This window comes from Uranotaenia lowii, chromosome 2 (genome assembly GCF_029784155.1).
Source record: "Uranotaenia lowii strain MFRU-FL chromosome 2, ASM2978415v1, whole genome shotgun sequence".
NCBI classification, from domain to species: domain Eukaryota; kingdom Metazoa; phylum Arthropoda; class Insecta; order Diptera; family Culicidae; genus Uranotaenia; species Uranotaenia lowii.
This window is the reverse complement of record NC_073692.1, coordinates 119,564,825-119,688,276: the sequence shown is the minus strand read 5'-3', so window position 1 is coordinate 119,688,276 and position 123,452 is coordinate 119,564,825. Positions and strand designations below refer to the sequence as shown.

At 36.1% G+C, this 123,452-nt stretch overlaps 4 protein-coding genes and 1 long non-coding RNA gene across 10 annotated transcripts; 2 read left to right on the top strand and 3 right to left on the bottom strand.

Annotated features, from left to right (window-relative positions):
• Positions 1-1,903: 1,903 nt before the first annotated feature.
• LOC129743738 (uncharacterized protein K02A2.6-like) lies at positions 1,904-6,578 on the bottom strand. Of its 2 annotated transcripts, none has more exons than XM_055735866.1 (2): positions 5,376-5,456; positions 1,904-5,314 (listed from the first exon to the last, which is right to left on the bottom strand). In XM_055735866.1, the coding sequence occupies exon 2, from the start codon at positions 5,182-5,184 to the stop codon at positions 2,050-2,052; it is 3,135 nt and encodes a 1,044-aa protein (XP_055591841.1). In that variant the 5' UTR covers positions 5,185-5,314; positions 5,376-5,456; the 3' UTR covers positions 1,904-2,049. The 2 variants fall into 2 exon arrangements, with proteins under 2 accessions (XP_055591841.1, XP_055591842.1); XM_055735867.1 differs by having other exon boundaries at positions 5,212-5,314; positions 5,376-6,578.
• A 1,012-nt stretch (positions 6,579-7,590) lies between these two features.
• Positions 7,591-61,380, top strand: LOC129743740 (calcium uptake protein 1 homolog, mitochondrial-like). Of its 2 annotated transcripts, none has more exons than XM_055735871.1 (10): positions 7,591-7,723; positions 7,787-8,126; positions 8,331-8,493; positions 9,703-9,862; positions 20,278-20,315; positions 22,465-22,579; positions 60,054-60,214; positions 60,284-60,525; positions 60,655-60,872; positions 60,958-61,380. In XM_055735871.1, exons 2-10 carry the CDS (start codon positions 7,804-7,806, stop codon positions 61,110-61,112), a joined length of 1,575 nt encoding a protein of 524 aa, XP_055591846.1. In that variant the 5' UTR covers positions 7,591-7,723; positions 7,787-7,803; the 3' UTR covers positions 61,113-61,380. The 2 variants fall into 2 exon arrangements, with proteins under 2 accessions (XP_055591846.1, XP_055591847.1); XM_055735872.1 differs by lacking the exon at positions 9,703-9,862 and adding an exon at positions 8,757-8,916.
• LOC129743742 (carbohydrate sulfotransferase 11-like) lies at positions 30,532-43,853 on the bottom strand. Of its 4 annotated transcripts, none has more exons than XM_055735877.1 (6): positions 43,743-43,853; positions 42,164-43,125; positions 33,494-33,902; positions 33,160-33,425; positions 32,807-33,090; positions 30,532-32,745 (listed from the first exon to the last, which is right to left on the bottom strand). In XM_055735877.1, exons 2-6 carry the CDS (start codon positions 42,551-42,553, stop codon positions 32,616-32,618), a joined length of 1,479 nt encoding a protein of 492 aa, XP_055591852.1. In that variant the 5' UTR covers positions 42,554-43,125; positions 43,743-43,853; the 3' UTR covers positions 30,532-32,615. The 4 variants fall into 4 exon arrangements, with proteins under 4 accessions (XP_055591852.1, XP_055591855.1, XP_055591854.1 ...); XM_055735880.1 differs by having other exon boundaries at positions 42,164-42,749; positions 43,743-43,808; XM_055735879.1 differs by having other exon boundaries at positions 43,661-43,798.
• Positions 61,381-69,884: 8,504 nt separating the features above from the next.
• On the top strand, positions 69,885-71,823 carry LOC129743745 (protein cornichon homolog 4-like). Its single transcript, XM_055735883.1, has 3 exons — positions 69,885-70,087; positions 70,189-70,511; positions 70,566-71,823. Exons 1-3 carry the CDS (start codon positions 70,013-70,015, stop codon positions 70,636-70,638), a joined length of 471 nt encoding a protein of 156 aa, XP_055591858.1. The 5' UTR covers positions 69,885-70,012; the 3' UTR covers positions 70,639-71,823.
• Positions 71,824-75,303: 3,480 nt separating this feature from the next.
• Positions 75,304-76,255, bottom strand: LOC129743746 (uncharacterized). Its single transcript, XR_008736673.1, has 4 exons — positions 76,095-76,255; positions 75,896-76,000; positions 75,655-75,797; positions 75,304-75,523 (listed from the first exon to the last, which is right to left on the bottom strand). It is a non-coding gene; the product is annotated as an uncharacterized LOC129743746 (long non-coding RNA).
• Positions 76,256-123,452: the final 47,197 nt, after the last annotated feature.

Here is a 123,452-nt window from a genome sequence, read left to right as displayed (position 1 = left end):
GTAGGCAAATATATCGATTTTTGCGGTCAATCAATCCGGCTATTTAGTAAGATTTGGTAGGGTGGTAGGAATAAAACTCAATTTTTGTGGCCAATCAATCCGGCTATTTAGTACGATTGGGTAGGGTGGTAGGAAAAACAATCGATTTCTGAGGCCAATCAATTCTGCTATTTAGTCGGATTGAGTTGGGTGGTACGAAGAAAAATCCATTTTTGCGATCAATCAATCCTGCTATTTAGTACGATTGGGTAGGGTGGTAGGAAAAACAATCGATGTTTGAGGCCAATCAATTCTGCTATTTAGTCGGATTGAGTTGGGTGGTACGAAGAAAAATCAATTTTTGCTATCAATCAATCCGGCTATTTAGTACGATTGGGTAGGAATATCTCATCAACTTTATAGCCCTACTAATCAGGCGATTTAGTCGGTTCCTACACAATCGTGCTACTCATCACCCTATTTGATAGGCCTACGAAATCGGCTTATTAATCGGCTGATGCCCAGCAAAAACTCCCATAAGCAACGTTGCAACAATAGGCCGATTAGTATGAACAAAAATCGGCCGACGCACCCTTCGCGAGCCGACTAAGTATGGTGAATAGTAGGGTGTATTTCCTATCGGGAAACAATGTAATAGGCTGTCAAAATTTTTTCTTCCGTGCCCACTTCTTCACCGCGCCTACTTTGTGTCAAAGTTGTTCCACCCCTAGATTTAATAGCCCTATGGAGGCGACAACGCGTCTTCACGCTCAATGTGAATCACTCGAAAGGGAGTATTGCTGCAAATTCTCTTGACTTTACTGCTTTCAATTGTTACAAAATTTTGCCAAAAGAAAGTGCAACCAATATTTCATAATTTTACGCTCTGTTTGGGCTATTTATTGTGAGATCCCCATCATTTTCGTCTGTTTCATCTTTTTAGTCAATTAATTTCTTTTATTGGATTTTTTACGATTCTATTTCTGAAATTTTTTATCATTTTCTCCAATTTTGTCATTTTGATATTTTTTGTCATTTTTGTAATTATTGTTTTGGATTTTATTTTAGAAGTTTTTGCAATTTTTGTAATTTTTGAAAATTTGAGTTTTTGTAATTTTTTGAAATATTAGTGTTTATTATTTTTGGAATTTTTTGTTTATTTTGAAGTTTTTCCATCTTTGTTGTCATTTTGACCTCATTTTGGTCATTTAATCATCTTTGTAATTTTCGTGCTTTTTTTAAATTTTTGTCATTGCTGTTGCCGCAACTTTGGCCTCTCCCTTGTTGAAGCAGCAGAATCCAACGAACGTCAGTGGTGATGACAGCTATCGGGCCGGAGACGACGTCATCGTGACTTGCGAATTGGGAGATCAATTCCGGGAAGTAAGGAAGTGAATCGAACGAAGCGGACAGTGGCATTATTTAAAATAGTTTTCTTTACTCTATCATTTCCCTATTAATAATTATTGCGACCGAAAATAATTCCGCGCTCTGAAGGAGATCGTTAAGGTTGTCGGATAGTGGCACATTTGCACTTCGCAGTTTCTGCATTATTTTTGTATAATTTAATTACGAATGCAGAAATCATTCCACATCATTTAAAACCAAAACATTGTTGAGGTGTTGCGAAATTGAGGTTAGCCAATCTGTACCACATCATCATCGGGTTTGCTAAAAAATCCTCCGAAAATCTCGCCTCAACAACAATTGCCATTAAATGATGGCGACTGCTTGAATTGCTGGAATGAAACTTTAAAAGCATTGAAAAACTAAATGACGAAATAGGAATTATAGAAACGGTAGACGTAAGTATTTGACTTCTATTCTTAAATTTAATAATTTTTTTTGAACAATTTACCGAATGTAACAAGCATGGGAAAATTAAGGAGAACTCGAATATGCGACTGAATATTTATTACGTCCGTACAATTACGCTGCAGATATAGTTCTGACTCGAGCAACATACAAACAGGGATGTACTTAGGTTGAGGGCTGTACAGTGTTGCTGGTTAATTGGGTGATAACTCTTTACACGCTTTCTTTTAACAAATTTCAATAGCATTCTGATAACTAATCTAACTCATACCGCTTGGGTGGACGAACCACGCGACCACTTCGGGTCTTGTACGACTGATGATCATTGTGTATAGATGTATCTAACATAAGTGGATCTATATCCGGTATGGGATCAACCTCAAGCTTTACATCATAACTGTTTTCACTATCTTCATAGGCATCGAAATAAATTGATGTATTTGGACTTTCATTTTCAACTTTTACAATAACTTCTGGCTCAACAGCCAAGTTTTCTGGAGAAGATTGATTAGGTAATGGTACAATTTGTATCTGTTTTTCATTGTTATTTACTAGCTTTGCTAGATGATCTTCGAACAAAATATCACTAGAGTCAAAACCTGAGTTTTGAGTTTTCGCTATGAATCGTCTATTTCTACGAAAGAAATTTCCTATATAATCTTTAATGACATAAGACCTTTCATTTACAATACGATATACTATTCCATAATGCCATTCTTTTGCGTTTTTTCTAAAAATAACCTTTTCACCAATGTTCAGGGGTGGTAAGTGTTTCGCTGAACGATCATAGTACAGTTTTTGATTGGCACGTTTTTGTTTCCGCTTTTTCTGAACTTCCTTTTCGTCAATACAATTCCTAATCAGTAGATCAGGAGCAATTGGCAGGTGTGTTTTTATCATGCGACCGAAAAACAATTGCGATGGTGAGTAACCCATGCTTGCCACCGGAGTAGTATTATATTCCAGTAAACGATATTGAAAAGTATTTTTATCACCTGACTCATAACATCGCTTTAATATGTTTTTCGCAATAGCTACACCCTTCTCTGCCAACCCATTGCTTTGTGGATATCTTGGACTAGAGAACTTAAATTGCAAGTTGCATTTGTTGGCATATTCACAAAAGGCGGAGGAGTTGAAAGGAACATTATCGGAACGAATGATAGTAGGATATCCGTAACGACAGAACATTTTATCGAGGACTTCAATCACATGACTCGCAGATTTCTCGCGAAGACTCTCAGAGAGAATAAACCCAGAATAAGCATCGATAACGACTACATAATTATGCCCAGCGTATTCATAAAGATCCGTACCGATATAATGAAAAGGGTATTCTGGAGCAGCTTGTTGATGTAAAGGTTCTTTTTGTATGTTTCTCGTGAACCTCTCGCAGACCTCACAACTTTTGACAAGCTCCGTGATGTTATTCGTCATTCCAGGCCAGAAAAATTGACACCTTGCACGAGCTAGAGTTTTCTCAATACCCATGTGGGGTGCGTGTAGCCATCTTGCTATGCGTTCCTGTAAAACTGTTGGTATGACCAGCCGATGGTCTTTAAACAATAATCCTTCCTCAAAATGCAAGCAATCTTTGTATTTATAGAACATCTGGCTTAAATCGTCTAGCTGATGATATGGCGGCCAACTACTTTCGACATATGAAACAATTCGACGATATTGTTCATCTTTGTTTAGTGCTTCGATATACATCTGGTAATTATCTAACGACAAGCAAGCTCGTTCCGCAAGGGAGTGCACCATACCAGATAGCTGAACGTCGAAGTCGGTGCTATCACTCAAAGGAGCTCGTGACAAGCAATCAGCGATCAACATATCCTTGCCAGGTGTGTACACTACGGAAAGCCCAGGATATTTTAACAAATGGAGGAACATGCGTTGAAGCCTAGGTGTAACTTCATCTATATCTCGTTTGATTAGTGTTTCTAGAGGCTTGTGATCTGACTGCACTTTAAAATTTCTTCCGTAAAGGAAATGGTGAAATTTCTCACATGCGAATACTATGGCCAAGAGTTCCTTTTCAATTTGGGCCCATTTCTGCTCACTGCCAGATAGTGTTCGTGATGCATACGCCACTGGTCGACCCTGTTGTAGAATGACACTTCCTAAACCATGTTTCGAGCTATCAGTTTGAATTTCTATTGGGAGACGAGGATCAAATAAAGACAATACGGGAGTCGTAGTAATAGAAGACAACAAGTTTTCATATTCTGAGTTGTGATGTTCTGTCCACTCCCAAACAGAATCATTTCTGGTTAAGTTCCGTAAAGAAGCAGTACGCTGGGAAAGGTTGGGAATAAATTTTCCTAGGTACTTGAAAAGTCCCAATAATCTTAGGACGTCAGATTTGTTTTGTGGTTTAGGCATGTTGATGATTGCTTGAATATACGATTGATCTGGTTCGACCTGACCTGCTGTAATTATATGGCCCATAAACTTGACTCTTTTCGTTCGATACTGTACTTTGGACGAATTGAAACGGATATTGTTATCCCTAGCGCGCTGTAAAACGATTGTCAGTATGCAATCATGCTCAGTAAAATCACTCCCTGCGATCAAAATATCGTCAAAATATACTTCCACACCGGGTATGTCTCCAAACAGTTGAACCATTCTTTTTTGGAACATTTCAGGAGCACTACTAATTCCAAATGGAACCCTGTTCCAACGAAATCGACCAAAAGGTGTCATGAAAGTGGTAAGATCAGAGCTTTTGCGGTCTAATTCCATCTGCCAGAACCCATTTTGCAGATCTAACACTGTGAATATTTGCTTGCCACTCATTCGACATAGAATGTCTTCACCCTTAGGAATCAAGAAATGTTCTCTTTTGATGCAAGCGTTTAACGGTTTCGGATCTAAACAAATACGCAAAGAGCCATTTGGTTTCTCAACAATTTGCATGTTGTTTACCCAATCTGTTGGGTAGTCGACTGGGGTTATGATGTTAGCTTGAACCATTGAATTCAAATCAACCTTAAGACGTTCATGAAGACTCATGGGAATACGTTTTTTATAATGGAGAACAGGGATAGAGTTTTCTTTTAGTTGTATGGTACATGTACCCGGAAATTTACCCAGACCTTCGAAGAGATCGCTGTTACATTTCAACAGGGTATCTAAATCACAGGGGATATTAGTTTTAATACTATCGAGACGAGATACTAAACCAAAGTCAATACACGATTTCAATCCAATCAAGGGTTCACATGCGCTATCAACTACCAAAAATGGAGCTGTTTTAGTTTTACGAGTGTAAGGGTCATAGCAAGGTAGTTCCACTCTTCCATGGATTTGTATTGCGTTAGAGTTGTAATCAGTAACAAGATATAGATTGTTTTTATTTAAAGGAATGTTCATATTCTTCATCAATTTCAGCGGGATGCAATTAACGTCTGCACCTGTGTCTAATTTAAAACTTATTGGACACCCCTGAACATGGTATTCTTTCGTCCACCTCAAGCGTTTATTCTCATTCGAGCTGCTATTTGAATTCACTCTATAAGTAAGATTACGACTACTAATGTTTGATTTCAAATCTAAAAAATTCAAGAAATTACCTGTATCGACCCAATTAACACTGTGTACTCCCTTGTTACCAGTTGACTTGGATCCCCGCACCGAGAAGGCTCCTCCGCGGCTGCTGCTTCTGTCGGCACTGGCATTTCCTTGCTGTCTCGTTGATATGCAGAATTCCTGGTAGTGACCCTGCCGGTTGCATCCCCTACACGTAATGTTCCTTGCTGGGCAAATCCTACGATGGTTTCTGTTGAATGCTTGGCCACAGTTGTAGCATTTCGGTCCGGATCTCGTGATGACAGCCACCTCCCCTCCTGTTTCTGATGTTTCTCTTGGGTGCTCAACAGTATGAACAACGCTCAGCGGCATTTTGCTGTCCAACAGTTGCTTGTTCTCTGCTGCAGCTTCGAATATTTTACACGTCTCCACCACCTTTGCCAGTGAATCATTTCTGCCATCCAAGAGCTTGAGCTGCAACATTTTGTCATGGATACCAATGATGATTCGATCTCGTAGCATTCGATCAACATAAGAAGCATGACATACCGCGCATTCGTACTCACAGTAAGCTACTTGAGTGCGAAGTGCTGTTTCAAAATCGGTAAAAGTCTGCCGCTCCTTTTGTGTGATTCCGTTGAACTTAAATGCCTCCATTGCGACATTTCTCTGGGGCACGCAATAACCATCGAACGCCTCGATGACCTGTGCTAAGGTACGTTGTATCTGCTGTCCTCCATCGTCATTCGCTTCAACGCCGCCTCCGGCTGGCGCACCAAACATATTATCAACATCACCATTGTTCGGGTATAGTGTGTTGTAAATTTCAACGCCCCGTCCACCGATCAACCACAAGAATGTAGCGATTTTGTTTTGTTCCGGTTGATTGTTTTTGTTGTTCGCGATCATATAGATGTGGAAGTTTTGCTTCCATTTCGGCCAGTCTTTGGCGAGATTCGAACAGTCTAGTGGTGGTGGTAAACGACTGTCTGATGTTGCCATTCTGTTCACTAACACACGCTCACTGATATAATATGAAAATGGCGTCCAACGGTAACTTTTTTCACAAAAATCGAACCGCAAAACAAAACTCCGGAATCGCGTTATGGGGAACGAATCCTTTGCTAATCTATTGCTTTCGCGAACTTTCCAACGAAACTCACTTCCGACACCATGTAACAAGCATGGGAAAATTAAGGAGAACTCGAATATGCGACTGAATATTTATTACGTCCGTACAATTACGCTGCAGATATAGTTCTGACTCGAGCAACATACAAACAGGGATGTACTTAGGTTGAGGGCTGTACAGTGTTGCTGGTTAATTGGGTGATAACTCTTTACACCGAAATCTACCCATGTTTTTTGCGACATAATTTCAAAACGTAAAATTGACAGTGTGAAATTTATAAAAGTTACAATGCAGCAGAGATTACAGGAAGATTTTGAAAAAAAAAAAACTAAGCGATCAGATTATAATGTGAAACACACAATTTAATGATTGAGAAACTTGAAAAAAAAAAACAAAAATTAAAGAATTCACTTTGGTTTGAACCAAGGTTTTTAGATCACAAGGCTGAGGGCTTTGTTAGTGATCAAACTCCACGAACTCCATATAGTAGCTAAATCCAAATGGCTGAATCGGGAGTTTCTCATATCGTTACACCACCTATATGTACACACCTTGGTTTGAACAAAATTTAGGAGAAAAACAAAACATTCTTATACCGTATTTTTTTTCACCTGGAGGCAAACTAGAGGCAACCTAGAGTCGCTCTAACTGCTGTCATCGTGCTCATTTATTGCTCGAGAGGCAACCTAGGTTCGCTCGAAAAACGGACGGAGTCGCCCTGAGAAGAAAGTCAGTTTTGCGAGAAGTTCACCAATACTCTCAACGTTGTTGTCAAAACATTAAACAGCTGTTTTTGGCTGAAAGTAAAACAGTTGAAATAATGAACGGGAAAATGATTATTGCCGCGATTTTGAACCTCTCAGCCAAGCAAAATCTTACTATCTGCTGTCCAGTGCAATCCGGACACGAAAAAAGGCAATCCGGATGTGAAGAACCGAATGAAGAAATCCAGAAGGGAGAACAGATTGACAGCTGTATGTAAACATTGCGCTCGTTCTCACGCACACCTACGTATGGAATAACTCGAAACCCGAAAATCATTTTTTTATTCTGACAGTTCTAGATCCAAATCCGGAATCGAAAAAAAATACGCCATTATTAATCTACGTATATGGCACCACTGCTTAGCAGCTGCTCGCTCGAACGTCGCGACGCGACGTCGATGATCCAAAAAGTACCAAAATAAACCACTTTTCTTATTGGACTCGTGCATACACACCAGGATTGGTGATCGATTTTTCACAATCGGAGTGGTGCAAGGTATTTTTTCCTCCAAATTTTGTCATTCTAGATTGAAACCTTCGTTTTATCTATTTTGTGCAGGGGCCCCGTAAATCGAAATGTCCCTTACTAGACTTTGCGGTTCTGCTGCAGGGGCCTTCCCCTGGCAGGTGCTGCAAAAGGGCAGGCCAAGCCCTGTCTTGGCAAGGTTGCTGCATTCGTCGGGTGGCGCTGGACCGAATTTGGTCCGTACCGTTGCCGTGGGAAGTTCACCCACGGTGCTGGTAAGAAGGATTCGGGAAGAGTGGAACTATCAGGGCCAGAGTCAGCGCCGAGGCTATAAGAACTTTGGCCACAAACCGGAAGGAGAACCTCTGTTTACGCGATTGTTCTATGGCTTTCTGGCGACCGTCATGCTTGGGGCTTGCATCGATTGGGAAAAGTAAGTTTCCAGCTTTAACCTTTTTTTATGAGAATTTTTTTTTGTGAAGGTCGACCTTTTCAAGAGAAAGGCTCTGTTTCCTTGACCTTACCTTCTTTAACATTTGGAAATCAATCGAAATGTTTGCCTAGGATAATAGCTTTTATTTTCATATCGCGAAAATGATGATTCATTTAACTTTTCCTTACTCGATTTAATTCACAGACTCCGGAAAGCGATAACGATGCCCAAGGTTGATGCGGATGCTGGGGTAGATGTTACCTCATCACAACAGCTGAACAAGGAGGGCGAATCCGAAGAGGACGATGAGGATGCCCAGGCGAAGAGAAAGGCTCGTAAGGAAAAAGTCGGTTTCCGGGATCGCAAGGTAAAGGCTACACAATTATTCTAGTTTGGACGCAATAATTTCTTATAGTTCAATGTTTTAAGTTTTGCCAAACGAGTTGAATATAGTTTTCTGTTATGAAAATTTTATTTATTTGCCTTTCTATTTTGTATGTTACTTTTTGTATTTTTCATTGTAAATATTTATCATTTGTGTTTTGTTTCAAACAACCGATACACACGACACACCAACAACATGCTCTGTCCTATGCTCTGGAAACGACCGGAAACGCGCATTTACCCCAGATAATAGAGTACGAGAACCGCATGCGGTCGTTTTCTACGCCGGACAAAATATTCCGCTATTTCGCCACCGTCAAGCTGATCCATGGCGAGTCGGCTACGGTCTACATGACGCCGTACGACTTCCTTCGAGCCATTACACCGGGACTAAAACAACCGGATGGTAAATGTTGTTTGATAAGCCTTTTCTTTGACTAACTCTGCTAAATTTCGGTGATGGAACACTAATATGGTTAACTTGAAGAAAAAACCCTTATAACGGGTTCCCAAGTAAAAATGTTGATAATTTTCTTACAGTCATCATGAGTATAATGTTGAAAAAAATGTGGATACTTTTCTAAGCATTAAGGATTAGAAAATTAATTTTGAAGTACCTGTTTAAATATCTGCCAGAGAGATGCTGGGGCAACATATCAATTCACCGTCTTATACACAGTTCAGATAAAATTCGATTTACCTTTTTCTTGCCTTTTGAACAGCGCAATTTTATCCATTTTTTTTGTCTACGAAGGGTTTTAAGTTTCGATAGTTTGTTCATCCCGAAAATGTTTGATCCGTTAAGACACAAAATAAATATCAAAATACATAAATACAGACAATACTAAACAACATGTTGTTCAAGCTTTTTTTATATTATTTTCCTGGGTTCCTCTAGAAATGTTTTCCAAGCCACAATCATTTCCACTCTTTGGCATCATTTCAGAGTTACCTTATTCTCTTCAGTGTTTCAATGTTGTAAATGAATTTGCATTTGTTAATCATTCTGATTTATTAACGTGTTTTGTGTTTTTAGTGTCCAAGTTTCTATGTGTCCGTGATAGTTTCGTCCCATGTTCTTGTCCAACATAAGTCAAAACTAACGCATGTCAATAATTCTACCGAAAAAATAAATCTCTCCCTTTGTTGCCGCTTCTTTCAATATGGGGTCGTCAATGTCCGACGTCCAAAGATTATCGAGTACGAAAATCGGATCCGGCAGTACTCGACCCCGGACAAGGTGTTCCGCTACTTTGCCACCATCCAGGCGCCGCAGGGCGAAACCATTGAGGTGTTCATGACGCCGATCGATTTTCTGACCAGCATGACACCGGGCATGAAGCAACCAGACGGTATTTGAAACTATTCGAAATTATTTTTTTTTATTGCTTGCTTTCTCCACTCTTCGGTGTTGAGAACGTGATTTTAGAGCTGTGTTCTTGTTTTCATGAAAATATGTTTCCTTGTTCAATATTTCTTTATAACTTTAATTTTTAGCAGTCTTTTATTCATCTGTAATATTTTAGTTTTTTAATGCTTTTACACAGTAAACGAAAATTACCGAGTTAGGTAATATTTTTACCGAAATCCTAACATGTTTAAATCGTTAAACTGTTCGGTAATTTTTTTGGTAAGTTCGGTAATTTTTTTGGTAAAAAATAAACGAACATCGGTAAATGAAGAATCGATTTACCGATGTTCGTTTATTTTTTACCGGAAAAATTACCGAACAGTTTAACGATTTACACATGTTAGGATTTCGGTAAAAAAAAATACCGAAATCGGTAATTTTCGTTTACTGTGTAGTTTTTGAAAACTAGTAAATTTCTGTTAGAAGTTTGAAGGAAACGCCATTAGCACATGTGCTTATATCATTTTGAGCGTTCATTTTTTCTTCTGTAAACTGTTGATTTGATGATTTACTTCCACATGCCGGAAAAGGGTGTTTTTAATAAAAAAAAGGAACGGATTAGAATTTATGAAAAATCATGTAAAAAAAGCGAAAAGACATATTTTTTCAAATGGAGTTTTAATCAGAAAGTAGTTAATTTTATGTTCACAACTGGTACACTAGAGTTTTTCTTCTACACTGGTATATATACCGCGTAAAAACCGTATTATTCTCGTAAATTGTATAAAAAAGGTGCTTATTGCGAAAAACAGTGCTTATTACGAAGCTCTGAAACTTGAGACAATTAGACATGTAACTTGAGAACTGAGACTTGAAACCTGAAACCTGAAACATGAAACCTGCAACCTCAAAACAAGAAAATGGGAACTGAGATATAAAATCTTTCAACTGAGACCTAAATGCTGCCATATTAGAACTTATACATGATACATGTAACATGAGACCTGAGAACTCCTGGAAATTATGACCTGAGACATGACACATGAGACGTGAGACCAGAGAAATGGGAAGAGTAAGGCGAAGTGAGACTTAAGGCGTGATAAGTGAAAAATTAGACGTGAGCAGAGAGAAGTAAGACGTAAAAAGTAGAAGTTAGACGTGAGAGGTGGGATGTTAGAAGTGAGGAGTGCGATGTGAGTCGTGGGAAGTGAAAAGGAAGAAGTGAGTAGTTTTATGTTAGTGGATGTGATGAGAATAGCGAAATGAAGTGAGACAACAGTTGTGAGACGTGTGCAGAGAGAAGTGAGATGTGCGACGTGAAACGTGAGAAAAGAGTGGTGAGAACGTGAGAATAGAGTGGTGAGAACGTGAGAAATTAGAAGTGAGAAGTTAAGGTGAGACCTGAGGAATGGGACTTAAGGAATAAGATCCCCCACTTCTCATGCCTCACGTCCCCGTTCTTCCGTCTTGCGTCTCACATCTCATGTCTAACGTCTAGCGTCTTAAGTGTCACGTTTCATATATCACGGCTCACTTCTCACGTCTAACGTCTCAATTCTCAAGAAACAAGTCTCATATCTCAAGTATCAGGATTCAAGATATCAAGTCTCAGGTTCCATGTCTCAGTAGACTGAGTCGATTTGGGGTCATTTTTGAATTTCTCAAACCCTGGGGTCTTAAAAGCTGCGTTTTGGTTAAAAATTCATCCATGATTTTTTTTTTTGCAGAATTTTAAAGTAACGTTTACATAAGTAAATTTTAACTTTTAGGTTTGTATGAGAAAATCGGATATTTTGTACTCAAAAAATAAAAATCATTTTTGTTTCTTCAGTGGAACCGAGCCAATTGATCATTTTTTGTGCCAATTAATAAATTCTTTAAGAGAAATTTTCCACTGAATAACTTTGTTGAAGACCTTAACTTCGTATCTTACCAGGCAACAACGTTTTTAGCTGTTGAATATGGGTATGTCTTTTTGTTGGAAGCACTTTGGGCAGTGGAAAGGAGAGATCTGTATTACTTGCTGGTAGAACTTGGAATACTTTATTTCTAATAACTCGCTACCCTAAATATTAAACCATTTCCATGGTTACAATTATTAATTGTTTATTCATTAAACATCATGCTTGTGTTGCTATTCATCTCACCGATTGCTTCGATGAGACAAATTTCAACTCTCCTCTTCAACACACGCATTCCACAGCCTTCTAACTGCCTCCGGCGGGATGGGACTATTCCTGTTCAACGCACGCACTGGACCTCATTCGTCGCATTCATTGCACGACGCTCTCGCCCCTGTTGCAGCTCGACGACCTTACTTCTGACTTCTGGCTCGTCGCAGTCTACTTAATGCGGCTAGAAGCTTTTACCTTCGCCTCGACTCCACTTGGCTTTCCGGTCCGAGGACCTTCCATGGCACCGGCTTGTCGACCTTCCATGGTACCCCACTCGCAAGTCCACTAGTGACTCCTGGTTCTTTACTTGACGACGTTTCATGATACCGGTCCGCCTACCTTCCATGGCTTCCGGTTCGAGGACCTATCAGTGGCTCTGGTTCGACGACCGCATTCGTGGTCCCAGCCCTACGACTTTCCATGGCACCCGTCCGACGACCTTGTTTGGTTCCGGCTCGACGCCTCACTAATAGCACGACAACCTTCCAGTGGTCCCGGTCCGACTACCTCCCAATGGCTCTGGCCTGACGACCTTACATGGTTCTGGTCTGGTCGCTCTTCCTGCGGCCCGAAGCTTCCTTTCCACCTCGAGCTCTTTCTTGAGGCCTGGGGTCCAGCTCGACGACCTTGGCTTTCCAGTCCGACGACCTACATCTGGCTCCGATCCGACGACCTTCCATCTGACTTCTGGTCACTCCCTTGCTGCGGCTCGATGCTTTCTCTTTTGCCTCGCCTTTCCTGAGGCCTGCGCCTTCCAGTGGCTGCTGCCACTTGGCGTTCTGGTCCGACGCCCTTCCACCGGCTTGACGACCTTCCGTGTTTCCCGGCTCGTAAGTCATCCAGTGGTTTCCGATCCAACGACCACCACCTGGCTTCCAACTTGACGATCTTCCACGGTTCCGGCTCGCCAAACTTCCATGGCTTCCGGCACGACGACCCACAAGTGATTCCGGTCCGCTTCCAGTGGCTCCTGCCAAACGACCTTCCAAAGCTCCTGTCCCGTGTCTCTTGGCTTGTCGACCTCCTGCTGGCTTCCCGGTCCGACGACCTACCAAACTCCTGGTCCGACAACCTTTCACGGTTCCGACTCGGCGACCTTCCTATGGATTCCCGGCGTTGGCTTGTCCTCCCATAATTGGCATTCTGGCTGGATAAACTACCACTGATTCCACTCCTTCTTCCTACTAGTGCTGGGCCCATAACCTGTTGTTTTTTTTTTTTTTTAGTTGGTAACCACAGGTGGTAAATCCCGGTTTACGGATTGTATTCCAAGGCACGGCGAGCCACCGCGTCCCCCCAGTTTGCTACTCTGGGTCCATGGGTACAATGGGAAGACTCATGATATACTCCGTGTATACCCCCTACTCCCTAAACTCCACCTGGGGCCGCAGACCTGGTTCCCACCTCGAACTGTTTAGTACACTATGCTTCAATAGTGGGAGGTCTATTCGCGCTAATGCGCTCAAAGGCAATACTCATTAACGAGACCACTTTCAGCAAAACCTCTCATCCTTACGACTCGACGCCTGAACTCTCCTCTAACGACTTGAGAACCGACATCTTCTCGCAATGACTCGAGATTCCCACACAAACCTCTCCTCTTCGCGACTTGAGGCCTGATCTCTCCTCTAACGACTTGAGATCCGACCCCTCCTCGCATCGACTCGAGGTTTACCTCTTCTCTGCACGATTCAAGGCCCGATCTCTCCTCTAACGACTTGAAATCTGACCTCTCCTCGTAATGACTCGAGGTGACCACTTGTACCCCTCCTCTTGTTGGTAAGGGGCCTGATCCCTCCTCTTACGACTCGGGACCCGACCTCTTATCATAAAGACTCGGGGTTGACCACCTCTCCGCCTGAAGGTTTGAGGCCTGACCTCTCCTCTAACGACTCGAAGCCCGACCTCTTATCTTCAGGGTTCGAAGTTTGCCACCTTGCCCGTCGTGTGCCAGATCGAGAGCAGCTTATCCTAGACTCGCGCCTGTCACGGCACACGCTCGGGACTTAACGCAACGACTCGGATGATTCCCGACGAAGACGTCATCCTACACCGACTCGAATGGCTCGCCCGGCGTCGAGAGCCACTCTACCCGTGGGTATTCCCCGAACGTGGAATAACCCTTTCCCAACGATTTCCACTGCGAAGAAGGTCATGTCTTATCCCCGCAGCTTCTGTCGTTGAGAACCGCTCTACTCGGATACTCCCCGAAGGTGAAGCATCCTACTCACGAACGCGGCGCACCCACGGCATCCGCTACGCAGAAGGTATTGTCTTATCTTTGTAACTTCAAACCGTGGGGTCGGACGCACTCTACTCGACAGCCCCCCGTCGATGGGGTCAGTCTACTCCGACCGTTGTCCGGTCTTCTTTATCCCCCTTGGTTGGCAACCCTAGGATTTTTGGCCCGCGGATTTTCCTGCCCGTTGTGTGCCAAATCGAGAGCAGCTTATCCTAGAATCGCGCCTGTCACGGCACACATTCGGGACTTGGAACGCTACGACTCGGATGTTTCCCGACGGTGACGACATCCTACACCGACTCGAGAGGCTCGCCCGGCAACGAGAGCCTCTCTACCCATGGGTATCCCCCGACAGTGGTTAACCCTCTTCCCTCGAGATCCGCTACGAGGAAGGTAAAGTCTTATCCCCGCAGTTTCCCTCTTAGGAAGCGGCACAACTCGGATACCCCCCGACATTGGGGTATCCTACACACGTTCGCGGCGCACCCCTGACCTCCGCTACGCAGAAGATGATGCCTTATCTTTGTAGCTTCGATCAGGGGATCGGACGCACACTACTCAGATGCTCCCCGCCGATGGAGTCATCCTATACCGTTCGCGGACTGCCGTTGGTTCCAGCTCCTCTACAGGGCAGTCATGATCCGGGTGAACCCATCGCTGACCGCATGCCAAGTGTTGGAATCCGTACACATGCTCTGTACAACGTTATCTGCTGTCGTGTCAGGCCCACAGGCGGCAAATATGGAAGTAAGTACCGCCGCAAACCTCGGACAGACAAACACCACATGTTCGGGTGTCTCCTCTTCATCACCACAATCTGGGCAATATGGCGAAGCCACATGTCCAAACCGGTAGTGGTACTTCATGAAGCATCCATGACCAGTCAGGAATTGCGTCATATAGAAGTCCACTTCACCGTGCCTTCTTCCGATCCAGCTCCCGACGTGCGGGATCAGACGATGGGTCCACCTTCCTCTCGTTGAGCTGTCCCACAGCTGCTGCCAGTTGGACATCGAGTCCTCATTGGCGAGATCTCGGACGTTGGGCGTGTCTTTGTTGTCGTAGCAATAGACATCCTCCTCAAGCAAAACCGAGATGGGCATAACACCCGCTACTACACAGGCGGCTTCGGACGACATGGTCCGGTATCCGCTGATAACCCGCAGGTTCATCAACCGCTGAACGCTGCTAAGTCGCTGCAGGTTACAGCTTCCTCCCAAGGCCTGCCTCCAGGCCGCTGCTCCGTACCGCAAGATCGAAGTGGTCACACTTGCCAGGATCCGCCTTTTGCTGCTTTGGATGGCCGAGGAGCTCGGCATCATTCGTGTGAGTGCGGCCGTGGCCATTGCCGCTCTCTTGCACACGTATTCGACATGGCTCGTGAAGCTGAGCCTGTCGTCAATCATCACCCCTAGGTACTTGATTGCGCGTTTGGACACGATATTGCACGGTAAAACGGCAATGGTACCTTTTTGGGGTTATTTCAGGTTGGTGATAAGCACCATCTCGGTTTTGTGGTGGGCTAGACGCAGGCACTTGGAGTGCATCCAGCGTTCCACTGCCTGGATAGCTACCGTGGCCAGTAGCTCAACCTCCGCTGTTGAGGAGCCCCTCGCCAAGAGGATTACATCATCTGCAAATCCTACGAGTTCGGCTCCGGATGGGAGGCTCGTTCGTAAGAGTTCGTCGTAAGTGATGTTCCACAGAACCGGGCCGAGTATTGATCACTGTGGAACACCCGCCGAAACCTCTTGTGTTCGCAAACCCTCGCCGGTCATATACTGCAGTTGGCGATTGTGGAAGTAACTTTCCACAAGCCTATACAGATATGCCGGGATCCTCATTTGGATGAGCGACGACGCAATCGCTGTCCAACTGACACTGTTGAAGGCGTTCTTCACATCCAGAGTGACAACCGCGCAAAAGCGGAGCCCTCTCCTCTTGGTCAGCCTGGCTCTGTCCGCTACCTCGATGACCGAGCGGATGGCATCTACGGTGCTGCGACCTCGACGGAAACCAAACTGTTTCCCCGAGAGTCCGCCCTCACTTTCCGTGTATCTCTAAAGTCGGTTCTGAATCACCTTCTCCAGGACCTTACCCGATGTATCCAGTAGACAGATCGGCCGATATGCCGATGGGTCTCCTGGACGCTTACCCGGCTTTGGCAGAAGAACAAGTTTCTGCCGTTTCCACGTGTCAGGAAACACCCGTTCCGTCACGTATCGTTGCAACGATGTTCGGAACATATCGGGGAATTCCCTGATCGCGGCCTTCACCGCGACGTTCGGAATGCCGTCCGGTCCGGGGGCCTTCCTCGGTTGGAGAGATTGGCGATCTCGCGAAGTTCTTCCACCGTTATCCTCTCTTCAGCGCTGGTGTCCCAGTCATACGGGACTGTTGGCCAGCGGGTAACATCGTGCTGTGGGAACAGCTCATTGATGATGACTCTCAGTTTATCGGGGCACGTTTCAGGTGGTGCACCCCCACTTTTAGTTCTGCCCATGACTATCCGATAGGCATCATCCCATGGACAGTCGTTGGCGTCACGGCATAACTGTTTGAAACGTGCCCTCTTGCTTGCGTTGATGGCCCTGCGGAGGGCCGATCTCGCGCTTGTGAAGAGTGGCCTATGCTCCGTTCGCTCTTCTTGGGTCCTTGCGTTCTGCATCCTGCGCCTTGCCCTATGGCAGTCGGCACGCAGACCCGCAATTTCCTCCGTCCACCAATAGACGGGTGGCCTAGTGCTTTTATGCTTGGCCCTTCTCGGCATCGCAGCATCGCAAGCGTGAGCTAGAACCCTCGTCAGTTCTTCCGCGGACAGGTTGTCCAGGTTCCTCTCCCAGTGCAATGCTTCGACAAAGACGTTCTGGGCGAACTGCGTTGTCTTCCAGAGGCGTTCTCCTGTACGAGACTCGCGTCTACCTGTCCGCGTCGTACTTGAGCCTAGCCGATAGCGAATCGCGAAGTGATCGCTATTCGTGTAGGCCTCGCTCACCATCCACTCGCTTACCAACCCCGGACTACCGAAGGTGACATCTATGGTTGACTCGCTCCCGTTCCAACCTTAGTAGGTACTGGTATTCCCTACGTTGGCCAGATCCACATTAAGCCTCGCCAGGGCTTCTAAAAGAATTTGACCTCTGGGGTTTGTGAGGCGGCTACCCCATTCATCGGCCCACGCGTTAAAGTCGCCAGCAATAACGATGGGGCTTTTCCCCATTAGCACATCCACCATCTTGTCAACCATAGTGCCAAACCTCTCCAAGGACCATCTTGGGGGAGCATAGCAGCTACAGAAGTAGATCCCGTTAACTTTGGCCACCACCATGCCTTCGTTTTCCGTCGCTACAACTTCTTGTATGGGGAAACTACCTGTAACCCATATCGCGGCCAGTTTGGCATCATCAGTCGCCCAATTAATGCCATTCGCAGCTCTGCGATATGGGTCTGCCACTAGCGCGATGTCCAACTTTTCCTCAACTGTCATCTGCCGCAACAGCTGGTGTGCTGTGTAGCAGTGGTTGAGGTTAAGTTGGACGACCTTTATGCTCTTGGCGCCCGGGGTGGTACCGCCTGCGCCTTTGTGTAGGCGGGGCACCTAGGGTTGCCAACAGCGTGGTCTCCAGCGCAGACAGGGCATTTAGCAGGCTTTTTGCAGTTAGCCGACTTGTGGCCGGTTTCGCTGCAGCGCCAGCATATGCCACTTCTGTCTGGCCCAGTGCAGTCGAACGACTTGTGACCGTTCAACAGGCACTTGAAGCACCGGTCCGGTTGCTGGGGGATGGATATCTGACAGATAGACCATCCCACCTTTAGCCGTCGAACATAACCTGTTGTTGGAAGCACTAAAAAGTAGAGGTCTGTACTACTTGCTGGTAGAACTTGCAATACTTTATTTCTAATAATTCGCTTCCTGTGGAGTCCCGGGTCTAGACCTTATTAAGATCCAAATCCAGACCGCCGCACAACTGACTTGATTGCTTGCTATACTCTACAAAGGTCAGTTGTGCTATCGATTGCTCAACATCGTCGGTTGAATTGGGCTCTCATATATTGTCTGTATGGTGGGAGCGCAAAGACGATTTATATCAAGATACCACATTCTCCCCGTTCTCAATAATTATCCTTCTACCGATGGCCATGGGCAAATACCCGGCTTACTATCGGTTGCCATGGGCTGAAACCTGGCTATTAATAATTCGACGGCCATGGGCTGACACCCGGCTCACTATCGTTTCAATATTAAAATATAGTTTTCATTTTAATATCAAATATAATAATCATTAGAAGCCCATTCAGGGCGTGCCAATTTAAGGCTTTTGCCCTTCCGGGTGGTCGAATCCCTCTATGCCTTAATGGGCGGCCAAATACCTCTTTGCCCTATCGGGCGGTCGGGTGGCCCCATTCCTCCCTCCTCTCTGAGGGGAAATGCCAAAAACACTAGCATGGATCGCCAATGTGGAGTCCCGGGTCTAGACCTTATTAAGATCCAAATCCAGACCGCCGCACAACTGACTTGATTGCTTGCTATACTCTACAAAGGTCAGTTGTGCTATCGATTGCTCAACATCGTCGGTTGAATTGGGCTCTCATATATTGTCTGTATGGTGGGAGCGCAAAGACGATTTATTTCAAGATACCACACTACCTTAAATACAAAACCATTTCCATGGTGACAATTATTAATTGTTTATTCATTATAAACAAACATCATGCGTGTGTTTCTACCATTCATCTCATTGATTGCTTCGATGAGACGAATCTCAACATGTCTTTTGACATTGAAAAACTATCAATCCAGTTGACATCACTGCTGATGCCTAGTATGACTAGTATCGTGGTATAACATTTTAAGCAATGTGTTGCTATAGCTATAGCCTATAGGCACCAGCACTCAGCAGTGGTGTCAGTTGAGTTGATTTTTTTCAATGCCAAAAGATTTAAGCTAAGATTTAAGCTAATAATTTTTTTGCCTATTAAGATATGCAGTTGTGATCTTCGACAAAGTTGTTCAGTAAAGAATTTATAAATTGGCACAAAAAAAACCATCAGCAGGTTCGGTTCTATAGAACAAACAAAAATGATGTTGATTTTCTCGGATAAAATATTCAATTTTCCCATACAAACCTAAGAGTTTAAATTTACTCATGTAAACGTTATTCAAAAATTTAGACTCAAATTAAGATTTGTCATCCTCGTTTTAACTTCGATTTAAGCTGACTGTTGAGTCATCTAGATCTCCTTGATTGCTTTTTAAAAACAAAACTCGTTCGAATTGTTGACTTCCTACTGTTTCAGGACTTTATGGATCCAAATTTTGCACAAGTATACATCACATCAAAATCTAGCTTTGCTGAAAATTTTATCATTTTTTGTTTATCTTCAAATTTGTATCTTTCATAGGAAAAATTTTTCAGTATCATAACTTTCTACAACAAGAACTAAAATAAATTTAAGAAATTATTTCAGACCAGTATTTTTTTCGTTTCATTGTGTCTTTTTTGGTAGGTAGGTACATTTAGAAAAAAACATTTTCTAGATTATGGAAGAGTCCCTCCCCGATCTGAGGCACTGCTTACAGAAAGAAATCCATTGGGGTCTAGAACATGTACTTTTCTTCTGAAGATTATTGTTTTTCGAGTTGAAACTTCAAATTTTCAAACTTAAATTATTACTACTTATATTATTGAAAACTCAAAAACTTTCTCGTAACTTGTTGAAATCGATTTAAAAGAAGAGAAAGAAATTTTTATGTTTGTTTCTAGTTGCATAGTTAATTTAAAATCAGTTTTTCAATCCTTGACACTAGAATGTGAATATATTGCATAGTTAGTCAAATTTCAACATTTTTTATGCAGTTTAAGCTAAGTACTACAGTTTTCCGGTTTTCAAGCCCTTCAATTTTAGTTTATTTAGATTAAATATGTAAACGTTAGGTTCTTCATAAAATTATTTGAATTTTCAACTGATACTTTTTATTACTTTTACACTTCAAAACAGGACTCGGACTCGACCAGTATAAGCGCTACGATGCCAAGGTAAGTGAATTCAGGTGGAAACATGACAGAGTAAAACTCACACACCAGCATACAAACTCCTTACCCGAGTTACTGAACAGAAGATTCCCACACCAGTTTTTTTCCCGGAAATCACATCTTTTCCTGTATGATTTTACGCCTGGAGCTTAGATGTTCTCCAACTGGTCGATTTAGTTGTTCCTTGTCTGATTTTCCCTTCCAAAAACTCACCACTCCACTCACTTTTTCGGTTATGGTATGCTATTGTTTACTAGTTCACACTATAAACACAGATATGCTTTCTTATTCTGATTGTAGCTAATAATTTTCGAATTTATTTTTGTTCATCGATATAAATGTTTTCTCTTCTCTTGTTTTTACTTCTAACGATTGGTCCCTTTACAACATTTGTCCTTTCTTTTGATTCTTTTCCCTTACGATAATTCAATTGAATCTTTTCACATCTTATTTCAAACATAACCTACTCAATTACTAAACTTCGTCTAATAATCATAACTTTTAATCTCTTCTTTTCGACCTTCTCCCTCTAATTTTTAATTTTATAATCCACTTAAAAAACCAAAATCCTTAACGGAAATCTCTAAACCAAAAAAAAACTATGCTTCTACTACTAAACCAAACCAAACCAAACCACTTGACTTGTGTACTTTCAGAGTATTGAAGAGGTATAAAATTTCTCACCATGACTTTGATACTTTTTTGCTAATGTTCCATTTCCTATTTATTACCTTTTTCTGCTATATCGATACTGTTAGAACTTCCATCCAGAGTACTATTTTCTTCTTGTTTTCATCATGAGTTCCGTTTCAACACATTTGCTTCCAAAAATGGTTTTCATCTCTTCAAATCAGAACATCCGGTTTCGATATCAACCAGTCGCATCTCCATTCCATTGCACCTCGATTGGTGTGTTATTTTTTAGTACTTAGAAGTCGGAGGGCCATACATAAATTTTACGAGTTCAAGATTTGGGAATAACAATTGAGAGAACTTGTTTCAAATTTATGGACGGCCACACTCGAGTTTAATTTTCCGTTAACTGATATTGACTTGCGCTGCTTGCGAAGTTTTGTAAAATAAAGTTAGTGCCATGGGAAGTTTAGGTACTGGTTGTGTAAATATTTTGCACCAAAAACATGTAATCTCATCTACATTTCAGAGTAGTTTTATTGGGAAAAACTCTGCACTGTTGTATATTGTAAAAAAATATGATTCTCCATTTAAACGAAATTTACAGCACTCTGAAAGCATGCATGAAATCTGGCCATTTTGCTATAAGCTTACTAGAATGCTGGTTTAGAGCACAAACTGTTTATTTCCAAACTTATTTCCTTAACAATAATACTTAAATTACTTATGTTTGCATTGCATGGAGAATGTTCTTATCAAAAGATTTTTTTCAAACATATATTTTTTCCACTTTTTCAAATATTTTAAAATCCAGAAAGCTGTGTTATTGTTCAATTTAATGTTCTGTGGAACCTTTTTGATCAGTTGTCATGCTGCATCAAACTTACATGTCAGACTATCATTCTTAGAATTCAAGTTAAAATGTATTTTTTTTTTTATAAAATTCATATTAAAATTAACAACTAAAATCTAAAAGTATTTTAAAATTTAAACCTATTTTCAGTTCACTTTGAAGTTTTCTTTAGTCGACGTTTTGTTTGATCCGGAAATCTAACTTATTTCTTGAATTACAAATTCCCATAACATTTTTCTTGTCCTTATTTATTCTGTGTATTAGTTAGAAATTGTATAAAATATGAAAACTCAAGTTTGATAACAATGGTATAACAGAAGATTTCATTTCTTCTTTACAACAAAGAAATGAAAAAAAATGTTTTCGTGTCTCTTATCAATTTTCAAATTTTTCAAAGAAGTAAATTTAATAGTAACATTGACATTTTTTCTATTCGACTGTTTCATCTCTAATTGCTGTTCTGTATTTCCGTTTTCTACTGCTAGATTTTTCGTAAAGCTAGTCTGAATACTTTTACCTCCTAATAAATTAGCAAGCATTTACAATGACACATTAAATGTATCGACCTGTTTCATTATTCTATGAACTAAAATTTATTTGTAATTTTTTTCCTCACTTCTTCGACAATCATCCATCGCGTGGACACGCTGATCATCTCCAAAACAGAGTGTTTCAACCCGTTTGGATTTGCAACTGGAGAACGACAGCATCTTCTACAGCCTCGGATCGTACGGGTTGATTTCGTTCTCCGATTACATCTTTCTGCTGACGGTCCTTTCAAGTAAGTAATTCAACAATTTATCTTGAAATTTGATTTGAAATTGGTTCAAACATCCAGAAAATTCAAGATTTTGAATACCTGTAATAAGCAGTGTTGTCAATATTCCAGATTTTGTCTGGATCTTCCAGACTTTTTGGACTTCTGCCAGACATTTTTTCAGGTTTCCAGACTTCCAGTCTTTTGACATTTCTTCCAGACAATTCCAGACTTTTGCGTTAGAACTGAAATTGTTCTAAGAAACTATGAAAATTCAAAATGGTCATGGTATCACATGGCGGGAAATTATGAAAATATATGAATTATGAATTCAGAACTGTTTAAAAGCTATTAATAATGGAAAATGCTTCGAAGATGTATGTTCAATTGAGAGTCAGGCAGGAAACGTAACTGATAATAACAGAGACCCACGATAAGTGGCTTTCTGTAATATTGCCATCTGGCGACCAAAAAAAAAAAAAAGACATTTCCAGACATTTTTTTAAATCTTCCAGACTTTTTCCTTAAACAGTTGACAACCCTGATAATAAGCCATTTCTAAACTGAAATGTCGATCAGCCGAAATCAATCGATTTGAAGTTTTGTGAATATCTTACGGCTTTGCGAAATTGCTTAGAACGCTTTAAAAAAGTAGGAACTACAGAACTTTATTTTGATTCCTAACGAGTATGAAAGCAAACAATAAGGCTAGACAAAGCTTACTGATTACTAAACAAAGTTCTGTTTGGGCCATAAAATGTTCGTACTTCTCAGATTCCATTTCAAAACGAATTTTCTAACTGCATTCAAAACAGTTTTTAGGTATTCTTTGATACACGTCTGTGCAGATGTAGTAGGTGTATGAAAATAAATTTCTGTCTGTCTGTCTGTTACCTCATTTTTTTTTAAATTCCTGGCAAGAAAATCTGTCTGTTACCTATAGACTCGGAAACTACTGAAAAGATTTGCGTGAAATTGGCAGATGATGGTATTGGAGGCCGGGGAAGGTTCCTACTATGGTTTGAGACCCCTTCACAGGAAGAGTCAGGGGGCTTTCCAAACAAAAGTCAAATGTTTGCATAACTTGAGAAACAATCGAGCGAATGGTACCAAATTCAGCATGGGAGGAAATTATCTACGTGAAACATTTCGAGGATGATTTGAGACACCTTCGCCTTTTCCGATAGAAAGGTGGAAGAGGGCCTATTTTACAATTTTTTACATAACTCAATTTGGCGTGGTAGGGTATTTGGGTAAGTGAAATGTCTTTTATAATTATAACAGACCCTCCCTCCTTTCAATGAAAAAATAGGGAAAGGGAGGAACAGCTTTAGTTTTTTTACATAACTCAAAAACTATTTAAGCAAATAGAATACGAGTTGTATTTCTATGGTTATTTGAGACCCCCCTTTTTCCCATTGCGAAGATAGGGAGGGAGAAGTGAGGCTCCCGTACTATTTTTATTGCATATCTCGATAACAAATTAAGCCAAGGGAATCAAATAAGGCATGGAAGGGAATTTGAGTACATAAAGGTTTCGGTTCCTCTTTGGTATGACTCCCTCCTCCTTCGTTGGGGAGATAGAAAAAAAGATGGCGCTCCTCTACAATTTTTTGAGCGTAACTTGAGAATTGATCAAGCGAATGGAATCAAATTTGGCATAGGAAGGTATTTGTGTGCGAGATATGTTTCTAAAATTGTTATAACCCCTTCCGCCTTGCCGGGACGAGAGGGGAGAGAAGAAGGGGGTTACATATAATTTTGTTGTGTCGCTGGAGAACTTATCAACCAATGAATCCAAATTTGACATGAGAGGATTTTTGGGTACGAAAATATTGGTATGATTATTACAAACGCCTTCCTCCTTCAAATTTTGGGTGATGGGGAAGGAAATCATACTACTTTTTTGGCATAAATCGAGCACTAAAAATCAATCAATCAATCAGAAGGATAAATAAGAGAGATTTTTTATAAAAAAGGTTTTTGCATACGAAGAATTTAAGATTCTCCTTTTTTCCAGAGCAAAGTTGGAAAGGAGACAAGTAGAAATTTTCCAATATTTTATGCGGCATTACTCGAAAACTTTTCAACAAATGCACAGTGGTGAAAATGTGAAAATCGCTGCTTATAATTTTTTAGTTTTACATTTTATCTTCTAAGTTTCTTGGAAAAAGTTATACAGTAAATTAAGCTCTACAAGAAAATGTTATGATTTTTTTATTAATCTCTCCATAAAAAATCGATAAAAATCTAACTTCTAAACCGTAGATCCCATCTCGTTGCTGTCCTCAACAAACTTATTTAAAATGTAAATTTATTAAACTTTGTCTTGAGCTTCGAGTTTCTAAAACATCCATTTTTTGAGATACAGTGTAAAATATGAAAATAACCTTTAAAATCAGTTTTTCATCATAACTTTTTTCTGGTAATTTTAAAATCTTCAAAACATTCAACAAAGTTGTTCCATACCAAATTCATATTGTTGTTGAACATTGTAAGCCTGCAAAATGTATGCTTTTAGAGTTATATTGAGAAAATGCATAAAACAAGTGCTATTTCAGCCTCAATTTTACGAACAATCGGCAACGTTCGGCAGCTCGCACTATTTGCAAATTGATTATCAAGGTTGTATCTATAAAAAAAACTGTAAACATCGTGTGTACACAATAAGTTTTAAGAAATAATCATGATTTTTATAGAGAAAAAAACATAAGTGGTACTATTCTTACTTCGCACCTTTTTTCATTGTTTTGGTCCTCAATGCCAAATGCTTCATCCTAAAAAAGTCAACCTATGTTTGATTTATCCGTAGAACAATTTAAAACAAATGATTACAGAAAATTTGGACGATTTTCAAACATTCAAATTGAACAAGCAAAACACAAATTGGTACTACTCTTGTTTCGCTCACTGTAGCAAGTTATAAATCAATCGAACAGAACATGTTTTTTTAAAGCTTTTTCATTACATTATTAATTTTTTGTTAAAATACCATAAATAATATTCATATTAAAATGTGTTTGTTCTGTTTTTTTCAAAACATTAGTTTTTACACTTGAAACCTTAACGTCATATTTAGATCCACGTGGATTTAGATTCTTCATTGTTTTGAGTTAATATTATTACTTACTTACTTATTTTGTATTTAGGCTTTTGTAAAGATGTCATTGATTGAATGAGTTTGGAATATTTAAAATATTTAGCGAAAAACTACTCGAGCCAAATTTTATAATATCCCTTCAAAACATTGTTAAATCAAAACCGTCTAAGTCTATATATCATGGTTAATATTTTCTGAATCATAGTTGATAATTTGAATCAGCTTGGGGGAAAATTTTGTGAAAAATTAATGACTGAGTTAGAATAAGCAGCTTGCCAATTTTAGGTTACATGAAACCATGATAATGATAGTCATAAATTTACCCGTTTAGGAGTTTTCTATGAAATGCCAAAAAAAGTTTCAATATCGTTTTGAAATTTTACAAAAACCTGCATACATTGAATGACATAGGTACAATAAGGTTGCCAGAATTTTTTCAGCACGTATCCGGGCCGGACAAACCGAGCAATTTTTACATAAAAACCTTGCAAAATCCGGGCATTCGATTTCAAATTTACGACCAAAAATCCGGGCAATATCCGGGCAAATTTTGTCATAAATTAGAAATTCCTAAACAAAAATCAAGAAAAAACAATGAAAAAAAAAATTTTTTTTTCTCATGTACATGTGTTTCGATTTAATTTTATTGGAGTTAATTTTGAGATCAATGAACCCTTCTAAAATATGTGACTTTTCCCAGCAAGCTGTTTAACTATTCTGTTAGCCATGGCCGTAGAAACGGGAGGGAAGGGGGTGGTTTGGGGATCTAACCCCCCCCCCCCCCCCTCCCCATACACATGAGAGTTTTAACAAGCGAGGTATACTACTCTATACTCAAAATTTTGAATTGTTATTAAAATTTGGATGATTTAGGAAGGTTATTTGATTGATAGTGACCAATTTTATTAAGAACTGGTGTCAAAATCTCGAAAACTATTCGTAAATTCATAATTATACAACAGTTTTAAAAAAGTCACTTGCGGATAAAAATTCAATTCAATATTGAATTTTCAATTAAATATACCTCTTTTCAGAGGTTCTGGTTCCATACTATCAACGTTGTACTTCTGTTTTCATATTTCGAATACTGTATCCAAGTTCAATTCATCATTAGAAACTAGAAATGAAATTTTTCATTAGAATTCTGATTCTTATTTGAATCTGCAATTCATTCTTATTTGAAGTTTTTTAAACTTATTGCTTTTGCAGAGATAAAAAAAAGCTTCAAAATAACGATCTTGAATTAAAAACTCAGATTCATCATATTTAGGGATATTTTGAATAAATTTCAGAATTCGAATCAAAAATAAATAATTGAAATAGTAGTAAGTTCAGATTGAAACCAAAACCTTTTCAAAATTTGAGCTTTCTAGAATAATTTTCGCACACATCCAGCCCAGGAAATTTCGAGCATTTTTTTTAAACCTTGTAAAAACCGTTACTTACCTATTTCAATTTAACATTCCGAAACCCGGATAATATGGGAAAATTTGAGAAAATTCCGGGTCAAAATTCAAAATAAATTAAGGAACATTTAAAAAAAATTGAATTTCATTCTATTTGTCGAAGCACATTAGCAGCCTTCAATTCGTTTGAGGTATCCGAAAAAAAAGGTTTATTTTGATGAAACAAACATTGAGGAAAAAACTTTTTTGGACGTATAAAGCAAAACTGAACTTGAAATATTTGTTTAATTTACCAAGTGATTTCAATAAAACCGGGAAAAATCCGAGCAGTTTTCTCAAATATCCGGGAATTCGGGACGGACCGGACCTGTCTCGAAAATTTCATTGCAATACCGGGCAAGCCTTGATAAATCTAGACTATTTGGAATGCTTGATCATAGTTGAGTCGTTTTTGGAAACAAATTTCACTTTTAGTTCATTTTTTTTAATTCTGAACCGGAATTTATATTTGGAAACAATATTGAAATTCGAAAACAGATCCAGAATTTAAACTTGAATTCATTAATTAATATTCAAAATTTAGATTCAGATTCGCTCGTATATGAGTTGTGCATTCAAGACAAAAATATCAAAAAGATTATTATGATGAGGAATTCAAATCGCAAGAAATAGCAGAATTATAATTTTGATTAAATCAATTTCAAGGTTTTTATCCAATTAATTTCGTTCACACAATTCAGCTGAGAATAACAAAGATTAAGGAGAATTTTATTTTATTAAGCAAGTTTGTTTTACAAAAATACCTGATTTTTATTTAAAAAAAAAACCATCAACTGGATTTTATTTATGTATTGATTTTTAAAATATTTCTGTTAAAGAAACATAAAATCTTCAGGTAAAGAATCTGCAGGGAATTTCTTTTTGCTTATTTCCCCTGAGCTTTATAAATATTGCTCTTTTTTTAAGTCAAATGCAAAACTAAAATCTTAAACTTGAATCAAGTTCGCAAGAATCAAGTTTGAACCGCAAAAGTTTCAATTCTCACTTTTTCTTTTTGAAAATCAATTTAGATATTTTCATAGATGGTTGTAATATTTGAATTCGTTTGAACATTTTTGTTGGTGAGTTTGGTATATTAAGCATTATATAAGTTTTTCAAAAAAATTAAAGGCTTCCAAAAAAATTTCTTTTGCTCAAATCAAAAGCCACAATCAACCAGATTGTTGTGCAATTCCAAGCCGATGAAAGTAGCTGCCCACTTTTAATTACTTATTGGTTCAGTATACAAATATAGCTTACCATTTTAAAGATTCCATAACATATTTATACAAGAAACTAAAACATACGATAAAATTTTAATGTAATTTTTAATTTAAAAGTGAATTATCAAAAAGGTTGGTACATTTTTTTAAATTCATGTATTGTCACCAAAAACCCCTCATCATAAGGTGATTCTTCCTACGGCCCTGCTGGGATCTGCTGAGCTATTAAAATTTTTGAAGTTTTCTGCGGTAAAATTCAATAAAAAATGAAACCCTACAAAGTTATTTTCAGTCAAATTGTTTTTTTTTCTTAAAATTTAGTAAGTTAGTCGCCGAATGTAATAGTTTCCGCTTGTAATAGTTTCTTCAGGTTATCCCCAGATGCATTTCCTCTTAACAAAAAATATCCCATTCCCAAAATATAATATGTGGCCGTAAGGAAAATTCCTTCAGAAATATATAATATACATATATTTAAATATAATATGAAAACGATTATTTTTTTTATTCACTAATTCTTAAAAAAAGGATACTAGTCTGAAAAAAAAGTAGATTAGTACATGTAATTTAAAACGCATGAGAGCGTTTGGTCTCTGTTCACCACTTTACGAAGACCAAAATATCACTAATTTATTGTTAGGCAAGTTTTGATAAAATGCTGCTTTTTAAATACAAATAATAATACTAAAACAGCAAGAAGGATCAGTCGAAATTTATGGAAAAACTAGCATGATTTCGAAATACTGAACCATGCTCCAAAAACACTTCAATCGAGTTCAAAATTACAAATAATATTTTACGGGAACACGGTGAACAGAGCAAGCAAGAAACTGCAGAAAAGACAACTAAATGGAATTCTCTCACCAAGTTCTCCTTTCCGCCATCTTCAAATTGAGCGTCCCAGCAAATGGCCTTCGCTGATCCGCATTTCGAACAGCTCGTCCGCTCTATCGGCGCTTGTTTTTTTTTCACATTTGAACACCAATTTTATTAAACTATTCCATATAAACTTCACTTCAACCAGTCACCACCATAAAAAATCAAGTCCATCCTCTCAGAAGTTTTCAGAAAACATCCCACTTCTTGCGTAAAGCTCAGATTCCAATGCTGATACTCAATATCGCCATCAGCCCATCACAATCTTCTTCCAAACCCCCACGAAATCCACAAAAAAACTTTTTCGGAAATATTTTCAGCTATTTAGAACCCAAAACTAATAGCATAAACTTGAAAATATGTTTGAAAGGTACAATTAAAATGCAAAAAAGTCCTACATGTGTGTGTTCCTCTTTTATTTTAATTAAAGGTTCAAAAGCTAAAAATGTTGAAAACATACTTTTTGCCTGGAATTTTGGGACTTGGACCACTCGGCTGTGCCTGATTTAATTATTTTATAGAAGCCACTGTATACCTTAGGCAGTATTCTGAGAAGATTTGTGAGATTCATCCTAAGTTTCAAGTCCGAAGAGCTCTTCGATGTAGACACCTACCGCCTTAGGGAGGCAGAGAGCTTTCTATAACATTTGGAGGCTGGCGTTCCGCTAGGGAGCAGTATATGACCTTCAATTTTCTCTCTGTATGTAAACTATCTCATCGAACTATCGATGCATGGTATACTTCGCTTGTGGTGACCTAAGAGTCATTTTTTAATTGAAAACTTTCTTACATAAGTAACCACAAAAAGGGAGTAATACCTAAGTGTTGACATTTTTTTTTTCAAACAAACACACCGTTTGCAATGTAAAATTTAAAAAATTTAAAACACAGGGCTTTTTAAAACCGGCAATAGTATCAAAAACACCCCCAAGATCTGTTGGTGTTCGTTGGCGTTTTTTTTGTTCAATGGCGACCGTCATGCATTTTTTTTCAACGAGTATAAAGGTAATCGAGTGTCGATTTTGGTGAGGCACCTCCCACAATGCTGGTGTAATTTTTGTTTCTTTAAGATCCACGTTTTGTTTCGAATTCAAAATTACTCAAATTTCTCTTAGTAAGGTCTCAACTCATATTGAGATTTACCAAAATAGTGTTTTTTTTCCTTTTTTTTCTTTTTTTTTGGGATTTTAAACCAATTGGTTTATTCATCCCCAAACTAAAATAATTTGTTCCATGGGTGTTACTGTTTCTGTTTCAGGGATGAATTTCGGATCTGCTGGAAGTAATGAAAACAACTTTTTTTTGTTCACTTTGAACGTCACTACAAGATATCCATTTCACTTTTAATGATTCAGTCTGTGTCACTTGTTTTTTTCTGCTTCTTCTTCTTCTTTTTTTTTTTTAACTATATTTCACCTTGTTTGCAACTGCGCCGCTTGAACTTGAAAGAGACTATATAAGAGTTATTTTTTTTTGTTTTGTTTTGTTTGTAGATATAATATATATTGTTGTAGGTATATAAGATCTCACATTTCGTTTTTTTCTTCTTATGTTTGCTCATCGTGTTTGAAACTACTTTTGTGATCTGTTTATAAGTTGTTTACCTTTGTTACTATGTGTCAATTTATGTTGTTTCAACTATATTTTTTAATGTTTTTCTTTTGTTTGATGAAGGTTTGTGTATATACTGTGAGGAATTTTGTACGGTACTGAAAATAAAAATGATCAGATATTCAGGTTTTGTTTTGTAAATACAAGGTACACGGTTGATGACAACATTCATAATGGTACAATTAATTTCTATTTCTATTTCGAGTGCTGTTCCCAATCAGATTATGGGATAAGATTTTATGGTTTTGAAAAGTAATGATTCTGTTAGGTAAGAAATAAAGAAAAAGATCCGTTGGGTTTTTGTTTAAGATTTTAGAATCGATTTTTCGTTTGACATTTGTGTTCTGTCTCAAGGTTCCAAAACGTTTTTTTGTAATATCAATATAAAAATAGATTTTTCGAAACACTTTGGTTTTGGATTTAAACATGCAGATGTACAATAATGCATTAACTAACGTTTTTTTTATGTATAATCAACTCGAGCGGGTCATTTTGAATTGCTATCAGCAGGAGTGCTATATTTTCGTAACTAAACTATCCGATCGGTGTTTGGAATCGTAGTTTTTGGTCTTCGGTACAACATCGATGTTGGGAAAAGTCTGATTATGTCGTCTTTTGTCTCAATAATAGTGCCATTTATGTTGGTTGTAAGTTCAGTCCACAATAGACATCTGTATCTACCTCCTACCTTAGCACCGTTTTACTTTTTTTTGAAAATGGGGGATTTAAGTTTTATCTTTTTGTTTTCCTAATATTCGAATTGTTTCAGCGAAGACGATAACTTTGTTGCTTTTGAGTTTTGGATTTGGCACTTCATCCACTAGTTATCTACAGACACATTATCACATAAGCTTTTTTGACTCAACCCCGAACTTCTATTCGGACTTTTGGTTTTTTTTATTAATTATTCACAGCTTGATGGGATCCGATTCGGGACAAAACCGGAGGCCGGGTCGAGTGCGTGTTTGCTAATTCTGGCTGGCTTTCATGTTCTAGTTAAAGTTATCGCTCCGCTGGGAATTTCAGTTGACTAACGATGAAATACGTCATTTCGTAACCTGACTTACACATACACATCCATATCTATATGTAAAGAAATACGCATATTAGTGATTCACGTGCGTACCTGTTAGGTGAAAATATGTGGGGTTGAAAAGAGTTTTTCCGGGCTGGACTTTCAATTTGTATGCAAATTACTGGCTGGGACATGCACGTGGGTCATAGAACATCGATCACATGTAAATAGCAGTTTGTCAATATGCTCCCTACTCTTTTTTTGCTTCCTTCATGTGCCATGCTTTTTTTGTGCAATTCGAAAATAATTTCGTTTCATGGAAAGTTGGTGGGCCTAGTCCTTTGTGTACTTTTGTGTTACTATTTTACTTTTTTCCGTGCCGTGCTTCTCAGTTTGTGCAGGTTTGTTTTTGTTTTCTACAGACACCTATTCATAAATAGTACCTTGGTTAACATAGTAAGAAACTATCCTAGTAAAATAACCGTTAACTTTTCGTCTTTGTTAGATTTAGACTTTTTTTTTAGTTTGACAAAATATGTAAATATGTATAAGTGTTACGCTAACGACATCTTCACAAAAACGAACATCGAACTGTTGAATATATAATATATATCTGGTTGTTATTATACTATCCTAACCCTTAAGTCTTTTCCGAGGGACACTCCGTTGTATACTTCAACACGGGGTGTCGTTACATTTCCGTATCAGTATTCTAAGCTGACTTTCGATTTGCCCTTGACGCGACGTCAGAAGAATAGGGATTTCAAACTGCCTCACCAGTAACACCCTGTTATCCATCGTCCAGCGTTTCCTGGACGTAGCTGTAGTACTTGGTGCTGTTGTAGCCGAACAGCTCAAAGTCGAGCTGATAGATCTCCAGTACTTCTGTCAGCAGCTGCTCGTCTATCTGGGAGAAATATCTGCGAAGAAGAAAACAATACAGTGTTGTGGAAGTCTTATTTTTAATCTTATTTAACTAACCTTGGCACCAGATTCCTGGTATTGCTGGTGGATCGATTGGCAATCGCCCGTGCCTTTCCCTGGGGCATTTTGTTCAACAACAGCGTCTCTAGGCCGGCCTGCCTTATGATGTACTCGGTGTCCCGCTGGAATGTTTCCACCTTGGCGATGAGCGTGAAGTTGATGCTGCACGGGGTGCAGAAGGAGTACACCGGGCTCCAGTGCTCGTCGAAGCGTCCGCCACTCTTGTAGTGACTGACCAAAAACTGTAGAAACTCCCGGAAGGTCGGTCCTTTAGGGTATTTCTATAATAACATGAAATCAGTACCCGATGAAAAAATGTTCAGCAAATCTTAAGTATTCATTGGTCTTACCACCGGTGACTTTCCATCCTTGGCTTTTTTGCGAAACTTTTTTATTATCTGCTCCCCAAGTAGCTTGTAGTACTTGTTGCGACAACCCTCCAATTTATTCCTGTAGGCCGAAACTAGCCGCTCGAATGGCTCCCGCACTATCAAGAACGAGATCGTATTGGAAAGATAGTCGTTCAACTCTGCGGTGCTAGGTCGTGGAAACCTCTGCCTAGCCAGATCGATCGGCGATGAACGGGTTCGCTGCAGAAATCGAACGTCGTATCCACCTGTTTTCAAGAAGAAAATATCTTTAACACTCCCCCATAACTCCATTCCTAAACCCCGAAAGCCTTACCCAATATGTTGAAGTAGTACATCCAGGTACTACTGGCGGCCTTAAAAATGTTACACCAAGCCAGCCCATGCCCAGGCGAAATGAAAAATTCCCAAGCATTCGGTGGATACTTCCCGATGATCCGATGCTCGGCGCAGATGTTCCACAGAACCGTCCGGCGATCGTTGAAGTCGGCCTCGGCTGCTGTGTTCAGTTCTTCCGAGTATTCGTAGACCGGATTCAGCGTTGAATGGTTGCTACTCGTTGCTGTCAGCATTCCGGAATTCTGGGCCCTGGAAGACTGGGATCGGGTCGAGGAGCCGCCTTTTGCCGGATGCAGCCCAGCGGCGTTGTTGTGGTAGTGCTTCGGAATGTTGTGCTTCCCAGGCCGAGCTGGAAGATTACCGATGCCCGCCGGTGCTTTGTGTAGCTGGATCAAAATATAGAAAAAATAGCTTGATTTAGTGGAAATTATCTATTACATTTACCATACTGACTACTGTGGCAGAAAATGCCTTAGCTCTAACGCTAAAAAAAAATATATGAGAGCCAATAATAAGTAAGCGTTGGTGAGCAATCGCTAACACAACTGAATTATGTACATATCTAGGTAGTCGTCAGGTCAGTCATGCGGCAGTCTAAAATTGGACCTCAATAGGGTTCTGACCCGGGACTCCAATGCCGCAAGATATGGATTTTGCAGATTGAAAAAACAATTCCTAAAGAACAAGGCTGAGATTGCCATATTGCCTGGTTTTACCCGGACGTGCCGGATATTTGAAACACAGTTTTCCGGATTTCGTTGATAAAGGCTGGATGTTTTTCCGAATTTGTTCACCTTTTATTCAAAATCAAACAAAAAACTCAATTAAGTAGAAAATATTTTTTTTTATGTTTTGTGTTCGAAAACGAAGTTTTTGAACAAGTTTTATAAATTAAACATGAACGGTTTGCAGATGTATTTCGAAAAATATGTATGTTTCAAATGTTTTCTTGTTTTTTTTTTCGTAGAACAATTTTTAAATCAAGTGCTCGTATTTTATAATGTTTTCATACAAATTAGCCAGATGTTGAGAATGAATCTGTAAACACAAAATGTCCTCACAATTATTATCATTTGAAATTTTTGTTGAATTTCATTTTTTTTATTAGAGAGGTCTTTAACCATCGCAGTCATTGAGTTATTTTTTGACACAACTGCGGCGCTGCCGTAAACCCAAGCTAAATACATTTCCTGCACATCGTGGCTACTTGAAAAACTACATAATTTTAATCTTATAATTGAATACGCGCCCCTATAAGAATTAATGCTTTATGAAAATCACCTACAATTTGCGCGAATTTTTAATTACTTTAACGCTATGTGATGATGAATGCTACATCAAAGGTGTTTAGTATTGACATGATATTTGCTCCTATTTTCCTTTGAATTTTCGTTCGAAATAATACTAATTTTCAATCAAATATTTTCGTTCATAATTTTTATTTTCTTTTTCTTGACGTCAAAAAGAAAATATAAATATTAAAACTCAATGATCAGCGTCATATCGACATGATCTGATACAAAAAAGAAATTCGTTAATTTTATTAGATATTATTTAATATTGCTTAAAAATCTCAAAACTTTCGTCATCAGCCAGCCAACAAATTGCCTACAGGTACACGAAATGACCACAAAGTAAGAAAAAACAGATACAACGCCCTCAAAAATTAATACCCGAGTCAAAAAGTCAGCTGACTAACGATAACTCCTTTTTCCTTGCTCGATAAAAAAAAATGTAAAAAATGCGTTTTTTTTAAATACTTTGCGTGAAATTCATAAGCTAGTGACGTAGAAGTGAAGGAATTACTATAAGATGCACATAAAATCGATGCGATGCTCCAAAAGCTTAGTTTACGTGAAAAATACCGTAAAATTAATTTCTGAATTATTTTGCGTGTATATACAGGACTTTAACCCTAGCAGTCACACTTTACATTTCAACAAGTAAAGAAAATCAAATGAAAAATACATCAAAGAAACAATTGAACTTATAGAATTTTTTACATGGGTGCTAAAATTATGAATTGAATGCTTAAACGCTGTCAAGAGGTCTGCCTTCATGAGGTCTTGCAAAAATAGTGCAAGTACCTACGATCATTAATTCTCATTCTAGACAAGAATTCGTGGGTAAATTCTTGTTCCTCAAGAAGTGTGTCTATTTCAGATGATTTCACGGAATTTTAAATCCTAATAAACACCTTTATTGATCAAAGTTGTTAATTTCTGTTAAACAGTAGTGAGTAAGAATTATATAACTCATAGTATTTCTCTTTAAAAAAGTTGAGAAAGTTGAAAAAGTAGTTTGGTTCTTATAAATCTAATTACATTTTGAACTTATATTTTGGTGTTGTTACATTTAAAAAAATAGTCTAAATCGACTTCAAAGCTCTCTAGCAGCTATCTACTAGATAAATTTAAGTTTTCATTTGGCCAAATGATCCAAAGTGGACCCAGCGGTTGAAAATCGGTAGGTTTTTTTAATTTCACCTCCACAAAACATCAGGTTGTTCATATTTGGATCAATCATTTAATTTTCTCTCTTTAGATACGAATGCCATAATGCTGGTAAAGTGTCAAAAATAAAACCTAAAAAAAATAAATTTAATTTTTTCCTTTCTTTTGATAACAGTGGTTTGTGAGACTTTTTTTTATTTTCGCCAAGTCACATATCGGTTTAAAAATGTTTTTCAAGTTAAAACGACAAAATCAAATAATATTTTGAGCCTTATGATCGTCCTATCAATATTGATGTACAAAAGACCATTTCGTTTCGAATACGTTCGATATGTTTTTTTACTGATTTTTGAATCTTTAGTGTCTTGATTTTTTTTTCATATATTCGGGTTAAAAATGAAAACTTTTGTCGAATATACATATGTTAGCCTTTTTCTTGCATTGTTAATGATTTTTTGAAACATTTTGATGTGTTTTTATGTTGTTTACCACATTAAGGACCGCAAAGAAATCTAAGTCAAGAAACACCGAAATTCGGCATACTATTACCCTTATTACATAAGACGAGTCACGAGTCATTTTACTCGAGTGAGCCATTTTGGTATTACAGTAGTCGAGTCGAGTCGAATTTCAGTCGAGAAGCTCGATTGAATCGACTGCTTGAAGGTTCGTGACTCAGCCGTTTCACTCGACTACCGCAGTACGACATTTCGCTCGACACGACAGTGACTGGAGTCGAGTCGAGGTACTCGACTCATCTTATGTAATAGGGCCCTATATCTCAAAACCAAGGTTGCCGAAATCACAAAAAAAACCTATAATTTCACATAATTTTGAGAAAATTGTCGTCACATAATCGGTTTCACATAACATAGAATTGCAGAAATATTCACAGATTTCACAGAATTTTAAAATTGCACATGTTTTTGCAAAATTGATTTTTTAAGTCAATATAAATTCTGGATTTTTATCTATGAATTGGAAAATATGATAAGATTAGTAATGTTTATTGATTCTTCTCAAGTAAAATGTAAAAAAGACGTTATTTGACATGACTTTAAATGGAATTGAAAAAAGTATCACCGAAAACAGTCACAGAATTTGTGGGTAATATCACAGAAATCACAGTATTTTTTTTCGTCAAAACACATATTTTTTCGGCAACCTTGCTCAAAACTCGCTGGACCAAATTTTACAAATAAGAAATCTTTGAGCTACCAAAAGTATTGGGTTCAATTTTGTAAAAGTAAATTTCATAATACAATTTATCACAATTGAGTTATGCTTCTAAAAGAAGCACATTTTGGGAAATTATGAAAAAGTAAGGAGATTGGAGCATAATAGGCAACCAAAAGTTTTCAGCTTATTCAACAATACCAAACGACTTCAAATGGACGAAGTCTATTCCTTTACTGGTTTTAAAGTAAAGTTTAAATTCAACGTTAAAAAAATGCACATTTTTAATCAACCCTTTAATACACAAACTTATATACACAATTAACTGGCATTTGTTTGAAGAATGTTGAGTGTGGGTCTCGCCATGAAGTGATCAAGGCCGCTTCCAGACATTTTGAATCAAATTTTACCCCTCGGATATCCTCTAGTTTGTAGGCATCATCACTTAAAACAAACACTGACGGGAAAAACAAATTAAAAGAAAGCTACCCGAGAAAATTTACAGCTAGATTATGTGACAGATAGTGTCCGAGTCTCCCCATCTAGAGGTGCTCATTTCGCCCTTGGTCCGTAATAATGTGAATTCTTAATTTATAAATTCAGTTTATTATGCCTGTCTGTTATGTCAGTTTAGTTCAGTGATGCCAAATATCGGTTATTGAATAACAAATCCAAAAATTGATCTTAGCTCCAGCCTTTTAAATTAATGCTCTTTTAGTCACTCTGTCTTTTTCACCGGAGCCGGAACAACTCCGAAACAATGTTAACACTAATATTTTAATTTTTTTTGTGTTTTCGCCACACCAATTTTTATAACCTACTCGAGCTACTCGACTGAAGTTCGACTTGATTCGACTTCTGTAGTATCAAAATGGCTCACTCGAGTAAAATGACTCGTGACTCGTCTTATGTAATAAGGCCCATAGTGCCATACGTGATAAATAACTAATGTTTTTGCTAACAGGCAAAAACTGTTTTATGAAATAATGCCGAAATAAGAATCAAAATGAATTATTGAGCGAGTCGTCAGGACAGCTTGGTTATGTTCACAATTTCAAGCGGGTTGAGAGGGCAGCTTGGTATTGGAGGGCGAGTTGAGAGGCAGCCTGCACTTATTGATTAAAAAAATTCAAGCGAGTTGAGAGGACAGCTTGAAATAGAAAGACGAGTTGCGAGGACAGCTTAAACGTATTGATAATGAAAGATCAAGCGTGTTGGGAGGACAGCTATGAATTAATTTAAAAATAACACCAATAAGCGAGTTTAGAGGACTGCTCGGTGATCAAGTGGGTTGAGAGGAGAGTTTGAAATAAATTAAAAAAAAACACCTATAAGCGAGTTGAGAGGACAGCTTGGTGATCAAGTGGGTTGAGAAGACAGCTTAAGATAAATAAATAAAATACCAATAAACGAGTTGAGAGGACAGCTTGGTGATCAAGCGGGTTGAGAAGACAGCTTGAAACAAAAAACCAAGCGAGTTGAGAGGACAGTTTAGTGATCAAGCGGGTTGGGAGGACAGCTTGAAAAAAAAACAAGCGAGTTGAGAGGAAAGTTTGGTGATCAATCGGGTTGGGAGGACAGCTTTGAATAAATCAAAAAATAACACCAATTAGCGAGTTGAGACGAGAGCTCGGTGATCAAACGGGTTGAGAGAACAGCTTGAAATATATAAAAAAAACAAGTGAATTGAAAGAACAGCTGGTGATCAAGTGGGTTGAGAGGAGAGCTTGAAATAAACTTAAAAAAATCCTATAAGCGAGTTAAGAGGACAGTTTTGTGATCAAGCGGGTTGAGAAGACAGCTTGAAACAAAAAACCAAGCGAGTTGAGAGGACAGTTTAGTGATCAAGCGGGTTGGGAGGACAGCTTTGAATAAATTTAAAAATAACACCAATAAGCGAGTTGAGAGGAAAGCTCGGTGATCAAGCGGAATGAGAGGACAGCTTGAAATAAATTTGAAAAAACACCTCCTATAATCGAGTTGAGAGGACAGTTTGGTGATCAAGTCAGTTTGAGAAGACAGCTTCAGATAAATGAAAAAAAATTAATAAGCGAGTTGAGAGGACAGCTTGAAAAAAAAAATCGAGTTGAGAGGACAGCTTGGTGATCAAGCGGGTCGAGAGGACAGCTAGGAAAAAAATAAAAAAGAAACACCAATAAGCGGGTTGATAGGACAGTTTGGAAGAAATACAAAAAAAAAATTAAGGACAATTTGAAAAAAAAAATAGTGAAATTAATTAAGAGGACATCTATTAAGGGATGGAAACTAAAGGGAATTGAAGACATTTAAAAAAAAGTATTGATAAAAGTTGGGGAGACAGCTAAGAATTTAAACTGAAATGAAATGAGAGCACATCTTAAAAAGTCATAGGCGAGTTGAGAAGGCAGACTGAACGTGTTGAAACGACAGCTTGAGATAAGGCAAAATTATGGAGCCTTTCGAGAAAACACTTTGAACAGATTGCTGAGATTTAAAGTGAATTTTGATAAAAACTTGAAATTATATTGTTGTTAGGATAGCTTTTGATAGAAATATAACTATTCGAGATGATTTCTTCCTACCTAGAGGTGCTCGTTTTGCCCTTGGTCCGTAATATCGTGAACTGAACTGACGATCATTCCCATCATTCCGGATCTCAGAAATTCTTTTTATTAAGCCTGTCTGATAAGTTTAGTTCAGTGTTGCCAAATATTGGTTTTATCTTATTGAATGACAAATTTAAAAATTGATCTTAGTACTTGTCCATTTCACCGGAGGCTGAACAACTTCAAAACAGTCTTAACACTAATCTTTCATTTTTTGTTTTTTGGTTTACTAAACCAATTTATAATAATCTTAGCAACAGGTTTTTAAATTTTAGCTTGTCACACTTTTCTTCGAAGAAGAAACCATCTAAAAAAATTAAGTCATAGTTTTTCAATCTGTGCTTTATAAGCCACTACGTCTTTATTTCTGGTGCGGAAAAAACTTGAAACAATATAAGCAAATGTCCTTTTAAGTCTGTACTTTTCAATTTTTTTTTCACCGGAACCGGAATCTCTAAAACAACCTTAGCCACAGCCTTCATCTTAGCTTTATCTGCCAATTTTTCTTCATTTCCGGAGCCGGAAGAATCGCAAATTGGAATTGTTTCTAAGCAATAGTCCCGCTTGTTTACTCAAACCGGTACAATTTCAAACCAGTCTTCCAAATGTGTGTTTTTCCAATATGGGCGTCTCTTTTTCAGGGACCGTAACAATAAAAAAAATAGTTTTTGAAATCTGCGGGAACCGGGATCGAAAAATCTCATGCAATATCAGGAACATACTTTCAAAAATTTGTTTCTCCAGTTCAGAAGGATCTCTTTTATATAAGCTTTAAGAATCTGTATCAGTTCTATTCTAAGTTAAAGCTTTTCAAATGTTAGCTTATGTTTTCATCTTCTTCACCAGACACTGAATCAGCTTCACTAGGCGAGTACAGACAGCCACAGTCAAAGTTTGTGCTTATCCTGCCAACTAAAACATTGTCGTGCATTGATGATCAACGAAATTTTGAAGCATAACTCAAATGTTAGAAATTTTATAATAAAACTTGTTTCTACAAATATGAACACAATACCTTTGCTAACCCAAAGAATCTAAATTTCTTGAATTTGGTCCAGTGGTTTCTGAGATTTACAATGCCGAAATTTGTAGTTTCACGGCTCAGCTTTGCTGTCCTTAATGTGTTAAAGAAGAGAAAACTTTCATTGAAAAGGAAATATTTACCTTAGAAGTATTAATCCATCAAAGTGTGTAGAAAATTCATATTTCTTTTAAAAAAAAAGAGCTCATTCTACCCATTCTTCCCTTGACGATGATAGATTTTGCATGAGGTCAGAATAAATTTTCTTCAAATTAAAAAATTATGTTAGCAAATATTAGAAATTAAAAACCATCGGCTCGGATCATGGCTTTTTCTATAGCTCAACAAAGCTAACAGTCGCTGAAAAAGTGAAATTGAAAAATGTTGAAATTTTTCGGTGACTTTTTGGACCACAAGGTGTTTAATAGTTGGAATGTTTTTAGATTACCCAAAAGCATCACCAAATAAAAAAAAAACTTTGAAGACCTGCTATAGATCCAAATAACTCGCAATGCATTTTTGAAAACAAAAACAGTTTCGGTTTTTAAACGTTTCAATTCGCTGAATCATTTAAGGTATGAATTACATCATTTTTTTTTCACATCTTAAAATCTGCATAAATAATTGCACAAAGATTGCGTGACTTACAGTCAACCTGCAGACTGTTGCTCATGATTTTTTTTCTCCACAAATCGCTAGGATTTCATTCAGGATTTTCATTCTTTAGGATGATTCATCTCTCTAAATCGCCAGGATGGTGGCGAGCTTTGCTTTCAAAACTATTTCAAGGAGGAAATATGCTAAAAACAATCAAATTGCAAAATGCGATGAATTTGGCGCCAAGATGTTCCTGTGAGGAATGGATAAATTATAAGGTTTCAATATTATCTCTGTTTATCCTCGTAACGTTTGGCTTCCTTTGCCAATTGCGGACTCCTAGTCCTGTTTAGGCGATGATCGCCAGTTAAGGACTTTTAGTTCAGTTAAGGACTCTAAGTACTGTTTAGGCGATGATCGTCGGAGGCTTTAGTTTGAGGCTTTGAGTGTAGCGTGGTGTTGATCGCTATTTGGAAACCATTAGTCCAGTTTAGACTAAACTCGTCATAGGATTTTCAAGTTCTGTTTTATTTTTCAAAAATATTTTTGTCCAAGGCGACAAGCACTTAAAGCTTGATCCAGTTTGGATGAAACTAACTACCTATAGCTGATAACCAGAACTTAAATTTAAGTAAAATTTAAATCCAATTTTCGTCACGATGTCACATCATGTTTTAGTTGATTGTGCCAGTAAATCAAGATGTGTCAGAGTATATTTTACACTGATTTTCTATCCAGATCAGCATCGTCCAAGCCGCTCATTACATTCCCCGGAGGAGAAATATCAAAATGACACTTAATCCTAATTCACTCACCGCATCCGCTTTTCCGCCGGGGCCAAGTTTGTTCCGATTGGCCGAACTAACCATGGTGATCGATTCCCGCAGCAACAGCACAAAGTACAGCCCGAAGACCACGAACAGTAGCACCACCTTCAGGCAGATGTAGAATCGCCGCCGGTTGAACTTGAGCGACAGCAGTGACATGGTCGGCTTCCGCTTCCGGTGCTGCTGCGGGTGACTGTTAGCGGCGGCCTGATGGTTGTGATGGTGATGATGGCTGTTGTGCTGCTGTAAAAGTTTCTGCAGCTGCTGTTGCTGATGCTGCTGGTATCGCGTTTGCTTCTGTTGGTGGTGCTGTTGCTGTAGAAGTTGTTGCAATTGATGGTGGGAACGTTGCTGATGAGCGAGATTTTCCTTGGACATCTTGAATGAATGTTGCACTTGCTTGTGATGAAGAAAGGATTGCGCTTAATGACCCAACTGCTATCGTTGTATGGCGATATATCTTGAAAATCACACATTTTGCCCTGCACAATTCACTTCATTCCGGATGAGATACATCGCTTCGTGTACTTCTCAAGTTAATCCTTCGCTGCCTTGGAAGGGATGTTTGTGAAATCTGCAACGTCCCCCAGGAGCAGCAGGTTGCTGGCGAAAGATGTTGAATGAAGGGAAAATCGATTGTTACTCACTCTGATGGTTGAGCGTACTTTCCAATTCATGAGAACATCATACGAAACAGTTGCCCACTGGCAGCGATTATTGCAATTGATTCATTTATGAGCAGCGGAGCAATCCGACGAAAATTTGCAAGATGCCACTAGACGGCCCCAGCACTGAATTCAGTAGTTACATTTGGTATCACGATACTTCATTCCGGGTTTGCAATTAATCGCCACTTCAAAGCACTTCCTAAAGGAGCCAAGATAGACAAGGAAATGTTTCTTTGTTTCAAGGATTCACACTGATTCGCATTCGCTGACTGGCACGGGGAGCTTTAAACCAAGAGAAGAAAAAAAACATTTTGACATTTATACTCGTTTTTAACACGAACACTGTTTGCCTCTAGGCGTTTTCCGAGTTATGTCTTCATTTTCCAAATATTTTCCTCACTTTCATCCCCCCTTTCCCCGAAAAGCAGCGTAAAACGGGCGGCACTGTTTCAACTGCTCAAGCGAGCCACGATTTCATCCTCTGCTAAAAACTCCTCCTCTTCCGCCTAACATTTTCAAGAGGAAACTAGCTGTGCCCTGTAATGTGGAAGTAAGCGCGGGGTGGAATCCGATATCCTGTGATAAAAATAGCCCTCCCTTTTTCCGCAAGGATGACGATGATAAACTAACGAAACCACCTTCTGAGCGACGACGATGATAATAATAATAACAGCCCAACTACAAGGGTAGCAAACACTCTCGACCAAGAGGATGGGGGAAGGCTCAGCAAAAAAGAAAAGCCCAAGACGAAAAGCAAAACACCCCCTGCTTCGAATGGTGGCTGGCGGCTTACACTTAGCACCGATTATTTTTCCACCTGCTGGAGCAGCAATTCAACAAACTGTTTTCCCGAAAAACCAACGACGACGGCAAACAACTTAAAAACTTTGGGCACCCACCGAAAAAAAGGCTGCACAAAACGACGGGACCCGTGCACACCTTGTTGAATGCAACTGCAAAAATGGAATGACGAATTTTTCGTTTCCTCGCTCCATCCAGAGCGAGTGGTGTTTCCGAGGAAAAGCTTTAGCTATTCACATTTTCCTCCATATAGCCTCGCTAGCAATGGATTCCGCCTTTTGGCTCTCGTTCTCTGACTGACTCTCTCTCTCTTGGTATCGTATCTTTTTGGCTTTTCCGCCATACTTTACTGACTGACTGATAGCACGATAGCTCTTGTTTTGTTCGGTGATAAAGGAAATTGGGAGAACTTTTCCGAGAGCCAGAAATCGAGCTGAGAGAAAAATGGAGAATTAAGAACAGTGGTAAAATCCATGAAATTCTACAACACAGAACCAAAATTCAAAAAAAGCAATTCAATAAAATACGGCATCGAAAAGCATTCAGGAAATCCAGTGTTGAAAAGTGAACATTTGAAACTGAAAATAGCATTAAAAGTGCTACTTTTCAGCACTGAATCCAGTGTCGAAAAGTACATTCCACGACCTACCTGATCATAAATTTTCTGTTGTTGGCCTGGGTTTCCACATGTTGTTATTTGTTGAGATGCGCTTTTTGTTGATTAATTAATGAATTTTCATGGGAATCGTTCGATTTTGCATAAAAATGAGTATGAACTCGTTGAAAAACTTGATCTCTTCGGTTCTCAACGTTGTTATCCAATTTGATTTTTCAACACAAGCCGTAGGTGCTGAAAAATCCAATTTTTGCAACTTGTTGCATAAATAACTATTTCGACACTGAATTCAGTGCTGAAAAGTAGCACTTATCGATACTGTTTAAAGTGTTGAAATATTCACTTTTTAACACTGAATTGCATTAATGATTTTTTTATGGTAAGGAGTATATTCGAAAGAAATACAATTTTTTTATTTTGTGAATAACTTTTGTATGCATGGAAGGAATTGATTAAATTTTCAGCGAAGCTGCTTAGTAATATTATGTTTACATGTGCAAATTTTTGTGACGTTCTTTCAAATGGTTCATCGACTTTAATTATTAACTGTCACGTGCGCCATCTGTAATGTACCCTTTTTTTCGGTACCAAAGTGTTCATTTTTACGAAAAATTGGTCCTTTTCTAATTTTTTCATGTTTTTCTTAGATGTAGCTTTTGATATTTTGTCAGCTTTTAGTACATAGGAACTCAAAACTGATTTTGAATCTTTTTATCATCTTTTATTTTTTGAAGGATCTATATTTTGTCTAGATTTTCTAGTCTCAAAGATACAATGCTTTAGAAAACTAACCTTTTAGAACCCAATTTTTCGCTTAAAAATTCACAGATGTTTTAGCTTGTGATTATCAACAAATTTTGTTCTACAAAAAAAACATATTGATGGGAATTATTTCATTTTAAACAAATTATTTTGAGGCAATTTTTTATTTTATCATTTTTAACCAATATCGTTTTATTTCAAAACATTTCAAAAAAGCGTTCCAACATCTTTGTTACATATAAGGCAACATATTTATTATTTTTATTCAGAACAAAAAACTATATAAAACGAAGTTTTCTGAGACTATGAAAATGATGATTTTTGGTAAAATGTACTATTTTCTCGTTTTTATTGGTTTTTTAAGCTTCTTTTAGTTATAGTGAATGCCACGCTCATGTCAAACAGTTGTCATCATTACGGAATCTTAACTTATCTTTTTAATCATTTAACAAAAAAAACTATTAGATGCGGTTTATGATAATTTGTGTAAATTCCTCCTTAAGGCGTCAATGTAATCCTTCAATTTTTTAATATTTAATTAAAAATATACCTAACTATTTCTGACATTACAAAAGAACGTTTTGAAGCTTTTTATATTAAAAATTTTAATTTACTTAACACCTTCATTGAAGACTGCAAACATCATTTCGGTATGAAATTTCTTTAAAATTTCATCATATTTCTAATTTTTTTTAGATTTATAAAAAAATCAATAAGAAAACTAATGTTAATTTTTGGTTATATAAGGTATACTATTTAAAAAAAAAAAAAGAATTCGCTAAATGATTTTTTTAAACATTTTTCCAATATTAGCCTTGAGTTGAACAGGAGCTGAAATAATGAACTTAAATGTATATTTGAACTTAGCATTCCCAAATCAGTTTAAATCAGATCTTAAATTTTATGCACGTCGAAAAATGTGATTTTTCTGCCTTGTACTATCAGAAATTAATGCTTCATTTTATGCTCTTCTAATTACTAGGCTACTAAGAGCTAATTTGAATATTTTTTTGGCGTTGACTCCAAATATTCTTGATTCTTTGATATATTTTGAAAATTAGTATGTATAAATTTATTGTACGAATTTGTGCACTTTTTTGGCAAAACTGTAGAACATCAAAAATGTTTTGAAAATGAAGTTTGTTATTCAAGAATTTACTTTTCTGAAAACTACAATTAATTTTATTCGGAGTAAAAGTGATTAAAGTTTTATTTACTAGTTAATTTTCCCCAAATCTGTCGAAAGCGGGAATTTTTGACGGAATTTTCAACAAGATTTAAACAAAATTGATATTTTTAAAACGATAAGTCGAATAACTTTAAATATTTAATATCAACCACTTAAAGGCTTTCTTAAATAATTGCCGAAAAAGTTGTAACCTTATCTATTCAAATTTCGTAGAATTGAAGAATTGTAGAATTTGTTTTTTTAGGGATGTATCTCGGAAACAAAATTAACTCTACAAGATTAAAATCCTTGATTGAATGAAGGATAGCAAGTTAATTTTTAATCATTTGTTGTTTTTATAAAATCGTTTTGAAAAATTGGAAATAATGTGCCCTTTAAGTAATGAAAGCAAATTACAAAAATATCCACAAATTATTTTTTACAAATTAGTTACTATTCGAAACGAAAGGTTGAAATTTCATTAAGTTCTATTCAATTTTAAAATAAGTTATAAATCTAGAATGAGAGCTTTAAATTCAAGAGCTAATCAATCGAACTAGAATAGAAAAAGCTCCAGAATCATATTTCATTATTTTATTTCAGAATTAAATATAGATTTAGAAATAAAATTCTTCAACGGCAATTCACAATTAGAAATGGAGCGCAAAATTGATAAAAATAACACGATCCTATTTCCGATTCACTATGGGAAAATGCACAATAATGCGAAAAACAAATAAATTGGAATAAGTGGCATGGAAGCTTGTATGAAACAAAATTGCTTGAAATTATATCATTGCACAAAACCTATAAATCAAGTCATTTTTCATCGAAAAATTAAATAAAATCAAGAATACAAAAGGTTAAATAACTCCCATCTTCCCTAATTTGTTTTTTGGTATTGTAATCTTTAGGATATTTGATTTTTTTCGAAATTTTCATAAAACAGTTAAAATATTTATTTATTTCTCCTTTCGAAATTTTTGGAAATTTCAAAGTGGGGGGGGGGGGCATGGCCGTGCGAAGGAGACGTTCATGGGGAGGGGGTTCGAAATTCAAATTTAGCCAGAAATAATAACAATATCAAAAATGCACGATAAATCCAGTTAGCTATAAGAAAAACTAGAAATTATGTTCCTTTTTTGAGCTGGTAATTTGGTGGAATTTAAAGCTACGGACACAAAGATCAGTGCTCAGAAATATAATTTAATAAAATAACACCAGATTTCAAAATTATAAAAATTAGAGAAAAGTTGATAAACTGTCAAGTTCATATTATACAGTAAAAAATTCAAAACTCTGAATATTTTTTCGCCGTCAATCGAAATATTGGGCTTTGACAAGGACAACAGGTAGAGACTGGGTTTTACTAATTTAAATTCTGAGAAGATCATTTTTTCATTAAACGAAAATTCGGAATTAAAAAACAAAGACAAACTTATTAAACCAATTTTCAAACATTAAAATAGTTTGTCTATAATATGTGGTCAATTTATTAAAATATTTCAAAAACTTCTGTATTAAATTCGGAGAGTTTATTAAAAAAATCAAACAAAACACTGACGACATGGATTCGATTCCCATCTCGGTACTGGGTGTTAAATGTTAATATTTAGTTGTTCTCGTCATTTATTCAGCCTAAATCGGCTAATACGGCGTATGTCTTTGAAGACACAACACAAAATTTTAACAGTTTAGAAACAAAAAATTCCATAAGTACTTCTTATTATTTCAAAAACTTATTTATGTGATTTAATTGATGATTCAAGAAAACAGCATTTTTGTGCCTATGTTAATTTGGTAAATTTTGGCGTCCTGAACTCGAATTTTTACACAGATTATGTCTATTGCGGCAATAGTATTGCCTCTTGTTTTGGTTTGATTGAGTTTATAATTTTAAAAATGAATCAATGTTGAGTGGAATTAATCATGAATAACTGATGAAGAAGTTAAATTAAAAATTAATATTTTGATCATGTTGATGATGAATGATCTAAAAACGTTAAATTCGACAGTTTTAAAAAATTGGAAAGATATCATAACAAGTATTTCTGACATAGCTGAAAAAAGTTTAAAAACGTTTTATTTCATTTGTCATCTATTTGTCAAACCCTGCAAAATTATTCGATTTCTGCTATTAAATATATCGAAAATTCAACTTGAGTTGGAGCTTCTTTAAAACCCTTTAAATTTTTTTTAATTTACAGAATAGGGAAAAGTTAACAAATATGAAACATATTTTTTGGTCGCAGAAGTCATAATTTCTTGCGGTCTTAGGAAAAGTTGATAATTTATTAAAAACTTTTATTTTAATTTTTTTGTATTGTTTTAAAGTGAATTAAAAAAAGTGTTAAATTTTCTAAAATGATTTTTACCTATTTTTTAAAGTTATTTCAAAAAAATTATTGCATATTTGGATTCAGGGCACCAAATTTAATGAAAATTTCTTCGCATCTTGGTAAATGAAACTTACGAGGCTTTGTGTAATTTATCAAAACCCTTTTGAATGTGGAGTTGAACATTGAGAAGAACAAGAAACTCAAAAAAATGAAGTTGGAATTCGTTTTTTGCAGAATATTCTATATTAGTAGAAAATTTGTAATTAAAATTTGAAATGTTTAGTTATCGTTGGCTTCAAATTCTGAGCTTGTTTGGTTACACTTTTAAAGATGAGGTGTCAAGATAAGAGTTTCAATACAAATGGTTTATTGAATTGCAAATCGAAATTTACAATTATAAATTGGTATCAATGTGGAAACGTCATACAGTGTCTTCAAATAGAATGACTTAGGCCTAGAGTGATTTAGGACGAAATTCCGTCGGAGGCGGGCTAATTTTTCTGACATGTTTATGAATACTTATTTTCGTACACCCTTTTGGGATTAAGAAAATTTCCTATTATTGAGGTAAACTAGATTTTTTTTAACTGAAAATTTTACTTGGAAAAAATCTCCATGAGGGGGGGGGGGGGGTTAAACCCCCGAAACTGTTAAAAATCTCCATGAAGGGGGGGGGGTTAAACCCCTCACCCCCCCCCCCACCCTCGTTCGCACGGCCTTATGGGGGAGGTGGGGGATGATGACAAATGTTCCAGCCTTATAAGGTCCAAAACTTATTTCAAATATTTGCTTTTTCAAGCGCTTAATCAAATCATCGAATTTTCTCTGTGGTAACCTTGCGCAAATGTGAAGCATTTCTAAAAGATAAATAAATTAAAAAAAGTCTTAAAATTTCTACTATTAAACAAGTGTGCTTTTTTCCATTTCATTAATCACATTTATAACGAGAGATTTTTCAACGAGCTCATAAGTTGATATTTTTATTGACTCCGTGGTGTACAAAATTCTTAAATTATTATTTTATCAAAAAAATTGCACGGATAATTATAGATTCGTGGATTGAAGTTGTATCAAAGATTATCGAAAAAAGTTTACATAGAAAATGGGTTGAAAAAAAAATAAAATTCTTCTTTTATTATTTTACCCCTCTCTCACTATTCCTAAATGAACGTTTTTCTCACTGGATATTAAAGTTCTATTGATTTGATGATTTTTGAAAATTTGTAAAATCAACCCCCTCCTCTTTCCTCAAGAGCGAGCTCTAAGAGCGTGCCTGCCATTAGGTATATGGTTAACCTTATATTATAAGTGTTCGAAGTTCTTTGGATAGACAATTTTGAAATATGCTTCAAGATTAAGGTTGTCAGAATTTTTCCAGCACGTATCCGGGCCGGACAAATCCGTGCAATTTTATATAAAAAAAGTGGCAAAATCCGGGCATTTTATTTCAAAATTGACGACCAAAAATCTGGGCAATATCCGGTCAAATTTCGTCAAAACCCAGAAAGTACTCAAAATAAACCAAGAAAAAAAATGGAAAAAAATGTTTTCATCAAAACTTATTTACAGATTTTTATTCGTTTTTGGGCTTCCAAAAAACCTCTCATGATTATTTGTATAAAACTTGCACATAACATTTTTTGTTCGATTGGCTAAATAAAGTGAATAAATCCGAGCATTTTTCAATGTAATCCGGGCAACCGGGCTATTAAATATCCGGACAAACCCGGATAATAGCTGGCAATCTGGCAACCGTATTCTAAATAACGTAAAAATTTAACGTAATTTAAGATTTACTTCCATCGCATTTCAATGGCATCAAAGCATAAGCATTTCGAATTACTTTACGAAGGTCTAACAGAAATTGCATCAAATATATAGAACCCATACAAGCAGAAGCAACAGTGGAATATAGACAAAAGCAATCCTGCCTGGGGCATATGTCTCCAGCATTCCAATAAAGAGAAAGCTCGGTAATTACGTGGCTCGCGATGCTGAAGATTAGAATCAAATGAATTTATTTATTGGAATGCTTAGGAAAACATATCCCTTAACAATATGGTTACCAGAATTCTTTTAGCATTTACCCGGGCCCGACGAATCCGAGCTATTTTATCTGAAAACCTGGCAAAATCCGGGCATTTGTTTCAAAATTGTCGACCATAAATCCGGGCAATATCCGGCAAAAACCTAGGAATTACTCAACACAAATCAAGAAAAAAATAAATTTTTTTTATCATTACAACTCATCAGTAGTTTTCAAATTATTGTTAAGGCTTTTTTAAAACCTTTCATGATTATGTTTATAAAACTTGCTAAAACGAAAATAAGATTACAACACAATTTGTGTTGTTTTGGCAAATAAAGTGAATAAATCCGGCCAAAATCCGGGCTTTTTAAATGAAATTCGAGCAACCGGGCCGGACCGGACATTTGTCAAATTTTGTATTAAATATTCAGGCAAACCCGGATAAAACCCGGCTATCTAGAGACCTTACTTTACAATAGTTTGGACCTATCATTTTCGGAACGTCCTGAAATGTTATGCCGCAAACAACGTCTAAGTTGTGCCCAAATATATGAGTCCCCTTAAAATCTGAGAGCTTTGTCCAAAAATCCTATAATTGATGGAAAGACATTTATTAAAGTAATGTAAATAATAACAGCTGTAAATAAAACTGATACAGTCGTCCAAAGGACGAATTGAACTCTAAAAATTCTGTTGCTATTTTTTTCCTGTATTCATTTGCTTGCACTACACCAGTAGATCCTACCAACGTGCAGCAAAAGAACATTCAATCACAGAAGGACATAAAATGACTTACTTTCCGGTCGACCATTTTTCACCCCTGTACTGTGCTGCCAGCTGGGTCGACGACGTAGGGAAGTGCGGTGTAAAAAAAAGAAAGTGACATTCAAGGCCCTCAGGCAGCGAGCTATTTCAGGATCCAGAAATCGAGTAAATTGTGCTTAACCCCCAACGATTTGTTGCATCATTTATTCACCTGGACAGGTTAGTTAATAGCTTTTTAATTCTGTTTATTTTGAAATTTAAGTTTGGGATTTTTGGGAAAAAAAATCCGACTAAACTTAAGAGTTAGTATTTGATTTGTAAGTTTCCCTGAATAATGCACTTGAAAAGAGCAATTCATCAAACATTTATAGGCCTCAAATTTGATTGGAACCATAAAACCAATAGCCACTTTGAAACCAAATTGAAATCCAATTATAAACCAATCGTATTAGAATGACTGCCGACAGGTCATAAATCGATTACCATATTTCACCACCCACTTCACAACAACAACAATCGAATTGCAAAAACCAATCTAAAAAATCGCACTCGCGTGCAATTTGGCACACCAACAACAAACGGCAACGACAGCAATAGTTCGGACGGAGTGTAATCAGAGGTGTATATCGTGACTAGATACAGCCATCTGTGAATTTGTGAGTGACACGGCGTGACGAAACGTGATTTCGTATCCTTATTTTTGGACGCCTCTATCACTCTCCTGTTGCTTTCCGGTGGACTGTTTTTCCTTTCGCATGGAGACGGAGCCAATATAGCTGCATTTCGTTTACGGTATGATTTTTTGTTTTATTTTTCAACTTAAAATGAGTTGAAAAAAAAAACAAGACAGATAATTCGATCCAAAACAGGTTGCATTTTTTCCACAATGGACTTTATGCCAGGGAAGGCTGTAGCCTGTGAAGCTTGTTCCCTATTGAGGTGAATTTTTAAAGTGTCTGTTATCACCCAAATAGCGTGACCGAAAACGAGTTTATTTGGAATAACAAAGTATCCAATTCAATCTGAAACTGTATTTAAGTGAATTGTTTTTATCTATTTAAGTAGGTTAAATGCCGTTTACTTTTCCAAACATGATTTAGCTTGTACTTCAAAGATATTTTACGGCTTGTTTGGAGTTTCTAGAAGGCATAGAAGGCGATAAGCTTTGAAAGTTTCCAAAAAAAACATTTTTGTAGGTGTATATTCTTCTGGTGTTTTGATATACGTTCCGTATATATTATAGATTGATCGTATGAAAGTTGGAAAAACAGCATTTGACTACTAAAGTGGAAGCAATATACATACCTGCATAATTTTCATTGCTTTCTAAACCGACGAAAACTACACCGTTATCCGACACCTCATTCGTCCCGATCGGAAGTATGCAAGAGAGTGAAAGATTATGCTCTCATAGCCTTAAAATCGTTGCCAGTGACAATATTTTCGAGTGTTCTCATTGGTCAATATGACTCAATTACCATCTGATTTTTAGTCATCTGGATGTACAACTGGTTCCAGAGAGAACATGACGATAATTTTCTCACTCGAAGCCCGTACGTAAGCAAAATAATTTCAAAATTTACACACATAGCGGACTTTCTATCATATCCGATTTAAACTGACTTCAGATGACATTTTAAACGATCTTTTCATTATGCAGTTGGAATTGTTATTTGCAACACCATTGCAAACTACTTAAGTTATAATTTTATATACGATTTCATGTTTACTGGGTTCCACACTTTCACTAATTTTAATCAGATAATCAAAAGAGGTATCTGTACGAAATTTATAACTGAATTATAGATCCCACTCAATTTTGTATCAAAATCGAACGGTTTTTTAAACAACATTACCTAATGTTTGACGCTTTTACAGGACCAATATAATTTAGGCAAACACATTATTGAGCTGATTTTAGACATTAACCCTGATATTCTAATGATGTATCCTTGTTTTATGATATTCTATGATGTATCCTTGTTTTTCGTACTCTCGCTGCTTTGCTTATTAATAGTTTTAATCAAAACTTAAAAATTATCCGATATACATTTTGCATAGCACAGATTCCGCATTCATTTCCAACCTTTCAAATTTGATGGATTATGCAGATAATTGTTGGCTCCTGAGCCTGACTTGATGAATAAGGCCTCCTTTTCGGATTCTCCAGCATAATTGTTCCAAAGTTTTAAAAAATTCTACGAAAAGATAATGTCATGTATCCATTATCCTTTGAACCCCTCGCTTCATAACTCATCAAAAAGTTGAAAGCAATTGCATCGAAATAAGTGGGCTCGTCCTCGCCAGCTACATACATCGGTAGCTGGCTGTCTTTCAGTATTCAAATGAGCCATTTGCTCCAAGCATATGTAGGACTAGGGAAGTCCTCTGTTGGAGGAACACCTTTAGGTATGGCTCCATTTTTGCTCCCAGAGGGTACAATTTAGCCGACTCCCTCCAGATAGGGCTTTGTGTACTTATCATCACCATCATCATCGTTGTCGTCGTCGTCATCATCAACAACAACTCTACAGTCCTTCTCTGGCTGTCGTCATCATTCACATCATATCAACTAAAATTGCAGCTCCCTTCCGTTTCATCGTTCAGGTGGATTCGGATAGCTGATGTCCAGGCAGGGGTAAAGGGAGGCCTCGGAAGGACGTTCGTTGAATAAGAACTGGATCCGTATAGTGCTATTTTTAGAATCGCATAGGACTCTGCCTCGGCCCCAAGCCTTTTGGAGCGAGCTGAGTTGACATTAGATTTACATTCATTTAGGAAATCCTTTCGCACGTGATGGAATACTGTTGATAAATGCTATAGGGCCGCTTGGTTTGTTGCCTAAGGGATGGGGAATCTGTGAATCATCGGCACTAAAATTTCAATTTTTGTTAACGTTAAAATGATTCAATATAAGCTGGAATTCGATTGTTTTGAGTGCATCAACCATGTATGCAAATAATTGAGTTTTCGTTTGAAACGCTACATCTTCAGACTGATTTTCCCACCAAATATTTGGTAAAAAAATTATAATACTATGATTACCGATGCGAAGTTCAATAGCTGCTTATCCGACTAAACATTTCTAGCCTGGAGAAGTTATACGAGGTGAAATTTTGTAAGCCACGTCACGTGACTCGCAGAATAAGCTCTAATATAAGAAAAACTTTCAAGCGGCATTCTTTAAGCTCAATGATTTCTCATTTGTGTAGTTAAAGATTTGTGTTGGTGCATTGATTTTTTTTTCTTTATTTTGAAAATGCAAACAAAAGCTGAGAATTGAAATAAAATTAAAGCTGTTAGATCAGTTTTGATTGATAAGACCATAGTATATCTATATGATACATAAAAAAAGTGCAAAAATCGGTCATCAAGGTTCAAAAACACTTTTCTTTATGTAATCATGACTCAAAAACCTTTTTATTCATTCAGGCATGTAGATTAACATATAAACACGTTCGTGGCTATGGGACCCCTATTAGGGTAACGGGTAGTTTGTTTGTCTTGTAGTTCTCCCTCTTTACTTTCTCGCTCCGAAAATTTCTTGGGGCCCTTCTAGTAAAACTACCAAGATGAGTTTTTTTTTTGGGAATTTAACATTATGATGTCATTCTTTCCTAATATCGAAATGAGCTAGCAACGAACGTGTTAAGAAACATCTACTCGATGTAACTACTTTTGTTCAACAACTACTCTCTCTAGGTGAAATCTGATTCGGGAGCATACCTTCTCAATTTAAGCCTCAGAGATGGAGGCCTTCAGAGAATCTACACATGGGCATGGGTGACGGGATCCACAGGCCTTCGCTTGATCATACGCCCATACCAAATAGTCGGTACTCGGAGGCTAAAGTTTCTTTGGCCAAAACTTCATATTCTCCACCAGCCAGAGTCCGTTTTGAGGTATGGGCTCTGTCTTGTTGTAAAACATCATTCTCGGGTTCAATAAAGTATGTATGTCCAAATCCGCGGAAGCATCTGATTTTTCAAAACGTCCATGTAGACTTCAGTACCTATTAACTTTTACTTCAACTTTTATGGAAACATAAGGCATCTTCGATCCAGATGCAACCGCTCTGCAAATACTTCTGGTAGGATGCTTTGTTGTAAATATGAATTTCACATTCTCTGGAACATCTTAAGCCTTCATGGGTGAAATATACCAATCCATACGTGAATTGGGCACCGGATCAGTCGAAAAAGTTTCTCGTTTGAGAACACGACGATCCGCTGCTGCTTCTTCACCTTAGACAAAAATCGCTTCGCAAGCTCAAGCCGCAGTGTTTCAATTCGTTCAGTTAAAGCTTGCTTCATTTAGAATTGGAACATACACTGAGTCGATTTGGGGTCATTTTTGAATTTTTCAAACACTGGGGTCTAAAAAGTTTCGCCTTGGTCCAAAACTCATCCATGATTTTTTGCAAAATTTTAAAGTAACGTTTACATGAGTAAATTTGAGCTTTTAGGTTTGTATGGGAAAATTGAATATTTTGTACTGACAAATCAACAACATTTTTGTTTCTTCTGTGGAACCAGGTCAGCTGATAGCTTTTGTGCCAATTTATTAAATTCTGAAAGGAAATTTCCCGCTGAACAACTTTGTCGAAGACCGTAACTTCGTTTCTTATAAGGCAAAAAAGTGATTTGATTTTCTTCAAAATCAGGACTGAGTATGTAAAATTTCTCATTTGTTAAACCGAGAAAGCAATAGCTTTCACTTCGATGAGCTGTCATTCTTATGGAAATTATGAGTAAAGCATACAGTAGCATGCCGTTTAAACTGACAAATCATTTCACACAATAGTGTGTTGAGATAAGTAGACCAACACAATAAATGTGTGAAGGTACTGCTAAACATTAATGTAAAATACCCTTTAAGGAACCGAAATGTGTGCGTTTTACACATTATGCAAAAAGTGTTTAAAATGGGAAAATGTGTGGAATAATAACAAAGCGCTTAGAGAAGAGAATGTGTTAAATCAAGAAATATGCAACAGGAACGCTGTTTTCATGTACGGTTGAAACCGAATGCGAGGGAGTTTTTTTTTAGTGTGCTTTTATTTATCAAAATGAGGATTTAAACCAATTTTTTTTTTCACGAAAACACGTTTTCAGTTTCTCCCAAACAATTTCTCCAGGGCCGAATCCGAAATCTAGAAAAAGAAACATCATATAAATTCAAATAATGACGGCATCTTACAATCGACTTATTACGACGATTCGACGTAGTTTGTTTGTACATAGCTGGCACCAAATTCATTGAGAAAAACAACAAAATTGATTTCACAGATTTTTTTCTTATTCAGAACAAAACACGTGTTAATTTTGAATCTGCATGGTGTGTAAAAATCAAAAACTGGCTTGATAGCTCCATATATTTGCCGAACATTTTCGTGATTTTTTTTTTGTAAAATGTGTAAAATGATTTATCAGTGTACCTCGATTGACAGATGAAGGTTAGAGCTCTTATACTCACAAAAAATCCTCAAAAAACGCCAAAAAACAACACAAAACAGACTGCTAAAATTGTTTGTATTTTTTATTCGTCATACTGTACATAAAACTGGACCCTTTGTTTGACTTTCTTTGGCAACTTTGCACCTTCATACATCACGATATTTCGACAGAATTTTAAGGTTAGCAAATAAACATTTTCAGCAATCATGATTGTTGAGGCATTTAACAATAATTGATTGCACCAAATTTAGTCCAACCTTTTTTCTGATTCCATATTTATTGCATAATCGATTATTGAAAATACTCAAATTCATATTCGCATAAATCAGTTTTTGGAACTTAAGCTTAGTAACTTTTTTTTGAAAACTTAGTTTTATTCTGTTCAGAAACAAGTACAGATAAAGCTGGACATACTGTTGTTTTAATCATTGAAACTCGGGAGGAATTTGGATTTTTTTAAATGAAGTGTTCCCTTGACAAAAAGCATAAAATTTGACATTTTGACCATCTTGCAAATTTTAAATCGAATGTACATCTCAGGTCAACAGGAACCCAGCAAACATGAAATCGTATCAGAAATTATCAATTAGGTCTTTTAAAATGGTGCTACGAATCGCAATTCCAACTGCATAGTGAAAAGATCGTATTAAATGTCGTCTGAAGTCAGTTTAAATCGGATATCATAGAATGTCCGCCCTGTTTGTAAATTTTGAAATGTCTTGCTCCCACGCGCACTTCAAGTGAAAAAAATCATTGTCATATTCTCTCTGCAACCGGCAGTGCATCCAGATGGCTAAAAATCAGATGGGAATTGATAAATATTGACCAATGAGAGAACTGGATAATATTGTCGCTGGCAACGATTTGGAGGCTATGAGAGCAAAATCTTGCGCCCTCTTGCATTCTTCCGATAGAAACGAATAAGGTGTCGGATAGTGCCCAATAGGTGTAGTTCTTGTAGCTTGAAATTTATGTATGTCCACATTGGTAGGTAAATGCTGTTTTTTCAACATTCATACGATCATTTTTTAATGTAAATAGAACGTATATTAAAGCAGCATGAGAATATAGCTAAAAATATTGTGCTGGGAACGTGATAAAATTGTGTTTAACATTCCAATGTACCGTTGAATATATGCCTTAGATTTCTTCTCGTTTAAGATTTGAATGTGTCGATTAAAGTCGTTTTACCACCTTTATGGCATTCGCGACTTTATATCAACATTGCAGTCGGCGGAGAGTTATTGCATAACTTATTCGGTGCAACTGTATTCGATGTTTACTCTAGGACTCGAACTCGCGGTCATCGTCTCAGCAAGAGGCAACTGACTGGCCAACTAAGCTATATATTTGGCTTAAATCTTCTTCAAAATGTCATTAAATTCCCGTATTTTGAAGAGTTGGGAAAAGTTGACAAAAAAAACTTCCGTTACTTTTTTTCTCTGAGTTCAAAATTAGTCGCGGTCTTTGGGAAAGTTGAACATTGAATTAAAACCTTCATTTTCATAATCTTTGTAATGTTCTATAGTTTCAGGTGGTTTTTTCTTAGCTTAGCTTGTTTGACTAATTAAATCTACCTTAAATCATTGATCCAGAAATGATAAATACAATTTTTTAAATAATGGATGATCCGATGTTCTTAGATTTTTTTTTATTATTTTTATTTTAATAAAGGTAAACATGTAGGTATATGCATTTTAAATTCCGTTATTGCTGGCGTGGCTCAGTAGAATTAATTCTACGTCGCCAATGGTTGCTACTCGGTGATTGACCGAGGCCATCAATTTTGATCAAAGGTCTAACGCGCCGTTGTACTGAATCAGAAATTGCGGGTTCAAGTCTCGTCGATGAGCCATTGTTTCTTTTTCGATATTTACGGCTTATGTTCTTTTTTTCTTTGATATCTTATGTTTCTCTTATTCTTACCATTACCTTTGAAATTTGTAGAAGCAACTGTTTTTAAGAAAATTATCATTATTTTTTATAACTAAATTCATCACAAGAAGTACATAATTTTATTTTCGCGTTTACTTTTGGATTTCCTAGTTCTTTATTTTCTTTGAATTTTAATGGGATGCCAATCTAAAAAGAAAAAAAAACAATTGCATATGGTTTGAAACTGCAAAACCTTGAAAGTTTTTTTCGCTGATGGAATCAATGCCGTGCCTTCACCATGCCATATCTTTTTTATTCATTTTTATAGAAGAAAACAAGTAAAAGATCGAGAATTGTTCATGTACGGAATCATGTGATTTGCAATTTTCTTAAATTTGTAGAACTTTTCAGCATGGTATGTGATAGTTTATTTTATTTTTATTTATTTTTCATCAATTGTTGTTGGTTTTGCATAAAACTATACAAAAATATAAAATAGTTAGGTTTGTGAGTTCAACGGCTTCACAGTGTTGATATTGAACCTTTCGAAAAATCAAAAAGTTATTGGGCCTTCAAGTGGTAATTATGTAAAAGTTGCCAGATAGCCCAATTTTATCCGGGTCTGCCCGGATGTTTATTACAAAATTAGATGAAAGTCCGGTCCGGTTGTCCGGACTTCATTTTAAAAAAGCCCGGATTTTGCCCGGATTTATTCACTTTATTTGAGCAAGTTTTATAAAAATCATGAAAGGATTTTTTAAAGCCGAATATACGATATACAAACTGCTGATGAAAAATGACGAAAATTTTTCTTTCGGGTTTTTGTTTTCTTGATTTGTGTTAATTAATTCCAGGGTTTTGAACAATTTTGCCTACAGTTTTGCCCGACATCCTCGAAATCAAATAAACGCATTTGCCAGGTTTTCAGATAAAATAGTTCGGATTTGTCCGGCCGGGATACATGCTGAAAAATCTGGCAAGCTTAATTTATATATTTTCACATATTTTCATGAAGAATTAAGAAAATCCGTTTTGTCAATTTTTAAGGACTCATTACTAAGACCTATTTTTGTGTACAATACCATCTTCAGGGTATTTTTGATCAGAAGTTCACGCAAAGTGTCTTAAATTCTAGCGTGATCTTTATACATAGTGAATCTTTCTCGCGTGAATTTGGTGCATAATCAATCTACTTCCCTAAAATAAAAATAAAATTAAATATTAGATGTCCACATAACTTAAATTGTATAAAATGAAATTTTTTAATACGATTCAATTACGAATAACGATTTACGATTCGAGTACGATTCGAGTGATATGTTTTTTTTTCAAAGCTGAGCCACAATAGTGAAAAGTCAAATAGCAATAATAGCAAAATCTTCCTTTTTTATTATTCCAGCTTCCCGGCGCCACTTCGAGATTGCCTTCCGGATGTTCGATTTGAACGGGGACGGTGACGTCGACAGCGAAGAGTTCGAAAAGGTAGCGAATCTTATCCGGCAGCAAACGAGCATCGGTAATCGGCATCGGGATCACGCCAACACCGGAAACACCTTCAAAGTAGGTTGAGTCAAAATAAAGCGTTCGAAAGTTTGTTGGATCATTTAAAACTTGTATCGCTGCTTCTAGGGTGTCAACTCAGCGCTAACTACCTACTTTTTCGGGCCGAAAAACGACGAGAAGTTGACGATCGAAAAGTTTCTGGACTTCCAGCATCAGCTGCAGCGGGAAATCTTGACCCTGGAGTTCCTGCGTAAGAATCCGGACGAAAACGGTAACATTAGTGAGGCAGAATTTGCCGAATTGCTTCTCGCTTATGCCGGGTACACGCAGAAGAAGAAAATCAAGAAGATTAAGCGGGTTAAGAAGAGGTATGTTGTAGGCGTTTTTAGAGCGTTCGTTTTTGTAGATATTCTTTATTTTGGAAAAGCTGTAAAATATTGCAATTTTCTTTTTTAAATTGTGTTACATCGTATTTCGTTGCTTTTGACATTCTGAAGGTTCCGTGACCATGGCGTCGGTATCTCCAAGGAAGATTATCTCAATTTCTTCCACTTTCTGAACAACATCAACGACGTCGATACCGCTCTAACGTTCTACCACATTGCCGGAGCGTCGATCGATCAGGCCACGCTGAAACATGTGGCAAAGACGGTAGCATTGGTAGAGCTCACTGATCACGTCATTGACGTTGTATTTACCATCTTCGACGAGAACAGTAAGTGTGGTTTACAGCATGCTTTGAATTATTTCATTCTCAATTTTTTTCAATTCTAATACATTAACGCATCTTTACTCAATAGTGGACGGTCAGTTGAGCAATAGAGAGTTTGTTTCTGTCATGAAAAATCGTTTGCTGCGAGGCCTGGAGAAGCCCAAGGATACCGGATTCGTCAAACTGATGCATTCGATTCTCAAATGTGCCAAGGACACCAAACCCGTACTTCTGGACTTGTAAGTAAATTGACATCACGGGCAAATGAGGTTAAACGGTGTCCCACTCTGTGCTTCGTCGTCTTTGTAAACGTATCAATACGTGTCCTGTTTAAGTCAAATTTGTAAAATAGCTTTATCTGCCTTGCGGCCATAAGTTCATGTCATGTTATCGTTTTGTCTCCAACTCTACGTATTACCTACCTCTCTTCACTGAGAATCAACCTTTCTGTATTATTGTCGTTCATCTTTCCTCATAGTTACCATGCAATGCGCACATGACATCTATTAAATATTTCGATGTTTCTTGAACGGTGTGTGTCCATTTGTACTCGATCCGAACGGTCATGTCTTCCCGGTGTTTCCGTCATTCGTGGGGTACAGTCAGCATTTTTCATTTGGTCATCTGGTGAACTAACTTTTTGCATGGGGTAAGTCAGTATCACTGTAACTGGGGTTTCAGAAACTCTGAGAACTATTTCAGAAGGGCTGCCATGGGTAAATGTGAGGTACCTTGTATATGGAAAATTTAAACCCACTTTCATCGTCCTCTAGTTTTAGTTTATTTTTCTATCGTACTAGCTGACCCGGTAGACCCGGTACCCAAATAACCTCTCATGTCAAATATAGTTTTTTTTGCTTCACCAGTTCGTGAACTACATATATGACAAACTTGTATGGGTTGGAGACCTATTTCTTTCTTCCTATCACCTAAAGGGAAGAGGAAGAGGGGTTTAAAACAATTATAGAAACTTTTCTTGTATCCAAATACCAAAAATTATCCATTACAAGATTCGGAACTCTAGGGAAAATCGACGGACAAAATCAAAAAGCGCCACCATCAAATGCTGCGGCAGAAATGCAACTATTTAATAAAACACGCTAAGGAAAAAAACCAAATTATATTACACGGTCGGAAATAACTAGCAGTTTGAGGGTTCATTTGCACGACAAACACACTGAGGTCTTCCTCTACGTGGTCTTGGCTCTCCAGAATAAGCACGGGTTTTCGGTATCAGAGTCTTCAATCGCTATTCAAAGCTTTTTTTTTCCTTGGAGGCTGTTCAGAGACCACTTGGACAGATAAACGAGATTTTAGACCCCCTCCTCCCATCCGTGGACAAGCGTGGAAATTTGGCAAATCCCAACCCCCGTCCCCGGATGTGCACGTGGACAGATTTGAAACTTTTTTTTTTTCAAATCTGATTTGAGAGTAAGAAAACATTACTTTTTGCTTTTTTGTTATTGAAATGGCTTATTTGGTAAAAAAACGAATTAGCACTTCCTGATATCAAATCATTTTTAAAGTTTTAAATTTCTAAATTATCATATTTATCACATGCTTTCAAGTGGCTGCTAGTTGTTCACAGTTAAACTGGAAAGCTTAGCAAATTTAAGATTTTGATTTAAACATCTTAGTAAAACTAGATAAAATTTATCAACATTTGAATGAATTAAAAAATTAAATTAAAACCTTGGGAAAAGCTAGATTTATGTAATCTATTGTAAAAAACAAAAACGAGTGTGGCTCCTTAAAGCTTAAACGTATGAGCCGTTTCAAATAAATTAGTTATATAAAAAAAACCTTGGGAAAAATCTGTATAATATATCATAAATCAGGATCCCAATAAAAATAAATACTTGGTCACGTCATCAAAACCCTTAATCGCAATATCCTCAGCGCTGTTCCGTGGAATTTGGAATCAATGATCAGGCTCAACGAGATATGCAATACAAATTAGTTATCTGTTTTAATTAAAGATTTTTTTTATTGAGGAATCTAAATGCGCAAAAACGAGTGAGGTTCTCAATTAAATTGAGTCAGTGGCTTAGCTTTTTTTAAAAAATTATTTAAAGTATGTCGGAGTGCATTTTGCAAAAGTATTCCAAAATTGCTCAAAAGCATATTAGAGTGCATTTTAAACCCCCCGGAACGAGGGGTACAAGTGAAAAATTCAATTATCGAGAAATGTTGACCTTTTCTGTCAGTAGATGGTGTTTTGGTTTGTTAAAGGATTGTCCGTTGGCATTTATATGCATAATTTTAAGAGCTAGGTATCTTTGAATATATTATTTTTGCAAATACTCTCCCGTGCCAAATGTTGTTCCATTTGCTTGATGAGTTTTCGATTTGTGTAAAAAGTTGTATGGAAGGACCCTCCGTTTCTATGTCTCTACTGCAAGGCGGGAAAAGTCTGAAATCTGTTGCCTACCCAAATACTCTTGCATGTCAAATTTGGTTCCATATGACTCGTTCTCGAGTTAAATACTCAATTATTTTTCATTTTTGGGAGGTCCCCTCTTCCCTTCTAGACTAAGCAGGAATCTCAAGCAATTAAGAGAATCTTACAGGTCTCAGAAGCCCCCACCTGCCAAGATAAACGCAAATCGGTTCAGTGGTTTTCGAGTCTATAGGGAACAGGCAGACAGACAGACAGACAGACAGACAATTCATTTTTATAATTATAGATGAATGTTTTTTTAACTTGAAATAATTTTGAAAACAAAAACACTTTTGAGCGGAATAGACATGTTAAATTTCCAGAAAACAAAAGTTTGGTGAATATGAAATCTCAAACGGGCTTAAAATCCCGGAAAAAACACCTTTAGTAGGGTGGCCACAGATCCGGGAAAAAACGAGAATTGAAAATCGCACCGGGCAAACCGGGAAAAAAACCTGGAATTTAGTCTCGAAACCGGGAAAATAAGATCAGGGATTCAAACCAAAATTCAAAATTCAAATTAATGATTTCAATTTCCTAGTTTGAGTTAAACAGTTCAAAAAATGTGTAAGAAGAATATCATAAGTTTTAAAATTGAAAAACTCTCATTAATTACCTCTAAATTGGGAAAAAATCTCACTAATTTTACCGGAAACCAGAATTCAAAACTGCCTCGAAGAATGAAATGAGAAATTATCCATTTTAAATTCAAAACTTATTTTTGAAAATTTGGGAATGTAAAAAGGGGCCGTTCACTAATTACGTAAGCATGATTTTTTAAATTTTCAACCCTCCCTTCCCCCCTGGTAAGAAAAAGTAAGATTTTTCAAAACCCCCTCCTCCCCCCATGTAAGATCTTACGTTTTTTATTGTTTGAAAATTGACACGTTTTTTTTAAAAAAAAAGAATGAAAATATTAAAAACGTGACATCCACGCTTCTAGGCATAGCACTTTTTAAGTAAAACTTAATAATTGCATTTGAAAAGCACAATTTATACAAAACAACAGATGAAATTTCATAAACGATTTTAAAAACCATCATTTAGATATAGTATGTTCGAGGTAACAATAAACTTTAATAAATTTCCACAATCGAATAAACAATATAAAATCTAAATTCCGATTAAAAAAGAGAGCTAAAGATGAGGTTTGCACAAGGTACCATAAAAATTGTAATGTTTTTGACCTGGAAATCAGAAAAATCTATAAAAAAAAAATAATTCTAAACTACAAAAATTGTTGCAAAAATGTTTAACGACAATAACGCTGTCAACTAAACTTAAAGCTCAGACTCATTTCAGTGGTGAGCGATAAAGTTTAAGGATTTTTTGGTTAATCGTTTGTAAAATTTAGAGTTAGTAGTGTCTATTACTGAAAAAACTGTCTAAAAATTAATTATCCTAAACGCCTTATATTGACTTTTGGAGATTTTTTGTTGATGAAGTCGTTTTCGAAATACGATGGATTCAAATAGTGGTGTCACAACGCGCCACTTTCCTTTTTGTTTCTATAAATTTCTCAATTAAAAATATTGTTATGATGAAAGGCAAGAAGTGACGATCTGTTTTATTAATGTGGTTTAGTGTTTTGGTGGCATAGGGGTTTGACTTGGATCTCTATAAGTTTGATACATTAAAAGACATTAAAAGATAAATAACATAACGTCACAAATAACCAATAAATAGGCAGTGAGAAAAAAACTGAGTAATATGGTTTCGAATGGCTGTGACGAATTATCAATGTAACATTTCTTACGTAAGATTTTTGGAAACCCCCCCTACCCCCCTGGTAAGAGATCGTAAGAAAATGTGAAACCCCCCCACCCCCCCTATGTGCTTACGTAATTAGTGAACGGCCCCAAAGATACTAATATTATAAGTGCCCAGTGATAGTGTTTTATTCAAGAGTTAATCACACATCTTTGCGTACGGAAGGGCGTTTTTTGTTAGCTCAAAAATTGATAATACACTGAAAATTTGATGGATTGAAAAGAAAACCATCTCCTATCAAACCCACTGTTTGAAAAAAAAAACCATCACGGGTTCAGATTTTCTTTCACAACTAACTTTTTTCGATTACTTATCACATTTTATCAAGAAACTTTGTAATTACACTTGATAGCTTGAATATGTTAAGATTCCTTTGAAAATTAGCAAAAAATTGGAATGAACTGATTTCTAACCTGATCTGTGACAAAAATTTAAATAAAATTTAGAAAATTCCAGTGAAAATTTACTTTAAATAGTCATATGAATTTTTAGCAACTCTGTATTCAAGAGCTTCTTTTTAAAGAGGGTGTTTTTGTCAATGAAAATTCCTGAAAAATATAAAATGATTCAACATTGCATGGTACCTCTCTCAAAATATTCATATTTGTTGCAATATTATTGCAATTGATTATTTTTACCTATTTCTGTTCGATAGCACAAGGCAACCAAATTTACGTTTTTCCGTTTGTCGAGGGGTTGAGAGCTGGTTTTGACTAATTTGAGAGCGACGTATCCAAATATGCAGTTTGTATTTTTTTTCTGCTAGCTCTAGTTTTCGAGATTCTAAGGTTAACTTAAGAAATTTGTTAGCAACATTTTGGAACATTTCTAAGATTCTTAAATCGAGTAGTTGAAACTTCTGAGAAAATTGAGGCGTCCTTGAAGTTTATATATCACAGTCTGGTGAAATGTGAGAATTAAAGGATATTTTGGATTTTTTTCTCTCTTTCAAACCATAAGTAAAAAAAAATCACAGTCTTGAACAAAGTAATTTGGAATTTGAAACTTTTATACCGTAAGCTCATAAATGTTCTTCGATCGTGTCACAAAAAGTTACATTTTTTCCATTGCTTTTTTAAAACTTGATGATTAAATTAAATTTTTTAGCATTGTTTCTTTGAAACTAGAATAGCTAGGTAAGATCTTCATCCTCTATCAAATGGAGGATAATAAATAGATTCGTAATCGGTTTTTTTGTTTTTTGTTGGTTTAACAAATTGATTTTACTTAAAATTTAGTAGTTTCAAATTTCAAAACAAAATATCACGAATTTAGGTGCGCAAAATCAATTTTTGAAATAAAGACTTTACAAATTTCGAAACATGTTCATATCATGTTTTTATTGCAATTTGCATTTTATAACTTAGCTTATAGTTTCAGAAAATTTTATGTACCTACACTGTTGAGTTTATTTGATTTTAAAAACCTTATTTGCCCACTTTTCAACTTGTTTTTTTTTTGCATAAATTCCCTTAGTTAGTTTTAGCTTAACAAGCTCAGCTTAGCATGTGTTTGCTGAAATTTAAAAGATTTGTTTTCCTGAGACAGGGGTTGTTTTCAAGCAAACCTTACACAATATGTTATAACTTTATCAACCGGAACAGTTATTTTTCATTATTTTACCTCAAGAAACTGCTCAAAATAAAAATATACTTTGAACAACTGACTGTTAATTTTCTTCCCTGAAATTGAATCCACATTTTTCTGCATAACAAAGCTAACCCTCTATTGAATTTATAATGAAAACGTTGGGAATTTTGTCTTTGGAAATATTTTATCGACTTCGTAACAATATTTGATAACATTTATAACTTATCAATAAATATTTTCAAACAGAACTGTTTTTCAATAGTTTAAATAGTTTAAAATAATGTACGAAATATTTTTTTTTATGATAAATATACTTTGTTATGTTGCATTTAAATTCAATTTCCAGAGAAAACATTCACAGCAATTTAAAATCAAATTTGGCTATCACGCCATGAAAGCAGAATTAGCAATTGTTTTTTTTGAATGATTTAAGGTTGCAAACAGCTTTTGCCTTTTCTAAGAGAAAGTTTTAAGAGCATATTGATTCCAAATAAGAAAATGTTTTGATGCCTTATATTGGCATAATTATGCTCTTCATGCTCTCGGAAACAAGGTGTAGTTGGGGTCTCAGTTTTAGCAAAATTTGGCATCACTTTGCTAACCAAGTATGGAAATTTCTGCTCTCATTTTTGCAGTGTTCCACCGTATGTCGAGCAAAATGAGAGCAAATTTTCTCAATGCGTGATAGCAAAATCTGCTATAATTTTGCCATAACGTCCGCTCGGAATGTTTTAAAGCACTAGATCATGCTAAAAATATTTTTAAAAAATCTTGAGACCGTATACAAGATTATATGCATTTTATTTGGAAATGTTTTCTTTAAAAATGTTATGGCTACTACAAAAAATTACATTGTTCCTTTTCAAATTTCTTTCAAAATTCGCAATTTTACTTATACATATACAAAAAATATTAACTTGAATCTGAAATTCATGGGTTCTGAAGTTAAGATTTTTGAAAAGCATAGGTCGTATACTATGAGTACCAATCAATTTAAACTGCAAAATTATAAATTACAATTTTACTGCGCTTTGAAAATTAGAAAGAAAAGTTTCTTATTTTAATTGATTTACGAAACTTCTGATTTTATTATAATAAACTAAGATATCATAATTTTGATTTCCTTCTGCCATTTTTTTTTAAATATTCGTTATTCGTTTAGAAATTGAAATTCCTTAGTTTAAAATGAAAAAATACAGTAGAACTAGAGTTGGAATAATGTTTTTTTTTTAATTTTTTCGATATCTTAAACTTTGATATGCTGTTAAATAATACCCAAACTGTTAAATAAACTTGTTGCCCAAATAAATATTTTTTCTAAGCTTTTGAAGTCAGAGTTTAAGATGCAAAAATATTGTTTCGTGAATGGTTTCTTATTAGTTATTTATTGCAACGAGTTGCAAAATAGTGATTTCTTTAGCACAAGTCTTAAATTGGTCCAACAGGGCTTGCCTAGAAAAGTTCGGATAGGATGTTTGGAAAATTGGAAATGACTGAAATTTTTTATCAAGTAGTAGTATAAACAATTCTATGTGAGTTAGTGAGATACATTTTTAGTAAAAAATTTATATTATACTTGAAGATGAAGATTTACTATGGATGATTGTAAAACGTCTGAAAACGACATTTTTACTGAATTGTCTGTGACGAGGGAGCTACATAAATGAACGCCCTCAGAACAGTTTTAAATTCTCCAAGACGTGGATTTGCGAGCTGAAGTAACACAGCTGTAATTTATCAAAAAATAATAGAATGTCAAATGACGAATGATGGATTGAAAAGTTCTGTTTAATACACCATTTTCAATGTTTTTGTAAACATGATTTGTAAACCCATGACGATTCTATGTAGGATGTTTTTTATCATTTTTATAAACCTCATATTTTTGAAAACCTTAAAATAGAATCGAGTTTGTGTTTAATGATTTTATTGTTATGAAACAAACAAATCAATGAACTTAGTTGAAAATTTTGAACTATCCCGACGAAAATGGACAATCAAAATCTTGGAAACCTTGAATTTTTGATTGGGAAAATCGAGAATTTCAAAAAGAAAAATTTGTGGTCACCCTGCTCTGGACAATTTAGCCATTGAAAAACCTTCAACGAAAATTTACATGTTTTTAAGTTCAAACCGAGGAATTTTGATTTTTTTTAAATTTTAGAAGGGGATGTGTGTATGAGTTTTACGTAGATATAGCATACAGTGTAATCCATCCTGAGTGTGCAAGTTCATTTTCCGTTTTAAAAGGGGAAACCTTTAAGGTTTCTAAATATCTAATCTAAATACTGGTATTTAATACTTCCCCAAATTCAGTGGTTGAATTTAAAAGAATCCATTTCTTGATTATGTAGTTATATACATTCAACCAAGCGGCTTAAAGTGCTTACCCAAATTGAATATAGGATTGTGTGTGCCATAAAATAAAATTTTTAGACTGAGCTGACGTTTGTTTAACTCAGGGTCATATCACTATCATATGGTAGAATAATGAAAGGTTTAAAAAAAAAGCAGCATTAAACTATATCTCACAGACTCCAAATAAGCTAATGTCCATCTTGTTCTGAATTTTTCTATCGGCATGATGAAAAAATTCTAAAAATTCCTCGAGGGATCAGTGGTTCAAATTTTTCTACTGGGAACTCAAACCTTGGGTTGTTCACGCAATTGGGTATATAATTCTTAGAAAAATAAAATCATACAAAATTCTCCCTAATTTTAAATATTCTCTAACATATACATGTTCACGTATTAGAATCCTAGGCATCTTGTCTCGTCCTAGTAATTAAGTGGAATACCGATCGATTCCTAAGGGTTTGGTTTGCTAGATATCTTTTGTAGAAAGTATATTTTATTTGGTGCGTATTATAAATTTGTCGATCTTTTTCGTTTGTTTACAGCAACTCACGGCCACGGTATTACGCCTAAGTGTAAGTTTTGTTAATCTCTCAACTGATTCGATATGATTTTTATTTATTGTTTAGACTTTAAGAAACTATGTAACTAAGTTCATTTTATTGAAATTAACATTTGTAAAACAAAGCAAAAATTAAACTATACAAAAACCGTCATTTCAAATTCCATCAAAAGAGAAAATAAAGCTGGGCGACTTGGTTACAAAATTAGGGCTGTGTTTGTGTTCTCTTTTTTATTGATTCATCTTGTTTCTCTCTTGGCTTCGGTTGCTTTGTTTTGCGCTTGTCAGACTCCGACTAGCAATAACAAATCTATTTTCGGTTTCGGTGAAAAGTATGATTCTCGATTCACGGAATAACTCTTTTTATATCCAGTAGTTGCACTCGTAATAATTTAGTGTTCAAACGATTAAAGTTATCGTTCAGCCATGCTTCCCGAAACGATGGTGTTTGGAATTACGCTTCTCCTAACGGGGGCGATTCTGTTTCTTCTGATCTATTTCGTATCCTTTGAAAGATAACTGAGAAAATCAATAATTATTTTAATACAAAAAATCATGAATGAAAATCTAATTTTTCCTTAGCGAAAGCATGACTGTTTTAGGTGATTATTCTGTCGGATCTGGAATGTGACTATCTAAACGCTCAACAGTGCTGTTCGAAGCTGAATTTTTGGATCGTTCCCAAGATTTCGGCTCACAGCTTTGTCGCCTTCCTGCTGCTAATCAATGGCAATTGGATGCTGTTCATAGCTAATCTTCCGATGATAGGCTGGCTTCTTTACGACATCATCAAGGTGCCCAGTGGGAATCTGGGCGTGTACGATCCGGCAGAGATTCACAACCGTGGAATGGTGAAGAAGCACCTGCGGGATACGATGATCCGATTCGGGTACTTCTTGATCATATTCTTCGTCTATCTTTATTGGTAAGATACCATTTGGTTTATTTGAAACTAGTCAATAATCGTTGTTTATTTTAGTATGATACTCGCTATGCTGAAGGGAGACCCAATCAGACGTCACGAAGAGGAAGAAATCGTAACGGATTTCTAGCCCATGGTTAACCAGCTTAGTCTCAGGACTAGGGAGCGTTTTCGATTATAAATTTTAAGATGTTTTTTAGTTTTGCTGTGAGAAAATTTTCTCCAGCACATCATGACTGAGAACTGTGTAATTTGGTTTCATAACCAACTTGCTTCCCAAGGTCGTTGGATGCATTTGTTAAAGGCCAAAGATTTCTTCGACAATTGAGATTAAAAGTATTTTTTGTGTTATTGCTATATGTTTTCACTGGGTGGTCGATTCAGAATGGCGTTACGAGCTACTGAATTGAATAACTCGAAGTTTGATCCATTTCATAAGGTGCAACCTGTGTATAGATATGATGAAACTTAGCATGGACAAAATGACGGTCGCCAAAGCAATCTCAAAACTTAATTGGTCTAGCATCGATTTCATCAATACAAACAAATAGTTTCTTTTATCCAAGTTACTCATTAGATATCATTATAATCATCCTCATAATTCTCGGATAAACGGCTATTGATTATCTCTACCCCCCTTATTCTGCGCCGCGCGTGGGGTGACAATAGTCGAGTCGAGTCGGAGTCACGTGAGTCTTGTCACCTTATTCTCGAAGCCGATGTGACAGAGCATACGGTTTGTGTCTCACGGTGACTACTAGATTAGGATAAGAATTCAAAAAGTTCATTCTAAAAGACGTTTCTCACCTAGAGCGACTACTGGAATCGGGTGACTCGACTATCGTCACCTCACGCGCGGCGCAGAATAAGGGGGTACGGCTAATGAATACAATTTGTATTAAATTATTGAATTCTCATCGTTGGTTCCTCATTTAAACAAAAAGTTCTTTAAAATACGCGGCAGAGAAAATTAAATAACGCAAATATAAGATTTGTGTAGTTCATTTATAAAAAAAAGTTGATGAAATTTTCTGATTACTAACATCTTCAAACTTAAAATAAAATAATAAAAGATTTCCTAACATGTTTGTGAGTTTTAGAGTTGATAGAAACTATGAGCAGATTGACATCACAATTTTTTTCGGCCTCTATTTATAAGTTTTCCTGCTCATGGATATCTTTCTGAATTTTAATATGAACTTCACTGAGTTTATTTTGATGAAGTAAAGTCAGTTGGCTGTCCTCTTAAATGAATTGATTAAACGTGTATAAAAAAAATACTGTAGCCAGTTCGTCAAGACAGTCATCAAATATAAAGTAGTAACAGTTTTGAAAGTTTTTATTTTTCTTTTTTCTTACATGTAGTCGATATCACACACCAGACTTTAGTATGATAATGCATAACAAGGACTTTAAGGTTTACATTTGAGCTAAGCTCGATTTTTTTTACAACTCAGATTAAGAACTCCAACTAAGAATTTTTAATAATGATTTCAGACTCAGAATGCAGATTCAGATACATATATTCAGAATCCGAATGGTGATTTTGAATTCAGATCTAAAATTCGGTTTAAAAATTTAGACGAAGTATTCAGATTCTAAATTTTTATACAGAATGTTTGAAAATTGCGATTAGAAGTTTAGATTATAAATTCAGAAACAAAAATCAGATTCTGAATTGGAATTCAAAAATCAAATTCTTCCTTTATCTTAAGAGATTTTCTTTTACTCAAAAGTGTAAACGAAAAAAAAAAAATTGAGAGGTGTGAAATATTTAAAACAATTAAATTCAGGATACTTCTTGGTCATATTTTTAATTCAATACTGAGGATGAAAGCCTCGATAAATTAAGAGTTCCTAAGTATCTGAAACAGAAACCAGATGAGGAATACAGATTCAGAATCATGAATTCGTATTAACAATTCTGATTCAGAAATGATATTCGATGTGAAGATTCAAAATACACAGAATGAATGTTTATAACTCAGAATCTGAATTCAAATTGAAAATTCAGATTCAGATTCTGAATTCGAAATTGTGCCTTTTCGATGTTTCAAGTCAATATTGACGACTCCTCTTGGGTTTACACTTTGCATGTTGTGACAACCAAGGGGTCAAAAGATTCTAGCTACCAATTGTTGCTCTCTGGTTATGAGACAACCTAACTTTCCCCCTACTTGTGGATCATTTTTATCAAAATGGCTCGTTTGGCTTGATGTTCTATTTAAGTGAATTTACACCTGAATGACTCGATTAAGTCAGTTGAAACTCAATAATTTTAAACATGAATGGTAATAATCAGTAAATCCTGAATAAGTATTCGAACAACTAACTAAAAACAAAACCCTAAGGATACGCATGGTTTTTCTTAAACGACGACAGTCAACACCAAAACAGCATAATACATAAAACTTGGGGGATGAAGAAAATCATGCGCTCACCAGAGCGATCGAGAGAGCCAACACACCCTTTGCTTGCTCTCCCTCCGAGCAAAAACTTACACGTACACACAGAAAGAGCGATTCTCTCAGCTATAAAATTCAGCCAGCATCCAGCGGAAAAGTTTCCGGGGAAAAATTTGCTCAGCTCCGATTAGTTTTTCCCGTGAAGTACACGTTGTTAGACGTGCCCTTCGTGTGGGGGCGTTTTCTCCCGGTAGAACGCAAAACGTGATTGTAAAATGGTGAAGAGCTTGTAAAAGGAAACAAAACACATTCACTTTTGTGAGACTTTCATTTATCACCATATCAAAAATGAGTCTATGAGGGTTTAAAATTAAACATCTTTTCAATAGGATACTAGGACAATTATCAAATTATAATTTTTTATGCCCTGAATTGAGTTCGCTTGGAATGGAAAATGTGTTAATGCTCAGAGAAAAACGAGCTTCAATCTTTGAATTATAATTCAATGATATTATTCCAATATTATATCGTATCAGAAATTTATTGTTTAAGTTTTTCTTTCAACTACTCTCTAGTTTTTATATGATACTAGCTGATCTGGAGTGCTATGCTACGCCTACAACTTCTAAAATTGAAGGAAATTAAAAAAAAGAGATTGATTCTTGTTTTCTGTTTTCAAAACCTGTCCTAAAATTTGTTTTTTAATCTTATTTTGTTTCTAAAATTAAGACTCTTATTTATTAATAAGTTTCTATATGCTGCCACAATAAATGTTTTACTTTTGAATAATTCCTCTCCCAAGTCAAATAGTGGTTCCATTTGATCACTATTTAAGTCATTAAACAGTAAATCATGAGAGTCACCCTGTTTAATAATAAAAAAAACATTTCTCGTACTCCAATCCCTTCTATGCGAAAGTTGCTCGATCATTTCTCAAGTTATTAAAACAAAGTATGGTGGCACCGCTCTCCCTTTTCAAACTCACCACTGAAAAAAAAGTAGAAGTCTTAAATTTTTATTTCCATTTACTTTCCTATGACAAATTTGACCCCTTTGCTTAAAACATTATCGAGTCATGCAAAAAGTTGTATGAGAGCTCTCTCTTTCCTGTTTACCCTCCACTGGAGGGTTCTCGAATAGGCATAGAAACATTTCTACATCCCAAAACCCCTCTCTTACTAAAGTTGGTTTCTTTCTTATGATTAATTCTATAGATATGCAACAAAAATGTATAAGGCTCCCGTCTACTCTTCCTGTCTCACTCAATGAAAGACGGGATGGATTCCAAATAATAATAGAAACATTAATCGTATCAAAATACAATCCCATACCAAATTCGGTGCCTATCGACGGATCAACTTTCGACATCTGTTAAAAAAAACTGCGGTAGCCCCCTCTTCCCTGCCTTTTTTTTTACTAAGATCTGGGAGGGGACTCAAGCAATCATAGAGTCTATCCACTCCGTATCCAAATATTCTTTCATCCCAAATTTAGTTCCATTTGCTCGATTATTTCACCAGTTATGCAAGAAATTGTATGGAAGCCCCCTCCTCCTTTAAGTTTCTCCAATGTCAGGTAGGAAGAGCTTTAAACCATCTTGAGAACTTTTGGATCACCCAAATACCCTCGCATGCCAAATTTGATTCCCCTCGCTTGATCAGTTATCGAGTATTGCAAAAATTTGTATGGGTCTTCCTATCATCCCAATGCAAATCGGAGTTTCAAACAATCATAGAACCTTTTCCCAGGCCAATTTTGTTGAATTTGCTTGAATAGCTATCGAATTTAGCAATAACAATGGTATGGAAGCCCCTCCTATTACTCTCCCCACTGGAAAAAGGAAGGGGTCTAAAAAAATCATTGAAAAATTTCTTGTATCCAAATCCCCTCACATGCCAAATTTGGTTCCATTTGCTTGACTAATTCTCGAGTTATGTTAAAATTTGTAAGAGAGCTCTCCTTTCCCCTTCCTACTTCCTCTCTGGAATAATGAGGGGTACCAAACATTAATAGAAATATTTCATGGCCAAAAATTCTCCCATGACGAATTTGGTACCATTTGCTTGAATGGTTCTCAAGTTATTTCTTTTTTGCTTTGGAGACCCCCTCTTTATTTTTTCCCTTCCTGTGAGAGGCGAACGAATAAGGCTTCAGTTCAGTAGTTTCCGAGTCTACACACAAAAAAAAAGCATAGTAAAATTACTAGATCCGTGGTTTAAATGAACATCACGCAACCATATTTTTGAGTCAATAATGTTTTGTTCTTGATATTACCATGCACATAGTAATTTTACTTTGTGTTAATTTTCGCGGCGCATAGTAATTTTGACTACGTTCATAGTAAAATTGTCAATGATAGAATGTGCTCTTTTACTTCGAGCATTGTAAAATTGCAATTTTCCATTATCGTAATAACACATTAAAATAAGTACCCTATCATGATATACATCACAAAATTACCATGCGGCATTGTATAAAGACCTCGAAATAAAATTCATTTGTTACAAATTAAAATTTTTATTTATTCAAATTATTTTTCTTTATGCATGAATTGACATGGTGGTAGCATCACCCACGAATGGGGCACATGGGTTGCATCACACTTAGCGTCTGAAATGAAAATGAAAAAAAAAACGGGAAACAATTAATTGTTGGAAATACGAAAACGTACAAAAACTATTCAGTTTGCTTGTTCAACAAGCAGTAAAATAATTAGAAAATAAAAACACAATTTCACTCACCTGAAAGCCTGCATTTAACGGCCCGGCAGATGTGCTGAAATTAAGCCAGCTCACCGGTTAGCAGCTTTCGTCACAATGTCCTCCGACGTTGTCCAATATCCGAAATCGAGGGAGGTTGAGGAACTCGAGCGCATTCGCCGACACTAAATAAATTTAAAAAAACAGTATCACACATGGAATTTAAAAAAATGGTAAATTCGCCTATCCGCTGGTGAATGAAATAGAACGAAGTCTCACTAACCTGAAAAATTTCCGACCAGACTAATCTGCTGCCCCGCTCCGGGTGCGTTGTTTCAAAGGCTCGTTGAGGCCCTTTCCAGCTGGTCGACGACACAATCTGGGAAATCTTTCGTCAACAATATAGGAAAATTGTTCTGTTAGCATATTTCATAAGCAGTTAATTAGAAGTAACAAAAAAAAAAAACACACAATTTACTCACCTGAGGGAATGTACATTTCCCGATCTGACAAACCGACAATTTTTATTCGCGTTCCGAAATCGCGAACGGCTGACCCGTACAAAACAAACACTCGAACGAAGCACATAGTAAAATTACTATGAATTATAATGCGTATAGTATTTTTGACAACATAAATGACAGGTGTTTCAACATTACCATGGGCATAGTAATTTCAAGAACACGAATAGTGTGATATCAAAATATCATGCGCATGGTAATTAAGACACGAGAAAATTACTATGAGCTGTCAAAGTTCGCATAGTAAAAATACTATGTCGTAGTATTATCGCCCAGATTTTTGGTAACAAATACTAAATCATGGTTGAAAATACTAAATGATGGATATAGTAAAATTATCATGACTCTGTATTTGAAAAGCCCATGCAATTTTTTTCCGTGTAGGGAACACGTATCATTACTGATGGTATAAGGTTGCCAGAAGTTTTTCGGCACGTAACAAGGCTGGGCATATCCGTGCAATTCAATCTTAAATCCTGCAAAAATTCAGGCATTAGATTTCAAAATTTTTAACCCGAAACCCGGGCAATATCCTGGCAAGTTTAGGCAAAACCGAGGAATTTTTTAACATAAATCAAGAAATAAATCGCTTGATTCAATATTTTTTACATTGAAACATACCAATAGCAGATTCAAATTGTATTTTAGCCTTCCAAAAAACCGTTAATAATTGTTAAAAAAAAATCATCTTTGAACGTTAAAATCAAAAATCAAAATGACTCGAATTGTGTTTTTCGTTTGATTTAGCAAACAAAATGAATAAATCCAAAAATCAGGCCTATTTCAACGATAATCGGGCATCCGCCGGGCGTACCAGGCTTTTCCAAATTTAGTTTCAAATATCCGGGCAAGTCCAGTTAAGACGGGGCATTTTAGCAAGCTTAGTTGTGTTTGTCTGGAAATTTTTTAATTTTGTTTTGAAATACGAACATGATTTTGCTTTTAACTTTGAAACAGAGTATTCGTTTTGTACCAATTTGTAAATTTTCTAAAGGATTCTTTCTGTTGAACAACTCGGTCGAAGACCGTGTAGTGCGAACGAACAAAACGCAGATCAACTATTGTGTTGTGTTAAACTCAACCCTGTCCGATTCTAACATTTCAAAATAGTTGATCCGTGATTGAACAAAAGTTAAGTATGTGGTGAAAATGCTTCTTAAAAATTTCTACCCGCTCTTTACAACACCTGTAATTTTCTTCTAATCTTCTTCTATCCATCTATAATTTTCAATTCTTGAAATGTTCTCACTATGAGAACATAACATTCACCGATAAGGCCGTACAAATTAATTTTAAAATATGTGTTGTATTCCACAAAACATGAAATAAAAAAAAGTTTGAATAATTTTTCGGTGTACGTTTTTTTGTCAACAATAAGCAGTTAGCGATTAGCGCTTTCAGCATATTTAGTGGTTTTAATTAGCGATCGCTATCTTTGACTGAGTTAGCGATTTAGCCAGTAGCGCTAATTTTTCTGTTAGCGACTCCTAATACTGATCTTAAATAAATACTTCGTTATTAACATTTCTCAAATTCGGATTTTTTGTTTATCGTCGTGATAGATTTATAATAAATTGATCGACTTTTTTTGGTGAGTTTTGGAATGATTAGATATATAAAACTTTTTAACCAGTTGCCCATACGTTTCGAGCTACTTGGCATTAGCTCCTCTTCGGTGGACACTAAATTCAGCAAACAGATTTTATTAACATTGAATTCGACTGTATTCATTTAGTTTTTCAGATAGTAAAAAATAAATTCGCCAATTTAAAACGTCAAGGTACCGAATTTTTGTTAAAGTTTATTCCTTTTTCATAAAAAATCACACTAACAAAGAAAAACTATTCCAAATTGAGAGGGACATGAAATAAGTAAGAGGAAACCTAACATTTTATTTAGCTGTAACATTTTGACCTGGGAATATACTAAAGCAAGAAGCTGGATAGTTATGATGATTTTTTATTGATATTTTGTCACTAAGTTTCTAATTTTGACTTAATTTTCTCAAAATAAATTTAAATTTTGTTTATTTTTTTTTTGCATTGAAAAACCTGACCTATAGAACAGTGTTGGTTAACTCTAGAGCTCGAAATTATGGCGAGTGTTCTTCCAACTGATTATCTGTCATCTTTTATTGACAACTTTTTCTAAAGTAGCGTTCTATTGAACAGATTATACAGAGAATTAAAAAACTTATCAATATCCTGGACGGTAGTCTTTAAGATTTTTTCGATTACTTGCAGGTTTTGAAAATATGGGCGCCATTTCTATTCATATGAATTGTGTACAGATCCTCTCGTTTTGTTGAAATTAGTAGACGTCCTCGTTCTGGATGTGATGGAAACTACTTTTTATGACCTTGAGTGCTATTTATTATTTCTCGGAATGTTATGTGCGTTATTTTCTCCTGTTTTGGGTTGAACCACCTGCCTTTCAATTGAAGAGCAGTAGGAGGTTCAGGTCAATAAATTATCATTTTATAACTTGCTTTTGTATGAAATTTGATGAATATTTCTCTACAATGGGTGTGGTTTTGCAGTATTTTGACAAAAGAAGAGTTTGATATTTGTTCCGGCCTTATTACAAATTTAATTGCTGAGGTAAAAATAAATAGGTACTCTTGATTAAGTGCAGAAGGAAGTATGTGTTTGAAAAAGTTATAACATTTTGCCCGATTTTATCCGGGTTTGCCCAGATATTCAATATAAAATTAAGGGAAAGTCCGATCCAGCCCGGTTGCCCGGATTTCATTGAAAAAGCCCGAATTTGGCCCGGATTTATTCTATGCAAAATTGGAAGATCGATTCCAGCGGATTTGTTGTGATATAACGCAGTTGGCAAATCTGTTGTCTCCTGAGCCGATGTCCGCGAGTTCGAGCCCAAGAGTAAACATCAAACACAGTTGTACTGGATAAGTTTTTCAATAACGATCCGCCAACTGCAAACGTTGATAAAGTCGCGAATGCCATAAGAATGGTAAAACGACTATACTCGAAACAAAAAAAAATTGCTGGTTTTGCGGAAAGGCAGACCAAGTGTTGTAAAAATCAGTAAATCGCAAAATGTTTGCTGTTTTTCTGAAATAAGTTGTTTTACTGAACGCTTTCAGTAATTTGAGCTGCTGGAAATAAAACCAAAAAAAAAAAATTACTGTGAATGGATAAAAAAATGGGAGAAGGGCATTTATTTTATAATCTTTTAGACGAACTTCTTAGCAAATGAAATCTTTATGTACCTACTAGTAAAATCTATAAAAAAAATTAAAAAAATTAAATAAGCTTTAAATTTTGTCATCAAAAATTAGCTTATTTTCCGCTACTAATGGGGAAACGTCGACAAGCGCGCACATGTGTTGCCACCTCTTGTTGATTATTTTCCGTAGACTATACTCTCTCGCCCCCAGTCAGTCAGCTGAATGTTGTTTTCTCGCGCGGCACGCGTTGTTGTCACCGTAGCTGGTTGTATTGGTGGTTTCTGTTTTGAGGAGCCCCATCCGAACGAAAGTGCTCACTCTTTGGGGCCAGGTTGCGAATGTTTTTGGATCTATGTTTCGCGTCCCATCCATCCTAGAGATTCTCAATTTTGGGCCGCATTTGCTCCCCATTCGCTCTCGCTTGTCGGTGTCCAGAGCTCCACCAGTCACCAGTCAGTGGGGCATGTGTGCATTTCTGTTTTTGTGACCGAATGATGGGAGGCATCTTTCTCTGAGAGTTGGTGTTGGTGTGTGACCCATCCATCCATCGCACTCCGGTGCAGCTTTGGGGACAGGTTCTACACTACGACTGGATGGAGCTGCTGGCCAGAGAGACTCGAGATAGCTCCCCATCATCATCATTGTTGTCATCGTCGTCGTCGCCGTCGTCGTGGTCGTCTCCGTCTTCAACCAACTGGCTCAGTTCAGAGTGGAAAAGTCTAGCAAAATGATCGGATCTATCAATGAGCCAAAACACGGTAACGCGTTCGGAAGGTGATTTTGCTGCTGCTGCTTCATCAGTTTATTAGTAGGGTGCTGGGTGATGTGGCCTGGCGGAACAAGTGTGAGGTTACTACATCGGAACGGGTTAAAAAACTATCGGAAGTTTTTGTGGATGATGGAAAAAGTTTGATTGAAAGGTGACGAATTTGTAGCGGAACGCATTGTGGATTTTTCTCCATTTCGGTGAATCTGGTGGTCCAGCAGCTAAAAAGGGGGGCCTCTTAGGCAGAACTCCTTTTGCTCCTCCAGCAGAAGAGGATATCTAGGCCACACCAGTATCTCGCTCTCGCGGGCTCGTCAGATTTGGTCTCGGAAGGTCGGTTCCCCCTGCACTCGTAGCGGATCGAACAGAGCACCGAAAATCTACAGTGAGTGGGGTCAGTCTTCTTCAGTATGTGGATAAGAAGTTAAAATTGTGTTTCGAGTACTGACGAAAGTTAATCTGTTTATCGAAGAAAGAAGAAGCTTCATCTTACGGATGTCGGATGCGCGGTCGTCGTCGGGTGGGTAAATAAAAAGCCCCAAATTACGTAAATTCTCACCTTGTGCTACACAGTGAACGAATTAGTGGCTTTGTAGTAACTCATAAAAATATCACTACTCGGCTTAAGCCAATTGCAATCTCCGTGACGACGACGTCGTCGTTCATGGATGTATGTTGTTTTTTTTTCGCTGTTTCATACCATAGTGTAAAACGTCTGGGGCACGTACAAACAAAATCGGCACGAGAATATCGTCGAAGAAAAGCCGTCGCCACTGAGAATGAGCTGAGCTGAGAATCCAGCCAGCAGTATTGTGCAGTGCGATGAAAGGAGGGGCAACCTTTTTGCCGAGAATTCGCTGCTGCTGAATAATAACTTTTTGATTACACCGAGAAGTTTCAACTAGGAGTCGCAACTACCGCGCCAGAATTGAGTGATTACCCTTGAGAGCTGATGTTTCAGGCCTTGACGGTGCCTAGTATATTGTCCTACAGACCTCCAGATCGAAGCTGGAACTGGAAACAGGAGGGCAACTCTCATCGGTTGAATAAAGTGTGTCTAGCTCGGACCGATTGGTTTCGCAGGGGTCAGTAGCCTTGAATGGTAACATTTTGAATGCCACACCACTATCAGTGTGTTGTACAGATTATGCATGACGGGGCGTTCAATGATTCCTTAAGCTTCTACGGATATTGCTGCTACCACACATGTAGATTGACTGCAGTTTTTGATTGACCATTACAGCAATCGATGTGAATTCTGTTACGGTGTTGTAAATTGAAGTAAAAATTTGATTATTGGCTCCTGAATTCGTGACAGTGTAATAAGTTTTCATAAGATGGGCATCAAATATGCGACTACAATAAAATAAAGGTAAGCTGGTTTGGTTTTTGAAAAATAACCCATTTCACAGTTTGGGAATATTCGGAGCGTCTTAACAAATGTATTCAAATTTTTTGCATTATACAAAGCATTGTTGAAAGAACATTTAGTATTTTTTTCGTAGAAAAATATTGAAAAATGAGCCGGTGACGGAGCACGTTCGCGGATTTGCGGTGGACACTGTATCTCAGCACAGAATCATCTGAAGTCAAAAAATCAGAGCAAAATATTTTTAATAGATGTTTTTCTGGACCCCAACGTTTTTATTTAACTTAAAAAAAATTTTATGAAATTTTTGTGGCTGTTTGAAGTAAAAACTACGATTTTTCAGGAAAAAATCCGCCATTTTTCGCCCGTAAAGTCTCCCCAAAGTAAAAAAAACAAAAAAGAAAAACGTTGGGGTCTGGTATTTTATATGTAGAAAATATGTTCCAAATTTGAAAATAATCAGATAAGTAGTTTTCAAATGAAGATGTCCACGGACTTTAAAAATGTGCTTTCGAGAAAAACGCGTTTGAAGTTTCTGCTTTTGCTTTCTTGCAGTATTAGATAGGAGGAGATAAAGGCCTATAATTTCTACAGTTTTGCTTCAATTGACTTGAAAATTTGACACAACATTCTTGAAATGTTTTGCAATAAGAAAATAAAAAAATAAAAAAATCGATTTTTTGAAAGTGTTAGACCCTACCCCCCGCCTTAAAGGACAATTTTAATTTTTAAGTTATTTATGTCTTTGTAAAAATATATATCTTTTGATTGAATATATAGTTCTGAATTTACTCTTTTGGAATTAAACCCTTAAATTCCAAATATCACGGGAACGCATAATTTGTTAAAAAAGGTTGACTATATATTCACAACAAATATTCTAGAGTATAAAAAGAGTTGGCCCATGGTACTTTTCTTATTGATTTTTCATTAAAGTTTAATAAACTGGAAAAAAATCAGCAAAAATAGTGCAAAACCTTAATTGAATTTTTTTTTTTTTTGAAAAAAGTTGTTATTGAAAGATAATTTTTATTTCTACAGATTTGGAAAGTCAATCAATGATTTTAGTCTCAATCAATTACAAATATCTTTCTGCACCCAACGAACATTTTTATTCTAGAAATTTTCGAAACTGTATTGAAATAAATTAAAAATTTCTTCTAATTTTGATGAGAAATAACTTCTATGGGCTCCTTAAACCTTTTGATAGTTGAACTAAATTGAAGTATTTCTCTGTTGTCTTCATAATTTCAAGACCAACTTCATCATAAAGTTTTAATAATTAATTATGCCTTATTTTGCTTGTAGAACATAGAAAATAAAACAATGTTTATGCTCTAAATTTTCGTTTGTATGTTTTTTTTAAATATTTTTTTTGATTCTATGAAGATTGATAACAATGATGCCTAGTTTTGTGGATTTACTGAACTCCAAATTCGGTTCAAACATGTTGTTCTGTTGTTGTTTTTGTGCTTAAGATCGATAGGCAGTGATCCAGGATGTTCTTATTACTGATTTTATCATTTGAAAAAAAATTTCTATCATTTACTATAAAACCTCTTTAGCCGAGAACCGACATGATTTGATATTCAAAACTTCAATCCTCAAAAGTCTATCTCGGTGACTGATCTGAAGGATCTGAAATCCTCTATCAATAAGCGTTGCAACATTCACATGAACTCGTTTATACCAAAGGCGGTCCTGTTCGATGCTTATTCAACAGGTTTTGCTATATTTTTTTCTATTTTTACTGATTTTTCATGTTATTTTTTTTTAACTTGTACTGTACGATCAATTTTGCAAACATCGTTTATTGATTTTGATAATTTATTCAAATTTTAAGCCCAAATGATATAGCAAAAAACTTGACTTCATTAAAAAGATGATTTTTTTTTAAATTTTGATTTTATTTCAGTAATACTAATGCGTCTTCAAATTCAAAAATAAAGAAAACAACGATACGATCAATAGGATCAATTTTACAGTTGATTGTATTTAGATTAACCGCTGTAAGTAAGTTTTTGAAACATTTTTACATAATTCTTAATATGAGTACATTTTCGTTATTCCAAATTTCTCTACTAAGACGATTGTACATTTTGGTCCTGTAGCAACTCATCTCCGTTCTCCGACTGTTTTTGATGAAATTTCCACAAATAAACTATCTATTATACGCATATTATTTTTTGGTATGTATTGCGGACTGTAAATTTAAGTTACGATTGAAAAACCAAACGCTTACGTTCAATATCCTAAAGCAGAATTTAGCGTGGCATTTCGAAATCTTATCCATCAGAACTTGTACTTGTACTTAAATGATTTGTGAAGTTTCTAATTTATTTTTTTTTGTTGGGTAGGAACAAGTGGTACTTATTCAGTGAGGAAGTAGGCATATGTTAAAACGTTTTTTTCTGAGAAGGAAATGAAGGTGATCTAATGATAATTAATGGAAAAAAAATTAGGTATCGTTTTTCGAAAAAAAGTTTTTATACTAAAAAACGAACACACACATAAAGGAACTTAGTGAAACTACTATGCATTCAATATATATCAGCATTAAACTGGCCCAAATTTGTATGGGATGTTTTTTTCAACATTTTTTTCAACGCGGCACCCCCTAGGTTGGTGCATTTAGGTGAAAAAATAACTTTCTGAAAGTTTCAGGTCATTTGGAAGAAGCACGAACTGGGGCAAAGGACTTGAAATTTGTATGGATATTTTCGGCAAAATGTATGAAAAATCGGCATACTTTCACTCTTTGTGTTCTAAAATATGTTTCCAGAAAGCTAGACAGCTCAGAATTTCAGGAATTGTAGTTTAAACAATGAAAAACAAGTTTGTAGAAGATTGTGATGCGATACGAGTTGACTATGATGAGTTATCCGCAATTGAATGTGTGATTTTTCTCATTTCATTGATATATCGTGAACGGTGTATGGGGTTATAATCGCACTAACTTGATCGCGTCGTCGCACAATGCAACAATTTATAGATTTTCAAACCTGTCTTTCTTTTTGCAAAGATATTTTTTTATAAAATAAGCTACAACATTGCCGAAGGCTCAAACTTTTTATCTGTAATTCTCATTGTGTGACAATGCGATCAAGTTAGTATTAATAATCCAACTATACACCGTTCACGATATATCGATAAAATGAGAAAAAATCACACATTCAATTGCGGATAACTCATCATAGCCAACTCGTATCGCGTCTCAATCTTCTACAAACTTGTTTGTCATTGTTTAAACTACAATTCCTGAAATTCTGAGCTTTCTTGCATACTGGAAACGTGTTTTGGAACACAAAGAGTGAAAGTACAAATTTCTACCAAATGATCTGAAACTATCCGAAAGTCATTTTTTCATCTAAATGCACCAACCTACGGGGTGCCGCGTTTAATATAAGGTTTTTTTTTGTCATGGGCCAGTCTAATCAGCATACAACGTTCAAAAGAAAAATTAAGGATGCATGTTTTTAATTTTACATTATTCAGAGGACTTAATGGATAGCAAAATGACCTACGCGAGTGTTTGAAAAGAAGATTAAATGAACTGGAATATAATTGTAAAACTATTTAATTACCATTTTGCAGTTGTTTACCTTTCATATAATCAAAATAAACAATCAGATATTATACTGCTCTTTATACATCGATGAAATTGTTTGCATACTGCAGATACCGACAGCTGTTTGACGGTTTAACTCTTTAGTATTAGTTTAAATATTCTGTTGTTACTTGTTTTAGAGGAATCTCTCCTGCCGCCTCAATACAGCCAGACTGTTGAGGTGTGAAAATACATTAGCTCTAATAACGGAACGAAAATTATGACTCGAAAAAAAAAAAACACAACAACAATCGAAATGTCAGTAGGAACCTACACTAGCCAGCTAGCCAGCCAGCGAGCGAGACCACGTTTTATTTACAAACCATTATCGTGATTAAGCCTGCCCCACGTATGTTTCTCGCAGCGAGTGCAGTGATTAATTCGCACCAACTCTCTTATTTTGAATAAATAACAACACTACCTATGGAGGTTGTTCGTTCTCTTGTTCACGTTATCACCAACACTTGACTGTAGTAAGTGCTTTCCTCAGCAGATCACTTTCGGTAAGCGGAAATATTAGGGTGTGTCTTTTTTAAATTAAGCTGTTTTTTTTTCTAATGAAGTTTACTATATCCGACTAATTTGGGGCCAATAGTTCAAGAGCATTGGGCTTTGAAAGTTTAAAGCAGGGGTTTTCAGATCGTGCTCCGCGGAGCACTTGGTGCTCCGCGAAGCTTTTGAAAGTGCTCCGCGACGTACGCAACGAAAATCATAAACCAACTTTGAAAAACTCTGATATTTTTTTACCGTTTCTTTTTTATCGTAACGTGAGACAAAAAAACACAGAGTATATAGTACGAACGAATAAATTTGTTATACTTTGTTTTTACTGGCGGCTGAATCCCTGCAGGGACGTTGGCAAAGAATGGTGGATTGTCAAAGTGCACTGCTTTGATCGGACAACGTTGTGTTGCAGGACTGATTGTGCAAAAGGCTGTTCTTGGCGAGCTACCGATTGGAAAAGCTGGAGAAGCGCATACTATTGCTGAAAACTTAACCAAACTCAAGGATCGTCTAGTCTCGCCTAAAGACAAGATTCCTGAGGAGGATAGATCCGGAATCTACGAAATTCCATGCAGCAGCTGCCCGGCTATTTATATTGGTCAAACCCGCCGTAAATTCAAAGTCCGTCTCAAAGAACACAAAAATGCCGTTGAGAATGGGAGGATTAATGAATCGAGTGTTACCGCCCACACAGCAGAGTTTGACCATTCCGTCGATTGGAAAAAGGTCAAATTTAGGAAGTTTGTACGGAAAACATCACACCTGAATGCTTGGGAGTCGATGTTCATCAGCACCGCCGAAAAACCGTTGATGAACGAAGACGAGCCGCCGATCATTTCACCTCTCTTCAACCTGATCAAACAAAAATCCGCATAATGCCAATTGCGTTCGACGAATACTACATCAAGTATGAAACTGGAGCTGTAATTATCCTTTGTGTAATCAGTCGGACATCGTCCTGTAGATGGGCAACATCGAGCCCGAAACCGGTCGACAAAAAGGTAACTTTATAGCCTTTTTTCGTTAAGTAAGAACGTTATGTGTCGTGTCCTGTAATACGTCGTGTGTTATGTGTAAACTTAACCAAACTTTGTATTCTAGAAGTCGTCCGTATCATGGTTGATAGTAAAACAGTGGAATTGGTAAATTCGACTCCCATGTCTTACAACACGGTTTCTCGGCGAATTTGTGACATGGCTGAAGATGTTGAAAGCGATTGAGAACTTCAAAATGTTCAGCTTGTTGAATCCACAGATGTAGCAGGACTAGCAATTCTGATGATATTTGTTCGCTATCAAGGTTCTGAATGTTTCGAAAAAGATTTGTTCTTTTGAAAACCGTTGCCAACTTCCACGTCGGGGGCCGAAATTTTCAAGCTAAATAATTGATGATTATGTTATGGACAACAATATTCCATGGGGAAATTCCATTGTATGGACGGTGCGAAAGCTATAGTTGAAAATACTGCTGGAGTCGTTGCCAGGATCAAAGTAAAGACCAAAAGTTGCGGTAGTAGTCCTTCATCGACATGCACTCGCTATAAGAAACTATCAGTATCTTTGAAGCAAATTTTGGACGAAAGCACAAAAATAATCAACTTTATTAAGGCTCGACCGAAAAATTCAAGGTTATTCAAGGCGTTGTGCGAAGAGATGGTTAGCCTACCGAAGATCGATGGTTATCTCGTAGAAAAACGTTGTGATGACTGTTTGAATTAAGAATGACTCCAGTCTTTCAATTCAAGGTAAACGAATAACCATCTTCGATTAAAACGGCAAAATCATGAATATCAAGAGAAAAATCAAATTTTGGGCAGAATCGCTCAATAAGTCTGGACAGCTTTCCGAGTTTCAGAAGCATTCAATCAGAAATAAGTTATCATCCAAAAATTTCCAAGAATTATGAAAATCACAACACTTTTCGTTGATAAATTAATTTTTGTATCCTTGGTGTAAACTTCAACTAACAGGCCCACGAGTCTAGTGAAATCATTAACAATTACAATTACAATGTGTTGCCGCAGAATTTGTTAAACAGTTCCAGCGAAATTCACCGAATAATATCATAAAATAATGAGAAGACCAAAAACTTTAAATGCGTGGAACAGCCTATTTTCTTGTCAAAGAAACCATAGAATCATTAACATCGCAAGAATATGAATGCTCGATAGATATGACATCGGATTAAAAGCTTCAGGAAAGATTCGTATCCAAAAAATCGTTGGAGGTATTGATGGTGTCAACTGAAAAATAAATTTTAAATTTTGTCCGATAAAGCAAAACTTATTCTTCTGCCGTTTTCACAACTTATCTATGTGAGTCTGGATTTTCAACATAAATCGCAACGAAGACAAAAAACCGATCCCGACTTAACACGGTACCAGAAGTCAGGCTACAACTGACACAAATTTAACCAAACTTGTTACAGCTTGAAAAATCTAAGAAAGCGTATTTGTTCTATTGAAATCATTAATTTTTGATGACACATATTTTGTTAATAAAAACAAGACTATTCAAAGAGTAGTCATTCATTACTGATTTTATTGACTACGAAGACAAGACACACCTTATTAAAACGATAAATACTATCAAGTTATCAAAACTCGGGTTTTTCATTCTTTCAAAAATGTAGGTGCTCCGCCAAAATTTTTGGTTTTTAAAAGTGCTCCGCCGAGCAAATGATCTGAAAACCCCTGGTTTAAAGGAATACTACGAGCCAGTTCCCAGTTTTGAACTCATTTGGTCAAATTTACAGTATGACCCATAAAAAATGCGAAAATCTGTCATCAAGGTTCAAAAACGGTTATTTGGATGTAAACATGATTTTGAAACCATTTTACACATTCAGGCATATAGATTAACATGTTAAGATACAATCACTAGATGTGTCCACTTTCGTTCTCAACAACTCTCTCCAGTCGATACCTTCGAAATAACAGCCATTGATATTGAAGCCCACACTTCAGAGACGGAAGTCTTCGAAGAATCGACACTTGGGTGAGAGGATTCACAGGGCTTTGCATGAACATACGCCCAAATTAAAAAGTCGAGGGGGTTCAAATCCGGACTGTTCGATGGCTAAAGATCCTTAGGCCAAAACTTCAAGTTTTACTGCAGTCAGGTTGGGGTCCGTTTCGAGGTGGCATGGGCTCCATCTTGTTGAAAAACAATATTCTCGGGTTCATCGAAGTTTGCCCGAATACACGGAAGCATATGATTCTTCAAAATGTCCATGTAGACTTCAGAATTAACTTTAACCAGCTTTGATGAAAGCATGAGGCATCCTCAATCTATTCGAAGCAACCGCTCCAAATACTAGAACTCTGGTGGGATGCTTGGTAGCCTTCAAAGGTAAAAACCAGGAATTCGAACGTGATTTGGACACCGGATCAATCAAAAAAAAAATCTCGTCTGAGAACACGACGATCATCTGATTCTTCTTCAACTTAGACAGAAATTGCATGGTGTACATGGTCTATCTAGGAGAGAACGTTTAATGCGATAAACAGTAGCTAGATAGAATGCTACAGCCGCAGCAATTTGCTTGGGAGATTTTTCGGCGAGATGCAAACAGCTTTGTACTACAGCAATGTTTATGTCAATTGACAGATGGAGGTTAGAGCTAGTACACTCACAAAAAATTCCCGAAAACCGTCAAAACAACCCAAAAAGGACTTCTTTTTTTCGCATTTTGCTTATGAGTCATACATTAGGGAGTAAATTCACGAAAATTTCGGTTTAAAAAAACATACAAATATTTCAAACAAGTCTTTTGAAGATCTAGAGATTATACCAGCAAAGACAAAAAAGAGTTGTGCACTCTGAGGATGACTAATTTTAACTGCAATAAGCCACAAATTTGCTCATATCAGTTTCAAACCGGTATATTTCCGCTTCATAACGTTTTTATACATACACCAAATTTTAAAAGGTTTTTTAAGTATTTCATGTACAAGTTCATTGGTGATAAAATCAAGTGAAAAAATGAAAATCTGGATTACATATTTCAATTTTTTTAAGCAATTTCTGTTTATTCGGTTTACTACACATAATGTTATTTTTCCGGACTGCCTCACACCACTGGCTTATAAGTTATAAGTATATGCGAAATGCCGAAAAAATTGTCACGTTAGATTAGATGAGCTCATTTGCGTCATCTCTCTGCGCGTGAAAATAAGAAAACCTACTAGGTATGGAAAGGCGGTGCGGCGCGATGGCAGAATGTCGTCTGGCGTCGCGGTCGGCGTCTTGTTGTGTTTTGGTATCTCTTACCGGGCTATTTTACGTATTAAATCACGACGCGCTGTCGGAGACGTGAGTAATATTTGTGAATGATGCCAAGTTCTTCATTCAATTAGTCACTGTATCGTTTTAACATCTATCTTCACATCGGAAAATTAAAAGTGAGAGACGAAAGCCATTAATTGAAAGCATATTTACATTTTTCGCGTAAAATTCCATTCAATTTTTCTTTAAGGTGACAAACGGCAGGGTAGAGAAAGTGATAATCAAAAGTTATTTGTTTAGAAATGCTGGTTCAAAATTTTTGCGGCATTTCAAATAATAATAATTGTGATTCATATAACACATAGCAACAAAAATTAAATTCTTCCGAAGTCGAAAAATTTAAGAGTGTGTTCTACAATAAGCCAAAATCTTAAGAAATCAGTTATTTAAACATAGGTATCAACAATACTCTTTCTTTGCTTTATTATTTCATACAACTTAAATTTCTGCGATTTGATCCATTAACTTCCTTGAAAATGTGTTCGGTATAATTGGTTTTAACACCATTCAAGTGCTTTCCTTTGTTGGATTTTGATGTATATTCCGAATAAAAATTGAATTCATCGGTAGAAGATAAATCTGATTTAAAAGTTTTTTTTTACTAAATCAAATAACTCTGTTTAAAACGTTAAATAGCATAAATGATTTTAAGTTTGTTTGACTTCACTGAAGTTAACTACTTACTTCTTTCTTACTTCTTGATTCTTCTTTTTTTAATCGGAGTCAGCAAAACACTCGCATTGTGTTCTCTTATTTTTTTCCATTATTTAGCTGTCATAAAAAAGGTAAGCAGCATGTTATCCATACAAACGGGAAAATTGTGCCTTCTTCTGAAAGGATAATTTTGGCAAGCTTAAGAACATTTCACTTGAGATTTTCTCACTACACTTAACTACAATTTTTATTTTGCTTTACAAAGTAGCACAAACAAGAAACTCGATCAAATCATGTATATTGTAGAATTTTTATAAAAAAAATGTATTTATTGCTTTTTTAATTTAAATTTAAGCAGAAATCATGCTCGGTTTTGTAAAAATTAAGAACGCATTCAGAACAAATTACACTTGCAACCTGCATTTATTTCGAAGCTAGAGCCTAGAATCGATAAATCTCGCGTGAGCTTCCATTACGTCGTATGAAACAAAATGTAAACTAACCGTTTTATTGCGAAAAAAATACAAAAACTGACATAAACTATTCGCAATTTCTTTCCATTTAGAATATTTGTAGCCTGGACAACATATTCTATATGTGAAATACAAATTTTACAGTTATCAAAACTTTTGCAGCACTTTTCTGTGAATTCTTAAGATGTTTCATACGACGTAATGAAAGCTCACGCGAGATTTATCGATTCTAGGCTGATTTTGGCATTTGAAACTACGCATAACGATAATGATAGAGATGAGGTACCAGTTTTTTTTTCATAACTAACTGATCCGTAACAAAATGTTAACATTTTTCTCAGTAAAGGACCATATTACTTGACGCGTTTAGAGGGAGAGAGGGTTCAACAACTGTTGCTTTTGAGGTTTTTGGTTAGAAAATTTTATAAACGAACACACACAAATACGATCAGAACGTTATACAGAACTGTTTACTAAAAAATCGTCAAAAACTTTTACTGCATACCATGGCTTGTGAAACCGATACAGGTCATAGCTTGAAGAACGTTTTGATGAAGGATGCATGTTTTTGGATGCACGATGCTTGAGATGAAGTACAACATATAGTAATTCAAAGATCGTGAAAAAAATTGAAGGAATTTCCGACGAAAAACTTGTTCACATAGACGAAGTACCTTTGGTTCATTAGTTTGATGAAAAAAGCAACGATGATACAATTTTGCCAAATGACAGAGAGAATGATAAATAGCAAAGCGTTTAAAGATGAAGAAATTTTGAGTATGACTTTAGATGATCAGTCAGATATGGACGAGGACTTCGAAGCATTGGAGCCATTAAACCTTTCAAAAGTAACCTTAGATGCAGAATCAGCTACAACGACCCCAAAATGATTTGTGTGATTCTCCAAAAATTATAAATGATTTTTAAGATGTAAGGATGTTTGACAAAATAGTTGATTGGGCTTATACTTCAGATCCCTCGATTGATGATGTCATCCTCTTGCTGTGTATAAGGGGAAATTGTTTCGAAGAAAGCTTAGTTTATACTAAAAAAAAAACAACTTTTATCATATCCATGTTTTGCTGTATCGTTGTATTTATAATTTTGTTTGTATTTACCAACTTTATTATGGCTCAAAAGTGAATAAAAACACTTGTAAAAAATCGGACATCTTTTTTTTTGTGTCATTCATAAGTCATCTTCACTATCACTATTAATTTCATTAATTTCATTATGTATAGTATTCCTTTACGTAGAATAATGTCAATTATCGCGATGGGTATTGAATAATAATTAACCCAAAAGGATTAGGTATGAATCTAATGTATTTTCACATTCAATCAAATATGGTGACAAAATCGGATCAAAAAAGGTGACAAAATCGGGAGTAGATAAAATCGGGGGCAGACATAATCGACGCGTGACAAGAGCGGGGATTCACTGTATATTCGACCGAGATTCGACCTCTTGGCCTCTGGCTTGGAAGACTTGATCGCTATCCGCTAGGCCACGGCCGGCGGCAAAAATATACGAATGTTATATTTGAACGGGCCTAGAAAAAGTTATTTCTCTGAATGCCTTAGGTGGATCGAAAGATCCTGGTCAAGAAGGTTTAGACTTTTGCAGTGGATTGACTCATACTTACTGGTAGAACTCAAAAGGTACGGTTTAAAGGATATCTGACATCAGTTATGATTGTCGCATCCGGTGCTCAACAAGGTTCTCATCTTATCCCGTAATTTGTTAACGATCTAGAATTCATTTGAAAATACTTGAATGATAATTGATTGGTGATTTGAAAACTTTTGGATAATGAAGTGTTCCAGCGTGGATTAAATTAAACTTCTGGGTTGAACAATGAGCAAAAGTATAATCGAACTTGATTAAATTGGATTGGAAATCAAAATTTAAATTTAGATCCCAAATGTTTTAGAAATGCCTAGAACGTCGAGATCTGGTGTTATCTCAAACAGGTTATTTTATAGTAAGATACCTACAAAATTGCCATTGAGTATAATTTATAATTCTGATAAAATTCATTCTCTTCTACCCTTACTAAATAACTTCTTTGTCACAACATATATCATCTTACGGTCTTCGAATGAACTGTGTGGAATTTATTCTAGATTTAAAAAAATCTAAATTTGTAGATAAATCGAAGAATGTACAATGTACATAAGAGTCAGAGCCAAAAAAGGATTTTATGCAGTGCATTAAAGTTGGATTGCACAGTAGACTGAGTCAATTTGGGGTGATTTTTGAATTTCTTAAACCCTGGGTCTTGAAAGCTTTTTTTATGTTCAAAGCTCATCCTAGTTTCTTTTTTCAGAATTTTCAAGCAACGTTTACACAACTAAATTTAAACTTTTATTGTTTTATTTACGGCAATACGGCAAATCAATATATATTAAACTTTTATGTTTGATGAAAAATTGGATACTCTGTGTTGAAAAATCAACATCATTTTTGTTTCTTCTGTGGAACCGAGCCTGATCATAGTTTTTGTGCCAATTTATAAATTCTCTAGAGGTTGTTTTCTACTTAACAACTTTGTTGGATACCGTTACTTCGTATCTTATTAGGCAAAAAAATGTATTTTCTTTAAATTAATAATAAATACAAAAACCATGAGCAGGCTTCGTTCTACAAAAGAAACATAAAAGGATGATGATTTTTCAGTAAAAGATACCCAATTTTATCATACAAACATTAAAGTTTAAATTAACTTATGTAAACCTTACTTACAAATTCTTCAGAAAATCATAGATTTGTTTTTAATTAAAAAAATTAGTTTTTTAGACTCCAGGGTTTGAGAAGTTAAAAAATAACCGAAAATTGGCTCAGTCTACTGCACAGTTCACAACTGTGGACTGTGGCATTTGTGGGACTTGTCAAATCAGTGAAAATTCTGTCATTTTGCTTCACACTTACCTATTGCTTATTAGACTCCAGACAAAATCCAGCCTCAATGAATGTGATGTCTTCTTATTTAACTTCTGTACCCTTGTGTGCTATATACAAACGGCGTTCGGATCAAAAAATGGTTAACCTTAATTCGCCGTTTTATTTCAAATCATTCATATAAAAAACCTGAACATCCCTCATTTTGTAGGTGTCTAAGTAGAATGATGTTTATACCGTGAACGAAATAAGAATAGTACCACTATGTGTTTCGCTAGTTAAAATACGAATGATTGAAAATCACGAAAATTCTCTTCTAGAGTTTGTTTTGAATTGTTTAACGGATAAATCAAGCATAAGTTTACTTTTTTTGGACGTAGCAATTGGCGTTGAGGACCAAAAATGTGAAAAAAGGGGTGCGGAATAGTACCACTTGAGTTTTTCAACAAAAACAAGATAATTTTAGAAAATGTACCGTGTAAAAGTGAATAATAATGGTTCTACGAATTATTTGAATAGACAACTGCATTTTAAGGAGTTTTCTAGAATTACAAAGGTTTTCAAAGGTTTTGAAAGGGGGTTTTAAGAGATGCTCCTTTAGCGTTAAGGAATTTGATATTATAGCTGTAATTCTTTACCAAACTGCTTACTTTCTTCATTAAAATGACGTGAAATGATGAAGCAAACATTCGGGATTTATTTCGAATCAGAAAAGAATAGGTTGGAAATCAAAAACTTAGATTTTTTCTCAGTAATCCACAACTATTCCAGTTTCAAGTCGTAGATGGCAGCACTTTCTTGCAGTTAAAACCAAATTAAGTCTCAATACTGATTTTCCAAGTTTATTTAGGCCCATATTCATCATTTTGAGGTATTTTCCATCACAGTTTTGTGGAAGTTCACGCTGTAGGAAGCTTTCCCGGATTTACAAAAGAATCACCAGCACAAGTATGTACAACCGCCAAAATTCCTGCTCATCTCAACTTCCGATTCAATTGCAACTCATACCAATAATACTGCTAGTTCTAACCCCTTTTTAATACCTTAGGAAGCTCTTGGAATTCTAGAAAACTCCTTAAAATGCAGTTACTATTAAAATAATTCGTAGAAGCATTATTATTCATTGTTACACAGTAAATTTTTAAAAATTATCTTGTTTTTGTTGAAAAACTCAAGTGGTACTATTCTTATTTGGCACCCCTTTTTTCACATTTTTGGTCCTCAACGCCAATTGCTACGTCCAAAAAAAGTAAACTTATGCTTGATTTATCCGTTAAGCAATTCAAAACAAACTGTAGAAGAAAATTTTCATGACTTTCAACCATTCATATTTTAACAAGCGAAACACATAGTGGTACTATTCTCATTTTGCTAACTGTATTTGGATTTTGACATTGCATAGATCTCTAGTTATCAAAATGGCGTCTAAGCAAGAGGAGCTACAAATCAAAATTTTGTACATGCGTTGTGAAAATCCAAACTACACGCACGCAGCAACACTAAAATCGTTCAATGTGGTTAAATCAATCGTTATCAAAGCAACAAAAGTGTTCGAGGAACGTTTGTCGACAACAAGGAGACCTGAATCGAAAACCGGGAGCCGCAGCAACGAACAGAACACTGGCTAGCGCTTTCAAGCGCAATCCTAACCTCTCCTTTTGAGATGTCGCAAATAAGTTGGAAATAAAGGGTGATACGGTCGAAATTTGGTCAATATCAACTTGACGTATTTTTTTTTATTGCAAGTGGTTCCCAAGGATAAGAACCCTCCCAACACGCCAGAGCTCGGTCCAATTGAGAAATACTGGGCTATTGTCAAGCGGAACCTAAAGAAGACCAAAAAAACTGCTAAGGACGAGCAGCAGTTCAAAGCAAACTGGCTTTCTGCGGCGAAGAAGGTGGACAAGGTGGCTGTACAAAGTCTGATGGCAAGGGTTAAGCATAAGGCCCGGCAATTCGGATTTGGAAAAGCGGAAGCCTAACTGAATATTTTTCCTGAATTTTATACTAATTAAACTTGAAAAAGAAATTAAATTTGATTTTTTAAATAAACGATTTCACCGATTTACACGCGTTTTCCCTTGACCAAATTTTGACCGTATCACCCTTTATTGTCTACAACCGTGTATGAAGCTAAAAAACTATCCGGACAATCAACTTTCAAGAAGATGGTGACTCCAAATCGGAACAATAAGAAACACCTTATGACAAAAACAAGATCTTGGAAGCTGTATACAGCATTGTTGATAAAGTTTGATTGCGTGGTAATGGACGACGAAACCTACACCAAGGCAGACTTCAGACAGCTTTCTGGACAAGAGTTTTATACAGCAACCGGAAGGGGAAAGGTGGCAGACATTTTGAAGCATATTAATCTATCAAAGTTTGCCAAGAAATATCTCGTTTGGGAAGCTATCTGTACCTGAGGCTTGTAAAGCGACAATTTTGTTGCAACTGGGACCGTCAACCAGAAAATTTACTTAGAAGAGTGCCTTCAAAAGCTTTTGCTGCGTTTTTTTTTTTAAGAAACTTGACTTGTCTGTGCTGTTTTGGCCGGATTTGGCATCCTGCCATTATGAAAAAAGGCCATGGAGTGGTATGCCGCAAACAACATTCAGGTTGGTCCTAAGGATAAGAACTCTCCCAGCACACCAGAACTTCGCCCAATCGAGGAATATTGGGCGATAGTTAAGCAAAACCTTATGAAGACCCAAAAACTGTTAGCAGCGAGAAGCAGTTTAAAGCAGGGGTGAGCAACCTTTTGAACCAACGGGCCACTTTAAATTTGAAATGTTGTCGGCGGGCTGCACTTAAAATAAGTTTTCTTTTATAATTGGGAGAGTTTCACTTTATTTTATATAACTACAAGATTTGACGAGAACAAATCTCAAATAGGAAAAATAAAACGAATTCACGTGTTCATAAACAGAAATTTGACTTTTTAAATACCCGATATTGGAAAGGTACATCACTTAATTTTTGTCATTTTTTAATTTTATAATTTTTTTAAGAAATTGAACATTCGTTCTTACAACTGTCTTGTCAAATCCGATGGTACTTTTCGTCATCATTTTCATTGAAAAATCTTCAGAAGCTTACCACAGTGATAAATAAGAGTGTGAAAAACATATATTTTAATAAATCACCGTCTTCTTAGCGTTGGACGTTGAATCGTTAATTGATTTTCTGTGATTTTTTTCCACAATGAAAACTTGTCCTCTAAGCCTAGATTTTTTTCATCCTATAAACGGGAAAACTCCCATTTTTTAAATTGAAGTTGTGTATTGGACCATTGCATTGAGATGATGAGCAAGCACTCATTTTTATATGATTTGTGCTTACGTAGGAACTTTAACTATACACATAACACACAACGTATTACAGGACACGACACATAACGTTCTTACTTTGCGGAACCGAACGTTATGTGTCGTGTCCTGTAATACGTCGTGTGTTATGTGATGAGCAAGGTTGTAGAAATTACAGAAAAATGTTCAATTTCATATATTTTTTTTACGAAATTTTCATAATTTTTAATCTTATGTAGATATCATAAGGATAGGAGTTTTAAAGATATACTATGACTTTGGTAATGTGGAATGCGTATTATAAGTGAAATAACTTGTAATAAATATTTGTTATAAATTTTCTATCAAAATTTCTGAAAAAAAGTATCACAGAAAATCGCCAAAGAATCCCCGAATTTCAGAAATCTATTGTTTTTACAAAGCAACTTTGATGCCAGCTGATTCATGTTGGTAAAAATATTGATCATCCAGGCTTTTTTATGAAACTTTCGTAATTTTCGTCAATATTCAGAAATAAAAAATATTTCACAAAGTTAATTTTTTTTGCCAGTGTTTGAATGCTTACATAACAATCTTTTTTTGCCAAATTGAATAGATTAACTTTTAAAATAAATATCTGCTGAGGGTTTTACTTCATTTCGCCGAAAACGTACATATGCCCAGAATTAAAAATCTCCAGAATTTCAGAAAACCACTTTTCCAGATTTTTCTTTTCCTCAGAATGAACCATTTCTCATAAAATTTTTCACCATTCATTTTTTTTATTCATTCATTTCCCAGTAAATTTTTCACCAGAAAGAACCATTTCCCAGAATATCAAATATATTATTCCAAACTAGAATTTAAAAAAAATCCTCAAAAATTGGGTACGTACAATAATATTATTAGGTCTGCGTTTACTTCGGAAGTCCGGACTTCCGACTTCCGAAAGACTTTTGACAAAGAAAAGTGAAAAGTCTATGTTTTATTGCCAGTTTACCAGCGACGTTCCTAAATATTTCATAAAAATTCACAATATGGTATTGAAGTTCGAACCATGGTTGCCGAAATCACAGAAAAATCTGTAATTTCACAGAATTTTGAGCAAATTTTTATCACAGAATCTGTGTCACAGAACACAGAATTTTGAAATTTTTACAGTTTTCACCCAATTTATCATGAATTTTCTATGAAATTCAAGGAAATAGCATCACAGAAATCCGTCACAGAATTTTCGGGTAAAACACAGAATTTTTTTCGGCAACCTTGGTTCGAACACGCAGCGTGAGAAGTCGGCTATTGAAATGATTTTTGAAAGGCACACTAGAAAGCATAAAATCAAAGTACCCAAATCTTTACAAAATACAATACTGGTTCAAAATCTAAATAGCTTGGAAATTTTCAAAAAATTGTAAGACAAAATTAAATAACATTAAACTAGAGAGGAAAACAAAACTACAGGAAAAAATAGGTTTTGTGGCATTCTAGAAAATGTTCCATTCTGGGGAAAAAAAATCTGGGATATGGTCTATCCTGGGGAAAAATTATGATAAATGGTGCATTCTGGGAAAAAAAATCTGGGGAATGGTTTATTCTGGGTAAATGTTGTTGGGCTTTTGCGATACAATGCTGCTGAGCGAATCTTTTATAATACAACTTTATTTTTGTTTGAAACGAAAATAATGACTTCACCAACGGACTCGAAATTCCTATGATCATGAGTAGCATCCGATTTTTGGCTGCTCTTCCGACTTACTTTAATGGATTTGGCTTTTCAAAGTGGTAGGAGTCATTTGGATAAATGTATCCTGAATCAAAAAGAAAACTACAATATTACGTTATGCCAAAAACCAATATTGCATTTATGCCTTAAAAAATATTATCATACTGAATGATTGTGAGGCAAATGCAGATAAGTCAAACGAAAGGATCGCAAATTTCGGCTAGGTCTACCGGAATATTAAATGAGTATTTTTACCGTATTTAATACATATTGAATTACAAAAAGAAAGATATTATTATTTTTAAATTAAACAAATAATCAATTTACACGCAATTTAGTTTAACCACTTTTTGACCAGAGCACCCTATACTTACATTCTCTCGGATTGAATGGATGTTCAATTTTTATATATGCTTAAACATTTGCAGAAGGAAAAGATAAAATTTGTAATCATTTTAATTCAGCTTGAAATCATCGCCTTTTTTGTCATCATTCGCATTAATTAAAATGGGAAATCAATCACATGGATCAGGCCTGTAGCAAACAAAAAGGATCCCTTCATCGGTTATGCGAATTTTTATGCTTCCACGAATCGACTTTTCCATTGTATGTTGATGTGGAAAATTATTGGCAATCAGCAGAGCTGCATCGTCATCCATCGGTCGGAGGAGAAAATTACGCAACCCATTTGCAACCCACTGTGTATTGAGTGAGACCAGTCTCGTCTCAAAGAACGCTGTTTGCATCTGCCATAATCCATCGTCCGGCAAAGACCCGTCGCGCCGTCGTGCTGCCATAAATCAACACCGAAACAACAAAGAAGTCCTATCTCACTTGAATGCGAAGAATTTTCACGTTTCAGTCGGCCCGTTCTAGCTTTTACAGTGCGAGCGTATCGGGAGACACAAAATATTTAACTATTCCACGAAAGTAGCATCCATTACGGGAATTATCAATTTATGCAATCTCGTTCGCGTTTTGTTGATGCTCATCGAGTCAGACGAATTAGTATACGTTTGCAATTCAAAGAATGGTCGTTCATTCTGATCTGTAGGTACTGGTCAGTTGATAGAATTGTTTCTCTTTATTTTGCGTTTGTTTGCAGTCGTCCAGCGGGCAGGGCAGCCAATGCTCCGTACCTACTGGGCTGATGGAGTTGACTAATTAGCCCCTCATTAGTGCTAATTGCTGTCTCCAGCAGCACATGCGAAGATAATCCGTTCATGTAGGCGTATTTATTTCTGCTGACAATGCCCGGCCATCGATCAAATCATTCCGGTAAGCGAATCAATTTTGTTGTTGATTTGCCACGAATCAGAAAGCATAACGAGATTATTTGCCTGCTTTTATGACAGATTTTGATTTATTACATCGAAAGGTAATAATGGAATGCTGTTTCGATAATCCGGAGGGAGCATTTGTTTTTTTTTATTAGTTTTTCTTTTATTTCGATTACATGATTTAGTTGTAGGGTACTTCCTTGATGAGTACCAAATGTCAGAACAATACACGACAGATCCTAAAGAATGTTCAATAGATATTGTTTGAATGAATTTGTACTGATTTCCAAAAGCTGGCGTTAGGTATCGAAATTATGACGCAAATACCAAAGTTGACATCCTACCAATCACTAAACACTAACATTGCGCAGCATCTTTGTAGTTGGACCCAACCTCGTCATGTTTCATGACTGAAAAATTGGAAAACTCTTAAATTTTGCTGTAAAACGGATAATATCAAGCGAAAAAACTTTTACCACTTGTGGAGTCCGACTTCCGCTGATAACTCGGATCTCACGGCTAGTGTCATTGCCTGCGGTCATCGGTGAGCCGAGATAGACAAAGTCTTCGACTATCTGCAGCTCGTCGCCGACGATCGTGACCTTGTTTTTATGTTGGCAAGCGGGCTCGGTCGGTCTCAGATCACCAGCATAAACTTCGTCTAGGACGTATTAATCATTAACTCAATCCTTCCTATTTAGCGTTTCAGTTTGCGATCTCCTCCACAGCCGCAGATGATCTGCCGACTGTATCAATGTCGTCGGCAAAGCAAATAAGTTGACTGTATCTGTTGAAAACCGTGTCCCGTCGAATAACACCTTCTAGCGCCACGCTGAACATTATGCAGGATAGACTATCTTCTTGACCAAGCCTCCTGCGCGATTCGTATGATCTCGACAATTCATTCCGTTCACCGTCGCCTTTAACAGCCTGATCAGCTTCCCGGAAAAGTCGTGCTCGTCCATGATTTTCTATAGCTCGTCACGGTCGATCGTGTCATATGCGGCTTTGAAGTCAATAAATAGATGGTGCGTAGGGACTTGGTATTCACAGCATTTTAGGGGGATTTGCCGTGATGTAAAGATCTGGTCCATCTCGGACCGTCCCTCCATGAAGCCGACCTGATGACTTTCCATGAATCTGTTTGCTTGTGGCGTTAGATGGCGGAGTATGATTCGGGACTTTGTCTCTTTCTTGTAGATGGGGCATATTACCCCCTCCTTCCACTCCTCCAGTAGCTGCGCTGTGTCCCAAATCCTGACCATCAACTGGTGTAGGCAATCGGCCAACTTGTCCGGGCTCATTTTGATAAGTTCAGCTGCGATGGCGTCCTTCCAGCCTATTTGTTGCTATTCATCTGACGAATAGCTTCCTTAACTTCACTCATCGTTTGGAGTGGCTCCTCTGCGTCGATGGCTGCGCCGGCGAGCTTCCCCCTCCGTGTTGGTAACCTGCATGTGCGCCGTTAAGGTGTTCATCGAAGTGCTGCTTGCAGCTTTTATCACCTCACGATAGTCCGTCAGTATCAGTCAGCCTCTCTCCTTGTTCCGGTGTTCCGGCACATTTCGGCTTGCTGTGCGAAGCCATTGCTGGATGCGTTGAGTTTCTGATAGAACTTTCGATGCAGCTGCTCCTGTTTCCTAAGCTCCTTCTCCTCCAGGCGGCGCTTTTTCTTCTGGAGAATTCGGACTCGCTGCCTCTTCCGCTGTCGGTGTTTTTCATGTTCCGACGGGTGCCTCTACCGTCAGTGCTGCTTCGATCGATTGCGCGTAGTCTGCTGCGACCTCAGTTTGCTTCAGTCGTGCGCTATTTAACCGAGGCGGGTGTCGGTTTCGTATGTTGTTTACTACGGAGATTTTTGGGTGCATATTGACACCATCACCAGTAATGGTCTGACTCGAAGGTGGCGCCTCGACAGGATCTGACGTCGATGATGTCTGAGAAGTGCCGAATGTCTGTCAAAAGGTGGTCGATCTGTAATTGCGTTTGGTACTGTGATCTCCAAATGTACTTATGTGGGAGGCGGTGCTGGAAAAAGTTACTTTTACGAACGGCCATTCAGTGGGAAAATCTATTAGGCTTAGACCGTTTGTCAGCTTGTGCGCGTTGAACCTTCCAATTGTTAGTTTGAATTCATCCTTCTGGCCGACTTGAGATTTAAAATCCCCGATGACGATCTTGATATTATGTTTTGGGCAGCGGTCGTATTCACGTTCCAGCTGCGCGTCGAATGTCGTCACCGGTACTTCTGAGGTGAGGGCTGTGCATATTGATGATGCTGATGTTGAAGAATCGGCTCTTGATTCTCAACAGACACATTCGTGAGTTAATCGGCCACCACCCTATCACGCGCTTCGTCATCTTCCCCATCACTATAAAAGCTGTTCCAAACTCGTTTGTGATGCCGCAGCTCTGGTAGATGGCATGATCATCTTGGAACATTCGTATCCTGGAGCCCTTCCAGCATACCTCCTGCAGCGCTACGATGTCGAATTTGCGGCTCTTCAATTCGTTGGAGAGCACGTGGGTACTGCCCATGAAATTTAGAGATTGGCAGTTCCATGTTCCGAGTTTCCAATCGCTAATCCCTATTCGTCGGGTGGGTCCTTGCCGATTTCCTTCCGAAATTTCTTGTTAATTTTCGTTCGTTGCTGGTTTTTTTAAGGCCCGCAGCTAACCCCACTATCTCGCAGGAGAACCTTCGTGATGTTGCTGTTTTTGGTCCCGAACTCCACAAAGACGTTGTTGTACTCCGCACGCCGCCCCTGACATGGAAAACATGGACATGGAAGGTTGGGTGTATGAGGTCTCGAGTTGCACATTGTCTACCGTTCGCCAGCCAGAATTTTTCAACTTCAATGGCCTCTAAAAACATAATTTCTATGGATAATCACCAGTTATTTTAAAATTTTCAAAACAGGCGATTTTCCCCCTACTATGAAAAAGGCGTAAGTTGCAACAAACATTGTTTTTGATGAAAAATCTAATGAAAACGTTTGAAAATTTAAAGCTTTTGGTAAATTTGTGATGTCATAACGCATAATGCACCAATTGCAATAATTTTGGTTTTGTTCGAAAATAATTTTTTTTGACAAAAATATTTACAAACCAAAAGCATGAAGGTGCTGCTTACATTATAGGTAAAAAATTCTATAATGAGTGCTATTAGTTGAAATCATAAACATAAATATTTGGATGGATGAAAATTCGAAATTAACAAACGCTTGATGCATAACAATGATATTCCAGCATATGGAAACGAGATTTTAAAAGTCCATCATATATTTGCATTTTGATGCATTTTCGCCCAGACTGGCAGCTGCATTATAAAAATATTTATATAAAAAAAATTGGAGACTGTCCGAAAACTATTTTTAAACCAACGATAATAAAAGCAATATAAAGTTTGTAGGTGATATCTTTCAGCCCATCCTTCATACTGGGTAAATTTTTTTATGGAATCGAAAATTGTTAAAAATTGTACATCTAATGCCCGGTTTTTTAAATTTTCTATGAGAATCGAAAACTTTAACAAACTATCTCACGATTTGAGAAACTATGTCAACATCTTTTTTTTTTCATCAAATGATAACATTATTACATTATATTTAAATAAAAATTGAATAAGTGTCGCGGTATATAAATCTTGCATCTAACCCTGCTGTTGCTTGATGCCCCGTTTGACGGTAGGCCATAAGATTCTCTTATGATCTGGTGCCTTAAGAAACATCATTGAAACTCATAAGATTTTTCATATGACGGGAATGAATTCTCCAGATGAACACCTTTTTCAGTGAGGGATTGCTGCTTTTCATAAGAGGTTCTTATGGGAAAGTGTATGGAAAAATAAGTGAATGGATTTCGGATGAAACCTGAAGGATAACCGAGGATCGTAGAAAAGATCGAGTATTCCACATCCAAATATTTTTTTGAGAAAAATTTGAACCGTAATGGCACTTTATTGCTGCCTTGTGGTTTGGTATCATAGAATTTATATTTATGTCCATAGATAGATACAGTTGGAGGTACCTACATATTTTATAGCTAAGCAGCGATGAAAGCCCCAATGTTAAATTCTGGTATTTGCGGTTATCATTTATGTCAAATCAATCTGTTCTCCGATATTTAAACATATTACTAGCTTTTGCTAATATTTCGTTTTAAAGTTACAGCTCAAATATCAACTACAAATCGATCAAACCCGTTGGTGGGTCTTTGGGATTCAATTTCAAATCGTCCCAGTTACGAAACGGTGGGCGTCAATGTTTTTGTCATTATGAATGAAAAATTGGGTTTTCCAACAATAATACACACTCCTAATTATAGACTCGCAGCATCTAGAACCCGCACTTTCCCATTCAGTGAAAACAAAACATTCAACGTGCTAGCTGGCTGGCTGACCGCACATAAGCCCAGTCGATTGTTTGTCTTTCCCAGTATCTCGAAGCGTTTTCCACCGACCAACTTTGCTGTGCTCTATTATTTTTCGAATATTCACCAGCACCATCAGCAGCATCAACATCATCAGCACCACTTGGTTTTGTGATGGAGGAAAACCAAAATAACAATTTCCTCTTGCTCCTTCCCACTTTTCCGATCCAGCAAAAGTAGCACCAGGTGTGGGTGCGGATCTGTTTTTGTGTGCTGTGCAGTATGGAAATTTTTGGGCAGAAGCGAGTGGCAGCAGCGCTCTGCTCTGTGGTGGTCGGTTGTTGGATCAGCAAACGATTGAGTAAAATAAACATTTTTACGGTTCACTTGCACACTGTGGTCAGCTTGTTATATAGGAACTTCCAAACAGTCACACTTTGGTGAGAAAAATCGATCCCGGAAGGTCACCATTTTCATCCCTACAACTGGACTTTACATAGTATTGTAACTATACAATGCAACAATGAAACACTGATCGTGCTATGTTTCCCTCTTTCTTTCGGGCCTTAAAAAAAAACAAAAAACTTTTTATTTATTTTTTTATGATGACAATTCTACCAAGCTAGCATTGGTCTTTTTTACCATCAAACATTATTTTAACCTATGAATTGTGAATTGGTAAAATGGATACTCCCCTGGCATTTCACGTAGCCACTCGTTACGTGTATTTCTGTTTGATTTAATTGAAGCATAGTTGAACACATATTCGATTTGAGCAAATACTTAGTGATCCTCAATACTTTCAATTATTCTCAATAACCATAGTCTTTTCATTCATTTTTGAGATCAAGGGTCCTACTCCGATGCTTGGTTTGAACTTTGTGAGCATCCTAGAGTGGCTCCTTATACTTCTTAACCATTTGGGCAGTCCGAGCCTGCTGATGCTTTTTGTGCCAAATTTTTATTAAAGGAAATTATCCGCTGAAGACAAAGTTGTTCAGCGGAAAATTTCCTTCGAAGAATTTATAAATTGGCTCAAAAACCAGTAGCAGGCTCGGTTGTACAGAAGAAACAAAAATGACGTTGATTTTTCAGTACAAAATATTCAATTTTACCATACAAACCTAAAAATCCAAATTTACTCATGTAAACGTTACTTAAACATTCTGCAAAAAATCTTGGATGAGTTTTTACCCAAAACGAAGCATTTAAGACCCCAGGGTTTGAGAAATTCAAAAATGACCCCAAATCGACTCAGTCTAGTGTACACACCTTATCTTTTCTCCTTTCAACAGCTGAAATTACAGGACGATTTCGGGACAGAAAAACAGCTTAGTAAAACAACTGTCAAATTCACCTGATGGTTCTAAACGGTTTTTTCCTATAATTTGCAGCGAATTTTCAAGTATTCCTGTAGGCTCGAATCGGCTTCCATCCGCCATTTACCTTCAAAGAATTTAGATGTTTTTTTCAGCCATACTTAAAAACTATATATTTTTTCAATTTTTCTATACACTAGAATATAAATTGAACGGAATCGAAATGTCAAATGTTTTGAAGGACGATCGGCTCTGTTCTCAATTCCGCAGTGCATCCGTCGAAACCAACTTTTTCTCCAGCTGGGACAACTTTTTCTGCATTCTGCATTCAATCCAAAAGCAAAAAACGACAGAAAACATTAATTTCAGATCAATTATACATTTTTTTTCTAAATGACCTGCTCTCGTCTTGGATTCCATTTCAACAACCAGCAGTGGTGCTAATAGTGAAAGTTTTGGCCTCACACTGTACTGTGAGTTTAGCGCCGGAATTAATGGCACTTTGTAGGTGAATCTTGCCTCACAACTTTTCACCGCTTCTGCGATTGCAACCGTTTCAACAGATTATGACAGTGACAATTTTCCACGAGTTACATATTACAGGGAATCACCGCCCCGAACTTGATCCAGCTCCTGAGTATTCGAAAAAGAAGTCCCTCGTATTTCAGGAGAAATGTAATGCTATGAGAATAGGTTGGTACGTTCCCCGTGCCACAGAGAAATCCTCTTGTTTTTGACAATTTAAGTATCCGTCTGAGCTGTTTTCCTGTAATGCGGAATATATGAAATCTTAGTGCGTAGGTTGCCTCCGCCTATAAACGAAAACGCCTTTAGATGGACAGGCAATCGCTATGCAGGCTCTCAGCTATCTTCTGTTTAAAGCAAACAAGTGAAGTGAAAATTACCAACAAGCCATTAAACCCTGTATTAAGCCGAATTATGACTATATAGCAGCACTTCAGTGTTTTTAAAATGTTAATAGGCACTATGGGGATGAAGCAGCGAAGAAGGCCGTATATTGGTTCGTCAAACTACTTCAGGCTTTTCAAGACCTTTTTTTGAATATCCATGCCAAATCTGAAAAAAAGATTTTTTACAACTTCTTATATCTATCCGTTTGTTTACATTTTCTTGCACGCATACGATCTGTCAATATTAGCTTCGTTATCTTCAATTGGAAATCAATCGGAAAAAACCGAAGAGCTGTTAAAAACGAGCTAAGAGAATATGATTTAGAGACGTTTTCTTACATGTTGGTTATTTTTCATCGACCAACTACATATTTTAAATTTGTACAATCAGATAGAACTGTTTCATCAATCGGGCTCACTTATTCTAATTAAAGTGCTTATTTTTCAAAGGAGAATTTTTTGTCATAATTGTGTGGAATTATAAATATTTTTCATTTCACAATATCAAATAGAGTGTAAGATGATTACGTTTTGACGCAGTCTTCTTTAAAGTCCCTTCATCATTTCTGGAATCTCTTCTAGAGTAAAGATCTGAAATTGATCAAATATTTATTGAACATTTTTTGCGTATTCTAAAATATTTAAATATTTCAAAATTATATAGAAGGAATGCTATGCTCACTAGAGTTGTTGTTAATTGATTCAATAACCATCAAATGCAAATATAGAAAAATAATAGTTTTTTTTCAAAGGCTTATAAATAGAATAGTTTTTTACTCAAGGAAATGTTAAGGGATAAATCACACGCTAGGATGAAAATGCCGGGAAAAAAAATCAAAGTTTCCTTTGTAATTTATCTCTCACCCTGAACGTTGCTCACGCAACATCGAATTACCCTAGGTGCTTCCTTAACGTAGATTTCACTTGAATTTCAGGGTGGTAAAAAGCAATGCCCATTTCCACGTAGCTTTCATGTGAAAAATTTTTTGAGTGTACAGTTCCTAAACCAATAACCACGAGGTTGATCCTCAGACATGGTACACTAGACTGAGTCGATTTGGGGTCATTTTTGAATTTCTCAAACTCTGGGATCCAAAAAGCTTCGTTTTGGTCCAAAACTCATCCATGATTTTTTGCAGAGTTTTTAAGATACGTTTACATGAGTAAATTTGAACTTTAAGGTTTGTTTGGGAAAATTGAATAGTTTGTATTCTACATCATTTTTGTTTCTTCTGTGGAACCGAGTCAGCTGATGTTTTTTGTGCCAATTATTAAATTTTTGAAAGGAAATTTTCTGCTGAACAACTTTGTCGAAGAATTGTTTAACAGAGGTATGTCTTTTCACGTTGATAAACAATGAATTCAATTTACATCACTGCTGAAGCCTCGCATGACTACTTTATTGCAATAGGGGAGATGGGGGCTTAATGGCCACCTTAAGGAAAACGCTTATTTAACCATAGAAAATAGCTATAATATGGAGGTTACATTATTGTTTCGTGTTCAGACACTTGGAAAGCCTATTCCCTAACGAGCTGAAACGTGAAAAACTAGATGAAAACGTTAAAAAATGCATTTTAAAAAATGTTGCCAAAAACTGAAAACCAGCCACTGTGGAGGCATAATGAGAACCCCCCCTGAGGCAGTATGAGCACCATTAATCAGAGCAAGATGTGCGTTTTTGCCGGGGAATCTTGCAGCGAATTCACTTCGATGAAGTCAGGTGAGTCGTAGATTGATTAAACAAAGCAATAACAAAATAATCTAGGTCTGTTTGTAGAATACAAACAATTCACGCACGCTCATACATTAAGTGCTTTGTTCGGAGGATGATGCTACTAGCCGTATAATGTAACAATAAAAAAAAATCGATCATGAATTGTGAATGGAAAAAAATCACCTCGAACAGAAATCTAACTCTAGTCTTTTGATTACCTCTCCGACACCTTACCAATAGGCTAAATCGTCGGATGAAAACTAGACAAGGTGTGGCGCTATAAATCAACTTTAATTCGCTGCTAGATTCTACGGCAGAAAATGCTCATTATGCCTCGATAATATGGTGCTCTATATGCCCCTAGTCAACAAATTTAAGTAAAAACGTGTTTTAAAATTTATAAAAGTGAAAAATCAAAAATTTTATGATGGTAAAAATTGAGAAACAATGTGTACATCATGTTGCAGTGCGTACATTATAGATCAAGGTTATTTTAAGATCATAAGAGCTTATTTCGTGGCGCTCAAAAATTATAATATTTTCGTAACTTGAGAACCAAGCTAGTTTTTTTTAAATATCTCTGTAAAGATGATAAGGAGATTCCTTTTTTTGTGAAAAATTAATACTATAGGAAGTACGAAACAAATCCTCATGAAAATTTATTTAAGAAAATACGTACTTTCGTAGAAAAGCGTAGTGCTCATTATGCCCTGGGTGCTCGTTATGCCCTCATCTCCCCTACCTCAGAAGATCGCAGTTTCATAGGTTGTATTCTGGATTCCAAATTCAATTTTCATATTTAATCAGAGTCTGTTCAGAAACACAAACCAGAAGAAAAACCGTAAACATAAAATGAAATTTAAATTCATTTTAGAGATTTCGTACTTTGAAAAATATACATTTAAATGTAAAAAAATATTCACAAAGTTGTTATAATAAAATAATTTTGTTCACGAATTTTTATTGGTATGTGTTTATTATTATGCTGTGAATATATTTTATTGGTTTTCATATTGCAATTGATGACATACGCCGTTTTAGCCGATTAAGGCTTTATAGACTGAATAAACTATTCAAAATTGCTTAGTTATTAAAAAACATTCTAACTAAAATTTAAAATTTTATTCGAGTTAATAATGAACTTGATTTGAACCGCAAACACAATCTTTTATTTGCATTTATAAAAATTTTGTGGTTGGAAAGAACTGCTCTCTTAAGCAATATCTTGAAAATCCGCTATTTATTTTTTGAATCTTTATAAAAATAAATAAGCTTATCCAGAACATAATTTTCTATACAGAACCTACACATTTTTTATACTTTTTAAGTATGAATTGTTCAAGCAAAACTGATATGAGAAAATATTGACATCAAACCCCCGGAGCCGGTAGTTTCTACGGTAACCAGGCAATGATTTTTTTAAGTGAGTTTAATATTTTGTTTAAGTGACTATAAAAGTAGAAATTTTGTATTAAGTATTTCGGAAAACTGACATCATACTTCGCATTTTCTTTGCGCTGTCATTTTTTATCAAAATCCTTGTTTGAGAAAAATCACAGCTTGCTGTTAAATTCTTTGAAAATAAAAAATTAGGATCTTCAGACAAACCTGTATACATATCTCAGGTGGCGATGGAAATCCCGTGCTAAATATTAGTAAAAGTTTTTTTTTGTAAATATTGTAACCATGACAATTCGTGACGTCAGTTGCATTTTCAAACAAACAACCATCATCGCTGTACCAGGGAAAACTTGAGAAAAAAATCATTGCCAACTGCTGTTACGATTCTCGCCTAGGATACATACACATCCTGGCAAGTGACATAGGCTTTGTTTACCTTTTTACTTATTGAATAACGAGTTCTGGAATAGTGTGCGTGTTTGTTCGTCACCTTTCTTTGCACCTCATTGTCTTCAGACAATCCCTAGAAAATGAATGAGGGGGGAAGGGGGTACATTTGGGTGGTACAAAAACAAGAATATGTTCCACAATAAAAACCTTGGGGGTTGAAATCCTTCCTTGACTTTCCAAAAGACCCTATGCGACATTTCAGCTCATTTGGAAAACTCTAAACAGTCGCTTATAGATCTTTAATTTTGCATGGAAATTTCACAATAGTTGTTCCAGCGAAACTGCAAAATCTACTTTTTTGGCTCTTATTTTTAAGCACATTAATCTTTTTTTCTACTTTTTGAACATAAACTCATCCAGGATTTACTGCAGAGTTTTTAAGTAACGTATACATGAATCCATTCCACCTTTTAAGTTTGAATTGGAAAATATTATGTTGTGAAAAAATTAACATCATTTTTATTTCTGCTTTTTATTTAATTTTCAACTTTTAAATTGTTGTTCAGAATTTATAAATTGGTACAAAAATCGCAGGCAGGCTTTGTCCCACAGAACAAAAATATTGTGTAAATTTTTCAGAGCAAAATATTGAAATTTCCCATACAAAGCTAAATGTTAAAAGTGAAAACTGAAAACTAATAAATGAAATTTCAAACACAGAAGCCAATGCTCACAGGGACTTAGAGCCTCCAGTAACCTTCACCAATCACACACAAAAGTTCACCACTTGGTGAGTGATGATTGTTCCTGACTTTCGCCCTTATAGATTCCAATCGATGCCAACCAAGGGTTTTAATTAAATTTCTCTTGGAAATTTTTCGTCAATGCCATTCCGAGAGACCATCACGAAAGGGCAGAAACCGAAGATATGTAGGCACAGATAACATTAGTGTGTCTGCACCCGGAAATTGGCCCCCGTTTAGATTGGGGTGGCCCGGTTTTTCTTGACTCCGGCTTCTTATAGCCTTTGTCGTGTTTCCCAGACCGGAGGGCTGGGAAATGCGAGAATTAGTTTCTGTTATTAGCTTATCGGTCCCTGCCACTAGTCGGATACTGAAATGCGAAAGATGATGGCTGGGAGCGATATTAATTTATGATTAAATTTGTAAGATTTTGCTGTGATTTCGAGAAGAAGTTATTCAAGGCCCTCGAGCAGTGCAATCTGCCAGCATTGATTGCACGATTAGTTTTGAGCTAGGTCTGGAAATACGAAGTTCACTACAGCATTTTTTACACTTCGACAAAAACTGAGCACGTTTTGAAAAGAAATGTACTCGTTTAAGATAAAATCTCGTGCCGGAACCAAACAAAAACAACAAAACTATTGTTTTATAGATAAGCATGCTCAGTTTGATGAAATTTGTAAACATGTTCCGTGTAAAACTTTCTATAAGGCTTAATTTTTTTTTTAAATTATCATTCTGAAGAAATTAATTTGATACTTGCACTTTTTTCTGTTTTCCAGCCCTAGGTTTCGAGGTAAAGGTTCAACACTTACATACTAACTAAAATTTCAATCAAAAGTTCAACCAATCTTAAAAAAATTATCAGTGTTACAAACATCCGTAAATTATGCTTGCCAGATTGCCCGGATTTGACAGGACTTGTCTGGGTGTTTAATACAGAATTTGGGAAAGATCCGGTCCGGCCTAGTACACGGTTTTCGTTGAAAAATGCCCGAAAACGAAATTTTTCAAGCAAATTTCATCAAAATAATTATGAACAGCTTTTTTGGAAGCCTAAAGTATGACTTTAACTCCACTGAAGCGTTGCGATGAAAACAAAAATGTTCCAAGTTTTTTTTATTGATTTTTGTTTAATTATAGCTAAGTGTTGACCAAATTTTATCGGATATTGTCACGATTTGGATTGAAAGTTTTGAAATCAAATGCCTAGATTTTGACAGATTTTTAGATTAAATTGTCCGGATTTGTCCGACCCAGATAAGTGCGAGAAAAATTCTGGCAACCTTACGTTGAATTAAAGATTATACGATTTGAAGAAAACATCCAATGAAATTCATGATAGTTCATGCTACTAATTCTAGGCCCCGCTACGGCTACCAGGGAATTTATTTGTTTTTCCCTTCGAGAAGACGAATCATCTCGTTGGCAGCTTACGAATTCGAATAGCTACTTTTGGCTGGTGAATTATCTGCTGTCGTCGGCACAAATGAAATTAAATTCAAATGTCATTACACAAAGTTGACAGCGAGAAATGGCAAAATATGCTCGATTCAAGCGCCCCGTCGCTGCCGCTTGGAAATTTGGCAAGGTTAAATTGCAGACACAAAAGGGGGATATCTGTTACGTTGTACTTAACTAGGCATATTTTTGGAACTTATTCACTAGAGCTCTTAAAATTCAATTAAAGTATTGCAGGCAATCAGGAATCCGAGGAAAATACATACAAATTTTAAAATCAAGTTTCGTGTCGTTCTGTATAAATTTTGAAGTTTTGTTCTACATTCTGAATTTGCAGTATAAATTTCGAAGTCTGTCTATCTTTATCTAAATACAAAATATTTATTGACGTTTTAATTTTTTTTTACAAATCAGAAATTTTCTACCACGTTTTAAAATCTAGTTTTGAAAGCGAGATCTGTTTGAATTTTTATATTTGATATCAGAATGTTAAGCAAATCTTGTGTTGCAAGTTTAGCTTAACGAGGTTCAGTATATTGTGTATATTTGTTATTAGTTTTTCCTTGCTTCTCAGAGTTTTCGTTACATACGAATAAAAAAAGGATCGCAGCAATTCTTGAGCAGTTTTAATTTTGTAAAACGTTGCCAATATAACATTTATGCAATCTAAAGTATTTATAAATCCCTTTCTTTTAAGGGACATCGACACACTCTAAATGGGTTAACCATTCTTTCAAAATATTTATAATCACAGAAAACAACTTGAAATCGTTTGATCGATGGCGGTTAAATATTCAAAACATGACGTAGCTTTTATGAAAAATATTTTTTTTGACTTATTTTAAAATTTATAAATCTTCAACAAGTATTATTTGTTTGTACTTTTCGAACATACACAGGGTCACAATACAGTTCCCGTACTTTTCAAAAATGTTCGCTTGTTCGCTGTTTCCTTCGGTTGCCTATTTTATTTAAAAACCAGGCGAAGTCCGGGCATAGATTCCAAAGTTGGCGACGAAAAATCTGTGCAATATCCGGGTGAATTTGATTAAAACTCAGGAATAACTTAACAAAGATCAAGATAAAAACTAAAAAAAAAACTCATATTGAAGGCTTTCATAAAACTTTTTTGATTAAACAATTTAAAATAAAACAAGTGTTTTAAGTATGATTTCAGAATGAGAATGAGAATAATTCCGGGCAAAATCCGGGCATTTTCAGTGAAATCCAGCCAACCGGGGTGGACTGGACTTTTCCCAAATTATTTATAAAATATCCGAGCAAACCCGAATAAGACCGGGCAATCTGGCAACCTTATTCTAGATTAAGGTTGCCAGAATTTTTTTCATCACGATACGGGCCAGACAAATCCAGACTTTTTCATGTAAAAACCTGGCAAAATCCGGGCATTCGATTTCAATATTGTCGACCATAAATCCGGGTAATATTAAGGCAATATTCGGAAAAATTTTGTCAAAACCCAGGAATTTCATCAACAGAAATAATATTTTTCTGCTTATTCTTCAGTAGATTTAAAATCGTGTTTTGGGCTTCCAAAAAACCTTTCATGATAATTTCTATCAAACTAGCTCAAAAATTTCATTTCGGACGCATAAATGAAAAATAAAGTCACAATACAATTTGTTTTTTGTTTGTTTGTTTTGGAAAAAAAATTCAATAGAATCCCGGAAAATTGACCAGTCCGGATTTTTCCAGATTTTGTGCTGAATATCCGGGCAAACCGGATAAAACCGGACAATCTGGCAACCTTATTCTAGACCCTATCAGTGTCATTTCTAGTCATCTCCGATACCACATAGTAAAGCTTAAAATTTTTCCAACATAATGGATTACTTGGGATGTTCCTTTAGACCCAAAAGCTCCAAAAAAGAAAAAAAAAAAGCTTCTTACAATGGTAAATGGTCGATTTCGCGGAATTTGTCAAGCTCAAAGCCTACTGAAGCTGTGAATCCAGCTGTGAATCCATCTGGACGTTGTGTACAGCTTAAGTACGTCACGGAGGATCCAGTGCTGAGTTGTTAGAAGCGTTGATCTTGAAATAAACTTTTTTGCGTATAGTAAAGTGAAACAAAAATTTGAAGTTAGAAACCGCTATGAGAGTGTAGGTTTACTTTCTGATTCGAAATTTTCACCTTTATTTTCTATTTAAAACATGAAACTTCCATAATGGTGAATTCTTGAATTGAAAAATTAGAATCAAATACATCATGGGTTGTTTTCATTTCAATTTACAAGGTGGATTAGATACATAAAAATGGAATAATAAAATCAAACTAAACACCAATAATTCAGATTCCAAATGGTTCTACTTGAGGGTTCTGATCCGATCTAAATTTCGCTGATCGAATCTGATCTGGAGTTCAAATTCAGATCCACAATTCAGATTCTGAACAGACTTTTAATTCATTTTTTAGTACAAGGAAATACTAAAAAAGATTCAAAATTAAGAATAAAATCAAGATTCAGATTCAGCATGTAGTTGAGTCTTCCAATCAAAATGCCAATTATGCCAATTGTTAGATTTTCAGAAATCGACTGATTTCGGGCCACTCTAACTGACAGCTTAAATAACGTAAATTATCGAATTTAAACGAGATTCCTTTATAAAAGGAAGTCTTTAACTCATGACTAATGATATCATCATGATCAGCACTTATACCTTTTTGTAGAAATTATGGCAAACACGGTCATCAGTTCATCTATTTCAGAATAGCCTGATTTTCCCAATTTTTATCAACAAGGCTTCCTGAATTTGAGAAAAATAATTTTGGCAACCCTGCTTACGGTCTTATGAAGAAGCAATCAGTGCTGCTCTTGTTCTTTCTTTTTTGATATCTCATGTTTCTCTAATAATTTTCAGGTACCGCAAAACGGGGTAACTTTAATCACCGGGGTAAATTTTACCAACAATAAACTTTTTCATTTTATCATCAACTCAGTCCATAGTTTGATTTTTTGAAAACTGTTTTTTACGTTTGAAAGCCACTTAATTGAGTATCAAATAGGCAAAATTTGGTTTTTATTTGAAATTTTTTTTTCGGTAAGTAATAATCTAATATTAAAATCTCAAAATATCTATTTTTTCTAAGGCTCGTAAACAAACAGCTCTTCTGATCATATCAAAAAGCATTTCTTTGTATATGAACAGATTATATAGTCATTTTATAGTCATCTAATGATAAATTTTTGATATTTTAAAAATAAGGACTTTTTCCAAAAGCCAGCTGGGCAAATGCATAGGAACCCTATCAACCCCATTTGAAGAAAAAATGAGAATGGAAACAGGGGGAGGCCTAGAAGAATGTGTGATGGTAAGATTTCATTGTTATTTTGAAGCTCAAAGTATTCAACAATTATTATAATCTCTTGCCCCAAATGTAAGCAGCATCATTGTTACTTTTTCGATTATAAATAATTTAAAAAATCATGGTTAAATTGATAAACTAGTGTTTGTAAATATTATGAAGGTATTTTGCATCCTTTATGATCAAGAAAACTTGTTAAAACCGTCAGAATAGAGACTGATCAATTTCACCCCTAACATCAAATTCTGTTTCATGTTTTACGTTCATAGGAGTCCAGTACAGGTTTTAAAAATATAAAACATGCCACATTCCCCTCAACAGAAAAAATAATCGAAATATATTGAAAAAAGTGATCAATCTTACCCCGGATTACTGTACGAAGACCTCTCAGCGAACATGAAATGGTATAAGAAATGATTATCTAAGTGGTTTACAATGGTGTTGCGATTCACCATTCCAACTGCATACTGAAAAGATCGTATAAAATGTCGTCTGAAGTCGGAGTTCCAATCGGATATGATAGAATCAGCGATGCCACACTTAAATCGGTATATTTGTACCAAAAAAAAACCTTTTTTCGGTATGGAAATCCGAAAAATCGTATAAAAATTCGGTAGTGATTCTGAAATCTGTTATTTAATTCTTTTTGTATTAAATGCCTTATAGTATTTTTTGTGCTCGTTTTTAAAAAGAGTTTTCAGAAGGTTCATGTTATTCTTTCTTCCCTATTATTTTTGAAGAAAATGTTTGCAAACTTTGGATATTCATAATTAAGGCCTTGATGCCAAAAATGAGTATAGGTACATTAAAGCAAATTTCGAGAAAAAACGATTTTAAGCTGTTGTGGTTGGCCATCTTCCATACGTTTTTAAATAATTTGTATTTTTCTTTCAATACCCCTTTGGCTCTGAGGGCCCTATTTAAAAAATCGCATATTGAAGCGTTTTTGTTAATTTCTCAAATATTCAAAAAAAAATCCTGAAGCTTCCTTCTAATATTTTCAATTGTTAAATTTCTTTAAGTTATCGAGTAACACATGATTCCTTATAGGTGTGGCCCTTTTATAGAGTGTTCTTTACATTATTTTGTGTTTTCAAAATTCTGAAAACTCATACATATTTTACCTCATTAGATTAACTTCCACTGGCTATCTTGGGGCAATTATAAATATCATAGAATGTGTTAGAAAAAACAACAGTTCTCCAACCTTCTGATCGAAAAATAAAACCAAATTAGTTAAAACTTTATTAATATATCTTACATTTTATATCCAAATCTCTAAAATCGGTATGAAATCGGTATGTTTTGCCAAAAATCGATATTCGGTATTTACAGATTCTTGGTCGGAAATTTGCTTAAAAATCGGTATAAATACCGATAAATCGGTACATGTGGCATCGCTGGATAGAATGTTTGTAGATTTTGAAATGATTTTGCTCCGCGCGGGCTTCAAGTGAGAAAATCATCGTCGTGTTCTCTCTGCAACCAGCAGTGCATCCAGATGGCTAAAAACCAGATGGGATTCGAGTAATATTTACCAATGAGAGAACTGGCAACGATTTGAAGGCTATGAGAGCAAAATTTCGCGCTCTCTTGAATTTTTCCGATCGGTACGAATAAGGTGTCGGATAGCGTCTAATTGGTACAAATTTCGTCGCTTCAGAAAGGAATGAAATTTATGAATGTATATTGCTTTCACTTTGGTAGGTAAATGCTGTTATTTTACCTTTCGATCATTCTATAAAGAATATATATGGAATGTATATCAAAACGACAGAAATAACAAGACGAACTAAGAACATTAGATATGATTATTTATATGTAGCTTGTTCTAAAATATAAGGATACAACTCATAATAGAAAAAATGAGGTTTTAAAACGGAAAAAAATATTTAAAAACTTTTAAATCTATTTCAAGTATGAATGAGATTTTGGCTGAATCAATTTGAAAAAAATCTACTTAAATATAAAATTAATTTTGCTATTTTGCCAATGCTACGCTGCATCTTTCTTATTTTTTCTGATTTAAACATCATATTCTGCCTGATTCAACTGAGTTTACGGACGAGAAACCAAAACCCAGATTAATAGCTAATTGACGTGTTTTTAACCAACAACAGTTGCAATTTATTTATGTTTTCTGCTGCTAATAGGAAGTTGGTGAAATTTACATTCGGTTGCATCTAGTTTACATATTTTGCATCTTTCAATGGCTTTGAACATAACCTGGATGTTGTTTGCGGTGTACCATTCCACAACCTTCTTCCATAGTGACAACATTCCAAAAAATCAAATTTTTAGTAGGTTCTGTTTGAGATAGCATGAAATCATGGTCGATTCTATGAAGTCAGTAACAATGTATAAGTTGGAGTAGTAACTCCAAAAATCCAATGCAATGTGCTTAAAATATTTCCACAAGTTAGTCTTTACGAATCAATAAACCCGAAAAAGTTTTCCCACGACGAGCTTCCCAATAAGAGACTCTCTAAGAAAGTTTACATTACCTGTCGATATGTCGCTGACTGCTGATGGCAGCGTAATGTGTAACACATGTTGAACAAATCAACAAAAGTTGTTTAACGAGCAGTGCTGTAATTAATTTTTCCGTGTTTGGCACAGAGTGGCACGACGACCGTATCGAAGACGACGCAAGGCCTACTAACAGCACACGACGATGCTAAAAGTTCCGTGTCAAGATGCTCTCAATGAACGAATAGTTGCCTCAATTAGCCGGGTTTCACTGCTGACTACCGATTAACCATCAATCGAAGTGCATCTCCTTAGAGGCGCTAATTCTATCAACAGCTCTGCGCGTTTCCTCTAGTCTGTTAGCTACTGACTACGGGAGGCAAATCCGACAACGCTCAAGATGGAATTGAGAATAATTTCGTGGGAAAATATTTATTCAATTATTTACTAAACCCGGCTCGGATGATTTGTAGCCGGGGTAGCAGAAATCAGAGCACCTCATCGCTCGAATCACTCTCGCCCGCGAAGATAAACACGCAGCTAGCTCCTAATAGCTAGGAGATGGTATATTTACAAGCAGCCAGCTGAATATCGTATAAATCATCTCGGTAGCAGCTCCCCAAAAATGGAGTCCAACAGCTGACAGGGAGCGGCATTTTATGTCGCGAAACTGGAGTGGTTTTTCGTTTGGCGTTATGTTCACGGGATTTTTTTTTCTTTAGAGAAGTTATACTCTCACGACAAGTGATGGAAAGCGATAGGCCATAAAGAGCATTAACACTACCATTAGACGAGATTCGTCGCACCGAGCTATGATGATTGATGACCTCCTCGATCGACAGCGTGTGCTATGGAGATTGATACATTATTTCAACTTCACTATGCACTCTCGGCTTTGATTAAGTTGCCTATTTTATTTTCAATTGATAAACAGGTTTTTAACCTTTATTGGGGGTTTTAAGTTTCAAAAAAAAGTATGATAGCACTTTAATTTTGTTTTGTAGGGTAGAGTTTAAGTTACATTACAAGGATTCGAGTTCTTTAAATTTTGCACAAAACCGGCAGAGAACAAATGAGATAGAGCGTTTTTTCAGCGAGGATTGTCTTATTGACACTCTGTAGAATTCATTAGGAAATTTCTTGTCTAAGCTTCCAACGAGCGTTTATTAAAAAATGCAGCAATGTAAAATCAAAGATTTCATTAAGTTTTTTTTGGGTACTGTTTTTTTTTGTTTGAAAAATGTCATACAGGTTTCCGAGAGGTTCATAAGGGTTAATACATTATGGAGGTTCAAATTGATCCAAGTTCTCGTGAAAAATTTGAATCGGATTCCATCACGGAAAGGGGTTGCTTCTCCCGAGCCAAATACTTTGAAATCCCATTCATGCTTGAAACTCAAGGCAATCCCTTCCCATGGTCAGATCTTGCAGAACATTGGCATGTGACCTACTGGTGAGCTTATGATCAATTTAAGTTAGCACCAAGTGTAATTTCTCACGTTTAATTTTTCCTTTTCTATGATAATTAAGTCTAATGTACACTGTGGTTCGTTTAATTTTTCAAAAGTGCCAATATTACTGTCAAAGTAAAGTCACTATAACTTCATCAAATTTTATCCGATTTTTGTAAATATCCACTTTGAATCTTTGTTTTAAGTTAAAACTAAGATCCGTAGAAATTCAGATTTTTTAAATCTTACCATTTAGGCTCAAATTGTCTAAGGAGTGTATCAAAAATAAGTTATAAACACATTTTTTTTTCATTTTATTGATGATTCAAACAAAAAAACAGTTCGGACGTGTTTTAAAAAGCTTATTCTTACAGTTTTTAATGAGATACAATTAAAAAAGTAATTATTGGTAATATTCTCGGACTTTCGACTTGACGCTTTTCATTAGGTTTTGTACAGCTGATTGATCACACTTCTTGGCCGCAGCATTCCAATTTTTCTTGAAAACCGCCACGATCCTGTTGGGGGACTCGGTAGGCTGTGACCGTCGATGACGGAAGTGTTTTTTTGTTTGAAAAAATTTTCAAGAGTTCTTTTAATTTGTGCCTTAAAAGTTATGAAATGTGACAAAAAACACAATTTCATTTCGATTTGCTATCAAGAAATCATCAGACAACCAGAGCGTGATCCAGATGGTGTAGCTCGATAAATCATCTCTAAACGTCTAGAATGCTGCCGGCCGTTCACACTAAGCGGGGAAGAAATTCTGGGAAATATTGAAGCTAAGTATTTTCGTTATTTTCTACATAAAATATGTTGGAAAGTGTTCTGCCGCTCATAGCGCAACCGTTCCACTTGCGTTTTTATCATTTTTTTAGTTTATCGCTGGAAACTAGGATTGTTCGATCTCCTGGAAAAGATCGATTCCCAAGATCGATTCAGCTGAAGGGTTCCAGGATCGATCCACCTAAAAAATCGAAGCCAAAGGATCGATCTCTACAAGATCGATCTTTTAAATTGTTGTTAAAGAGCCTGAGGGCTGCTTTATACTGAAGTGAATAGTGAAAAATGACAGGAAAGATCATACATTTGAATATCAAATGTATGAGCAATAAAAAATATGTTTTCAAATTCAACATCAGAATGTTTAACTTTTCATGACTTTAGTTGAGTGTAAATGACATATCAAAAACAGAAAATACCATGAATTCAGGTTATGACACAAAGGTAACGTGTTCAGCTATCATCTGGAAGGCTAATGTTCAATTCTTTAAGTATCCAAATATCTTATGTATAATTTTTATAAAGAGTAGAGCAAATATGAAAATATTGATTTGAGGAATGAATTCATTGAAATATAAATATAAAATTGAACGTTTAATTTTTCTAGTAATACTTTTTTGTTGAGGTCTCATTTTTAATGCTGATCATCATTTTACCGAGTTTCGACTATAAGCTAAGATTTCCAAAAAAAAAATCTGTGTTTTTAAAGAATAAAAATCTGCAACTCTGTGTTTAGACCTCAAAATTCTGTGGCGGTTTCCTATGATGATATTTACCAATTGAATCTTTTTTAATATTCATAATTTCAAAAGTATGAACAAAACACACAAATTCTGTGCATTTTGTGAAAAATTTAATATTTGTGATCTGTGACACAAATTCGGTGACGAAAATTTGATAAAAAAAAATCTGTGAAATTACAGATTATTCTGTGATTTCTGAAAGAAGTTAAACCTTGAGCTTTCGATTACTTGAGCTTTTAATAAAAGTTCTGGTTTTCCTTAAGGGTATAGAAATAAAAAAAACACTACTTATTATGTCCGTCTCATTTTTTTTTCATATAAAGCGGCCCACCACAATTTTATTGGCTTAGAAGCATCAATAATGAAAAGCAGTCTTTGGGATGGTTCAGGAATCAACATTTCGCTCTAAACTGACTCTCGAAATCTCCGAAATATATAGAAAAAAAAACTTCAAAAGATCGAAAGATCGGATCGAAAATAAACCGATTTAATCGATTTTTCCAAGGCAAAATAAATCGATCCAAAAAATCGGAAATTTGAGTTCAAAAGATCGATCTCACAAAGATCGATCCGAGATCGACCAATCCTACTGGAAACACTTAACTTTTACCTGTAGTATCAAGAGAAAACTTTATTTTCAGTATGTACTTTTTCTGATGAACATTGAAAAAAGTTTTTTAGTTTATCGCTGGAAACACTTAACTTTTACCTGTAGTATCAAGGGAAAACTTTATTTTCAGTATGTACTTTTTCTGATGAACATTGAAAAAAAGTCATTTTATCCTATTTCACAAATGATCGCCAGTCGGTCCCTCTTCCATAAGAGCCCAGCAAATGTTTTCAACAGAATTAAAACGAAAAAATAAACCTTATAAAGCGAAAAACTTTCGATTGCCGTTGCAGTGACAGATTTGGTTGATTACATTGATTTAAAAAGCATATAAGTGCCGAATTCTCGTTGGGCCGTTTTACGATTTTTCATTGCCGTTTTTCTCATTTCAACAAAAACGTAAATGGGACGGACTTGCTTTGAGCGGCAGAATAGCCTTGATAGTTTTGATCACACTAGTCAAAAGTGTCTTCCGATCATATCCTTTAACCCAAACCTTCAAATCAAAATTGTTTTGCTAGGATGCAGAGGTGACCTCGGTCCTAAAGCACAAGCTTGATCTTTCATCCCTTTCTACCATTTCCAAACTATCCATTGACTACTAGGACGTGGCCGGCGCCGTTATTGATGTTTAAAGAGAGAGCATCAGTTTTGTTCATTGTGAGTGTGCTGTCAATCCCAGACACCATTCTTTTGACCTCTGGACAAAATTGATGGCATCGGTCAATCACGGAGTAGCAACCATTGGCGATGTGGAGCTTGTTCCACTGAGCCACGCCAGCGATCATGGAATTCGAAATGTTTTAAAAGTGTTTTAATTACAATGAAAAAATGAATGTGTTTAAATTAAAATGATAGAATTTTGTTGCGTTGAATTAAATAATGCTGTACAACTGTTTATGATTCATTTCGAGTTCAATGATTTAAGGTGGATGTGAGTAGTCAATCAAGCTAAGCTAAGCTAAAACCGCCACGATCCTGTTGGCCTTACCATCCTTCTTGAAAACTCTTGACGATAGCCCAATATCGTTCTATGGGGCGGGGCTTGTGATATAGCTCAGTTGGCAAGTCTGTTGTCTCTCGAGCCGATGTTCCTGAGTTCAAGCCAAAGAGTAAACATCGAACACAGTTGTACCGGATAAGTTTTTCAATAAGGCTGAGACCAATTTCAATTTATTCTTTTGTCACCCCCCTCCCCCCTCCCCCTTCGAAATTTCCGAAAAACCCGAAGGGGGAAATAAATAAAGTTTGAAGTATTTTATGTAAATTTCGAAAAAAAAAAAAAAATTAGAAAGAATTCAAAACCCAAACACATATTTTTGTGAGATGGGAAGTATTTCACCTTTTCTATTCTTTATTTTATTGAATTTTTAGATAAAAAATATCTTGATATATAGATTTTGTGCAATGATATTGTATGCAATTTTGTTTCAAACAAGATTTCGTGCAATTTATTCGAATTTATTTGTTTTTTGCATTATTTTTTATTCTTCCTTCGCCCCCCCCCCCCCCCCCCCCCCTTGCGGTGCTCCAACTCCGAGTGATAAAAGAAGGATTTCAAATTTGTTCCGGCCTAACAAT

What these genes read in the sequence shown, in the direction of transcription:
- LOC129743738 (XM_055735866.1), bottom strand. Translation starts at nt 5,184, where the DNA reads ATGAAGAATATGAACATTCCTTTAAATAAAAACAATCTATATCTTGTT.
- LOC129743740 (XM_055735871.1), top strand. Translation starts at nt 7,804, where the DNA reads ATGTCCCTTACTAGACTTTGCGGTTCTGCTGCAGGGGCCTTCCCCTGG. An exon ending in ATAAGCGCTACGATGCCAAG is followed by an intron (nt 20,316 to 22,464) that starts GTAAGTGAATTC and finishes TCTCCAAAACAG; the next exon opens with AGTGTTTCAACCCGTTTGGA. An exon ending in TCTGCTGACGGTCCTTTCAA is followed by an intron (nt 22,580 to 60,053) that starts GTAAGTAATTCA and finishes TTATTATTCCAG; the next exon opens with CTTCCCGGCGCCACTTCGAG.
- LOC129743742 (XM_055735877.1), bottom strand. Translation starts at nt 42,553, where the DNA reads ATGTCCAAGGAAAATCTCGCTCATCAGCAACGTTCCCACCATCAATTG. An exon ending in GTACTACTTCAACATATTGG is followed by an intron (nt 33,426 to 33,493) that starts GTAAGGCTTTCG and finishes TCTTGAAAACAG; the next exon opens with GTGGATACGACGTTCGATTT. An exon ending in ACCAGGAATCTGGTGCCAAG is followed by an intron (nt 32,746 to 32,806) that starts GTTAGTTAAATA and finishes TCTTCTTCGCAG; the next exon opens with ATATTTCTCCCAGATAGACG.
- LOC129743745 (XM_055735883.1), top strand. Translation starts at nt 70,013, where the DNA reads ATGCTTCCCGAAACGATGGTGTTTGGAATTACGCTTCTCCTAACGGGG. An exon ending in TGTTTCTTCTGATCTATTTC is followed by an intron (nt 70,088 to 70,188) that starts GTATCCTTTGAA and finishes TGACTGTTTTAG; the next exon opens with GTGATTATTCTGTCGGATCT. An exon ending in TTCTTCGTCTATCTTTATTG is followed by an intron (nt 70,512 to 70,565) that starts GTAAGATACCAT and finishes TGTTTATTTTAG; the next exon opens with TATGATACTCGCTATGCTGA.